This window comes from Ixodes scapularis, unplaced genomic scaffold (genome assembly GCF_016920785.2).
Source record: "Ixodes scapularis isolate PalLabHiFi unplaced genomic scaffold, ASM1692078v2 PGA_scaffold1__304_contigs__length_218370807, whole genome shotgun sequence".
In the NCBI taxonomy this organism is placed as follows: domain Eukaryota; kingdom Metazoa; phylum Arthropoda; class Arachnida; order Ixodida; family Ixodidae; genus Ixodes; species Ixodes scapularis.
Window position 1 is genome coordinate 78,891,822 of NW_024609846.1, and position 144,179 is coordinate 79,036,000.

A 144,179-nucleotide genomic window follows, 5' to 3' on the forward strand; every position below is an offset into this window, starting at 1 on the left:
GTGCAGCCGATAGAAACACTGTAGCAGCGGTTTTGTTTAATCGCTCATTTGTCATAAATCAATTTTTTTGATTTATCATCTGGAGCGGCTTCCGGCGCGAGTGCGGAGCGAGTGCCGAGTGCCAGCCTTTACGAGAAAAATTAGATGGAGCAGTCTTACACCGACCTTTATGTCGACTTTTTTTTTTCTTGTACTTTTTAAAACTACATTTGGATGATTTCTGCTGATTGATTGGATCCAGAGGCAACTGAGGAAGGGATCTGGAGGAGCATGGGTGGTCGCGACCTTTTCAATGAGACGCGATATTCGTCGTGAGCATTTTTGTTCACCTCACACAACAAAAACAAAAATCTTTACTGAATCTTTTCTTGTGTTACCGCTGCTGTGTGTTGCAAGTTAGAACTTATATAAGAGGCGGAAAAGAGAGAAAGAGAAAGAGGGGGGGTTACCATGACCGCGGGTTGCGCGCTTAAAATCAGGCTTAAAGGCTCCGGTAGTGCGCTACGCGGAACGCGGTAACAGTTTGCTAAAAGTCCCAATTGGCGCGCACCCCTTCCGATTGCATAAAGCGTGGAGGCTTGTCATATTACGTCTGTTGAGAAGTTACAGAGCGCGACACAGCTAGCACGAGCTTCATTAATGCGGTACGGCTTACCTGTATCTTTGTGCCGCAAGACCGGGAGGTATGAGAAAATAACTTTTGACGTCTGAATCTGCGGAGCGAGCGTTCTCTCCACGTGCTGCCGAGAACAAAACAAAACATAATTAGACCCTGTCATTCTTGGTCTCTCAACGAGCGCAGAAAGACGACAAAGATGAGCGGCAGTTCAATGGGTGTGACCTCGCAGGTGTTTCTGGAGCTGAGTCGGGGGGTGTGTTCTGGCCAAGACCTGCGCGTGGCCTGCCTGGACCCGCTGCAGGAAACGGAAGCCCTCAAGCAACTGCCGGACGCCGCCGGTGCTGCCAGCGCCGCTGGTGAGTGCACATCCCCTCTTGTTCGCTGTTGTCCTCCCGACGATCTTGAAAGGGGTCAGGGTTTGATATTCAGGAAAAGGGAGTATCTGGATCACTGAATACCCTGTCACTCTGTATCCAGAAAGCCCATTCGCCGAAATTGAGGCAAGTACGCTACCCAACAGATTTCCAGGCAAACATTTTCTCCTTCATACCGTTCATTGACCCACTGTGACAGGCGTACGTTTTAGGACACAGCAAGTCACGTGTCGCTCTCGAATCATTATTCTTGAAGATAGACAGCATTTACAACAGTTAAAAGTTCTCTGAGTTTAAAGAACTTAAAACCGACATCTGTCACCGTTACAGCCTAGACGTTTATACTGCACGGCTATGGTGCGACGTAAACGCAGCCAGGCACAAATATGGTCGATCGAATTACACCCGTGAACGGGCATCCAACAGTCACATAATATAGTATACTCATAGAAGTTGACAAGGGTGGAAATTCGGTATAGAAGCTCCGCCTCCAGCACGCGTTCGTTGCCTTCTGATTGGCTGCGCGTTCGAGCAAGCGTTTTCGAAGGCAGAAAGCTAGGCGGATCGTCTAATGCGTTCTTATCCTGTCACTGACTGTAACTTTCCTTTAGCCAGATTGATGAGGGAGATAGCTGAAAGGAGGCTGACAGATAGCGATGACGTGTGGCAGCATACGTTCGCGCGTAAAGTGCTTATTACGGTCGCGAAACAACGGCACAGCCTCGAAGTGATCACCGGACTAGGGATCAAACGACTCGCACTGCTATAGCAAACATGCCAAACGCACGTCGTTAGCAACCTTGCCTTAAGCCGCGGTCACGCTTACAATACATCGTACGAAGGAGAGTTAGCACTCACTGCCTGAGCAAGTTTCTTTCTTGTAGGGTCATATCCGTGAACACTGTCGGTGGTTCCGTTGGCCTCGTGTGACTGAGCACCGAAATAAGGCGTCCGATCGTTTCGCGTGTTTCCTCCTCGGCTCACACCGAAACCAGGACGACCTGTTCCGAACGTCTCGAGCCTGTGAGTTTGGACTAGACGAGTCGACGACGCCTTCTGGGCCACCGCTAGAAGACTCAAAGCTCGCGTCTATGTTCCGCGTTTCACCTTTCGATGAACTACAGCGGCCGCTACGAACTGTCCCAGTCAATCCACTGCCGCGTGAGTGTCGCGTGACATTCCGAAGGGGACCAGCGGGGCGCTAGGGCGCGTAGTCACGTGATTCGTTTGCGACACCAATATATATATATATATATATATATATATATATATATATATATATATATATATATATATATATTTAATTTAGGCGCGCGCCATGTAGTAGTTGCTCCGCCAATTGTTCGGATGGGTCATTGTTTGAGCACGAGCTCTGAGCGTGTATCGGACACTATAAGGCTGCGTGTGCGTTCAGCCCGAACTCGGTTCAGCTTGAGTCGAAAACGACTGTTGTGTCAGCGTTCGGCGAGGACTCGGATCCAATCACACACTTCATGCTCAACGCATGGATGGATGGATGGATGCTAACGGCTGTACACTTTGTAACGGGCGGTAGCTTGCGCCACCTAGCCTAAGTCTAAAAGGACAGACATACGGTTTCTCCCGCCCTTCTAGGACCAATTTGCTTTTCCTGACCATCACCAGGCAGTGTGGTATATCACCAAGATGACCTTGGCAATCAGGATGACCTTGGCAGTCGGCGAAAATGGCGACTGACAATGTTGCTCGATAAACTTTTTTTTAAAGGTTTATTTGCATTGGTTGTGCCACCCCGGCGGTACCGATAAAGGTGTATTATTTTGTAATGATTTTTCTTCCTCGCCCTAATTTATGGCTGGGATGGCTCGTATAGCGTTCGCGGCGGTCCGTAGAAAGGTGAAACGGAGTAGAACGGCCTTTCCCTCCGAGACCTCGGTCCATCCAACGAGGTGTATTCACGCGTGTGCGCGCTTTTCCTGGGTGCACCAGGCGACAGGTGCTAAGAAGGCGCCTCCAACGGGATCCGGTGGGAGCAGAGCGGTCGCAGCTGTGCCGGGCACGCCCCCGTGAGAATCTCCCTCGGGGACGCGTCGCCGTCGAGATTGGGCCGAGGAGTCGGTCGCCCGGAACGCGCGTTCTCCACTCGGACTCCGCGCGCACCGCTCGGGACGACCCGGGAGCGCAATGACCGACTGGCGACGAGAGGAGCGACGCGCCCAGCTTCCGTTGCGTGCTCTGCCGCCCCCTCGGTATCTTGCCTGTGCCCAGGGGCGGATTTATAGGCCAGGTTTGGGGGGGGGGGGGGGGGGGGCTTTTATAAAAAAGTGTTACGCCGCGGACATTTTTGACCTCACGGATCAATATAATTGTCATTGCACTATGAACGAGGCATTGCTTCATAAAATAAAACTGGTATTCGGCCCTTTTTTTTCTAGAAAATATTTCACCTTCCATAACGGCGACCGCCCCCCCCCCCCCCCCCCCCCCCTCCCTCGTGATTTCGTCCCTGCCGGTGCTACTACTTCTGAAAGTGTTGGGTCGCTCCCGCCGGCACGCACCAGTCTACGCGTTGTCCATCTTTGCGCGCACGTTTCGCAAACTCGGAGTTGTTCGCCAACCCGAACAAAGAGGCGCGTTCGGCTCAAGCGATAGCGGAGATCGGTTCAACGTATCTCCGCCACTCCGCGACTCTTTGCCCGTCGTGGATGGAGATGTACGGGGATGCCTACCTCGCACCTCCACCATGTGAAAATAAAGAGGGTACAAAAGAGAGACAGAAAAACGGAAGCGAAAGAAGCGAGCGAGATCGGGACTACGGCCGACGGACGATCGAGCGCGGTGACCCTTTTTCATTCAATAATAAAAGTACTGTAAATAAAATAGGTTGCTTAAATTAACGTTAACATCTTATATTTAAAAGCAACGATAGAGGCCGTGCCAGTGCATTGTACCTGGCGTGAGACGGTCGGGCTCGTCGTTTTCACATGCCTCAAAAAAAGAAAAAAAACAAAAAACTTAAACTTGAGGAAGAAAGCGAGAAAGGACGGACAAACACAAACTCCGTCCTTTCTCGTTTTCTTCCTCAAGTTTAACTATCCATACCAACCCGCTCGTTCTGTCCCTAAAAAAACTTCTTTGCAAAATTTGCCAAATTTGACTTCACGTTTCTCAAGTCCCGAAAGCTCAAATGGTGTCACGACGTCATCGTGATATCACGTGACCTGTCGGAACCTAAGAACCGTCAGATGACCATGTGACCCATAGTGGGGCCCAACGTTCGTGGCACCACGCATTATGCGTCACGTGACGTCACGGTGTAAACAATTAGAAACTTAAGACACACACAACACAAACTATTTTTTTTTTTTTAGAATAAATGTATTTCTTTTGCATCCTTTCAAGAGAGAGTGCGCGCGTCGGGCCAAGTCCAACGCCTCGCATTGCGACGTCCCCTCCACCTCCGCGAGGTTGTCCCTTCGGCCGTGTCGGACTCCTTGAGCCTGGGCCGCGGCGCGAAGGGCGCGCGGGGAAGGTGTTCCGCAAGGTCGCCCCGAGCTGCAGGGCGTCGTAAACTCACGGTGATCGGCATGCCGTCGGGCCCGCCGCCGAGAGCAGCCAGCGCGGGGAACAACAGGCTGCCGCGTGTTTGTTGCTGCTGCCTGGCGCGGCTAACTAGAGCAGCTCGAGACGAGGCGGGCCGCCCCTCTTCGTGACGACGGGGTAACACGGGGAGCTGCTTTGTTTCCGCGGAGACAGACCGGTTTCGCGACCTCGAGTCGGCCGCGTCAGGTTCCAAGCCCGATGCTCCGTGAAGCTGCGGTCGCCTTGGAACTTGTTGCGTAGACCGAGTCGCGCTCAGGACACTTTCGCCAGGAGTCCAATCAGATACCCGCGTCTTGAAAACGAAGGAGCTGGGACGCGGGTTAGTGCGGCGCTGAAACGCGACTTATCCGTGGCGACTGAGCGTAGTGTTTTACAATCCAAACAGCACAAAAAAAAAAAAAAACGCATGGTGCTTATTGAACTTTGCGCCCGAAATACCCACCCGAAGGGATCCAACGGGATCCTACTTGGACTCCCATAAGATTTCGTAGAAATCTCGCCAGGGAGTATACACCATTCCAATATTTACAAGCTCTCAACCGAGCGTGCGATCTTCTCAGCCCAGTACACGCATGTTCGTCGCCTCGGAAAGCGAGCAAATCACGAGCCATATATGCACGAACATTGAAAATGAAACCGGCCAGGAGCCCTTTTTTGGAAAGGTCTATGTAGTTTCGTAGTTTTTTCAGTGAAAGCTTACAAAAATGCTGCCATTGTACCAGCATTTGAATCTTCCATGAAGTAATAATTTTAGGCTACTGAAAATTATCCGAACACCTCGCACGAAATATAAATGGCTCGATTAAAGGAAGCTCGTTGAATTTGTCATTTTGTTGCTTTTGTAGCTCTTAATCTCTGCAATCACTAACAGGCTAAGAGCGACAGGGTCTTACCAGCCGCGGTAATCTCCTAGGAACTGACCGGTCAATGAGGTCACAATGTTTTAAATGACAAGTGGAAAACAATCGCACAAACGGCTAACCGCGGCGTAATCAGCATCGCCTCGCTTTTTATCAAGTATCAATACCCATCTTCTTCATTCGTCCCGCTAAGCCTCTTCTTCCTTCCTCGCCAGCGAAGTATTCTTTCTTTCTCCGCCAAACAATTTGAGCCAAAGCAGCGAAGGTTAATAAGCCCCCGACGCCTGCCACCGACAGCTCCTTGCGTTCCTCGACGAAAGAGGCAGTTCGGCGTGACGGTGGGCGCCTTGACCGCGAGACCGTTTCGGCATCCTCTGACTCAACGACTGGAGAGCTTCTCCGTCGCCTCCTCCGAGCGCTCTCGCAAGACCCGCGTTGGCCTCCTCGAAGCGTGACGCGCTCGGAGAGGAACTGCAGCGCACACTTTCGCCCAGAGTCTTCTCGGCTGAGACGAGGACGCTCCCGCGCCGTTGCGTGTCTGAGTATGCGTCGTCTTCAGCAGCCGCCATGTGCGCGACGAAGGGCATGCCCGGAGGCGGACGGGCCTTTGTTGCGCGCGACACGCCGCTGACAGAAGCTTGGTCGCGCAGCCACTCGCCCAGAACTCGCCGACGGAGCCGCGAGTATGGCGACGTTGTAGCCGTGGTTCCTTTACCCGTATTTCTTTAAAGGGAACTCTCGTGCGAAGTCTTAAGCTCGCAACCACACTCCGTTTCTATACGACGATGGCCGGCTGCGGACACCGCGAGCCATCCCATGTATAGTCCAGCTCTGCGAACTGATCACGGGGTCGACGCGCCACGCGCATCGCTCTGTTTGTACCGAGGGTCACGTGACACGCACATGGCATTGGATTGACCCCGATGGCTCTTGGGGTCCCTTGCGATCCACCGTAAAGTGAAACAAAGTGTAGTTCCTGGGTTTCCGCGAGTTTTCAGGCAAAGTTTATTTATTTTTATTTTTTTTTTTATTAGATTTTGCCACCCGTTCTGCTTTGACGGCACTTATTCGTCTGATACAGAAGGTGCAGGCGGCCCCGCCGCAATTTCAGTTGGTGACATGCGAATTTTTTTTTTTTTTTAACTATGGCTCTAGCGGGAACATAAATTCTTCTGAGGGGCCGCACAGTCTACACTGATGCAGGAAAGGGCAAGATCCCGACATCCTACTATACCCGTAGTTATGGGAAGTCTGGCGACAAGTAAATCGTATACCGACCATCCGAAAGTTTGTATTATTGTAGAAAATTGGTAGATGCTCTTGGTAAAAGAACGCAAAATTGAGGTGCGATTCTGGGTGATGGGGCAGGCGGCTAGGTCCGACAAGCCTCGGGGGAAACTAACTCGGGATAATTGACAGCGACTCTCGAGTCTATACCAATTGAGCATCGCCGAGCGAGCGTTCTGGGCTGTCGTTTTGGCCATCACCTCCAGGGTGCATCGTGTCTTAATTGGATGCTCTTTTGTTTAGCCTAGTCGCGCCAGGTTGACGACGCTCCTTTTTTATCGCGTCGGGTGCCGATAGTTTCTGATTCGGTGAAAATATCTATCAACGTGAAGAAAAAGGTGCTCCAGAATATGGTTCATGTTTGTATCGACAGCGCGTAATAAACAAGGGCAAAAGAAGAGGACACATAGAAAGACAAGAAGAGCGCTGACTAACAAGTAAAAAAGTTGTTAGTCAGCAATGCGATGGGTTGGGCCAGTTTGTAGTGAGACGACATGATGAAGAACAACGCACAGAAGACGGAAGATGAACATGAAAGAAACACATAGAACACACAAGCGCCTTAGTGTCCTATGTGTTTCTCTCATGTTGTCCTGTCCTTTGTGCACTGTTCTTCATCATGTTGTTAGTCAGCGCTATGTTTTTATTTCTGTATGTCGGGAAGTGCAGGGATCACTTCCCGACGTCCGGGCGAGAAAAGACCTTCATCCAGTTGTTGCACGCACTGCTGTGGCAGTAGCACTTGAGGAGAAGTACGTCAGCAGCCTTGAAATATATACAGATGGTTCCGTAAATAAAGGCGCAGGTACGGAAACCGCCGCTTACGTGATTCCATCCATTGGGAAAGAACACGCCGTCCGTATAAACATTGAAACAACGTCCACGACTGCGGAAATGGTCGCTTTATTCTTGGCCCTAGAATACCTTGAGATCACCAAATGGATGGCTGCTGCGGTAATATTAACGGACTCCCGCACGGCCCTGCTTAATTTAGCTAATCCCGGCGAGGGATCGCTGCTCGCTCAAGAAACAGCCCATCTTGCAACGACACTACAAGAGCGCGGGTGGACATTAGCATTTTAATGGGTCCCGGCGTATTCAGGAATTGTGGGTAATGAGCGCGCCGGCACCAAAGCCAAGAACGCGCACGCTCTGCCCTCACCTACTTACCACCTCCGACCCTTTCATGAAGCGAGACCTCTTATTGCCAGAAATATCAGGATTCGGCACCCAGACCCATCTACAGCGCGAGGCACACCCTCCATCCCAGTCCCTGGTTCCAGACTGACAAGGGCAAACGCATCGCTACTCCATCGACTCCGGAGAGGGAGTGCGTTTACGAGGCTAGCACTTCATCGCTACGGCCGAGCCGGCAGAGTTGACAGCCCGGAGTGCACAGTGTCTGGGGACCCCGAGGACATCACCCATATACTCCTCATCTGCCCAGAAGACGACGCAGCAAGGAAAGTGCCCTTCGCCACTGTCCTAAACGCAGGAGGACAACCACGTGTCTCCTTTTCCCCACTGGTAGCCGGCGGCAAGCATGGAGCATTTTTCGGGCCGTGCTAGAGTTTCTCCACCAGACAGAGCTTGCCGAGCGCCTGTGACCCCTGCAAGTCTTCTCCTCACACTCGTATCGCGCACGTCACCCACTCCCCACACCCCTTCCCCTCCCTTCTCTCCCCTCCCAACCTTTAAATCCGCCTGGAACTTTGAACTTGTGATTCCCCTTTAACACCCTATCCCACTTTTAATCCCCATCCCTTTGTTCGTGCGAGTCTTTTCCCCTATTAGAGTGAATAATAGTACGCATGGACATTTACCCCTTTTTCCCGTATCTCAACACTCCCCCCCCCCCCTCTTCTTTTCTACTACTTTATTACGCGCTGTTGCTACTAATATGAAGTGTCACCAACTCGGCCAAGCTTCCATCTTATTCAAAGTATGGGTTGGGTGTGGTCTGCACATGGAACTTGTCGCATGCAGTCTGGTCGGCCGCGCTGAAATGTTTTCATGTTAGTGCGCGATTAGTCGCAAATGGGATCTCAAACTGAGGAACCCTATTGGCATGGGTTAAGCGAGGTACTTTAACCGCACGGTTCCACTCTCCGTTTTATCGTCGGCGCTTAATTCTTCGGTTCGGCAGACGAGCCGTATAGTCTCGGGAGGTTAGATAGCGACAATAGACTTTCCTAAGGGCTTCACGGGAACGTATAGAGGCTCCATATTTCTTTGAGCGTACCGCCAACAGAGAACCGTACAGCGTAGTTTTGACTGACTCGTGACTACCACGAGCACGTGACCATGACATCCGTGACGTTACTAGGCATTCAGCCTATACTCAAGGCCGCCCCCCCCCCCCCCCCTCCCCGCCACCGCGGCCGAAACTACGTTCCAATGGGAGCAATCAGGCTACCCCAAAAGTGCTTCGTCACTGCACTCGTCGTCTGTGCGAATTTCCCATCAGCGGCTAAAGCCACCACAAGAAGCGGCCGCCGAAATGGAAAAGGTGGAGCGGCACACAACGGATCAGAGGAGAGCCACGTGACTGGCGCCCCGCTGCGGCGAGACTCCCGAACACACTTCTCCTAAGCGAACAAGCTTTTTGCGAGTCCTCGCCGCTGCAGAAGCTGTGCACTGACGTCCAGGTTCCCCGAGAAATGGCTCTTTGATGCTCTGTGCTACAAGATCCTCGTGCTCCAAATCTGCGACCGGGAACTCTTATGGCTCTGTCGTCGAACTGCCAGGCTTTGTGAGCATAGAGGAGGCTATGCTAACGCAATCGTACGCATAAGAAGCGCAGGATCGCCGCTCATTCACGGAGCATAATTTGGTTTAATCGGTGATGTCAAACGTGCAAAGACCACGAGGACCCGTGACGATGCACCTTCGACGCCGCTTGATTGGCGGATCATAACGTTGGCGGCGCTCGCCCTTGAAGTGAAGCGGAGTATAAAGAAATCGTTCGATGTTATTAACCGCTGTTGGCTGACGCATGCGTATTGAAGTAGACCGTTGGCCGGACAGCCTGCCAACGCCGCCAGCGTGGCGGATTCCTGTCCGATGCGGCAACGGAACGAGCGAGGTTGGCGGGGAGAAAGCGCGTATATTGCGGCGAAGAGTCCGGAGGCGCGAGTCGTGACGCGCAGCCCGAGGCCCAATTGGGTCGACGCGCTGCTTCCGTCGGAGAGCCGGCCATTATTCTGTCGAACCGGGATAATTGGGACGTGCGCGGGAGAGTCCCCGGTGAAGTCATCCATTGTTGGGGGGGCTTCTGTTTGACGCGTCGAACCTTCGGAACGGGAAATCCTTCGCGGCCGCCGGCTCCGACCAGTTACTCCCCGCCACACTTGGCAGCAACTTTCCCCGCTGACGAAGAACGGGCCGCCTGGACAGAGAGAGGCGTCTCACCGTTGTCTCACTCTCCTTTTGTGTGCACTGCTCGACATTGTGATGCACGGCCGCCGCCTGATGTGAGCGGGAGATTCCGCGTTACCAGGCGAGCGGCGAGAACCAGATTGCTCTCCTAGAGGAGCGAGTGATAGCTTCGTGCCGTAGAAACATTGCTAGAATAATTTGGCCAACGCATGCCCTTCCCATCATTTACCAAACACGTTGAAATATATTAGAGGAGTTGATCAAAAGTCGAAAGGTACTAGAGAAGTTGATCCGGGTTTGGAGTGGGGAGAAGATTCAGCGAAACATTTGCGTTGTGGGGATTTTTTGCAATGGGCAGTAATTTCAATGGTTTGTATCTACTCACCTAATTAAATTCATCACAAATGAAAACAATCAATGTTGTCTTATGTTGCCTTATGGTGTGTTGTCCCTCCCTCCCTCCCCCACCCATCCCCCCCACCACACACACACACAAGTACATACATGCCCACACACACAACACATAAAACACGCGCATTTTCTTTTTATTCTGGCCCTCGTGCGGAACAATGACCATATATTTTATTTATTGAGAGGCAATCTTGAAGGAATGCTTTACTGATGAAGAGTCGAGCGTGGTAAGATATCAGAAAGATATGTATAACGAAGTGCAATTTCTAGAACCGTATCAGATTGCGGATATCACTACAGTTCAAAGCAGTTGCTGCTCTTCGATTTGCTGCTTCTTTAACCCCGTGTGAATATATTACAACAGCTTAAAGCTCTATACGCATCAATAAACTGAACCACTTTCAAAGAAGGTACAAAAGATAAAAAATAAATTGCTGAAAGAGTAGATAAAGTCAACAAATTATAGAATGTTGCTTCCACCTTTTTTTCTTTTTTTTTTTTCCCGCTCTCTTCCCATACTTGGTTTGTATCGTAATCTGCGTGTAATATTTTTTTATTTTGATATTGCGATGTCACCGATGCGTGTTTCGGAAGTCTCTTGAAGTTGCTGATCGTAACATCAACTCAAGTTGCATGAAACGGTGTAAGTCACACGCAGGGATTGCGTATTTCGTGGCATTCTTTGATCCCAAGCACGCTGGAACAATCTCTAGTTAATCGACCTTAGAGCCAACGAAAAGAGGAAGAACGCCTAAAGTCTAACAAAAAAAACAAAAAAAAAAAAAACGCATATCTCACACCGAGAGAAAAACATCCAGATCCCTGCGCTTCGCTGGTTCGTTCACCCTTGGCTCCGGGTTGCGTCGCGTGTAAACACAGTCCGTCCGACAGCCCCACTTTACAAAATCCGGCGCCACAAGAACAGTACACACCTCGGGCACGGGGAGGAACGGCTGCCCGCGCGTATTGGTCACGCGTCAGGGAAGCCCCCGCCGTCGGTTGCCGCTGGCCGGAGTCCCCCAGCAGGTAGCCCCGAGGAAGCCCCAGGCGACCGGGAGGGGATCGCCTCCGCCGTGCTCGGAGAGGCCCAGCCATGCGCGCATCCGTCGACGCCGTCGCTCACGGAAGAAGCCTCCCCACATCCCGGCGCGGACAGCCACAAAGGAGTTGTGTGGACGGCGAGGGTCGTCCGAGCGTGGCCGCGTGGATCTCGGCGGCACCTCTGAACCCGGACCCGGCGCTTCCTGCGGTTGGCGTGAGCGACGGACGCACGGACCAGGACCTGGGGCGGTGCCGTCGGCGACGCCTGAGCGGGCGCCGTCTCCGCCGCTGCGACCAGTCGTCGACTCCCCCGGGGCTCGGATGGGTGCGCGGCGGCCGACGCGGACCCGTACGCCTCCCTCCTGGGAAGGAGTCTTCCCGCTGGGGGTCGTTCGCTTTCATGTGACCGTGGACGTCGAAAGGGAAGAAAGTGTCTTCGACTCAGGGGTCTTTCGCTTTATTTTGCCCGGGGACGTTGAAATATTTTGACATTCGGAACTGACAGCTGAGGGCACCGAAGGATGTGTGGCTCGAGACCTATTCGGTGCGGAAGATGCAATGCTCGGGTGGCGGCGCAAGCAAAAATGTGACGTCACGTGACGTGTTCTGACATCACGGCCCTACATAGAGCACACACGGAGGTCCGGTGATACCTCTTCACCACTAACAACCATCGCCTTAAAAAAAAGAAGAGAAAAGAAGAGTTTATGCGTCAACCCAAGAAAGGGCACCTGACACAGTCAGTTGAGGACTGAGGATAAATTTCGACTACCTGCGGACCTCTTGACGTGCTACGGAAAGCTCGGTTACATGACGCCTTCTTCGCAATACGCCTCCGTCAGCTTGCGGGTGGTTGGTGGCAGAAAGAAGCGACCAACCTAATAAGGGGAAGATACGATTATAACGATTCGCCGTTACAAAATCCTAAATAAAACATGTTTTTTCGTGTGTTTCTTTTTTTGTAATAATTACTAGCTAGTCGGGATTTGATCAGCAGCTACGGAATCTAGCAATGCATGGAAAGTGTGTCCGCTTCGAAGTCAAACGCTCTGTTAAGTGGTGCGTCTCTGCAGCCATATATGAATATTGAAAGCATTCGTTTAGGATTAAACCTTGTATTATACCCTTTTTAGAGAAGATCACCGTATTTACTCGAGTAATAGCCGCACTGTTTATGAAGAAAACCTGAGAGTTCGCTTTTCCGCGGAGCACGCAAATGGCCAATCACCACGATCGACAGCATGATTCCAGCTGTTTACCGGACAGCGATAAAGTCTTCGTGTGAAGATAACATCTATGAAGCTTGCATTTGTATGGAGAATCGTGTTCTCGATCTGGTTATTCGCTATTTTATTTGTGCGCAAATGATTGGCTGTACATGTGTTATATCTGTGACAGTAGACGCAAGAGACGCATTCATAAATAGTGCTGCTATTACTCGAGTAAATACGGTATGTTTTCTTCAGCAACGCACAAAAACAAATATTGCGATGCCTGTCTGATCGTAATTGCGTTCTGAGCTCTTTCTCTAAAAAAAGCAGCGACTCGGCAAATTGTCTTTGCACACTGCCGGAAAGTAAAAACGTTCTTCTCTTCAACCAATTTTGCCATTGAGATAGACTTAGAAATACTTCTTACCAGGAAACCAGACGGCACAACCATTTTTCGAGTTAACAATTTTCCGAGTCTCCCATTTGAAAGAGACCGTCGATAGCGCACTGTCGTCGTTTGGCGTAACCCATCCGCAATCCCCTACGCCCCCATAAAGCGCCGGCCCGTGTCCGATCTTTTCTTCTTTGCACACGCTTGCCAATCACTGCCGCACTTGCAACAACAGCAGCAACAAAAGACACCCAATTACAGCGCTGGCAGCAGGAGAAGAGATCGTTCTTCGAAACCTCCGCAAATCCTTCCCGAATCCGTGAGAACGGGCGGCAGCGTGAGCCGACGAGCACGTGGCTCTTACGCAGGCGTGCACCACGCCCCATCAATAAGGAGCGCCTAGTCACGTGACGGCGTCAATTTCCCTCCAGCGTTTCTCTTCTCCGTGGCCCAGAATGGTTTTGTCCGTCCGCGGCCCTCTCTCCCTCCCCATCTCCGCTTTCGTCAATTCGCTTCCTGGCCTTCTTCAGCCAAGCAAGCGAAAGGAAGACTGTCCGAAGTAAAGGAAGCTGCGACGACTTTCTTTTTTTCTTTAAAAAAAATATATCTTTGTCCGGTCGCCGCGTCGCACGGAGTTGGAGCGGATCCGAGCCAAATTGCTGCAGCGGCGACGGTGTCCCTTATTTCTGAGCCCGTCCAGGCGTTCGTAAGCGCCCAAAGTATACGCGTCACATCAGCGACGCGTCAGATGCGCGCTATTTACGCTGGGTACACGAAGACATTACAGAAGACAGCTGACGTCCTCCGAGAGACAAAAGCAGGGATACGCCAGACATGGAGCGTCGAAAGGGACGAAACTGACGCGTCTACGATCTACGAGAGCGGAAAACAAAAAGAGGCGGGAGGAGGGCTTCTTGCGTCTCGTATCGAAGGACGGAGCAGCGAACGCGCGAGATACGCGGAAATTCTCCGACGATGCTGCAGTTTTCGGGTGAGGAAATGTCTCACCGTTTAAAGCCCGGGACCGCTTAAAGAAGTGTAGGGCGACATTCAACCAACCAGGTTCAGCCAATCACCTTTCAAGGTGTAAGTCAGCCGGCCCCCGGGCTAGCAGCCCAAAGGGTATTACAGCAACACTCTTAGGATGCTTTTGAATATCATGAAATAGGTTATTCACCAATTTGAACGTTTTCAACTAAACATATTTTCTGAAAGAGCGCACGAAACTGAGCCTGAAGCAGCAAGTAAATTTCTCCCAACAAATGTAAACGATTTTTAATCGTAGCAATACGATATACCTGAAACCGAAACCAACCCGCAAGTTTACTGGTCCGCCATCTTGTCGTGACGTCAGATGTTGTCTACACATCATCACATGGGCAGCTTGAGTCTGTCTGCTTCGCCCCAGCGTCAGGTGCAGACAGAAGGCCGTCGCGATCGTCCGGGGGAAATCATGGACTACAGTCCATCAAGCTTGTTTTATAGTCGTGCAAATGACCACAAAATGTTTGAAAAATTTTCAGCACGAGATTTTACACAATTCGCCGTTCGCATTCGATCCGCGGTCATCGACTCCGAGGGGCCCTCCCGTGGGAGCTGCACTCGTGATCCGCTGACATGTGGACCCAGATGCCGCTTCGAAGCAGTATGTCATGCAACGTTTTATTTGCTAGTAGGGTGTGAACCGTTTTCTAGCACGACGCGGACGCTAGGAGCCAGCGTTCGCATCAGACTGCTCGGATTCACTTCCGTCGCAGAGACCTTTAGGTGGAAAACAAAAAAAAGGTGTCACTCTGCTGGGTTCCATATCACATGAGCGAATGACGTTTTAGCGAACAGCGCCATTTGAGCGAATCGACGTTTCAGCGAATAACCGGTGGCGCGTTATAATCCCTCCCCCCCTTCACCCCGCGCTACGCTTACGCCGCTTCGCCCCCCCCCCCCCCTCCCCTCTCCCCCCCAGCGTCATTCTGCGGCGGCTGATTACAAAAATGTCAACCCATGCACTTGGCCCACTCGCAAACGCCGCTTCGCGGCGGCCGACTATTCGCTAAAGTGTCTTTCAATGAAAAGTCGGCGTTCTCTAAAACGTCGTTCGACAAACTGAGTGCCACCCCACTCTGCTGCATTTCTTCGTGCTCTTATTGCACCGCACAGCCAATCAGCAATTCCTCGTACCCTCCATCGCACGCTGCAAACAGCCTAAACCAGACGCGATTCGAAGAAACCGCTGACGCTCACTTTCGCTACAACGCACAACGCCGTGGAAGAGGGAGCCTCGTCTGCTCTTGAATACAGCATTTGACGTCACAATCGCCCCTGCTCGTTGTTGCCAGTAGAGCGGTAGTAAGTGATTCGGTGGTGCACGTGTAAACATCAAAATTCATTTTCTCGAAATAAAAAACAAAATATTTTGGTTATATATTATGTAGACATCCTTTCGGGTACACGGTTTAGTACACGATGAATCAATGACCATCAAAATTTTGCCGGAGCAGCCGACGATCAGCCAGAAAAGGAGGAAACTCTCCCTCAATTCCTCCTTTCCATCCGAGAAAGAGGGCGACCGTCCTCCCCTCTTCCTTTTCGCGTGGCACAGCTCAGAGACCCGCTCCTGTGGGGAGAGGGGAGAGGCACAGTCGGAATCTGAAAACGAAGGAAAGCATAACTCGGTCGGAAGTTTGAAGACCCAGATAAAACACTTTTCTCGTTTAATCTCGTTGCTGAGGCGTCTCAGTACCCGCCCCCCAATTCACATTATTAATTAAAAATATTGTGGTTCATTGGTGGCTTTCATTTTTAGTGCAACACTGATCCTTGGCTCATCCGGTCCTCGAATATACGCCAAGAACTCAATGACAACAACAACGCACGGGCAGGAGCTTACAACTTTGAGAAGTGCTTTGGCCGCGGGTCCATGCTAAAAGTAAGTTAGATTTTGCGATATCGTTAAACCTGAACGCGACATTATCGGTTTTTTGCCTTTTGCTCCCACATGACGTTGACCCACAGTCAATTTTACCGCCTAAGTTGATGTCCGAGAGGATCACATTTCATTTCTTTTAATTAATTTTGACAGAATAATTGCATGTGCAAAGAAAGAGTGGAAAAATACTTTCAGTGTCGAACAAAGTTCTAGAAGAATCATCAGTGGACTGTGTCGTTAAAGTCGAGTCACCTTTTTCGTAAAGTCACTCGACGAGTAATGAACAAGAAAATAACGCAAACATTTTGTTTATATTGGTATTGTAAGTGGTATTAGAAGTATTTTTTTTTTATTTTTTTACAAAAACGCTTTACTAAAAACTTTTGGGAAAAAAAAAGCCCGTAGCTTTTCTATATTTTTTTTTTTCGCTAACGTAAATTAATTTATTACTAAATGCACCAAATCGCCTTCTTTGTCTGTTTGGCTCTTTTCCGTTGGGCGCTTGCCGTTCTTCGTTAGCTGGATGCCGTCAGCTCTTTAGTGACTCCGTAGGTTGAGCTGGAGTTACAAAACTGGCCGTCACCTCGGCCGCGTACCGTGCCCTAAACAAGGCCTCGATCCGACATGAGACGCGCCGATCGATCAACTTCGTCCGAACGTCCGTTGACCTTGACTCAGCGCTTGTGTCGCTTCGGGTACGCCACACTTCTCAGGTGGTGTCTCTTCGCTCGTTCCTTGATGGATGGAAGCTGGCGCGCGACGAACGGCCGCGGCGGGCTGCGCTCGGGAAGGACTCGGGCGAGCGCATTTCGGCCGGTATGCGGCAACGGACGGCGGGTGGGCTTCGCCTGCTGACGCGCCGCGTAGGAGGTGCAGCGTACCGTCGCCGAGTTGGATTCGTTGGGAGAAGACGGGCTAACTCAATGGTCTCAAACGAGCGCGTTTGTTCACTATAGCTGTGGAAATTGCACGTGCGGAGAACACCTTTTTTGAACAAATAATTCATCTGAGCATGACATCTTCAGCAACAGTGCCAAAAAAAAAACAAAAAAAAAAAACAGCTAGTGGTTATTTTGTCGCAAAAATTGAAATAAAGGTCACGAGTTACAAGACACTGCCTTATCTATAACCAGACATGTACACGTTGCCCCCGAAAAGTAACTGAATACCGTCACTCGTTACTCGCTCAAAACGTCTGTAGTTGCCTCTCGAAGTTTTCGTAAGTTGTTTTACAGGTTTCTTTAGAATGTATCTCCGGCGAAACTGAAGAGTCGATCTACTGACGCACTCGAAGGGACGGCAGTGTTGTGCTTCAGGACGAGCTGGTGAATCTGGGATTCCCCTTTCCCTTTTGTTCTTTCTGCTTCTAATGTTCATAGTTAACAATGAGTTCTGTGCCTTCCCGTGTTGGCAACCTGCGGGTTTACATTCGGTTTATGCACAATTCTAGAAGCTTCAACCAGCGAACCTTATTAAGTTCGCTGGGTGAAGGACGTTCCCAGCTGTAGAGTTCGACTGACGTGCTCAGCGATAAACGCTTCTATACTGTCATACTATTTAGCTGTTTTTCGGGTAGCCCATCTGCCTTTGTCACATTAGGCGCATACTCAGGTTCGAATTAAAACGAGGCTGTTGAAACGTTGTTTTACACGTCACACCTCAAATGTAACGAAGTGACCGTTACTCTTACTTGGCCTCAAAAGTAAATGAGTACGTCACTCGTTTCTTTTCTAAAGAAACAACTAAGTTACTCGTCATCGAGAAAGCTAACTCGGTAGAAGTAACTCATTACTAGTAACGCGTTACGTCCATGTCTACCTGCAACTTTTACGAAGATAAACTGAGGAAGAGGAGATGAAAGTGCGTGGGGACGTCAAAATGCCAAACTATAATTGGAAACAAAAACATGGATAGACGCAAAAATCAACTACCTTTGTCTTTACTCTCTGTTCGAATGCGTTCGAACGCTGAGCGCCGGCGCCCGGCTTTCGAACGCGAGATACGGCGCGAGGAGCATACGACGGTCTGATTCTCTCTGACTGGAAGGAGACGGAGGGCAGAGACAATGGCAGCTAGCTAGCCTTTGCACCTACCCACTAATCTGTCCAATCAGAGCTCGCCGCTCTGGCGTCCCCGCGCGCTCTCGTCTCCTTTTCTAGTTCTCTCGGTTTCTACCCGTATAAGAAAGTCATCCGATTGGAGCCGCCTTCCAGCACCTTTGGTAAACATACCGTACATTGAACTATTTAAATAGGCGTTAACTAATACATTGTATTAATAAAAAAGGCCACGTGTCTTGTAACTCGTGAACTCTATTTTTATTATCGCAAAAAAATAGTGCTCGTGCTTTTTTCATTTTTTTTTTCCATCTAGGCCATACTTAGGCCGACGCTACGAACCCACGATTAACTCTACCCTGAGCTACTAGCCGGACAGTCCAATCACCAGCCGCTTGATAAAACACGCGGTACACGGCTCTGACGTGTGTTCGGGCGAGTTGGTTACTCATGATGTACAGGGGGAACAGAGCACCGCAATGCAGTCACTCAAGTCCACACACACAAAAGAAAGAGACACCCAGCACTGCGTAAGTGTCTTTGTGTGTGTGTGTGTGTATGTGCGTGCGTGTGTACGTGTGTGTGTGCGTGCGTGTGTGTGTGTGTGTGTGTGTATGTGTGTGTGTGTGTGTGTGAACTTGAGTGACTGCTTTGCGGGTGCTATGTTCCCCCTGTACATCACTATCAATGCATACGCCGGTTTGATAAGCATATCGAAGCAATATATGTCACGTGGTTCCTATCCTAATCCTGATTGGACTTGGCTGTTCATTGATAGCTTTGGCCGTAGTCCATCGTTGACCATGGTCACGGCCAGCCTCAGAAGCGCAAGGTGTGGCGACCCTTAGCGAAAAGTCGTTCAAAATCAGTATACTGAAAGCAGGGATGGGCAGTATTTCAAATACAAGTATTTGAAATACGTATTTCAAATACTTTGTGTATTTTGCATTTGTATTTAATTACAAATCGGGTAATGTATTTGACATCTGTATTTAAATACTACAACGTGGGTATTTCAAATACAATTGTAATTAAATACAATTTTTGTGGGTGAAAATACATCCCTCAAATTTATTGTCACGACTCATTTTGCTCATCCTAAGACGTGTCCAGAGCAGGAAGAAAACTACGTTCTGCACCAAATGCAGTGTCTCTCAATCAAGCACAAGCGTTTAGTGACTTTGTGATTACGGTGCTAGTCCAGGGCAAGAATAGTGACGAAATCGACGTTCACAGGCAGACTGGCTAAATAACTGCCTGTGACAACTTGTGATGCTTTCCAGCCTGATTTCTATCCATATTGACCCAGGCATTCTAAATGCGCGGGTCGTCTATATTTTCGTGACTGGTGCGGGTTGCAACAATAAAAAATTATCTAGCTAGTGCTGCGCGTCTTGGTCGTCTCGGTTCTTTGTTGGTCTATACCAAAATGTAATCGACAAAAAAAAAAAAAAAAAAACTGCTTGAAGCTTTGCACTTTTTTCACCTATTACGTCCAAGCTGATTACATTTTTTTGTGATCATATTTCTATTACGTTACTAGAGCCTCGCACACTAACTCCCGAGTGTGCAATGCAAAATTAAAATGAGATACCCAGAAACCCGTTGCAAGTGCCCTGAAGTCGCTGACGCAAATTTTGAGGAATGTATTTGGAAAAGTATTTGGAGGAGACCGAATACATTTGGTTGTATTTGTATCTTGTACTTAAATGCTTTTTGGAAATGTAATTAGATTTGTAATTAAATACATTTTTGACGAAGTATTTTGTATTTGTATTTCGATATATATGTTCATGTATTTTGCCCATCCCTGACTGAAAGTATACTGAAAGTATACTAATAGTGAACTTAGGGTATGTACTGAAACCGTACTAGTTTCACACTTTTATGAAACAAAATAGTGTACCTTTAGTACACCCCAAGTACATATGTAGTATACCATAAGTGCACCTTGAGTGTACTTTTAGCATACTATAAGTGCACGATTAGTACACTACACGTATGCTTTTAGTGTACTAAATGTACACTACCAGTACATATATGCGGAGTGTCCCAGATAACTTCCACCAAACTTTAAAAAAAAACAAAAAAAAACAAAAAAACGGAGCGTTCTCCGGGAGTGAAACCAACTGTACGCTGTTAGAAAGTCTCTTGCGGAGGTGCACGAAATTGTTTTAGTGCGCCTATTTACTTAATTAAGAGTAACAAGCTAACTTTTTAAATCTTCGTTTAAAAGCCGAGGTGTAAAATGGAAAGTTGTAGAGCGCATTAACACCCAATTAAACCATTTTCAACAAGGTGCGCTTTGCATGCTCCTTTTTCCTAGCCTTCAAAAGAAACGCCCGCGAAATACAAAAAAATACCGCGTGACAACTCGCTTCCCCAATCACGGCGTGCGAGCGCGCCGCGAATGTGCGTGCTTTGAAGGCCGGAAAAAAGCACGAAAACGTATTATGTTTCAAACACTTTAAATGGGTGTTTCTCAATGCGCCCGGCCACTTTACAATTAACATCTTGGCCCTTAAAAGAATATTCGAAAGGTCAGCTCAATAATCTTAGTTATTTACATAACCAGGCGCATTAAAAAAATCTGTGCACTTTCTCAAGACACTTGCTAACGACAGTTAATTTCACTCCTGCAGAGCCCTCCGGTGTTTCTTAAGTACGGTGCAAGTTATCTGGGACGCCGTGTATGTCGGGCGTTTTGAATGGAAAGCACGGTCTCAAATTGACCAGAAAAATCGCCGCCTGCATTTAAAAAGCTGACTTTTCAAAGGTGTTTTTTTGAACGTTTGCATTTCAACCTGTGAAATTTCATCTTATACAGCTCCATTCTCGTGAAATGTTAAGAAACGCCGTTGACAACTCAATTGATGATGATAATGCAGAGGCGCCACCACCGGGAGATGCACTCTTAAAAATGAGTCAGGAAATTAACGAGGAAATCTTTGGCAGCTCTATTCCTCGTGAGAATGACGTACCGGCGTCTTCTGAAACTGTGTGAGAAAAGCCATAAAGAAGAGGTGCACTGCATTTTTCAACTGAAAGTATCTATGTGTAGCATACAAACATTATGGTCAGTGTTCTTCACGTAATTGATAAGACAGAAATTGAAATCCTACTTATCACTTTATTCAAGTTTCCGAGCCTGCCTCACTGTACACTCTCCTTTGTGATGATGGTATGCCATTACATCCTGCGTAAAAAGAGAAGAGAAAATTAGCCTATGGCCACTCTATGATATAACATCACATAATTCGCTCAAAGGACCACTATGTGAGGAAGGCAAGATAGTAACAACTTCATCCTGACAAAAGGGCGAGGAAAATCGGGCAATATCGTTTCTGAAAACCTGATACCTGAAAGAAGCTCTAACAGAGAGCAAACAAAATGATTGGCATTTTCTTAATGCCTCCTTTTCTTTTGCTGTGAACACACATACAAGTCATACGCTATTACACATTCAGTGGTGCGGCTTGATTTATGATAAGTACTTTTTTTATATAACTTCGTGCTTTTAGAGAAAATATTCAATATAATGGGTCGGACATAAATGGTTGCTATGAACTATCCTATATATTTACACATTATCTGATATCATAAAAGCACTAGAGCAGGGTAGGGCTGTACTGCATCAGTTATAAATTTCTAACCAATTAAAAGTTGGCATTTATTTAATATATTAGTATTGGCTATTATTCTTTGACAAAGAATAACTGGGCGAGTTGGTACGTTGGTAGTCTTTCAACTCCATCGAATATTCAGGTCCTTTTAACATTTTTTTCATGCTTTTGCTTTTTCTAACTGCTCTGCCTTTTGTATCGGCTTTCGCCGCCACTAAAAAACGTGACATAGAAACTCACTTTATTCACAACACAAAATCGCAAACTTGGAAAGCGTGCCGCTTCGGCATACGCAGAGATCGTCCGTCTCTACGGCACAGGCATCAGCACGGGCAAGAAATCATGCTGCTCGCTCTTGTAACGTTTTTCACGCTAACGCTTTATGAAACAAATCGTTGACGAGAGACTGTTGGAACCACACCTCAGAACTAGCATGACCTGTGATTGCTTGAACTGCCGTCAGACTGTACTTGAACGCTCCGCAAAAGCGTCGTCGGGCGACCGTCGTAGGGACGGCGCCCAGGACAGGCCCTCGGCTGGCCCTCGGTTCCGCCGCACGCGAATCTTTCTCACTCTGCGGAGAGAGCCATAAATTTTGAAGATACGCTCTTTTCAAATAACAAAATAAAACCGGATAGAGCATAGTGAGAGTCCAGCATAGCTTAGCAAGCACACGGTACAAGACAAAGTTTGAAACAGCGGCGCACTTCGCAGGAACAAAAGGAACTTCCTCACCTTCGCTAGCACCAGTCGGCCATGACTGTCCGCCACTTGCGACGCTGTGTCTCACAGCTCTCAGTAATCGCTTGCTATTATTGAACACGGTATTCGTAAGTAAGGTATCTAAAATATCCGAAAAAACGGCTAAAACGTAAAAAGGAAGCGATGCTCGAACTCTCCGGAACTCCAACGGCGGCCGAACGGAAGCTGATTGCAATAGCGATGGTCTTGAGCAGTTTTCAAAAGTCTCTTCTTTTTGTTCTTTTTTTCTTTTTTTAAGACAAAACTATGCAAATCAATATATTAATAATAATAATGTTACTTTATTATATTCGTAAAAAATTAACAAACCGTTTAGTCTATCTTAGGTTTTATCTAAACTTTCGGTTTTATTTTTCAGTGTAAAACCGAAACTATCTCAAGCAATTTCTCCCTTGTCGCCAAGGCTATTTTGATTCATCAGCGCATGCTCGCACCGCTGGTATTACGGCTTTTCTGGAAGGATCGGCTCTCGCGGCACATAAATAATGAGGGCAACCTCGTGTTTTGAAACAATGAGCGTGCCCGTCTTTTTTGACGAGGGAAAGACACGTTAAATTTACGTCGATTTTTTACAGTGTGGAAATCTCGATCGACGGTGTTGTTCGTTGTTGCAATTGTCAATCTCTTTTCACGTGAATTGAGATGTCCTTAGAGTTTTGCAAGATAAATCTACACCATGAAACACTTTCGGTGGAAGCTTGAGGTTGTTGCATAAGGGCGCCGATTTCTCCAGCCAATTTCAGAGCGAGCTTCCATTCATAACATCACTTCGCTTACGCGGTTCTGGAGTTTATTTGCGCTGCATGCGACCATGCAAGGTGGAGGATCTTATGTCCCCATTATTAGCCGTGGTTTCTTTTGCCTCCTGTCTTTTTGATTGCTGTGGATGCAGATATCCGAAACAGCGTATAGTACGCTGAGACCTGCATTACAAAAACACCGGATTATTTTGGGTTATTCATAGCTATGAATAACCCAAAACTCGTCACCTTTTCGCAAATTGTTTCAGTTGGGCTAGAGTTTATTCATAGCCGCTTTAAAATTGAAAATTCAACATGGTCAATCACACTGTCAATTCTAAAAAGCTAATTAGGCAACGTACTGTGACGTTGATTTACTCATCTAATGTACACCGATCCCCACAAATATTTTGTGAAAACGGCATCGGCCTATCTATCGCGTTTTTAGTGTGTTGATGTTAACAATCGCACTATATATATATATATATATATATACATACCCATTACTATAATTTGAGTACGCCGACTGCAAGCACTGAAAGTAAGCCTTTAGTACACTTGAGTGCACTCCTTGTATACTAATTTTGAACTACTTTTTACCGTGGGCACTACGATTCTACTACATGTACTAGTTTTGTACGGACGAGTATACTTACAGTCCACCGCCATTTTTACTGGAAGTATACTTTAAGTACACTTAAAGTATACAATCAGTACAAAGACCGCACTGAAAGTATACTTTTAGTATACTTCAGTACACTTCGAGTGTACTGATTTTGAACGACTTTTCGCTAAGGGGAGCCCCCCGCATCTCATTATTGCTCCGGAACCAATGGGACTGCGGCAATAACCGCTAAGACCGCCAAGGAACAAATCGCGAAGCAAGAAGCGTGAACATAATACGCTCTAAAAAAAGTCTGTGCGTCTACTTTCACGCACTACACTCGGAGAACCAATCAGCGCAACTTACGGAGGCAGCTCAGCGAATGACGATGCCGAAAAATCTGTTCAGACCAAAAAACGCAGACTGAGTTGTGACATTAAGAAATGCAAGCGTGACGTTTTGCATTGCTTAATGTCACAACTCAGACTGCGTTTTTTGGTCTAAACATATGTTTCGGCATGGCCATTCGCTGAGCTGACTCCGTAAGTTGCGGTGATTGGCTCTCCGAGCATTGTGCGTGAAAGTAGACGCACATACTTTTTTTAGAGTGTATGCCACATCTTGCGTTTTTCTTTTTTTTTTATGCTGTCAGTGACTATGGTTATTTTTATGGATGTATATGCCGCTCGCTGCGCGACACAGTGAATGCACCCACAACACCGGAGCTTTTATTTATTTTTGGATTTGCTCGCTCACTTAGCGTCTTTGTTGCCGAGTAATTTTAAGAATAGAAGCGCAAGGCTATTTCTTTTATTGTTACCTTCGCAAAGGTTACTAGATTAATCATAATGTAACAAGTGAGGCTGTGGTGCGGAAAGATCAAGAAACGTTCGGGTCGCGGTCCATACCACAAGAGAGAACTGCATTTCAGAGAACAGCACCATTTGAGCGAATCGACGTCACCGATCTTTTCCTGGATGCACTCTTTATGGACAGAACAACCGCGAACTTTCGCACCACAGTCTCGGGGGTTACGTTATGATTATCACCAACTCGCCTGCACTCTCACTGTTTTTTTTTTTTTTTCTGTTTTGTTTTTCGTTACTAAATTACTTGTGGAGATTACGATGTTGAGATCACCGAGATCACCCTACAGGGTGACAACTGTTGAACGCTGCTCCTGGATTCGACGTGAGCACTGGCTGTCTTACGTAGGTCCGGTTACATCCCAATGCCTTGGCGGACATTCGTTGATTGAGGCTCGTTTGCAATCGCTGCTGATCTGCGATGGGAGAACCAGATTAACTATATATCACAACGCGCGTTTCAGAAGCTCGGCTTTCTAAGACGGTCCCTGGGGCGCTCTAGTCCACCTACAAAGTTGCCTGCGTAAGGCCAATTCTTGAATATTTAGCAGTAGTTTGGGATCCTCACACTCCAGAAATAAAAATAAATGGGAGAAAATGCAAAGAAAGGCGGTTCGGTTTATTTATAACTCTTACAGTTGGTCTGTCTCCCAGCCAGGTCCTGCAGAATGCCAGCCTTGACTGCCTCGACACTAGTCGGTGACAGGTCAAGAAGGAACTGGAAGCTCCTCCCACCTCTTTTCAGTTTAGCAGAGCGAACGGTGGAGAGGAGGCGACATCCTCTCCAGGGTTCGCTCTGACCTGTCACCGACTTTATAGACGTCGGTAGGATCGACTTAAATTGTTACACCTAACTGTTAATGACAACCTAAAAATTTCCAAGAACAAATACATTTCTTTCTTCCAACCACGGGTAACAAGAAGCAAGAGTTTGCTGCTTCAGATAATGCATACAACAGCCTTTTTTTTTTCCCGCGAGCTATTCGAGAATGGAATTCTTTGTAGGTTGACGTGGTTGCCAGTGCGTCTCTCTTTTTATTCTTGTCTCACATTGTAAAGAAAATGTATCTTACATCGGAAAGTAAACATGTTCAAGTTTTGTTTATATTGTGTTTTTTTTTTTAATGTTGTGATTGATTTTTTCTTACATTATCTATTTGTTTCTGCAGTCGGGGTTTTGCTAGGCTTTTGTTTTTCTTCAGCCGGTGCTGATGACATATCACTTTGTCTTTACTTAAAATATTTTATGCACTCCAGTGCAAGAGAACGCTGCTGAGATATTTTTTCTTGGGATAGCAGTTTCTTATTTGTGCTTTTTTGTGTCTGTACCACTCCTGCAACTGCTTTCGACGAGGCGAGCAGCATTAGTAAATAAATAAATAAAAAAAATAAATCTCGAGCACAAAATTTGTACATTTCCAACCCCAGCAAGTGGCTATGTTGACCATCGAATTATTAACGTCAAGGATTAATTCCGAGGCAGTATTTAGCGGAAGTAAGAAATCGTTTATGATTCTTTTAGGTTTTGAGGGGCGGTGGTGTCATAACCCTGAAGCACACCGGATGTAGCCCCTCGGGCAGTACATATAGAAACTGAAATACCCGATCCGGCCTTTTCCTGCGTCTGCGGTCCCCAAAAGCTCTAAATTATCTCTCAATTCGCGGGCAGAAGAAAAATAAGATCGAAGTAACCGTGCTTTATCCATTTTGACATCATTGAATGTTGGAGTTTTTCACGATCGTTACCGACTGCGCACCTCAATATTTTAGACGCCGTAATGAATTATTATTAACCTTAGAAACATAGCTCGACGGAAGAGAGTAAACCCCCATTTGGCAGAAAGATCGTATAGATGCGTAAAAACAAATTTACGTACGTGCAGTTCAAGCGTGAAATTACGTTTTGGAGTCAATATATTTCACAAGATCCGGAACACTGCAACTAACAGAAGTCCGGGAAGCATACAAAAACTAAATTAAAGAACGAAAAAAAAAAAAAAAAGGACTGTTGCCGCTCCGCTACGGCGGTCATCAGCGAAAAGCGAAATCCTGGAAATCACTTTCGCTCCGACTTCAGGCACCTCGGCCCCCTCCCAGCGCAAACCACAACAACAACAACGACGACGACTAGACCGAGCCAGGCGATCGACAATGGCCGGAGAGCGCCATTAGTGCAGATGTCCTGACCCGGTGGGCTCCCTTTGACTCGTTGCGCGTTCTGACGTGGAACGGCCCGATCGCGAACCGGGCCCCCCCTCCATCTGCGTCTCGCGTGCGCCCTGGCCGTGCAAGCGAGGACCGGTAAGGCGCCGCACAGGTGCAGCGGGGTCCCGGCGGGGGCCACGAGACGCAGGTCCGGGTGCAGGGTCCCGCTTCGCTTCACGCCGCCGTCGTCGCCACTGCCCGCGCAGCTGCCCCCGTGCGCCGTTGCCGCGACCACTGAACCGTTCCGCTCAGCTGTGCCCCCAGTCGTACGGACCGGTCTCGCCGTTTCCTCCGCTAATGACGGATCGGCCACCGCGCAGCTGCAGGCCTGCGTCGCCGGACCCCGGTTGGCCTCGGGTCGGGTTCGGGGTGGAACCGGTGTCAACACGTCGGGTTCGGAACCCTGGGGTACGGAATCCTTCGATAGCATCCGAGCCACGGAGAGGGACGATCTAGAAATTGCCCGTACGTTTACTTTCCCGCAGAGCACCCAAGGTGCTTTGCGGGAAAACTCTTTGCGATGAGCAGTAAGTGCCCGAGTCGGCAAGTCGCACTAGTGGCCAACAGAAACAACCGACACCGAGAAGCCTCGTGCACGTGCGGCATGCGCGCGAAGGTATTCGCAACTCCAACGCGGTAGTTCCAAGATGGCGAAAGAGACGGTGATAGATTTGCCAGGATTTTTCGGGCACCTACTCGCTGACGCTGGTTTGTGCGTTTGAATTAATTTATTTACTTGCAAATGCGAAGCGGGGAGGGCAGGGGCATGTCAGAGGTGACGGAGACGTTGACGTGCGTTAGGAAAACGAGCATGTTCATTTTGAAAAGGTACGGAAACCTTATTGTTAAAAGTTGCGTAGCGCTTTTTTGGCGTCAGCCCCATAATGGCGCGTGGCAAAATATTCTTCAGGGCGCTTTGTGACACTGACCACCAGTGCTCGAAAAAATGAGCTGTGCAAGGCCAAGCTCCGGAGGAGTAGCACTCACACGGATGTATCTGTGTCAGAGATTAAAAGGTCGACGCACACCGTCGCGGTTTTAGTGCATTGCAGCACATTATCAATGGCACACCGTCGCGGTTTTAGTGCATTGCAGCACATTATCAATGTTCGCCATGGTTACTATCACTAATAGTTCATTTTAGCATAGCGTGAATGCAGGGCACTGTTCGGTGCGGCATTGTAACCGGTAACTCGTGCTGCATCTTTGAAGCATGATTTGCAGCACGCGCTAGAATCTTAATTTACCGTGCCCACCCGTGCCCACGGTGCCTGCGATAACAATTCGCTAAAGCTGCTTGTAAATGTAATTGGCGTAATTAAATGTTTTATTTATTTATATATAAAAATTAATTCGAATGTACAATATACTATATCCCTGTACTGCGTTATTTGCAGCGCCGCGACCTGCCTCGCCCAAACTGCCCTTTCTAAGCACTCGTCACAAAACGCTGGCTTACACAAACGCACTTAAAATTGCAAAGAGCATTTTTTCTTTATAATAGTAAATGCAAGTATTCTATCTTTTTGAAGCGTTTGGAGCAAACGGTCATGTTCTTTGTCAGGGCGTTCAGCGTTTAAAACCCGTTGCCGATGTCAATCGCTCGACATACCGCTGAGCTAGGAGCTGTCTTCTACTTTCGGGAAAGAATAGACTTGTCGCAGATCGTACACAAGACATTTGCACTATTAGTGCGAGCCTTTTTCCGTCACGTTGAGCACAGATTGAGCTGGCGACCGCAGGACCCGAAATCCACAGCACATGCGATGTGCGAAAAGTCTCACATTAAATGAGAGACCCCGATATCTTCGTGCAACGCTGTTAGGAAGCGGTACTCAACAACTCCTATTTTAACGCACTTGTTTTTTTTTCGTTGAAACTGCATGATGTATGAACACGCTGACCAGAACCATGCGGTAACAGCAGCGCCAAGACCGTCAGCCCCAGTCCCTGCCACCGTCTCCGCCGCCGTCCACGTTCTCCTGGTTCCTACTTCGACCACCAGAGGTTGAGCGGCGGGCTAGAGTTACGAATACTTTTGGCAGACTTACACTCTCTAGATACTCGTGAAGTAAGCACGAGGAATTGAAAGACTGCCAAAGATACCTTCGCGTGCATGTTACACGGGCTTGAAGCTTGTCGGTGTCGGCTGTTTCCGTTTGTCGCTCTAGTGGAACTCGGCCATAAGTAGCTATTGGCGACTCTAGCGAAACCTACGGCACCCAGCGGCTAAGACCGAAAGCCGTGGCGGCAGGTTCGCTCTCCAGCCTTCTCGAGTGAATCAGATATTCACAGTCCCTGGCGGTCGGAAGATAAAGCCGTGAAAGTAGGTTCAACGAAGTGGTTCCGACCAGTAGCATCCTGACCCGGATAGAGCCATGGAAGCACCCTCTTGAACACGAGTCGTCTCTTAGTCCAAGTGACTTCTGGACGTCCCCTTTCGGCTGGCCTTCCGAGTTTGTTGGCGTCACCGCCACCGGTAATATAACGTTAAATTGTTGATTCTACACTAACCTAACGATACTGAAAGTTTCGCACGGCTCTGCAGGCGCGCTGTCGGTTTACTGGAGTTTAAAAAAAATATAATCTTAAACACATATTACGCACATCGATTCGATTATCTAGTGGATCACCGACGTTTTAATTAACGGTATAGCGGTAAAAGCGTTTTCTCTTTTTTTTTTTCTTTTTGGACTGGAAGTTTTTGAAGATTATAAAATGCTAAAGCACAGTCTTGCGGAAGTTTTACTAAGAGAGTCTAAAACACTTTTGTGTCATATTGTAATTTCGCATTTTCTGAGGAACCTCCGTGGACAGCGCCACCGAACACGAGGATGCGTGCATCCGCAGCCTGAGGTTGCACAACATTTGCTCCAAGCTATATGTTTTACGCTACTCGACCCTCACTTTGGCAGGAACATGCTCCTTTCGCGTGCCGATATTTTTATGTCTACAGCGCCTTGAAGACTGCTCTTTCTTCTACACATAATTTATACTGTTATATGCACGTACTCCTTATATGAGGCATATAGGCTGCTCGAAAGTCCACCTCGAACGCTCGACAAAACGTTCGCCAGATGGCGACTCCCGCACTTCTCGGCGCCAACATAGATCTTCAGGAACCAGTCTTCAGCAGAAACTGCTTTGGCCTTGGAACATTTTCTTCGCGCAAGCGCCTGCTCAATGTATTGCTTCACTGCAAGTCGCCAATAATGATGGACAGTCGAGTGGCACAAGAACGGCAAATAGATCATTTGCCATGAAAGGCATACTGTACTTTCGTTATTGTTGTCGTTGCTGTAAGCCTGTAACCTTGCCCGACGCGCCTACGCCGTTTCGTCCGGGTTCAGCGATTCTCGACAAGGCATAGTCTGCGAACCGCGGCGTTCAGGCGGTCCCGAAGCGATTTCCCCCGCCCACACGTCTCGCCCGCACGCGGGGTTCCAAAGCGGCGTTTCCAGCAGCAATCTCGAACCAGAGCAAAGGCCACGTCGCGTGTCACGCTATCGACTTCCCCACTTTCCGGCGGTTGTTGAGGGCCTGCTGTCATGCTTTCAATCGATCCTTTCCAAATCTGCCGTTCCTTTTCCTTTTTTTTTTGTTCGCTTTTCGTTTGATGCTTTACTTTCTCTTGCCTTTCTCTCTCTCTCTCTCTCACCCTCTCTCTCTCTCTCTCGAGTTGTTTAGTCTACTCGGGTTTCCTAGTGAACAAATCATATTGAGTGTCGTATCTGAATGATATAGTCAATTAACGAGATCTCGAGGGCATTCCAAACGCAAGTCTCACAGTTGACACATCACGTTGTGGTCGTAAAATGGATACCCTTTTTCAAAACCTCAGCGAGCAACACTGGCGGTAGCCATTCCTCGGGCACGAAGCTTTCGATTGGATCCGATTTCTCACCGAACGCTTGACGCAGCACTCGTCCTCGATACGAGTTCAGCCGAGTTGACGCCGAAAGCCGACGCAGGCTTCGTGTCACACCAATGCATGCTAAGGGTGCATGCCCAACCAATGACGAGGGTAATTTGCGCAGCCGCTACTAGATGGCGCGCATCATTGAAAAGGTTGTCTAGGTGGCGCGCGCCGCGCTGGCCGATCCAAAATGTTCAGCCTCGTCCATCCATGCTCTGTATTGCGACGCGTAATCTTAGCCTGGGACTTGCTCAGTACAGCATTGTCGGATGGGGGACTAAAACACTCTGTAGTCACACCGACAGCTTAAGAAACGCATGGCGTGGCACGTTCCCTTAGCGTCTTTCCACAGCCAATGAGATTGCGGCAATAGACGATAAGAACGCCCGATAACCAATCAGGAAGCAAGAAGGGTGAACATGCTTGCGCCGTGGCCTGCTGCGTTTCTGACGCTGTCAGTCAGTGACTCCAACTTGCACATGAACGGTTCTTGACTTCGTCAATTGGAACACTAGCGTAAATACCGTTACCTAATATGTCCACGACTTGTCCGAGTTTCAAATTACGCCGACCGTGCTTGTCTGCCGGTCTGATGTTCGTCAGATTAGTCTGCCCCCTTTCCACACGTTCGCAAGTATGTCCTTACATTTACTGTAATGCTCCTAGTGGGCACTGTAGGTAATAAATAAATGAATGCACGAATAAACCTCGCGATGCGTAAGAGTTTCCCTATGTACGACAACCGCCCGCCCAAATCGAATCTGTACGCTTGCGGGAAACCGATACAACGGCGAACGCGAAGGAGCGTCGGCCATTGTTAAGATGTAGCCGAATCGGCAAGCCCGAACCCGACGGCCGTAGCGGTACTCGGCTGCCACATCACCAGCAGGTTAAAGAAAAGAGAAAGGAGCGAGGCCTGCGTGCTCGAAGAAGACAGAGTAATGCCGGAGCCTTTTCTCCGTCGGGGGAGCGCGGCCGACCCGCCCAAGCGCCGCCGCTTCGGGCATGAGCGGCGGCGTCGTCGGCCCGCTCGAGGGCACTTTCCCCTTTAGCCGGGGAATCAGAGCGGCACGCTTTTCTCCAGGCGACTCTTCCAAACCCGGGGGAAAAACGCGCCGGAATGATGGCTCCCAGGCCTCTCATGCGAATCTGGGTCCGCCGCGAGCGCCCACCGGCAGCAACGCACGGGCCGAGGCGGAAGCCGGGACAACGCCAGGCACATCCTCGGTGCTGTGGGCCGGCTTCCAGTAGCGGCACGCCCGCGCGGAAGCGCGCGCGCACGGGGATTTCTGACCGATGACCGAAACTTTCTCCGAGAAAGCGGGGAAAGTGATGCTCGGCACGAGGGCTCGCTGCAGTCCCGGCCAGTGCAGAGCCGTTTATACTGAGAGAGTTTGGCCTTCTTAAGGAGATTTTGGCAGTCTGACAACCACAGCAGCGTAGTCTGACAACCGGGGGATGACTACTTCCGTCCGCCATATTGTGGATCTGCCTCATAGGAACTCTACGCGATTTCACAGGAATGAACAAGACAAAGAAGTAACGCCATATTGTGTTATCGCGAAATCCGCTGGTTCTAGCGGCCAACAAGCTCCGCCCATCGGCCAAACTCTCTCAGTATAAACGGCTCTGGGCCAGTGGCCCCTCGGCGAGTCTCCGCGTCGATGTTTATTTCTGATAAAAAGAAAATGGGTTTTAACGGAAGTTTAATTCAGATTTCGCGATCGTGTGAGGCGCGCGTCGTGTGGCACAATGGAATGGTAGCAGATCTGGGCCAGCGGTCAAACACTTTCGGAGAGAATAACGACAACCATTAAGAGGAGATAGGAAGGAAGGAAGGATATGGCGAAGCTTCCAAAAGACGGCCTATCATGTCAGGTACATAAGGACATCTACGGAGTTGGCCACCTGCAAGAAACTCTGGGACAGAAAAACAGCAACCAAAGGATAGTGAGGTGGGTGAGGAAGACGAGGCGATGCTTGGAAAAAACTGCACAGTACGAGGTACCAAAGTTGACCAGCCGCCAAAAGCATTTGGCAGCAACAAAAAGACAGGTAGGAGAGGAAGACGAGGCGAAGCTACGAAAAGATAGCACAGTACAAAACACCAGAGTTGACCAGCTGCCAAAATCTTTCGTAAACAGCAAACCAGCATGGGTGTAAAAGAGAAGGTCGAAGCGATGCTCCGAAAAGACGACACTGTACAAGGTGCCAGAGTTGGCCACCTGTTAAAAGCTTTCGAAATCAACAATAAAAGAGGTAGGGGAGGAAAGGAGGCGACGCTACAAAAAGACTGCAGAGTACAACATAACAGGGTTGACCAGCTGCCGAAAGCTTTCCTAAACAACAACAAAAAAGAAGGTGTAAGAGAGGACGACGAGGCGATGCTAGGAAAAGAAGGCACAGTACAAGGTACGATGGTTGACCATATGTAAATAAAGCGTTTTAAAACAACAACAAAGAAGAGATGGAAGAGGAGGACGAAGCGATCGCTTTGGAGAGACGCGGTGAGGGTGTCAGGAAGGCCGAGACGACGTGAGCGTCGGCTGAGTTCCTCATGAAGCCTGATTCTGCATATGGCGCTTTGATAATAATATAGTAACAAAGTTTATTTCGCATTCAATACGGGAATGGAGCAGACCAGGGGAAAAAGCTGTTTAACGGCTTGACGGAGCCCCCTGCTCCCTTACAGTTTTATATGACATAGTAGAATACAAAGTAACAGCAAAATATCAACATTGTGTACAAAAAAGAATAGATAACAACTTATCGCAGAAAACCACTATATTCAAATCAATTAAATTGATAGATCGAAACAGTTGCAAATGTTTAACGGGATTTGGCGGCGTTCAAAGGATTTTTGCGGTCCCCTAAGTGGCCTATCAAGTAGAACGGGCTTAACTCAGGTTCTCTATGGTCAGGTTTATTTAAAGATTTCTAGAGATCGACTAACCGCCCAGTGGAGCTGAGACGATAATCGTTCAAATGTTCCACCTCATCTTTGGTGGCAATATGCAAGACTTAGTTGAAGCTAAGACAACCCCGGCTTGCTTAGTTTCAAACTTTCACCACTATTTATGACATTATAAAGTAACTTTATATCCGTTGCTAAGTTTTGAGGAAATCGTGAGATGTACCTATATGAAATTGCGGCTGACCCTTCGTGTTGAAGTTGTTAAAATATTGGACGTTTTCAAAATAATTATAACATTAATTAGTTGGGGCGTCTTCCGCGTGTCTAGCAATTAAAATATAAAAAAGACAAGACGAAAGAAAATTTTTATTGAAACATTTTTGGGGACTGAAAGGACTAGTTAGTTTGTTCCTGGGAATCGATATTTCACTACAGCAGCAAAGCGTTCCCAATGGCACTTGGTCATCGGATATATTTTTTAACTTGGCAAATGGGAACATTTTTATTCTGGAGTCCTAAAAGAGTTTCTAAAATCTTACACTATATGCCCCCAAAAAAATATACTAGAAAAAATATAGGCCAGATTCCGTTTAATAAGTTATGCCATCTGAACGGACAGTTTGTCCAGCGATTTTAGGACATATATTAGAACACCCACGCAAGAAAGTATCTCCATGTGATATATACTATTGCCTAAGAAGCATCAAAGGGAAAGTAAAACGATCCGAGGAGAACAAAGTATAAATAGGATTCCTAGAAACCGCCTCTGCCTGTGACAGACAAGTCATATTTGCAAGCGAACAGAAGCGTGGGTAAGTGCCGAGTGTGCACGCAGGCAAATAGCTGTCTTTCTTTTCGTTTTTTTTAATGAGTATTTTGAAGATAGCAATTTTGGTTCTTGCATTTTTTGTTTTCCTTATCAAGAATATTACCTCACGCCCCCCCCCCCCCCCCCCCCCCTTTTTTTTACGTTTTCATTCTGAGCAGTTCTTGACGTATGTATTGTACCAGGTAATGCTTAGGTGAATACTATGCCGCATTTTCGCTGTTGTTTTTTTAGTGCAAAAACTGATCCGAGTAGAAAGCCCGATCTGTTTAAAAAAGTATACCAGTCTCCAGTTCCCTCCTAACCAAACGTTGCACCCTCGTTTTCCCACTCTTTATTTCATAATTCTCCCTCGTGGCTCGCAAGAATTCGTGACTTCCAAAAGAAGCGCCATTCCACGACCAGCCCAAAAGGAAGCCAGCCGCTCTATCTGTATACACGTGGAACACAGCAAGCGAGACCGTTCGACGAGTTTGAGACCCCGAAAAGCAGGTTTCTAAACCAGTCGCAGAAATGCAAGAATCAATGAGCGCGGCTCGAGGCCCCCCTTGTTCAGAGCGCCCCGGGCGGCCGGGACGACCGCTTTCTGCGTCCACGACGTCCAGCGCCGGGCCGCGCCAGGGCGTGGGCTGATCAGCCAACGGAAGCCGACGGCGAGCCCCGATCAATTAATAACGGCACTTCCTCTTCCTAGAGAGGTGCGCTCCTCGCGTGCAGGAAGGACCGGCGTGTCCCCCTGCTTCGTGGGCGCCTCTCTTGCGCCCCAAGGACGAGCGGCCGGTCTTCGCTGCCGAGGACAGCGCCCAAGAGAAGAGACACCCGGCGCACCATCGGTCACGTCGCGCCGCGCGTCCCGCCCGGCCCGTCACCGTCGGACGTGGATTGGAGGGGCGGCGACCGCTGCCGATTCGACTTCCTCGTTTTGGGAAAAGATGCCGATGAGCCATGGCAACGGGCAGCGTATAAGCCGAGAACGGAGCGTTGCGCCTTGTTTCTGCCCTCGAGATATGCAGGGGGGAATGTTCGTAAGGAAAACATCGGGAGAAAGGGGGACGGACTAAGGGGTCTCCGAGATTATTGATAGCGGAAAGATCTGGCGATCAACAACAGCGTTATTCAATTCTAAGGATCATTTGTGAGTATGGGGTGCACACAGCACGACACTGTTAGCGCGAACAAGCGACCTGGACGGTGGCCAAAAAAGCTACAAGTTTGGCGAAAGGTCCTCATTCAGAGCAGTAACCTAGGCTGTATAGATTAGTACCTCGTCAATACGCAAACTGCGTCAAATTAAAAAAATAAACGAAAGCAAAACGTTGTTGTCGTGTTTGCGCTAACATTGTCGCGCGATGTGCAAATCGCAGTGAAATAATCTAATTAGTACGTTCAATGCTGGTGGAACCTTAAAGGGATACTGAAGCGAAACTTGAAATACACCTATTATGGTCAGAAATAGGTTCAATATGATCAATGATATTCATAAATCATAATCGCGCGTTTGTATTTTGAACGGATGGCTATATTTTTCACCCTGATGGGCCCGATTGGGCGCGCGCTCAGAAATCGGCCATCGGAGAGCGCGATGCGTCTTGGGATATTGGGCGCATTCGTGACGTCACTTGTGCCGGTTGAGAAAGGCTACGGCGTGAATGTTGTGGTTACGAGCGTTGCCACTTGGTGGCGCGTCGACGATTTACGACCTGTGACAACGTGGCCGTTTGAGATGTGCAAGGGCTGCACGCACGCTGCACCACGGGACCACGGCAAGTCGGCAACCACGGCAGCATTGACAAAACCAGCTTTGAGGCCGGATTCTCAAAGCGAATTCACGACGAAAAAAGTGCGTACGACAAATTTGAGAGAAAACCCGTGCTCTCGAAACGAAATTGTCGTAACCTTTGCGCAGGTTACGACAGAATCCTACGACAGCTCCGAAGCTGTCTTACGCACTTTTTACGATCAAATCAACAAGGCCGACAGCGTCGCTCAGTTACTTGGTATCGGCCACCAACGGACATTTACTTTTCTTCGTGCTCTTCTCGTGCGTCCCGACTTCAACCAGCAAGAAAAAAGGAAGGAGTACTTAAAACAGACCACGACGATCAAGAACGCAGGATCCACAAACACACGAGAAGAGCTACAACAGCCACGATTCTGCCGACCGAGCGAGCTCGGCAGAATATAGTAGGCCTAGCAGCAACATCGACTCGACGCACCGTTGCTCCGGCGGTCCTTGGCCAAGACCATCTGTCCATGACCGGCTGGCCTGCTGAATGGAATATGCCCGCGCGACCCTTGTGGACCCTTACCGGATGAGTAGTTTGATCCCTGAACTAAATTTCAGAGGTCAATATTTTCCCCTTGTCATCTCGATCTCCTTGTTTTCCGAGACAGCGGTGACGAACGCTGTCGTCGAAAAGGGACTCTCATTGATTCTATCTCCTTGTTTTGTGTGATATAGAGCTCAAATAAACGCCATTACGGATTACCTTGGCAACTCGGTATGTACACTCTGTTATTAGTATGCCATTTTTATTCTGACTCGACGTTACGTCAGTGTCGAGCTATAGCAGTTCGTGGGAGCTACGCGATGTCGGTCTAACCTTTCTTTGCCGAGTGTCATGTCAGTATCGAGTTGCAATCGTAAAAGATCGGTCCAGAAGCGCTTACCGAAACGCGGTCTAACAGCGAATCCAGCACTTCGATCAAACGCGTGTGTCCGCTCCGAGTGTGAACAGGTATTTGGCATTTGCGTGGCTCTTGCTGACACCCTCGTAGTTCAAACATATCCTTTTTAACGTCGGCTTGCAGCTCGCGACTCGCAGCAACTAATACCGGCCGTGCCAGAAGCATGCTCGGGCCGTGTCGTGCAAAGAGCCGCAACGAGAACGAGCTCACTGTGGCCAACTACGCTTTGGCTTTCTCCGCCAAGGCTTTGCAAACGCGTTCAGGCCTAGGCGAATTCTGCCGGCACGCCGTATTGCCGCAGAACGGCGCTGCTATTTTGGCACAAGTGATGTCACGAGAACTTCCCCCCATCCACCAGATGAGAATTTGAAATCGTTTAATTATGTTTAAAATTAGTTCTCCTGTGTTTTACAGCGCAATATTTATATTTCCGAGGTGGTGCCTGTCCCTAGCCCATATTTATGCAACAAGATCGGCGCTAAAATTTCGTTTCACCACCCCTTTAAAGTCAATATACATTACGCTGTCGCAATGAAGGAAACCTGCGAATATCCACTTTTCCGTGAATCACGCGGAGAAGCGGAGAACCCTGTGGAACCGAAGCGTTTTCTGGGGAACGTGATTTGAATACATGAAAGGATAAAACGTAGGGTACGGGTACGAAAACAGAACTTCTTTCATTTTTTCGCGTTATCGCAACAAAAACAATAAAAAATTTTTTAGTTGTTATTACGTGCTTATTTACTCACAGAACAGGGCGAGATTATCTCGTCATTGTTTACGAATGACGATCGAAAAACTTGACCCTTACCTGGCATCTGAGCGTTTTCAGCGTGGCTCTCGATGCATCATGCAGTGCGGATTAAATGCCGGACTCGCTGGACATCTCCGGCGCTTCGGCGTTTCCTCTTGTCCCCAGTCTGAAGCGACATAAATTCAGAAAGCTTTCCGGGGAAGCGCCGGTGCGCGACACGGTTTTTCCAAACACTGTAGCCTTCGGTCATTTGGTCGAGTTTTGTTTATACAGGACAGCGTCGAACAGGGAACTATGTACCGCTAACACTGCGCACGAGCATATTTGATCTCACTTCTTGTTTCAATGACATCCCAGTAAGTGGTGCGATTACGAACAACCAGATTAACTGGTAATCGCGTGTTCGTGCCAGCTGTGCTTCTCGCTGTTCACTCGCGAGACTTCTTTTCATTACAGAGCAGTTTGGATCTGTCACGGTGGTTTGCGCTGTACATTGCCATAGTTCTGTTTCCTTATATGCTAAAAAAAAAGCCGTGTCTGGTGAATAACATACCAAATAAAACTTCTTTTCTCTATTGCGACCCCTGTCACAAATTCAGCTGAAGCGTTTCTTCACACACACATTCACTTTTATTCTGTTCATAAAACCGGAGCGTGTATAGGCTGGTTCACGCACTCGCAGCCGTTTACGACTGGAGAGGCTTAAAAACAGTTGTTAAGCCTCTTGTGACTGCTTATAACCGCCTGCGCTGCTGCCTAGCTGGTCGTGAGCTGTCACAATAGGTCCAAAAGCGGTTTTAAGCCTTTCCGATCGTAAGCAGTCGAAAGTGTGTAAACTTCCAAAAGGTTGCAAACCCCAGGGCGGCATGTATATGCGAGATCAGTGTTTCTCGGGGTTTCGGGCATGCATGGTGCAACCAGGCTATAGAACTCGTCGACATTTGTGAGATTTCGTTCTCTTCTCTGCGCAGAGCGTTCGGAGGAGGACTTCCAGGAGACAACCAGCGTCGACTCCGGTCAGGGCTCGGCGGGAGAGGCCAGGGCGGACGCCGGCTTCCGCTGTCCCGTCTGCGGTGCCAGGTTCACCGACAGGACGCGGTGAGTCGACCTTGCTCGCCCAAAAACCTGAAGCCGGGGTCCCACTGCTCATTACAAAAGGCAGTCTGCAGGTATTGCAGTCACCGCAGTATACGTGGTTCGAATGCCGCGTGCCAAGTTTCCTCCTTCAACTCATGGCCATGCGGCATTTAAGAATAAATAATAATAATAATAAAGTTTATTTTTATTTCCTTTTACAGGTAATGATGGGGCCGAGAATAAAAGCCGCGATAGACGGCTTGACCAGCTCTCGGTCCCAGTGAAGCAATTTGAACGCGAGTGACTCGCGTTCAAATCTGTATGCAGACTGTTTTTTGGTTTGTATGATGTATAAGCAGTGTGACCCCGGCCTTAAAGGAACACTCAACCCACCCAAAAGAAATTTTTTTTTATTTAAGTGCATGTTTAGGACACGTATGTCACAAAACACGTTTTTCTCGAAAAAAAAAAATAAAAAAAAAAGGATTTTAAACGTAAAATTTGTGTTGCGAGACGCATTTCCAGTAAGGAACGATTTCGGAGCTTGGATTATTTTTTTTTTTTTTCGAGATGACGACTTTGATATAGAAGCATGTTTTGGTGTCGCTCCCGTCGCAAAATGAGTCTCACAACGCAAGCAACAAGTACTTTTTTTTTTTTTTTTGGGGGGGGGGGGGGGTGGTTTTTAAGATAAATGTCCTGTCCAAACATCTACAAAAAAAAAATTGATTGGTTTGGGGGCGGGGGGGGGAGGGGGAGGGAGAGAGACTGCATTCATATAAGGTCTATTTTGTAAAACCGTCCGCGTTCTTTTTTACCGTGATTTTTAGTTGACTTTTGCTCTCGTAACCCCCCCCCCCCCCCCCCCCAACCCCCCCCCAAAAAAAAAATATATATATATATCGTTTAAATTTGCAATTTTTTCTTAGAATGAATAAGCGTAAGCCAATCCCGAGTTTCCTAATACTTACTAAATAACTTCGCCGGTCATCTTTACTTTGCTGAATGCTACTTCGCCTCTAAGAAACTCAATATGCCATAAAATCCGCGTTCGGGGGTCTGACATGACGACCGAGGCGATTCGAGGGTGTCTGTCTCCAATCCGTTCTTGAGAGGAGGGTCTTCTATAAAAATTTCAAACACAAAACAAACAAATAATCAAAATTGTAAGAAAGGCCCCCTCCGATCATGTCACTAGGACACTCAATAGAAAACACAATTTTTATGTAAAAAAAAAAAAAAACTAACATCAATCAGGGCGGTTTGTCTTTTTTTTTTTTTTTTTCGCTTTAAAATTTGTCAAGCAAAATTTTGCCTAACATTGAAGGCACCTCGGAACATTGAACACTGTGCGGTGCTGTTTATTTTTTGTTGGGCAGATCCGCTCCCGCAGTTCCAATGTTGCTACATCTTATGCATAGCCCAACTTGGCGAATCAACCTGCCGTCGGTCGTGCTCAAGTCTAAAAGTCAATAAGCGACCATTGTAAAGCACACAGCCGCATTCTTATTTATTCTCGCATTGCATAGTCCCCGGAAACTTAAATGCAACGCTTAAGCGCTGATTACACCAGGGTTTCTCGCCTGGTGATTGATTACAGGCAATTCTCGTCGCGTTGTGTTTCAATCTCATTGTCCCAGATTATGAGATCATTGAAGCTAGCAACGCCCTCTCGTTTTTCGGTTGTCGGAAATGATAAGCTTACGCAAGTTCTAGCTAATAAATCGGAGTAATTTTTTTTACTATGTTATTTGTTTAAGTGTCAAGTCCGGTTTATAGCGGGAATTCTTGCTTGCTCCGCCGTAGCCACCGCAGCTGAGAACATTTCTTTTTTTTTTTTCTGTCGTGTGTAGGAACAGCCTCGTTGCACGCGAACACACGTATCACATTGCTTTATTTAAACCGAATTTCTCGAAATATACGGGTGGAAAGGAGGAAAAAGAAAACACGTGTTCGAGCGCATTGCGGCCGCGCTGGCACGTTAACTCACACAGAAGTTTGAAACAAGTGAGAGGAAACTTGAGGGCGTCAGCGAACGCACGCACTTGCGCACGCGAGAGGCTGCGGCGTCTGCTTCCGTCTCTTTCCACTTTCAAACTACGAAAAGAAAAGAGAAAAAAATAATATGAATAGAAAGACTCTTTTACACGACGATGTTGCTGTTGTGAATCCGACAGTTTTAGAGCCGAGGGCGTGGTACCTGTTGGAGTTTATGACGCCGGCTTACTAAACGCTGGGCGGAGTCACCTTTGAGCGGTGCCTTTTTTTATTATTATTTTGTTTTCGCACGATGAGTTCCTTCTATTTGAATGTGCCTGGTAGAGCTGAGGTTTTTGGAGTTTCGCCACTTACAATGAAAACGGGGAATGCACGCCGAACAGTATCTCGATGAATCGGTTAAATAAATAAACGTATGGGCACCGGAAATCCTTCGTTACGCATGTAGTGTACGTAATGTTCGTGAACGCAGACAATGGGCCTTGGAACGCCGCTTTTATGTTAATTTGCAATCAGAAAGGCTCGAAAAGTCCAACGAAACGGGGTAAGTTTTTGTATTTGGGTAAAAAATAAAATAGCGCGAAAGACACTAGGACAAGAGCGTATAGACAGGACAGGTGCTACCGTCCTGTACTCCCTCTTGTCCTTGTCTCTTTCGCGTCCTTTTCTTTTGTACCCAAATATGCACCGACAAGCCCAGTAAGTAACGCATTTCACTACATTTGGTATGCGTTTCGTGCCGCCGCACTTTTGATGCTTCTGTGTCTCGAGGGTCATGGACTTGGGCATCTGTTTCACTAAGGCAAGACCGATAAAAGTGGACGATATCCTTTTGAAACGAACCAAAACTCATTGCACGAAATTATTAAAAACAAAAAGAAGAAAAACATAAGATAGTTTCAATAGCTCGCTATCGTTATATTACGTATATATAATCTGTGGGAATAGACGAAGGTTTCCGAAGCAGCGACTTAGAAGATAACGCTCCCTGGTGTGAAAATAAAAAGAACCCCCCCCCCCCCCCTAAAAAAAAAAATAATAATAATAACGAAAAGTGTCAAGGCTTGTTTTTACCGCAGAAATAAACTACGCCTCGCCAAGCGCTCTGTGGTTGCCGGAGCGCGTGTCCATATAGCGAACGCGACTCGGATGAAACATTCCGTACGAGAGCGCGTTGAACGACACCGATCGGCTTCGATCGCTATCGCGAGCTTCCGAGCACGCTGCCAGGACTCAGTTCTGTCCGACAGCGGTGCCAACACGCCGACCAGAAACACTGCCAAGTCTGGACGCTGCGCGCAAGAATGCCGTCTTGAATTAACAAAAAAAAAAAAAAAAAAAAGCGGAAAAAAAAAGATACAAATGGAAATAACGGCGAAGCTCATAATACTATTTATTGCCAACTGACCGCAGTACCTTGTCCAGACAAGAAAAAATAAAGATAAAAAAGATTGCTAACAACCGATAAGTGGAATGCTCAAGATATGGGAAGAGACACTTGTCGCAATCTCGCGAGGGGGTCTAATTTGCGCGGTTGCTATATTTGTTGGGCGGTCGTCGAATTACCCACTGCCGTCCGGATCAAATTGCGCGATAGGAAACGTAAGGGCATACGAGGGCCCTTTCTGCTTTTCTTTTTCCCGGTGCAACGTTCTCATTAGGCGGTGATGGATTTCGTGGCTATTCTCTCTGCTGCTTTTTTTTTATTTTTTCTGTGTGTGTGTTTCTTTTTTTTTTTTTTTTTTGCAACGTTCATTGCTTATTGCCAAGAAGGGCAGTGTTGTCGTCGAGTTTCCAAATTGGTTAGTACCGCGATGTACACGAACTGATATAAGTTTGCTTATGTGCAGTGTGCAACCTCAATGTTTGTTTCGTATATTTTTTCATGTGGTTTTCGGGGAGCTGAGATTGATTAAACGTGGTTAAAGTAATGCACAAAAGGCAAAAGGATAAAATCAACTTTATCCATGTCTTTCTTTTATCGATCAGTGTAAGTCTGTTTGAACCTTTAATGTTTTATCATACTTGTTTGTCTATTATTGCTGTTTTCATTGTAGTGTACATAACTCCGTGTAAAACACTTCTGCGCTCTATAAACTTTCGCAACGCCTATAGTTCAAATTTTTGCGTTAGGGTCTGACCAACCGTTGTAACAATCGAGGTCCGCACAACGCGGCTAACTGGATTAAGGCGAGACAGAGTGAAGCGGAATGCCGTTGAATTAACTTGGGCAAACTGATGCGTCTGACTGTCGTGGGAAAGAAATTATCCGTACCCAGTGTTTGAGCTGAGAAGCGGGTAGGCGGACTGGACAAATGCGAAAAAGTTCAAGAATAGGCATGGTCAGTTCTGATTATAATGCAATTAAATGCAAAGGCGCAAGCGAGCTGGACAAGAATGTTTCGAGATCTGTGTTTGTCATTTGTCCCTCTTGTTCCCCCTTTCAGGGGTTATTTTCGTCATGGTCAGTTCCACGCCACAGCTAATAACGTTTGTTTGTGCATACCACTCGTTTTGACAGGGGTCCGGTCTTCATCGGAGCTTGTCGTTCTTCAGCTCGAATTATCATTTTTACAAGAAAAGTTAAGAAATGCGAGGAAAAATGAAAAAAAGTACACCGACTGCGTAATTGTGGAATTGATAAAAGAAAAGGGTAAAGATGCACGATAATATTAAACACAACAAAAATAAACTTAAGGGAAAAAATGTCTTAAAGATGATAAAACAAATCCCGCAAAGTGATTAAAAAAGACCCGCAAACCTATATCACAAAAAGTGCAAGAAAAATAAAAACGACGAAATTATGGTGGCGATTTATTTGTCCCCGTGTTTAATTGTTTTAGTAAGGGGAAAACCACTGGCGAACTACAGGGTAGGCAACTTGGAAGCTAGAAATATGAGACTATATATATATATATATATATATATATATATATATATATATATATATATATATATATATATATATATATATATATTGTGAACGAAGAGGGAAGAAGGTGATTATTGAATTTATATCATTAGAGTTATTGCTTTAAACTTTAATGCAATGAATTTTCAATGATCACCTTCTCCCCTCTTCGTTCACAATATTACTACGGCTGCACTTGTCAATCTTGACTCAATCTTGACTCAGCACGGTGACTTTCCACTTCATATTAGAGATTTATTTTATTTTTTTTATTTTTTATTCGAGCGCTTTGAGGTCTGCCCGGTCTGAGCCGGTGTTGATGCGAATCCAACCTGGATGAATGTCACGAGAGCAGGATCACGCTACACGCTCCCATGCGAACAAAGCAGGTAACGGACGTAGGAACATCGCTGAGGGTAGAATGCGCACCGAGACCCAAATGCGGTTCGTTTTCCTCCGTGGGGGAGAATTGATGATCCCTAATGTCGTCGGCAGTGTCCTATATAGTATACGCGGCGATTTCTTTGGCAAAGCCTCGGAGCGACATCCCGGCTATCTCATGCATTTTCATCGGGTTTGCTCACCTGGAGATTTTCTTTCCTTCTCGGCGTATACAACAGCGGTTACTCGGCGGCTTCCATTTTATTTTTCTTCTCGAGGATAGCTCGGCAATGTTGTTGGATTCGTCCCGAACGAATTTGGTTGGTTCGGAGGTCACATATACCACTCAGTCGTATTCTGTAAACGACTTAATTTCGCGAAGTTTGCGACCTGACAAATATCGTTAGAAATCGATCACGCCAATATGTCGCACCCTGGTAACGGATATGCAACATGTCACTGTAAATCGGAAAACATTGTGCCTGCGAACTATTTATCGAGTCCACACTTCGTGAAATATTGGGCCCAAGAAAATAAATTTCTTTACAGCATACGTTTTCTTATTGACGCAAGAAAGCAAACGTTAATGAGAAGACAATGACTATTTTCATGATTTTTTTTTTATACCGTGTTTTGTTTACTGTGAGCAGTTCGGCATCTCCCTGCGTTGGCATACACAAGTCTAGATATAGAAGAGTGGTGACCCGAATATTAAATTCTAGCACAGTATGTGTTGTTTAAAAAAAGCGTCATTGTTGTCTGAGACCCCTGAAATAGCTATAATTGTGTAGATCATAGGATGCGACAGGTCCGTACACGTGCCGTGATCGGCGTTCAAGAGACGTGAGCAATCACGCTATTTTGAAACATTTCAATGGTTCGCATGAAGGCTCGTAGCCTCGCCTATACTGGCATCGGAAGTGATTCCCCTTTCTTCATGTACATATAATTTCTGATATAAAAAAAAAGAAAAAAAACCTCCTCTCAACATTTTTGAATTTGGGATTATAAATGTTTTCAGCTAAAGCAGTGTCCCCGAATTACAGGGTATATATCTTTGTTTTTCTATATTGTGTGTAGTGTTATAAATAGCACGGCTGAAAGTTTGGTCTCGTGCGTCTACGGCAAAACCGAAACTATCTGCTAGAGGGTTGGCAACACTGATCATTAACCGCACAGCCGCGATGTGGCGCCATGTCACAAGGGTGCTGCGGTACGCGGTACAACCAATCAACCACAGCTCCACCGCGACGCGACGTCAGGAGGGTGCTGCGCCAGTGTTCCTTGACTAAACGCTAAACCGCTTGCCGCCCGTGAAAGAGTAGCTGGTCGCATCTTTAAAATAAGTTTTAGTGGAGTACGCGGCTTCCCTTTGGCGTAATATTTCGGCTGTGATCATATTTCGGGCCGCTAAAGCGATACCAGTCATTTATTCTGGTTTTGTTATTCCACCGGAGTTGCCCTTTAAGATCCTTAATAATTTTGTTTTTATACGGGGATAGCTAAGGCGAAAGCTATTTTTCAGAAGAAAGGACTTTACAATTCCACGTTCTTGGGAGAACGAAGCCGTCGAACGGGAATATCTCATCACGGTGGAATCAGGGAGTGTACTAAATATCCGAAGATAACAGGGCGTTATGTAAGATCTTCATTCTTGGAAGGATGTTAGATTGAAAGATCTAAATCGTGGGCGGCAGCGCGGTGTGCCCCAGGTTTCAGCAGATTATTTCGAGCCGGCGTGCACTAATCGTGCGGAAAGCGACGGCTCGATTCTTCCTCGGGATGTCCTTGGTGGCCTGCAGCTTTCAATTTCAGTCGACGAGGAATGTTTTGAGAAAATGACAGCTATATCTGGCGGGTCACGGCGGTACGCAAACATTGAGAGTTCGTTTAGAAGCGCGAAATGTTTATATTCCGCGCGAAGAATTTAATCACCTGTGGTTCAAATAAGGAGCATAGCTTCAAACTTAGAAGTCGAGGTAATAGTTTATGTCCCCAGGTCAGGTAACTTAGTTGATGTCTCCACGTACTGACCAGTATTTCTCCCGTGTTCATGTTCGAGGGTTTGAGTTTATCGAAACAAATATTTGTTGGGATCATTTTAACATCTATGTAATTCATAGTCGTAACCAGCGTGACTTTGTCTTTTGTATTTTGACGGCAACTAATTGGTTAGTTCCATGTCGAGTAACTAATAGGACTATTATTTGTTGGGCTGTACTATTTACGTAACGTGGTGTGGCGTCAGTTATATTGACTCAGAAATGCGTTTGGCGTAGTTATACTACGGAATCATTTAATTGAAGTGTCAAATGCAGAAGGAAAGCTCAAGGAAATAGATATTTTTCCTGAAATGCCAATCGCACTACGGGGGAGTGTCGCAGGGACCTGTGTCGTGAGCACCCTCAAAATCTTTATATTTATTGGTGTCATTTCCAGCTCTATTTTACATTCTTCGTTTGTACAGTGTACAGACGGCATCAAGGTTTTGAAGAAAATTTGAATTTTCTCAGGATGTAATAAACGCCAACGTGACATAAATTAAGGACTATCTTACGACCCTTTAACCCTCGTCCTCATGCAAAACACGCAGATATAAGCCTCCTTTAGCTGCCTTTCTGCGCAGAAAATACTGACTAGAGTTTATAGAGCACCCATAACAATAATACTTTTTTATGGTGTTACTTTTTGCGACAGCGACAATATTCGATCGATCATTCGAAACTTAATCCCAAAGTTACTGAACATAAACCAGGGATAATAAGTTGTTACGAGACGGGAAAGCAAATAGCATACGGACACAAAGAAATTCAAAGAAAAAAAAAAAACCATCTTTTGTTTGTAGTGTTAGAAACGAATCGTAAAAACAATAAGACCTCTCAAGACGCTATATGAGGGGTGGCCTATGATGTTCACGCTTCTTGCTTCCGTATTCACTTTTCGGCATCCTTCTCGGCCAGTGCCACAATCGCGTTGTCTAAAGCGCGATAATCCGGTGCTCAGGACTCGTCTATGGATTAGATGGTTTGAACGGACTGGCAAGTCGACGCCGACTCCGGGTCTCGACCTTTCGAAGAACCAGGGCAGGCGGGGCGCTCTTGCCCCGGGTCTCCCTGGCGCAGCGCTGCTCCGGGCGGTCGTCGAAGAGGAAGGAGGGGGCGGCAGCAGCAGCGCATAATGGTTCCGGCCGGCGCCAAGCTCGAAGGCCGGCGGCGGAACAGAGCGACGGCCGATCTGTGTCAACGCGGACGTCGACGAGCGCAATTTGCGAGCCGCTGCTCGCGGACGCGTGCCCGTCGCTGGGGACTCCGCTCTGCTCGCCTTTCCCCCCACCGCTGGCCTCACCTGTGCGGCCGGCGAGAGTCGGCGCATTGCCTCGGGGTCGCCTGTCCGGCTGGGAGCGGCCCAGGGGTACGAGCGCGCCGAGGCCGCGGTCCTCTCCACGGCCGACGTTGTGCCTCGCTGCTGGCGCCAGCGCCACCTAGATAGCGCAAGGCCGGTGCACCCCCGTCGTGCATACCGGGCCTACAATGTCAGTGCGCCTGCCCTCATCGGGACGCGTTGATTGGGCAACCGATATGAGCCCAGTGTTGAAAGTGTGCGTGCTCAAGCGGGAAACCGCGTTATTCATTAACGACGCATTTCGCGTCTTGGTGATAACCAATAAGTGATGCGTGATAAGTGATAAGCGTAGCCGGCGGTTTGCCAGGCGAAGCAGAGAGGTAAATACCCTTACGCGAATGCCCTGCTTGCCCACTGCCGAGGACGATGATGATGAAATGTTATAGTACAAATGAATCGTGAATGATGACGATGATAATGGGATGATGAAGAGGGTGAAGAAGAGCGTCAGTGCTAGCAGCGTTTTCACGATGGTAGTCTTCGCGCGGCCGCCATGGGCTGCTGACTTTTAGCAGGCTAGGCTCGAGGGCCTGGTGAGGGCTCCCCGCTTTACCAGCATGCTGACGATTCGGCCGAATTTCCGGTGACGCAGGGAACCCAGCACCCCTTGTGGTGGAGCTCAGGGATTTGGCGCCGGTTTTGGCTTGGCGGCGGTCTTCGCGAAAGCGGGCCTCGATGTCTTCCAGCTTGCGGTCGAGTTTGTAACCGAGCAGCTTGAGCACCCTGTCGATAGAAGACATGTTAGGTGCCACTGGACCGGTTGGCTCAGACGATGGAAAAAAAACACGTCTCACGCCAAGCTTTAGTCTTCCTCTTCTTTCTCTGGAGTTTAGACAGCTAGCGTTTTCTAAAAGATTTAAAAAAAAAATTGTCAGCGCACAGGCGAGCTGCTGCGTATTAATCATGATGTTTAAACCATGAGGCTCGGATGCATGTTGAAAACAAATTAGAAGGAGCAGAAGGGACGCTGTCACGGACACCATCGGAGAAAAAGACCCACAGGACCAGATGCGATACTTGAATTGGCCACGAATGTATCATCAGGTCCGTACAAAGAGCTTTGTCTAATCGATCAATGCTGTCCAGTAATGTTTTGATTCGAAAGGAGAGGGCAGGAGCTTGTCTTGACCATGCGGCTGCTTTTCCGCGGAGCCTGCGACCACGTACGCTTGCTGCTCGGCCGACTGGTGGCCGGGATACTTCTTGTTTAATGTGAGAAGGAAAACCGGGAAGCCATTTGCTCTTGTGTCTCGCTCCAGATTCTCCCTCACCGTGCCCGCTGATTTCCATCACCAGCTCATCGCAAGAGGCCTCCGGCTCTGGATGGGGATGCAGCCTCTCGCGTTTGCAGTCGTCGGAGCACCGAGCAGCCGTTTTCGCATACATTGTGGCATACATTGCCCGCTAGACTTGTGATACAGTTTATATTCGTGTTAGGATCTTGCACTATAGAGACAGCGACAGCTTAAGATACGTAATGTTGGTCCGCTGCCAATCAGGGTGGAGCATCGGCCGACAAGAACGCCAAAGATCTAATCACCAAGCGAGAAGCGCGAGCGTAATAATCAAGCCCTGCATATCTTAAGGTGTCTGTGACCAGAGTGGTGCAGCTGTGGGGTCCTCGATGAAAGCTGAACACCAAACGTGGCCGGTCTCCATAAGTTATACACTCAAAGAAATGCCTGCGCGATTACTTACCCGCAAAACACTCGAAGAGCCAATCTCTGGGATTTACTAAATCAGCTCAGCGAATGATGAGGCGGAACATCTGTTTAGACTTAGAAATCAGTCTGCGCTGTGGAAATACTCAATGCAAAACGTCATGCTTGCATTGCGTAATGCCACAGCGCAGACTAAATTTTGAGGTCTAAACAGATGTTCCGCTTCATCATTCGCTGAGCTGATTTCGTAGCCTCGCAGAGATTGGCTGCTCGAGTGTTTTGCAGGTAAGTAGACGCACAGGGAATTCTTTGAGTGTAGGAATAACCAAACCTCCGTGCCACTTTCTATTTTATTGCTTAGTTGCGTGCATTGCCTGGAAACGGGTTCTTCCACGTGACAGAATGGCGGGCTCTTGAAATGTCAATGGGGAACTGCAAAAACGGAGCTCTCCTTGCGAAACGCGGCTAGGGGCAAAGATCTCTATTGTCAACTTCAGATCATCACGCGTCAATTCCTCTTCAGCTAACTCCTTTTTTTTTTTCCGTTCTTTTTTTAACATACGGGGTTGCAGTTATTTCTGTGCCTGTAGAAAAAAAGAATTACGATCATGGATTTAGGATGTGGAATAGTAGCACGTCACTTATAGTTATTAGGAATTGGGCGAGGATATACGATACTTCGTTCATTGCTAAACTCACGAGCTTACAGGGCGGTGAAAGCTACGAGCTCGCCGGACCAATCAATCGCCTGCCTTTTTTATCGCCAAACCCAGCTGTCTGCGCGAACACTCAGAAATAGCAGTCACGTTTCGCAGGACCAACGTTTGATTGGTTTAACGATCCACTAGCCTCCAGCGACCTGTCGGCAGCTCAGCGGCGAAAGGACTATACCCCATCAACCCCTGGGCTGACAGTGCACTAGGAGACCTACAAGCGCGTTGGACAAGTCATAACGCGCCCCTTTCGCCACGTGATTACGCTCCTTCTCATATCCAGGCGCAGAAATCGGGATGATGCGATGAAAGGGAAGCGGTTAAGTGGTCCGGCGGGCGCGTATCTCCACAGCAGTCCCGGCGGCGGACGGAATGCTGGGCGCTCCGGGCGTGCGTGGCGGGGCAGTCCGCCGCCCAGGCGCCCTCGGCCCGAGCGTAGGCTTCTTCGGCGACTTTCCGCGAAGGACGCGGGCAGGGCGGAGCAGTCCTTCGCGCTCCGGAGGCCCCAGGAGGAGGCGAATCGGGCCGGCCGTTTCCTCTCCGTTCTACTTGGAAGGCGCGATATTTTGCTCCATTTCCCAGCTTTCTTTTTTCCCTTCTTTCCTCGCAGATAAATGGCGGCGGCGAACGTCCCGGCGATATCGCGGCGTAGGCGGCCAATATCTATCTGCGCTGCACTGACGGCCGACGAGCCCCGCGCAAAGCAAACGGGTTTGGCAGCGCGGCCGTTGCGCGTCTTTTGTGCTGGCCGACGCTGCCTTTTTTTCTCTCGCGCGGTCAGGAAGCAGCGGGGACGCTCCTTTCGGACGATCGATGCGCCGCTCCTCCGCCCAAGATCCACCGCCACGAGGTCTCGCCGACCATTACCGCGTTTACTCGGCTAGTGTTCGCACTGTTTTCATGCAAACCAGACGCGCGCCTCTGACGACCCCATCTTCTACTCGAATAGGGATCAATCCTTTCCTCAACGAATCCCTAGAAAACTTCCCGCATAGCACTCGGGCGTTGAATCATTGCGATATGTTGAAATAGCCCGGGGAAATGAGGAGGCAGCCGATCACGCTTAGTCCCTCCCCCCTTCCACACTCGAATACAGATATACAGCTTTCCAGCACTTATTTCCCGGGCGAAAAACGCTTAGTCACTGCGCTGTGGGCGTGCGGGCGGCGTCTGATATTCCCCAGAAAACAGTTACTTTACAACGCATGCTCAGAACCTGTTTCACAGCCCAGTAACAAAGACGTCGGCGCGCAGAAGGCGACTATTGAAATGGTCGAGTTCTGCTGAGACGATATAAGTACGACACCCCACCGCGTGCAGGAGACCTTACTTCCGACCTCATTTTCAGGACCCCACGTTTTCTCGGCTGCGTAATTCGCCATGGTGCTTTCGTAGATCGTACTAATTGATCATCGGAGTGCTCGGGGCAATAGTTGGCACCTGGGTTAAGTTTAAAAAAGTGTCGACGCTTTTTGTTGTTTTTTTTTTTTTGTTTTTTTCTTCGAGACATTGGCAACGATTTACGGGAATGGTGGTTGGTACCCGCCAAATGTTTGTTCCCTAGCAATGTGAATCGCGCCAAATTCGGAGCATGTGAAACACAATGTTTGTCGTCACTCCTTGTTTCTTTCGGTCAAGTTTCCCAAACACCGTCTTTTCTTTTTATGGTGTGCCAGTGTAGTTAGTTGGCCTCGTTCACCACTCAGTTCCACTTCACCCGCTGGCGCATTGGATAAAGGCGGAAAGAAAGAGCGAGAGAGAAAGTGTACGACATAAAAAGGAAGTTCATGCTTTGAACACTAGTTACCTGCCGGAAACGAGTTACATAAAACCACACTTATTCGGGTGTACTGAACTGGTACAGAGAAGCTCGCAGACTTCGAACGTTTGCCGCAACCACCAATTCACGAAACTCTAGCTTCATCCACTGTCCGAAACGAGTGGCACGTCCTCGCCCTCCTCCAAACCCTCAAGGGCGAGGTTTTTTTTTTTTATAAAAATAAAATCACACTGTAGCTTTCTTTTTTTATTTTTTTTAGAAAGAAATGTTTTGTTTTTGTTGAAATGGCAATTACCTTCGTCTATGATGTCATATCCGTCCGTGACATTAGATCTGTCCGTGGCGCTTCATCTTCTTCTAAACCTCCTCTCCCCCTCTCTAAATCTTGACCCATAAATCCGTCCCTGACTCGGTTGCATGTCGGCACACAATCATTGTTCTCTGCGAGTAATGTTTCGACTAATTCCAGCGCGTCTGTTCTCCCGTAGAGCACCTGAAACGTAGCGTTGTGAGAGCCGTGCACGCCGAGGCACAGATGAGGCTGGGGCTCAAGAGATGCGGTTCACGGTGGGATTTTTAAAAAGGAAACCTCAAGCTCAGCTTCCCGTCGCAGGCCGCCTTTCATGTCGTAACGTTAGCGGGGTCCCAACATTCATTGTTTTTTCAATAAACGCCAGGATTGGTTCGTATTGTGCTTTGCAGAAGCATTGATGCGCACGAAGTTTTAATAATTACTCGTAAAACCTTAAGAGAAAACCGATACTTCCTCCAAACGATCCGGGATTGAGTAAACTCAGAACCGCTAACAACAAAATACAACGGCGGACGTTATGAACAGAACATAATCTCCTGGTGACTATGCGTAGGATCATGTCCAAGCGGTTTATCAGAGCGGTACCTGACTGGGGATTGGTCTAGCACCTAAAGGAGGAAGTCATTCAATAGAACCGCGGTGGGAGAGGGGCAGAGAGACAAAATGATTGCAGTACCACATCAGTACTTGAATGACAAGATACTCATGCGAGATTGATTATTGAAATCGCAAAAGAAATCATGGGGTATCTTTTACATGGGCGTTCGTTTCCCGTTTCTATTTTTTTCTACCTTTTTTTTTTACGACGAGGATAATGGGGCTAAGGAATACATATTCAAATGTCTTTCCACGTCTCGGTCGTTTATTTTGTTGCTCCTAACCTAAGTATTATATTGCGACAACAAAAAATAAATAAAAGTTTGACTTGCCAGAATAAAAAGCCCCCCAAACGCCGGTACTTTACGTGTATCACACAGCCGAGGACTGATGCCAGATGAATTAACATCGCGAAAACGGAAAGAAAGGTTACAATTATACTCATCCAATGACAACCTATCACTGCTCTTTCGTTACGTTCTCTCTCCTCTTACTGAGCTCAACGCTTTACTTTCCTCACAATAACACCGGACAGCTTTAGAATACTCTTGTACTTTCACCAAAGATGCTTCGGTGTGGCAGTCCACGCGACACCAAAGGTACCGAACTCACGCTGGAGGCGCAGTGACCGAGAAGCACTCCGCTGGCGTCTTAAACATGGCAGAAATTACCAAAATTCCATCAAAGTGTTTGAACAAAAAAAAAAAAAAGACAAGAACGCGACACCGTTAAGCATGACCGTCTGAACAGACACTTGCCAATCAATTTTCTCCTCCGCCCAATGCGGCATCGCAACCCCGACCAACCCCGAACGCGACTGGCGAGATGCTACGCGTTCGGCGGGGTCGGGCGGCGAAGCAGTCGCGCTCCCAGGGCGACCTTGCCCCCGCGTCGAGGAGCGGGCGGCGGCGGCGCGCGCCCGGCGCCGGACGACGCCGGACAACGCTCCTGCGGCCGCGCGCGCGCGCCTGGAGCACGGTAGCCCCCGTACGGCACGCGTTGGCGCGTCACCGGAAGCAGCGGGTCCGACGACGACGCGGTTCCCGGTTCGGGAAGGGGCCCGTCCCTCCCCCCGGACCCCCGAGGGAGGGGGCAAGGGGGACCCCACCTGAGGACCGCTCATGTGTGTGCGCCCGCACGGCAGCGGCGAGGAGGCGAGGGGCGCGTCCGCGCTGAGGAAAGCAGGTCGCCGAGAAAGCAGCGTCACTTTCTTCTCTGCCGTCATTAGAGCGGCGGGAAAAGTTGGCCGCTGCCAGTGGGCGCTGTCACACGCGGATGCGCCGCACGCTCGGATACTCCGCCGCACGGACACAGAGAGCCTCGCACGGACACCCCGGTCGGCACCCTTGCCCTAGTGAGTAACGCCTTCCTCGGGGACCTAGGGTCCGGCTCCCGGCCCCGGGCTCGGGGCTCGGGCCTGACCATCGGGCTTGATCCTCTGGTGTTGGTGGATGCGTTTCCGCGCGGATTGCGTGCGCTAGGGTTCGCTGGTCTTCGGGGTTATAGCGCACGTGCGCCGGGAGACTTGACTCGTGCGTGCGTTGCTGTCTAGGGAGTTTTACGAACTGAGCGGAATGGATTTAAGACCGCTTGGAATTAGATTTTAGGCTCTCATTAACCATCGTGCAAATGAAATATTGTCGGAGTTACTCTCCTTATAAATTTTGTTTTACTTTTTTTTTTTTATTGTTTAGTTATGGTTAATGGAACGGAACTGGGTATATATAGGCTTGGAAACAATATCGTTCCTCGTAAGTAGATTTCACAACAAAGCTTCGTCTTCCGCTTTTTGATGGCTGTTTAGGTTGCATATTGATATTTGGATGTTTCCGACTAGTAGCGTATACTGCTAGCTTGGTCTTCGCCGTTCGGTGCCTGTACCGTGATCAGTTTGCCTCTGAACCTTCCACAAATTTTCAAACTTTCGTACGTCCCCCCCAAAACAATATGTATACCAATTTTACCATGTCTTCTATACGAACATTTGTCTGCGTTTTGGGGTCATATTTCACCGTTGGAGGGCTCGTTTGGTTAGCGCGACACGTCCGCTAACCTGATGTATTTTGAGATTCGCGCAGCATACTGGCTACTGAAAAGCCGTTACCCCTGCAAAATGACAAAATCTTAGTTTGAAACGTCTATTTGTTTACATTCATACCGTTATCTGTATCATTGACCGATATGTAGTCCTTTATTTTCTTTATTTCCACGTGTATTATTATTATTTTTGTTTTTGTTTTTTTGCGAGTATTGTTGCGAAGAGCCGCGCTGGGCGTGCCTTTTAAATCGAAGAGCTAACAGCTCCTTGATCCGTCGTGGGAAAATCGCCACTCCGCCCACCTATCAGTCTGCTTGGGCGTCTTTCAAATTGGCATCGATTTCGGATCGCTGGAGGGCTCGTTTCGTTTCATATCCGGGGCCCATGGAGGCCGAGGAGACGATTGATTAGCTTCGCATGAGCCTCGGAACTATGTCGGGTAGCGGCGGCGGTTGTGGTTTGTTTGTTGCGCACATCGCTCAAACTTTTGCGTGCCTCCTTCGAACGTACTGTCCTTGTCGGGTCTAACGTTTTGTCTCGGCGCATAGAATTAAAAGCTCGTCTAGCTCGGTCTTGCATTTTTTGCTTAGTGTTGCGCGAGTCAACGCCATCCTTAATGCCGAATGTACATTCGCGTGAACATGTGCTAGTATGGATGCACTGCTGCTTTCGTATATCCTTGCATCGCACGTGGAGCATTTAGTCAGTTTGGTTTTGTCGAATATAGACTGGTAATTTGGCTGTAGTACCAAAAGTATCTATCAACTATGACTATAGATGTAATTGTATAGACAAACTATTCGATGTAAAATCTGGACGGTGTTGACAAATTTCGTTTTCGTCTATTTTACGCCCTCTTTTTATCGATCGTGCTCTACCATGTGCAAACCTCGCAAGCCGAAGTTTGGGAAAGAGTTAACTTCGAGATTCAATGATATGTCGGGCGTTCAAATACGACGGCGATATTGATAGTCTCTTTGGGACGTATCGTTTTTGCGAAAATTATGGGATGACTGAACTTTCGCCTCGTAAATTGTTAAGAACCCTTCCCGTTACAATCGAGACGCTAAACGCCAAATGAGTTTTGCGTCTGGCATATACACGACCTTAGGATCCTTAGAAGCAGCGGCTTCGGCAGCAATATAGAGTAGATAGAATGTGACTGCCTCCATTATTCAGCATGCTGTCTGCGCGATGAGAATTCCCATAGAAGCACGCACAGTTTCTGTGGCCACAGACTCCTGGATAGAGGGCTTAACCGTTCGGACCGTAAACTCAACTCATGCGTTCGGGCCGGGGGCGAGTCTTCGAGAGCGTAGAAACTTCCGTTTGAGGTTGAAGTCTTCACGTCGCGTGGTCGCGCCGTAAATGTAACACTGCGGCCTAACTGTGGCTGGGGTACATGCATGCATAGGAATTATAGCAGCACGAAGTGTGAAGTAACTTAGATACCACTGTCAGCGCGCAATCACGGGAATGACGTACGTAGGCAGTTTTTTACGTCTTGCCATATTGCGTGTTGCCAAGAACAATACCAGCGACACTGCCGTGAAATGTATGCGGGACGGGCACTACTGCATTTGTAAGCGCAGTACCTTGTCGCAGGTGTCATTTACGGCCATTTTGGGAGACACTGGACGGAGCGCACAGCTTCAGAAAGCGCATTGCTGAAACGATCTTGTACAAATCAAGCGTTACGGAGAATCTTACTCTCGCTCCCGTGTTTTTTAAGACGATTTTAGAAAAGGATATATGCGCGTGAATGCGCGTGAATTGCTCGCTTTCCAGAGCTACGAACGCGCGCGTGCTGAGCTGTGCCGGTCGCACGCGGGGCTATGGACTTGTGAACATTAAAAAAGGTGCATAGCACGTGTTGACGTCTACAGCAAAACATTGTTAATGCAAAATAATAACAAAATGATACTTTACGTGCATTCGTTATCGCCTCTTTAGTCACTTTAGATTTCTTTCCTACGAATAAGGAGAGCACGTGGAACGTATGTATACCTGAAACCCAATATTCATCTTTGCTTTTTTAGTTATATAGAAAAAGATGATGATGGGGTTTATGACGGTGAGGAAAAAATTAACATTGGCCGAAATGAAATATTGACTTTCTTCTTCGTGAATCTTTCCGTCGCTTTAAATATAATTCATTTTAACCCCGAAGCAGGGGCTGGAAGGCAGCAAATGTTTTTCAGTAATTGTCGTGTGCAGTCTAATGTGACAAACGTGAGATAGCGTGCAATTTATCTGCGAACATGCATCGCACGTTTCAAGATATATTCCCAATATTTAACATTCTCAATCGATACATTTTACTCGGTTTTCTGCACGACCGTGACACTATTCGGAATAGAAACGTCTCTTTGAGCGGATACGGCTAGATTCTTTCAATCGGGCGGCGGCTTGCGCGCTCTAAGTTTTTGTGCATCTTATGCAGGAAAGATTCACAACACAAAGTGCAACATATGGTGATTGAAAACTGATATCAAGGGGCGCATAATTACGACCATGCAATGATTATATTACAAGAAAATTGCGCGCTATTGCGGTGCGCTGATGAGTACAAGTATCAATTGTCCGAAGCTGTTGCGTGCCAAGCGAACCGCTGCCATTTTATCATTTGACTGCAGATATCGCTTTATTTGAGTATTAGTTTTGTTTACAATTTTTTTTCTTCATTAACCGCCTTTTCAAACCAGGTTGCTACGATGACATTCGACACAGCCTCGCACACTCCAAGCCAGTGGCCTCCGTAAAAACTACATCAAAGGCGGAATTCCAGTATCTGTGAATTTTTTTTTCTCGTTGTGTTGTTATGAAGCTTGGAAGTATAAAAATAATGCTCGAATACTCGATTTTAAATATACTATCCGAAGTTCTAAACCATTAATTATTGAATACCTCGGAGATTTTAGCATTACCTACTGTTACACCTAAAATGAGCATTGGGAAATACACACTCAGAAAATCCTCTCTAATACTCGATTCTAGTACGGAAAAACAGGTATAATTAATTGTCTCGTCATTGATGCTGGCATCGTCATACTATTTTTTAATTATTTTTATGAAGTTGTCTGAATAATATCCAGTCAGATTGCAATAGCGCTACCCACGCGTCATGTCTACTGTCTGATTTGTTTTGTTAATCGAATTTTTGCTGAAAATCACAGGTAACCCAGGTAACACAGTTCATTGGACCAAAATATTTTTTTTCCTGAGAATCTAGGTTTTTATAAACGCCCAAAAAAGCCAACGTAAAGCCAAACTTGAACTTACTAGGCAAGTGTCTGGATATCTTGGCCCTGATTCACCAAAACGAGTGGCAAAGTTAAGCTGCAGTGCTGCTAGTTTGAAGCTGTCATCTGTCATCTTTGAGTCTAAGATCGCCAAACAAGTGCCAGAATTATAGTCTTCACTTCTAATTGTACGGTTCTTTTTCGACAGCGTTGAACCGCCGAAGAATAGCTACTCTGTCACTAACGAACTCTTTGGTGTGACGTCCATATTAGACCTAAGTTGTGCAATAAAGTGGCAATTCGGGCCAGTCAGTTCATGATCAAGATAGGTAAGCGCCAAAAAAATACAACCTAGCCTATACTTCGTTTCACCTTATGTAACTTAGAGCCCTGCGCGGATAACAGTTTGAGTATCCGTATCCGATCCGCATCCGCAGACTTTGTATCCGTATCTGAACCGCATCCGCAAAATATGGAACCATGTCGATGTTCTTACTAACCACCAGAGGTAACGGTTACATTTAGACTGGCAAAATCAGCGGAAATCACGCCGACCGTGTTCTTCCCCGCCGCACGTGCAATCGGAAACTTTCACCTGTGTCCCCTTAACTCTCTCCTGAAGTCTAAACGCCTGAGAAAAAAGGTCATAAAAAATAAAAATCAAAAAGTTCGGAAAGAGAGTAGGAGAAGCAGTGGTAGGAAAACAAAATCCTTTCTTTGATGTTACCGAGCGTACGCGGCCGCCTCGAGTCTCACGGGTGTTTCGTGTCATCCAGCGGGCAGATGCGCCGCTAAGTCAGAGTCCAAGGCCTGATCGGATCGACTGACGTGTTGTTCGAGAAAGATCGCGGTCTGCAGGCACCCAAATATATATATTAAAAAAAACTTTTTTTTTTTTTTTTGGGGGGGGGGGGGGGGGGGGCGGCTACGGAGGTTGCGCGCGGCAGCCGCTGGCATTGCTGGCGCCCTGGCTTCGTAACCGGACGACTATGAACTACCAGACTTTCTTGGCTAGAACTCTAAGCATACAAAAATGAAACAGGAAATTTGCGGGCTGCCTATGTGCGTGCGCCGCTGATTCCGAAACTTGCAAACCGTGGCGCCACAGGGTCCGCTCGCTGTCGAGCACTTTTGTTTTTGGTATCATGACCACACCACCCTCTGCGGAGAGGGGGAAGTTCCTTTTACTTCATTGTGACTTGCGCTCTAAAAAAATGGGGGTGTAGACGTTACACCCCTTGTCATATATACGACACCCCAACACTTCAGTTGGATGTACAGCGCGCTAACGCTGTACGTCGAACTGATGCACTGACACACATTTCATGGACACACGATTCATCGACGCTGTACGTTTTGTGGGCATATGCCCCTGCAACTTTTTTTCGACAACGGATTTCTTCACTAAGCCGCTAAAAGCTAGCGCGAGATTTACTATAAGGCGTGCTTAACCAAACCATGTCCCCCTCCCCCTTGTAATCCAGGCGAGTCGCAAAAAGTTTGTTACGAAAATAGTACGGTTGTGTAAGACGAAACGACTCAGGTTTTTCGATGAAACGAACTCGGGAAGCCTTTCGATCAAACGTCGTATATCGACGAAACGATCTGTAGATGAAAGGTCAGTCGATGGACTAAATGCCACCGGACAAAAATTTAGATCTGGATCCGCGGATATCCGCATCCGCAGCCCCTAACATCCGATCCGCAATCCGCCAAAATCTGTCGAATTTTTATCCGCATCAGCCAGTTTACCGCGGATATCCGCGGATAATACGCGGATATACAGGGCTCTACAAGTTAGGTTGTACCGCAGAGAAGGCTAGAAGCGCGAGCTCATAGCGTTGGGAGCTGCTCTTAATGCACGAGAGCTTGTGCCGCCGAGATGTGTCCTGGAGCTTAGAGCAAGGAGCTCGAACTTGTAGCATTTCCTGCGGTACATCATAATGTGAAACACAGTATAGATGCCGTCCAGTTTGTGTTTGTTTGATTGCTTGAGTATCGCGTACGGTTACTGTCAAATGACTAATATACTTCCATTTGTACACTAGATACGTTAAGCTTACTCTGTTCATTGTAAACTCGCTGTTCTCACAACCTTTAAAGGCAGCACACTCAAAAAAAAAAAAAAGATTCATTGGCGGATTTTTAGGGAATGCATTAGCGTGACCTTTGGGAAGCGCCACACCCGTCCAACTTTGAGAAATGCTGACGCCGACCCCTTTACTTTTCTGCGTTGACTTTCTCTTTCGGCTTTCTCTCTTGCTCCCTTTATTTTTGGCTGGGTCTTTTTGGCTTCGTTACGGGGTCTGTGTTCCCAAAAGGGGGCGTGTTTGTAACGTTTCCCGAGGGTCATGCTAACGCATTCCGTAAGGATCCACCAATAGATCTCTTTTTAATTTTTGTACCACGAACCAAGGCATACGCGCTCCGCACGCCTGCAAGTTCGAACTGGCCCCGGCATCTGCGCGCGCATTGGCTTCCGCCTCGTGACGTGGCCTCCCTCTCGCCTATGCCCTTCACTACTCTCCTCCCCTCTACGCGGCGCGCTTCTCTTTTCACTGTTTTGTCGGCAGATGGACGCCGTCAAACTTTTTTCTCTCATGTGGGCACTAATTCTCACGTATTAATAATCCAGAGCATCAATCACTGCAACCCACGAAAGGAGCTCGGTGAATGGCGGGGCTAAGGTGAATGGTAGGGCTAAAAGTATGTTTAGATTTAAAAGAGAAATAAAAAAAAAATATCGGGCATAATGTGGGCACGTGAAACTTCATGCCTGATGCGAAGACTGCGCAATCTGTTTCTTTTTCTTTTTTTCTTTTTTTTTAAAGATTTGCACATATTTTTAGGCTCATCATTCGCTGAGGTCCGTCCCTAGATTGCAGCGATTTGCTTTCTCAATTGCATTGCGGAAAAGCTATAGACACGGCAAATTTCTTAGACTGCATGCCTCGCTTTCAAACCGATGCTACCAATCGCTCGTTGATTGGACGCAAATGGTCATTTCTGGGGGCTAGGAGGCTGTAGGCAGAATAAAAAAAAAATGGATGATTTTTTAATAAAATAAATTGCATTTCTTTGATTTGAATCAAACTAATTTAATTGGAATATTTGAATCTAGAATTTAAACTTCGTTTCATCCTAAGTTCAGACGGAGCCGATGCTACGAGCTGATGGGACAAATCAGGCAGCGTCAAAAAGCGAGCCGCCATGGTGTTCGTCGTGTTTATGTAGTACGTGATTTATCATCGCTGGACCAATCATGTGTCGGGAAGGCCCAGTGACTTACGCTTTTGACGCTGTTTGGTTGGTCCCACTAGCTCCCGTATAGCTTTTTTTTTTTTTTTTGCCACTAGGGGTGTTTTTGAGCGCGGCAGATCGATTGATAAATTGTTCCGATCACTGATAACAATACGGAAACAAGAACTACTGCAAATGTAAAGTACAGCTTAATTAACAACATTTTTATTCCTGCAATTCCCGCCATATTAGAACAAAAACAGATTACATTTTCTAGAAAGATTAAAAACAAACCAAGCTCTGAATTGAATATTTTTGTAGTTTTCGTTTCTTTCAATCGCATTCTGGTTCTATTGCAATAGGACGTTACGTAGCTGACAAACGAACTGGGAGGTACAAATCAAGCTCAACGCTCAAACTTGCTCACTTTTTTTTTTTTTTTTGCTCGTGTTTAGTTGTTGTTTTTTAAGTCTTTCTCGCTTGATTCGTTGGTATAAATAGCAAATAAATCCACATAGAAATCTTGAAAAATAGACCAGTAAATGGAATAAATAAACACTTTCGGAATTTTTTAATTATTTTTTTTTGCGGGAAAGGCTTGATTTAAATTATTAAATCAAGCCTTTATTTAAAATATTAAATCATCGAAATCCCGATTTAAATCGTTTAAATAACGATTTAGATCATATCGATCTTTATTCTCCACCCGATTCGTAGCTACCGCGCCATCTGTGTGAGTTACTAATCACACTGGATTGTACCAAAGAGTTATCGAGCAGACTTTCTCACGAATGCTGTTGTTTTTAGCGAGGAGGGAAAGTCGGAAAGTGGAGAAGAGTCGATCGTGCACTCGCTAGGGTCGGATTGGTCACTAACTCTTGAAGTGAGGAAGTGGGTTAGATGGTGGTTAAGTAGAAGATTGTGGTGAGAAGTATAGGAGGGGTCGACATCGGTCGTTCGGGAAAGTATTTAAAACTTTTCATTGTCGGGTCTGCAGAAAGTTCTACGGGAGAAAGAAAAGGCAACTGGCGGGTTGGTGTGCCGAGCACGTTGTGTTGCGTATAAACGTGGTCCAACGCCATGTGGGTACCGACCAGTGCTTTCTTCGATACCGTGGTTGATCCATTTGTGGTGACGATCCTAGCACGTCCCGCTGATATACTTGCGAAAATATCAACTGTAACTCTGTTTAACCCTCTTCTCTCAAGCTGCAGCGCGGACAGTGCGGCACGTGTTACATATCACGGTGGTAGCTTAATTTTGTTTACAATAGTGACGTTTGTTTGCGGTTGATTTCTTGTTTAAATTATGAATGCAAATAGGCATCGAAAGAGCACGGAAGACAGGAATGAGGTTTTTATCTAGAGCTTATCAAAAGCGAGTGCTCCATACCGAAAATGGTCGTCCTACGAAGACGTTTATCATTATTTGGTTGACAATGCACAATATGCTGCTTCGGAGTGGAGCCAACCTTCGCCGCGCAAAGTGGTGCAAGCCCTTGACAAACATTTATGTAGAGAAGAAATTACGGTGGGAAATTGCAGGCCAGAAGCCACCAAAGCTAAACGTGCACGATGAAGGCCTCCAAAGTGGGTGCACTATTTATTTTCTCTGTCTTTAAATGGGGTTTTGCCAATGACGGCCCGAATAACGACTGGAAGACCATCTGTGCTGGGATATGAATTTTGCAAGATATTTTACGCGCTCTTCCATCACCATTGCCTGATCCTTTCTCTTCGATCCCAGTAACTGACTTTTCATGTGTTCTGCGGGGAAGTAGACGCACTGGCTCTCTCTCTCTCTCTCTTTCATTTCTTTTCAATATAGCTCTATCAATGTCGCATAAATATGAAGATTGACGCGGATAATAGCGCGTACTGCACAGGAAGTAGAGGAGTAAGATTTTCCAAAACTCCCTTGTTTAATGTTTACCCATCTCCGGGACGATTTATGCGAACCAAACCCAATAATAGCAATGTAGCTTAAAAAAAATCGTTTTTTGGTGTTTGGGCGTTTTGATCGTGCCACTTAACTGGGCATATTTTGACCACGACATCCAATGTAAAACGCGCATCGCGAACCGCAAAGCTTTTTTTTTTTTATTTATTTAAAGCCCTATTATATTTTTAATGGAAGTTTTTGCGAGCATATTGTTCCATTAGGAATACCAATATTTTTAGTAATTACCACTCCCTCCTCTTTTTTCCCTCTTAAACAAAATAACAAACAGGGGACATATATACGCCGATTCGTTGGTACTACTTGTCTGATGCGAGGCTATAAGTAAAAGAAATGAACAAAACGAAGACCTTACCCTACACGTTCTGAAGCAAAACGCAACACCTGCTGCACTTTTCTGGAGAAAAAAAACAGTAATTTGAAAATATTTGGTTTCTTTAAATTGTTTCACGGAATGATAAAAGCGACGGAAAAAAGTACACGGGCGTAAGTGTGGCGTACACACTTTGTTCGTACAACAGTGGCGTTTCGTAGCCTCCCGTTTTCTAAACGGGGAAATAAATAAAAACAAAGTTTAGGAAGTGGCAATAACGTGGCGTGCCCGGACATTTTCAATGCTGAGAGAAACTGAGAGAGACGAGATGACGAGAGCGCATGCGGGGTCGACAGAGCGCTGAGCTCTGATTGAAAGGAGAGTGGGTGAAGACGCGAAGGTTACTCGGCTCACTGTTGGAACGGGCGTTCGAACACCGGAGTCTGATGTTAGAACTCCAAACACTGCGCGAGTAGCAGACGATGCTCGTGTTTGCTCTGGTTGGAGAGATACAGTGGGTAGAGAGACAAAGGCCTTTGCATCTACCCACGAATTCTAGTTAGAGTTCGGCACTCTGACACCCCCGCGCGCTTCTCGTCTCTCTCCTCTCCATCAATGTTTCGGCAAAAAGGGGACAACAGTTATAATAGTACGCGCGTAGGTGAAACGTCGTTCAACGAAAGACTATACTCAAAGGCATGGGACAATAGAGAGTTCGAGTAGATCGTCCCGATACCTCCGATAACGATACACGCAACTCCGACGATGCCTTTGCGTATGCATCGCATACATCGTTATCGGAGGTTTCGAAGCGATATATTAGAACTTGACAGCAAGTTTTATTGAATCGTTCCGATAGCTCCCAATAACGATACCCTATAGTCCACCGGCGCCCTTTGCGCTATGCATCGTATCGCTATCAAGTAACGCTATCAAAACGCTCTAATTAAAAAAAAATATCTTCTGATAAAACGTTTAACGCGCTTCGACGAATGGCTCACGCGCGCGAGGCGAAAGCCTGTTCTCGATGCTGCATTGGTGATCATTACCATGGCAATCGTGGTTTGTTGCTCTCCATGTAATTGGAACGGCGCAGCCTGTATAGACCACTCCTCGCCTTCTGCTCGGCTGCCATCTTTGTCTCAGAAATGCCTTTTCTGTATGCGCAGTAGCCCCCTTGTGCGGAACATCATGCGCACTTGACAATGAAACTCTAAACGCACTCTGTGTGCGCTGGAAAACTTTTGTGCGGATACCGTGACTCAGCATTTTGCGCGTGGGCGTTAAGCGCTTGTGTTGAATAGAGTGAACTCCGAAAGTGAACAAAAAGACAGCCACCAGCGGCGCCTATAGCTGGGGACCCTCTGACTACATATGGTGTACCGTGGTGAAGCGTCATACTGCTGTCGTTGGCGAGTTGTCTTTCCACGGACAACTTGTCCACGAAACGTACACCGCCGAACCATACGTCGACGAACCGCGCGTCGACGAAGCGATATACAGTATACATTGCAGCGGGGCGCGTGTTCGCAAAAGTTTGGGGAGTAAAGGCCGATTCACACATACAGTGAAGAGCCGAATCGAGCTCTGACTTAAACTTAACTTATCGTCGATGTGGTTCCACAGTGGTGCGCGTGACGTCTTGCCGACGTTCTGTTCCACGGTAATGAGCAGCGATACAGCACCGATGCATCGCTGCTCAACCGACAACTCGGCACAGCATCAGCGCCGATGCGGCGCTGCGCTGTATGTGTGAACAGGCCTTGAGTCAGCAGATCAATTTCGGCACTCTGATTCACTTTTCCAGGTTTACGGGGCAGTGGGAGATGCCCTAGGCTTAGATAAACATGCCTCAGTGATTCATCTGTTAGCCGGCTCTGAGATTTTTGTACACGTATCTGGTAAGCAAGCCCGTAAACCAGGCAAAATAAAACACGGCAATCAGAGCGCCTAAGCTGGCCCGTTGAAGTTATATTCCACAAGCATTTTCCGAACGCGCCAGCGGGGGCTCCTCCTCGGCCACCGGGAAGGTCGTCGACGCGGCCTCTGCTGCGCAAGGTCGTCACGCCCGCGGGTCCGTTGCTCCAGCCGCTCCATCTTCCGGGGACTTCGCTTGTCCCCCCCGCGGGCAATGGATCCCCAGATAAGGCGCCCGGGGCAGACACGACTGCTTCGCTACATGCTCTCGAGGTTGTTCCGAGATGGCGGCTCCGAGGCGACGCTTGACAATGACTGGACAAGACAACGCCCTGCGATGGCGAGATTGGCTCTCTGAGGTCGCGCGCGCTGACTGCCGCTGACTCCCAGAAGACAGAAAGCGTTTTCACGGGATGTGCATTCGCACGCACAACTGGGTTGAGGAAAAGAGGACGGAAACGTCGTTTGCAATTCAACTTCCGCATCAAATGTCGTCTAAATCTTTGTTGCGTTGTCTTTCGGTGAAGGTGGAGACCGTCATACTTTAGTAGATAATGTTAACGGTACTTAATGCTCAAATTGATGTTATTTATTTGACCAGTACTAAAATTACGGGTGAAAAGTTCTGGTTTTGTACATTTATGCATAATAACGTGTACTAGCACCTTTTTGTTCATAAATCTATCTAATCGAGAAATGTTCATTTGTTTAAAACGTATGTGCGCCGAGAGATCCGTCCACCGATATGTCTCTGCACCCAAAGGGTCCAAAACGTTCATCCACCAAAAAATCCGTACACAGAAAAGTCCATACACTTAATGGTACGTACACCAAGAAATTTCTGCACCGAAATGTTCATGCACCGAATGGTTCATACACCAAAAAGTCCGTGCACCGAAATGTCCATGCCCCGAACAGTCCGTGCAACGAAATGCCCATGCTCCGAAAAGTACGTACACCGAAACTTTGTGCACCGAAATGTCCAGGCACCTTACAGTCCGCGCACCGAAATGTCTATGCACCCAAAAGTGCGTGCACCAAATGTCCACGCACTGAAAAGGCCGCGCAAAGAAAGGTCCGTGCACCCAAAAGTGCGCACCAAAGCGTCATACACCTAAATGTCCGAGTCCTCATCTGCTGGACTCCGAAAAAGAAAGGGAGGCGATCTAAAAGGAAATTAAAGGGGCCGAACAAACTGCTCCTGATACAAAAAGGAAAGGCGGAACTTGGAAGAAGACGCAATTGTAGATAACCGAGCAGCTACTGGCCAGTGCCGGCCACCGATGCGTCTGGCCCCTCGGGGAGTCTTCCAAACCATGCCAGGGCACGATAGCGGTTTAGAGAAAGAGGCCGATTAAAATACCTGTCGGTGTTAACTGCCGTTAGCCGCAGAAGCGGCGAGCGTTCGCCAGGTCCCACGGGCTTGCCGGAAAATAATCCGGAGCTATGATATATATGTATATCTCGAAGCGATCGGCGGTTAGGTTTCAATTGTATACCTATCAGCGGTCATTGTATAGTTCGCTAACTTGGAGTCGGCGCGCTCTATATAAGGAAGGAAGTGTGATTTTAGTAGTGTGTTTCCACCGTCAAGCTGGAAATCAAGGGGGCATAGGGAAATGTCCAGAGCAACTTGACTTTCGCTTCTAGATCACAGCAAGCTCCGTGCCCTGGTTATACTACTCTTACTAATATTATGATAATCATACCTACTTCTTTTTCATCACCCGATCCCGCCTCTGCGCGCGGGGAATAGGCGGAAGCGTGATCCGGTGGCGAAAGTTGGCGTGTGACTGCTCCGCAAAATGCACGTAGCTTCCACCGCAATATCAGCTTAGGGCTGAATGCAGTACAGTGAATTCAAATACTTTCCTACTTTCGCTTCCAGAGCTTTCAGGTGGAGTACGTGTTGCTATGGCTCGCTCATGTTCTGTATACGCGCGCCAGTTCATACTATAGAAAACGTTGTAGAAGCAAAGTTCTAAGAACTGATGTCTGCAGTGTTTACAAATCCGCGCCTCAGCGTGCGAGGGTCGCAGACCCACACAAAAACAAAGCGTTCGTGCCGCCCCCCCCCCCCCCCCCTCCCCCCTCAAAACGTCGCGTTGTGCAATCTACACTTCGGAAAGTGCCGCGAGTAATTCGCTTTCTGGCAGAACACGAAGACAGACCTGTCACGGTAAACAATAGAAGGATCCCGGAGTCTAACGAAACTCTGAATACATTTAGATCCGAAATATATACGATGCGCAGGAGGACAATTAGCGAGCAAAACGTTACACTTAGTGTCCCAGCGTACGTCGCTTTTTTTTTTTTTTTTTTTGTCTAGTCGTTTGAATTTCGTCATTTCCTGGGGTTTCTTCTATTGTTCGCTGTGATTGGCGGTCTCCTTTTTCTGCAGAAAAGTGACCTCAGACTTTGTCAAAAGTGTAAAGGCAAGACCACGACACGCAGAAACGCGTGAGCGTTAGTGCGCTGCGTGGAACGAGAGACTTATAATTGTTTTCAAAACTAAAACTAACAATTTAAATGCCACGATCGTAAATATAAACACACGGCACGAAACACCGACAAAAAAAAAAAAAAAAAAAAACTCGTTAGAAGAATCAAAAAAAAAAAAGTGTCTGCACGTTTACTTTTCCGCAGAAGACGGAGAAGGCACAGGGAAAGGCAAGATAATTCAGTAGTACTTTTTTTTTTTTTTTTTTTCAGATTTAGTTGTGTGATTAATTTCGTTGTTTGCCGCAATCCACGTTTTGCGAAAATACGGAGTGCGCATGCGCGGTATCTCGGCGCGCCGGACGCCCGGGTTCGAGGGTATGTTGGGAGAGACGACAAGCTAGCGAAGCGTGAGACCATAGCAAGACTACGCGACTACGCTACGATTTCGCTGTCGCGTTCCGCGGGATGCCGACGAGCTGCGTGGCCTTTGGCTGCCGGAGTTGGCACCGGCCAGGAGACAAGAAAAGCTATTTTCGATTCCCTTCGAAGAAACTGTTCCCTCATCGAAGAGCGGCCTGGATCCGAGCAGTGAAGCGAGTGCTCCCGTCAGACCCAAACAAGGCTTGGGAGCCAAGTAAGGAGTCGCGAATATGCGAGGATCACTTCGTAACAGGTAAGTCACCTTCATCGTACTTTCGAGAAGCACCGGAAATGTAACACTTCCACTTTATAAAACAGGGGAACCATCACTGGACAACAGCCACCCTGACTACGTGCCGACTGTATTCACTTACGTGAAGAACCGGCCGTCGGTCCTCGGCCGCTACGAACGGTGGAAACATCGTTTGTCGACGGGGGGTACGTACTACGTCGTGTTTAGTAATCTCGTGCTGCCTCTTCAGCATGCTCGAACGATTTGACTTGTTGACCGGGCTACGGGTACTGGTTTCGTAACATCCGCTGTTGATGGGGACGGCGTTGGTAGCTGCCAGCGTCCGCGCCGGCGGCAGTGCATACATCGTGAGCTCAGCTTATCACCACGCTGCGCGACGACCATGTCAGATCGCCGTCAAGTTTCGAGCGTAATACAGTTGATGCGTGTGTATATGAGCCTGCTGGTGCTTCCCCAGGTTTCTTGTTTCCTATGCATTTTTTTCACTGCACTAGAGAAGTAGCTCATGCAGACCAGTTTGCCACTGCCTTCCCTCTTTTCATTGCATGATGTCTAAGCGTTATGATTAGAGAGGAAAAATTATGACACTGTGTAGAGTCGTCAGATTTATAAATGGTCATAGCTAGGTGGAGATTTTTAGTGCACGTCATAAGATTTCCAAGTAGTGGAAATTATTCTCGTCCAACGCTGAGACGTGCCAGATGCCCTACGCTTGTTTGGCATCTACTACCCCGAGATTTACATTTTGCAGGTTTCAATAATAGTATGCATTGGTTATGCAGCACCAATATTGTGTGTTGCGATTGTGACCCTGCAGCTGCTGTCAAAAAAAGGATTGTGGCCCAAATAACCGCTCCAGTTCCTGCAAGCACTCAACATGGGGCACCTCAGCCAGCAGCCGGTTCTTCTCCAGCTGCAGCCCGACCTTCCGCAGCTGCAGCCAGACCTTCCACAGCTGCAGCCGGACTTTCCACAGCTGCAGCCAGACCTTCCCCAGCTGCAGCCGGACCTTCCGCAGCTGCAGCCAGACCTTCTGCGGCTGCAGCCAGACCTTCCGCGTCTGCAGCACGACCTTCTGCGGCTGCAGCCAGACCTTCTGCGGCTGCAGCCAGACCTTCCGCAGCTGCAGCTAGACCTTCTGCGGCTGCTGCCGGACATTCCGCGTCTGCAGCCAGACATTCCGCGCCTGCAGCCATACATTCCGCGCCTGCAGCCATACATTCCACGTCTGCAGCCAGACCTTCCGCAGCTGCAGCTAGACCGTCTGCAGCTGCAGTCAGACCTTCTGCGGCTGCAGCCAGACCTTCCGCAGCTGCAGCTAGACCTTCTGCGGCTGCTGCCGGACCTTCCGCGGCTGCAACCAGACCTTGCGTAGCTGCGGCTCGACCTTCAGCTACAGCCGGGCCTTCGACAGCAGCAGCAGCTGGGCCTTCCAGAGCAGCAATCCAACTTGTGGCACAAGCAAGAGCATCCCTGGTCGTTGGTCCCCTTACAGGAGAGACCAGCATCCCGGAACATTGTCCGCCCCTCCTGGACAATGGGCATGGAGCCCAGACAAGCACTCCATGTGTCCAGCAAACCATCGAAGGTGCTCATGCTTGCTGTTACTTGTGCAGCAGGCAGCTGTCACAGTTCATGTCGCTAAATCATTCGGCATAACTGCTAATATACATACCTGCATGGTTTGTAGTTTTGAACGAAGGAACCTGCTTTATGGTGTCTAAACAGCATACAAATGGGCTGTTACGCAAGGTAGACAACCTTTTCAGAACTTTCATCATAAGCAGTTAGAGTAAAGCTGAGCAAAATGGTGCGCAAGTTTTATTTAATCTACTACTTCACTATTTTATTTATCTACATGCATTTATCGTTCCGACATTTGGATGGGTATAATAAAATATTGCTGGCAAGCAGAAAATGGCCAGTAATTGGAGCCAAAATTCCTCTGTGCTTGAGTGCAAGGGGCTTATTTCAGAAATCTGCAGGAATAGCACATACATAATTATTCAGCATAAGAAATAGAGACAAAAACTGTATAATTATGAATTCATTTATGCATACTTCTATTTTGCAGAGATCGAGCACGAGGACAATCTTGGTCAGTCCGTGATGTCTGGGACGCATGACGGGTGCAGACTCAAGATTGCACAGATGCAGCAGCGGATCTTGAGTTTGGAAGCTGACAACATGCGCCTCCAAGTGGAGCTACAGCACCACGAGACACGGCGGCTATCGGTTGACTTCATCAGACATGACCCCAAGCAGTGCATTTATTACACTGGGCTGCCCGAGTTTGCTGTATTTGAAGCAGCATACGATTTTTTTGCACCTCGGGCATCCCAGATGCAATACTGGTCGAGCAGTCGAAAGAGTAGCGGGATGAAAGGCCGCCCCCGGGAGTTGGAGCTCATTGAGGAATTCTTCATGGTACTTACTAGGCTGAGAACGGGAATGGCTGGCAGGGAAATGGCCCGCAATTTTGGAGTACATGAAGCGACGGTGAGCAGGCTGTTTACAACCTGGATAAACTTCCTGCAGCGAGAGTTGAGTACACTGACACGGCTTCCATCTCTGCACGAAATTCAGATGTATCTGCCTCATGCCTTTCGCTACTTCGTAAACACAAGAATAGTTCTCGACGGAACGGAGGTGCGCATCCAGAGGCCCTCTTCCCTGGCTGCCCAGAGGCATACTTTTTCACCTTATAAGCACTTTAATACTTATAAGGCAGTCATTGGCTGCACCGCTGATGGCTACGTTTCATATGTTTCCAAGTTATGGGGAGGGTCAGTTTCAGACAGGCTGATTGTAGAGGAGAGTGGGTTGTTAGGGCTATTGGAGTCAGGTGACGCCATTATGGTGGATAAGGGTTTCAAGCTTAATAACATACCAGCAGGGGTTCAGGTGCACATCCCTGCTTTCAGAAAGCCGCAAGAGCCGCAAATGCCAGAGGAGGACGTTGCGCACTCCCGCCGGGTGGCTAGTGCCAGAGTAATTGTTGAGCGTGTGATTGGGAGGGTAAAACAGTTTCACATTTTGGATCGTCCGTTCCCCATCACAATGATCGGCATTGCTAACCAGGTCTTTCAAGTTTGTTGTTTCTTAAGCAATTTCCGGGAGCCACTGACTAGGGATGACTAGTGTCACAGTCAAAACATGTAAACTTCCCTGTGTAAATACTTTAAGGCAATGAAAAATTTTGCGAAAAAACAAATCACTTGCACGACTTATTTAGCATGCACGCTGAATGATGCATGTTAAATGGATGCGAAACAAGATTTTGGATCTCGTAAAACAAGCCAGGTGCAATAGGCGGGACATTACAAACCCCCATAACATCACTCGTACCGCAATATTTCGAACGGATGGCCGTATTTTTAGGAAAGAAGGGAGCGATTGAACGACGAAGGCAGGCAAGGCCTGTCATGTTCAGATCCTCATTCCCCCTCCCCTTTGCCCCCTCGAGGAGGTAAACCGAACCGAGGAGCAGAGAAGGACGTCCGTTTTCTCTTGTTCTCAACCGTTCCCAGAGAATGGCTACGTCGCATTCTTTGCTCAGTCCTGCCCTTTTTGTCCAAAAACACGGCCATCGGTTCGAGATATTGCTGTACGAGTGATGTTTTGGCGTTCGTAGCGTCCTGTGAACACTTCTGCGGCCTTATTTTGTGAAATCCGAATTTTGGTTCAGCATTCCTTGAAAGACCCTGTGTTAGTAGTCATTGTGCAATCACTGTAACATTATAACTTCATCACTCTGTCCAACCACGTTAGACCTATTGTTTGTGGCACTTTCCCGATTTTAGCAATCATATTTACTAGAACATACATAATTTCTGAATGTAGGCCGACCCTTGTATTAAAGAAAAAGAAATATCTGAGGCGAAATACAAACTAATTAAATATAAACGGACAGTCTGGCCACATCAAGCTTCCTACCACTGCTCTGCGCACACATACAGCTTCACCGCTTTGCATCTGTGTGCTTGGTAGAAGTAGCCGACTCGCGTGGCATACCTCAAACAGCTTTATCCTCTCCGAAATTTTGCTCACTATTACAGGTCTCTCATTGTTGCAAATATATTTCTCATTAACACATGATTGTTGATTATATGTAAGCCTGAAGTTATCTGGAGATGTGTGCTTTGTTGGAATAGGTTACTGATGGCCAGAGTTGGAAGTTCCCTAGACTTGGACACCTTGGCTTTGAGCAGGCACGTGCGATTTTTTGTTGTATAAACAGTTGAAAGAAATGTAAATATGTTTGATAGCCTGTTCCAACTAACCTTGTATACCTGTTTGCCAGCACATTAGGGGCTGTTGATTTCAATAAAATACGAGCGCTAGCTTCGAGACCTGGTTTTCTTTTATTGCGTATTCATCAAGACATGGCAGATTCCTGTCGGGACGAGGTTGGCGTAAACAAAGCGTTTAATTCGAGTTAACGATACGTTACATGGTTACATGAGCCCGCACGTCAAGTCTCCGTGCGCCCGTCGTGTTGGCGTTCTCCGACCCAGACTCTCGCACTCAGCCCTTTCGCTGGCTTCTTTGTCATCTGGCTTGTGGCACCCTCTTCGTGCTGTGGCTCTCACGACACCCCCCTTTCTTTGAAGACTCCCAGCACCTACAGGTTGAGGCGGCTTGGAGGTCTTGATTTTCGTCCACCTCTCGTGACGGTTATTCCAGGCTGCCAAGGTTGCAGATGTCTGCTCGTGCAATGAGTGATGCCATTGGCTGTGTTCACCGCATATGACCTAGGAGACTGCGTTGATTGCAGCACTGTCCCACTTGTGGCTGCTCCTGACAGAATTTGCACAGCTGTATGTGGAGGTATATGGTCTCGTTCTTTGACCCTATGACGGGCATCGTAATGTGCACTCAGCTTGGCTTTGTATGCACGATCCTTTTTCCGAAAGGGCTCGCTGTTCCACCGAGGCTGGAACGCTTTGGACACAGCTGGAACATTTGTCCGTATCTTTCTTCCCATCATGAGTTCCGCAGGGGAGTATCCTTCAGTTGCAGGGGTATCCCGATGAGCAAGCAGCGCCTTGTGGATGTTCGGCGACTTTTTAAGCAGCTGCTTCGCCGTCTGTATGGTCCTTTCCACCGCCCCATTGCTCTGAGGATAATATGGGCTACTTGTTACATGGCGTGATCCCCACTCCTTCGCAAACCTTTCGAATTCGGCAGAAGCGAATTGGGGCCCATTGTCTGATCGAATGATGACGGGTGCTCCAAAATGGGCAAACATCTCGCTCAGTTCCCGTGTGATGTCTTGGGTTGTTGTCTTTCTTAATTTCTCAAGTTCAAAGAACCTCGAGAAATAATCTACCACTACAAGGTAGTTCTCGCCACTTTCGTTAAAGAGGTCCGCGCCTACAACTTCCCATGGGTGATTCGGGAGTGGAGTGTGTAGCAGGGGCTCTGCGCCAGGCTTTCGGTGTGTCTGACACACTGGACATCTTGAAACATAGTCTTCAACACTCCTGCTGATGCCAGGCCACCAAACTGATTGATTGGCCCGAGCTCTGCAACGACCTATGCCCTGATGACCCGTGTGCAGGCTTTCCAGCACCTCGTCCTGCATGCTTGGCGGGATGACGATGCGACTTCCCTTGAGGAGAAGTTCTTCAACTAGCTCTTGGGACACACTGGCATATTTCTGTACTGGTAGTGGCAGTGACACGCCCTTGGGCCACGTCGTTGAACAATAGTTCCCAACAGTCACGATAGTTGGATCTCGCTTTTGTTCTTCTTTGGTCCTCTCCAGCATGTTGGTGGAGGCCGGTAGGAGTTCTACGCTGAGTAGCTCGTATTCTGTCAAAGCTACTTCGAGACTTCTTGGACTGCTGCTGTCCGTTGTTGCTTGCGGCTTCCGTGAGAGTATGTCAGCTGTATGGATCTCCTTGCGGGAATATGGGAGATTGTGTAGTCAAATTCCAGCAGTCTCATTCGCAGACGCTGCAATCATGGACTCTCCTCGTCTATGCGCTTTGATGACAACAGAGGCATGAGCGGCTTATGGTCGGTCTCTATGTGGAATTGCAGACCGAGCAAGTACTGGCGGAAATGCTCGCATGCCCATGCGATTCCCAGCGTCTCCTTTTCTATCTGGGCGTAGCGTTGTTCAGTTTCTGTGAGTGACTGTGATGCGTAGGCAACAGGGAGTCGTTTTCCGGACATCTCCTGAAGGAGGACAGCCCCAAGGCCGTACAAGGATGCATCCGCTGAGACTGTGAGATGACTTCGAGGATCGTAGTGTACCGGTGTGGTCGTCAGTGCTTCTTTGACGGAGTCGAAACTTTTTTGTTGAGGCTCTCCCCAGCACCAATCAGCGTCATGGTAAAGCAAATCGCAAAGCGGTTTCGTGAGTTGAGAGAGTCCAGGGAGAAATTTAGCCAGGTGGTTTGCCATACCCAGGAACGACCTGACCTCCGATACATCTCCTGGCGGTGTCAGTTGAGCGAGAGCCTTGATCTTTACTGAATCCGCACTGACCCCGTTGGCCGAGACGACATGTCCGAGGAATTCTGCAGACTGTTTGCGAAGAACGCATTTGTCCTTGTTGAGAGTTATGCCCACATCTTGCAGGCGCTTGAGTACCTGATGCAAGTGTGAGTCACGTTCTTCTCTCGTTCTTCCAAACACGATGATGTCGTCTTGAAGGCAAGCTTGACCTTCGAGACCTTCGAGTACTCTTAGCATCTCACGCTGGAAGAACTCGGGTGCAGTGGAGATACCGAATGGTAGTCGGAGGAACTGAAATCTACCACATGGCGTCAAGAAAGTTGTATACTCCCGTGATTCTGCTGCCAGTGGGGCTTGCCAGTAGCCCGCTCTGGCGTCGAGTCTGCTGAACCAGGTTGCTCCAGCCAGTTTTCCAAGGCATTCGTCGACAGTTGGCATTAAGACTCATTCCCTCAGGATGCAGCTGTTCAGGCCACTGTAATTGACACAGATGCGTAGTTCACCGTTTTTCTTTCTGGCCACAACCATCGGTGCACACCACTCAGTTGCGTGGTCTACCTTTGCGATGACTCCGAGGCTCGCCATCCGCTCCAGCTCCTGCTTGACACTTGGAAGAGGGACGCGCCTCGGGTACGTTACCGCATACGGTTTGACGTTGGGGAGCAGAGCTACCTTGTACTCGGTGTTTAGTAGTCCAAGACCCGCAGTCAGCTTGGGGTAGTCACTGAAGATGTCTGCTGTGTGTGTCGTCTTCGTCTACCTCTGATCCCTCGACTACAGACAGGCTGCACAGGACTTGCAGAGACTTGATTGCTGGACGGCCAAGAAGCGCGTCGTGAAGGTTGTCCACTACGAACACCTGCTCCTGGCACGATCGTCCATTCCACCTCAGGGTCGCCTTGAACTGTCCCACGGTGGGAATCTTGGCTCGGCCGGGCCCCAGGAGTGCCTTCGTAGGTCTGCTGAGTGGTCCCATGAGTGACTTGTTGTAGACCCTGGACGGGATGGCCGTGACGTCAGCTCCCGTGTCCACCTTGAACTCTACGGGCGAGCCGTTGACGCAAGCTGTGATCCGCCATGGTTCTGATCCGAGTTGACTTGTTACTTTACCCAGGTAAACCTCTTCGAGTGCGGCGTGGCGCTGACTCTGGCTGTCTTGAGTTTTCTTCTTTGTGGACAGGCACACTGACACGAAGTGTCCTTTTTTTCCACACCCATTGCATGTCTTGTCGGCAGCAGGACACTTGGCACGCAAGTGTGGGCGCGGGGAACCACACCATCTGCAAGCTTGGTTCTGTTCTTTGTTGCGGACTGGTAGCTGCTTCTTCTTTTTGGCCCGCTGCGCGGAGAAGTGAAGCTCGTCTACGATCGCGTTCGGCTGTGCTTGTGGTCGCAGTTCCTTGAGTTGCTGCTTCACAGTTTCCGAATTTCGAGCCTTGGAGATCGCCGTCTCCAACGTTAGTTCAGGGTTGAGCTGAAGCTGCTCAATCAGCTTGACGTCGACGAGTCCCACGACGAGTCGGTCTCTAATTAGCTCTTCTTTTAAGTCGCCGTATGCACATACCTCTGCCAGCTTGTAGAGATCTGTCACAAAGGCGTCGACCGTTTCGTGCGCTTCCTGCACACGCCTGTTGAACTTTGAACGTTCGTAAATGACATTCGTCCGAGGGACAAAGTGTCTGCCGAAGGCGGTTGTCACTGCATCGTAGTCGTGTTTCTGGGCATCAGTCACTTTCAGCGACGCCAGGACATCTTCTGCTTCGCGTCCCATAGCATAAACTAACGTGTTCACTTGGGTTTCCCCGTCTTGTTTTTTCAACCCAGAAATGACCCGGTATCTCTCCCATCGGGTGAACCAACGCTTCCAATCATCGGGACGTCGAAAATCCAACTTTTCTGGCAACTCAACGACGAAAGGATTTAGCGACGTTGGTTGTTGCGCAGCTTGTTGCCCAGTGGCCATCGCTTACCGGTCGGCGTGGTCGTTGCAGACGTACCTTGGCGTGGCGATGCAAAGTTTCGGATTCCGAGCGTTCCGTCGACGTACCTTGTCGTAGCGACGCAAAGTTTCGGATTCCGAGCGTTCCCGTGCCTTGCCTCCCCGGAGCGGTTGCTGTTGTAGCTAGTTGACTTGTCTTCCACAGCATCCCACCGCTGCCACCATGTCGGGACGAGGTTGGCGTAAACGAAGCGTTTAATTCGAGTTAACGATACGTTACATGAGCAGTGAGCCCGCACATCAGTCTCCGTGCGTCCGTCGTATTGGCGTTCTCCGACCCATACTCTCGCACTCAGCCCTCTCGCTGGCTTCTTTGTCGTCTGGCTTGTGGCGCCCTCTTCGTGCTGTGGCTCTCACGACAATTCCGACACACACAAGGGCCGTTTTGCATTTGTGGTCATTCAGTCTCCACTTCACTTCAGTTTTCTGAATGTTTTCTTTAAGCCAGGACCGTCCTCCACCCTGTAGGTTCCCTCACGAAACTTCTTGAAGGAGACATACTTTCCCCTAGCCAGGTCCTTGTGTCGCTGGATGCGTTTAGTGATCACCTCGGGGAACAGAGCATGCTCGGCAAAATACAGCAAGCCAGGTAGCAGCTCCTTACTGACAAACTCCTCGTCTAGGGTGATTGTCTCAATGTGCGTCGAATTGGCGTCAGTGGTGTTGTTCGTCCAGAAAACAAAATCGCACCACCTGTGCCCAGTCACCATCATTTGTCCTTGCACCTGGTAGTAGAACGCGTGCTTGTGCTTCAGTTGCACGGTTCCATCGATCAACTCGCAGCAGAACTTCTCGTCTCCGCAGGCCTCCTCGGGTGTTAACCCAATCTTCGAGATGGGACACTTCACCTCAAGAAGCCCTACTTCGCCGTTCTTGACGATGATCCTGTCGGGCGACGCTCCGAGGAAGCTGTAGCGCGGATGTATGTGTAGCCCGGTCTCATACACCTGTACTGGGTCGTCCCTGCAGTTCATGAGCGCGACGTAGGCGGCAACAGCAACGGGCTCCTTCATCCTTCCATAATGCAGTGCCTCACTCTTTGCTTCTGGGCTAGGATACATGATCCGTTTCACAAGGTAGTCAGGCTCTCTGCACTTAATCACAGCAGAAAACTGTGATGCCGTTATCCTCCCAAGTCGCTCACTGTGCCACCTCTGGTTGCAGGCTTGACCGATCGTTGAGGTCACAATGCCAGCCCTCTCTTCGGCAGTCAGTTGTGGCAGTGTCTGCATGTGGTGCTGTACAAGCTTCCGGGCCTCCTGGCTCCACAGATCCTGTTCATCATCGATTTGAGGGATCGCTCCTGTGTGCCTCGCTTCTTTCACTGGCATGACGTTGCCATACCTCAGGCAAAGAAGATTTGGTCTTATTTCAGCCAGCCTCCCATAGAACTTCGTGATGTCCTCGTGCGACGGGCCAGGCACTCCTTCACAAGGGTCATACGAACGGCTTTTCTTCTGATGAGTCGGCTTGTTGATCAGGAACTTGCTGAACGTAATATCTGCAAGCGGTGCAGGAGCTGCGGGCTTCTTGGCTGCAATGGAAGAGAAATAGGAGATTGGGAGGAGAGGGGGGGAGGCGTTACTGATTAATAATTGTACCAGTTTCCCTCATTTTTATTATTCATGTCCCATGTGGTTTCAAAGATGTGCTGACAAACACCTTGTCAACGCAGCTCTTTGTGGCTTCCATGTTATTAAATACAAAATAACACCTGAATGTGAGAAGTTGTAGGCCTCTGAAGCCACCAGAGACCCTCAATCTGAACCAGAATTGGCTCTCTATTAACTGAAAAATGGCCAGAGTTGACTTAAAAATTATGACGTAGAAAGGTATATCTTGAATGAGACAGTGAGAGCAACAATCTTCGTATAATACACCATTAATGATGTAGTACTCAAACATACATAATGTGCAAGTGCAACACATTTTACGGAAGCATTTGTTCCATACACACCTTGAGCTGGAACAATCCAAGAACAGGGAACGTCGGTGCAAGAGGTTGCCGTGGTCGTGTTGCAGCTCTCCTCTGCACAGAGAAGTAGCGCTACGATGTGCTGGCAGCACCCGCTTTTCCTAGAAAACGACAAAATACAAAATGAACCTCTTATGACTAGATAGGTTGCTATGCTAACGGGGCGCTAGCGTGCGAACTGCGTGCACGAGAAGTGAAAGCAAGGAGACTTCTACAAGCTGTGTGTAGATGTTTACGAAAACGAGTAACTAATCTGGGTGGAAATAGTTGTATCGATCACACAATAAAACGTTCGGTACGAACGTTATTTAGTGCTGTGGCGCACGTTTTATGCGGGCACTGGAGCACTTAACCGAAGCGTTCGTGCTCTCTCACGTGGTGCGGGGCTACATAGACATAAATTATTATTCAGAAACGTAACGGGGTATTACTCACCCAGCAACACAACTGCAGATGCCGCCTCTGACGGTGCCGGTGTCCCTCGTAAACCACGCGGAGACAGTATACGGTGCCTTCTTCATGGAAGGCAGGCACACGCATCGGACAAGGCACGTCCGAGAATCGTCCGACAGGTTCCACCGAACATTGCGTACGTAGCCTTCCTCCTTGAAAGCCCAACCGCGATGGGCCTGAAGCAGGGTGTCAGGCTTGGCTTGCATGTACCGCCACACTTCGTCTTGCGAGAAGTTCACACACGACGGAGGCCTCTCGACCCAAGCGTCCGGAGGAAACGAGAACGGGATGTTCTCGTCTTCGGTCATCGCTACCGTTTAGTTAGATAGCCGCGGAACGAAATAAACCAAACAGAGGGAAGAAAACCAGCGTGCCGTAACGTGAGAAACACGCCTGCCGGGTCTGTGTGTGATCATCCGGAAAAGCCTCGAACCCAGCTCCCCAGCTTTCTAGGAAGCTTCCAATTTTTTCCGACAGGTGGCAGCACATATGTCGCAAAACGTGGATTGTCTTCCTCCGTGTTTCGCGGGAAAGCGAACTCACAACCTTTTTCTTCGAGTGGAAGCGAGACCCCTCGCGCACACTGGTTCCACGACCGCCGTTACGAGGACTATCGCCAACAGGGCCGACAGAGAAGGCCGTCGCCAACAGACTGCCGTGGACGGTGTCCGCAGCCGTCCAGCGGCTGGCGGCGGCGGCCAGAGCGCGGCGTGGCTCGCCGGGGCGTCTCCCCGCCGAGGCCTTGGGCGTCCGGCGGCGATCTGGGCCAGCGGCGAAGAAGAGTTGCCGGCGTCCCTCCCTGCCCCCGAGTGTTCCCTTTCGAGGCCGCCGCGGAACGTGAAGCCCATGCTAATTGCTCCCGTTCGCGCGGCAGCAGCGGCTACCGACGGGCGGGGCCCGCCCCTGGACGCCGTCGGGGCCGCGGCGACGACGACGAGCGCGTCTCACACGCGACGGCCGCGCGTCCGTCCGCCGCGAGGACGTCGATCGGAAGTCTCGGACGCCCTCGTGGTGGCACCGGCGGGCCGCGTCTCCCCGGTGGCCCGTCCACTCGCGCGCGTCGCCCCAGCGAGCGGCCCGCTTCCCACGACCGGGTGTGGCTCGCCGACCGTTCCCACGAAGATTGCTCCGGGGCGCCGTCGTCGCGCGGTCGTCCTTCCCGCCGCTTCGCCCGGTAGCCGCCTTCCCGCGGTCGCCCCGACGGCCAGCCTTGAGCCTCGCCACCGCAGCTTTCTCCTTGCCTGACGGTCGGACTCCGAACTCGGACCTCGCGGCGGCGACGACGACGGCCGGCCGCGACACCGGAAAAGCACCGGGAGATGGTCCAGGCGGCTAGACGAGAGCGATGACCGCACCCCACGTCCGTCGCCGCATATAAAGCCGCCGCGTACGCGACCGGTGAAGCTCTCCAAGGCCGCGTGCGGTGTGACCCAATGATTTTTTTTATTTTTTTGCGGCGGGAGGGCCGGGGGACTACGTCATGCTGCGGCGTCGGCGTCGTTTGGAGAGCGTGCCACGACCTTGACGCTGCTCGTCAGCCGGCCCCAGCGGACCCCATCAGCGACTCATCACCGCCGTCCACGCGACGTGCTCGGCGTCCGTCACCGTTGCGCCGACGATTAGCGCCGACCGGCGCGTGCTGATGGCGTCCTTCGCCCCGATCTTCCGCCTCTTGTACGCCGCGGGCCGCCGTCTTCGAGCGGCCCGGGGCCCGGCGCCAACGACGGCGAGCGTCGTCGGAGCCGAGGCGAGCACGCAGCGCGGCGGCGGCGGCGGGCGTCTCCTGCCCCAGTTGCGATGGCCGAGCGGACGCGCCACGCCCGGTACGCTGCTCCAGTTCTCGCGGCCGCGCCTCGCCGCCTTGCCCATCCCTGCGCGGCCCGGCACGCCGGACGGACGGGATCTCCCGCGGCGGCGCCCAGGGGCTGCACGACGGTCGCTGGGAAGCGGCGGCCGCCGTGTACTGCGCCCGCGGGCTCACGTCGGGCTTCGGAGCCCTGGGAACGGCGACAGGAGTCCTTCGAAGACGCCTCGGGGCAGAAGAGGAACGACACTTCCCGATGCGTCCATCCGCGTGCTGTCCGCTCACTCGCACAAGAGGAAGGCTGGCGAAGAGAAAGTAGACGTCTGGCTTGCTTTCCCTTTTGCTGAGCCGAGAACCTTCGGCGTCCGTTTCCCCAAAATAAAGAAAGGGAGAGAGAGATAGAACGAGAGAGAGAAAGAGACGGAGACAGAGACTGAGAGAGAAAAAAAAAAGTTCATCAGCTGACTGACGTGAAAAAAAGTTCACGTAAAAAAAAAAGTGTGACTTTGCTTTTTCGAAGAAAGAAACAATCAGTCACAGCACGCAATACAAAAAAAAAAAAAAAGAATACTGCAAAAAAGAAATGGGATATGAGCAGAAACAATGTGCAACGCTTTAAGAAATCCGGTGCGTCTTCATTCCCGTCAAGCACTTGAGTCCCCGAAGGGAGCTTGCAGAATGACGATGCTACGCTTAGACCTAAAAGAAAAGTGTGCGTTGTTCCACTCACCTTGACGTAGGCACGTGAGACGTCGTTCGCGCAGACTGTTTTTTAGGTCTTAACGTGTAATTCCAGCTTCATCATCCGTCGAGTTTACTTTGTAGATTGCAGCCACTGCACCTATGCCAAGTGCTTGGCGGGTATACGTAGACGCACTGGATCCTCGCGTACATCAAATTTTTCGGATCTAATTGTGCCCCGAGATGGGTCATTCGCTGGGACACTCTAATGTTCGCCCGCATTGGATGTCTCCGTGTTCTGCAGCAATGTGAACGGCGTTACGTACTCTAGTGAAGCTCTTTCATCGAGCCATTTCGCCCTCTCAGACCATTCTAGCGTCCCGCGTGCATACTACCCCGCGTTGCACTCGACCAGCCAATCCTTGGTCTCCCTTTAAATAGTTTCTACCAATCAGTATTGGGCAATCGGCATCATGCTGCAGTGGTCATACAGTTTCTATGGCAAACGAAACGAACACCTTTTCGCCACTGATGCTCCATGACCTAGGGATACGTTCGGACATCCCGACGAAACTTGCCACAGTCATGAAAAGGTAGCTATTATGTCCAAAAGTAATTAAAAAAAAAAAGAGTTGACTGGAAGGAAAACTCGTCAGACATACCGTCTCAGGGTCCCTGTGGGGCCTGAGCAGCGAAGAAAGCAGACGCCTTCGGAGCGCGCTCTCGTTCGCCATCTTTGAAACGGATGACCCTGTGCGCTCGGAAAAGACGTGGGCCACGCCCCCGAGGCTGCCAACAGCCGCCACGCTGTGAGCGACTCGCCGAGCGCTCCTCGGAAGCAGCAGATGTTCGGCTTCTGTTTTGCATCGCGGGATTTGACGGCTTTCCGGGCCGCTGAAAGAAAAAAAAAAAAGAAACAAAGTCAATTTACCGGTTGAATTGGCGGAACGAGAGATACACGCGCAAAGAAAAACATAAGTAATAAAACGCGAGCTTGTTTTCTTCGCGCCGCGCACTGATACACCCACCGATGGATAATTCATCGAGCAGTCGCGGGTACGCAAACGCATTTTCGAGAAAACCCCGATCCACGAGCGCGCGCGTGCGGGAACGTCGATTTACTCTGCCCATGCTTTGCTTCGTCGCCCCGGGCCACGCCGAGGACCAGAAACTAATCAACGCAACGTAATGGAACAACTTTCGATGCAACCCCAGATAACAATCCCAGCGCCCCTGCACTTTTTTATATTTTTTTCCCCCCGACCTAACGCTACTTTAATTTGGGCACCATGTCGCCCAAGTCGACCGGAACAGATTTCAGGGAGAGAAAGTTAGAGAAGGAGGGGGCGAGTTTTGCATCCGTCCATATTTAATAACGCGGTCTCTTCGATTGGGCGGGTATTATGTACCCGGCTGACAATTACAAAATCGAATCAGCTCTCGACAACCCGTTCGATTTCCTCCGCGTGCACCACACGGTGTCGTATACCGCCCCCCGATCAGATCTTTGCGGATAAGCGCTGGACACGCATCTATGCAACCTACTGCAGCGTCAACGCTATATCGCGCCTTCGGGCACGCGAATTTCACGGGTCGACAGATCCGTTCGAAATCGGCATGCGCGTGTATACGTTCGCGGCTGCTTCGGCCGGCCGACATTAATAGACGTATACAACGTATACAGCAACCGACGGCTGTACTTCGTTAACCCCGATTACTGCGCAAGACTGCGCATTATCGACGAGGGCCTCGGGCAACAACAGCAACAACACTGCGCCTCTCTCATTCCGTGCGAGATGCTCTGATGGAGGCGGCTGAAACATTAGAGCAGACTCCCGCGCGCGCCTGCGCGCGCTTTGGGAAATTAAGCGAATCGTTTTGCGCTCGCTCTTTTGGGCGGGCTCCGAGATTCGTTTTGTCCGTGATGGCGACGGCAGCACTGTTACTCGGAAGTTTTCTTTTTGGTTTTTTTGTTTTTTTTGTTTTTGTTTGTGTGTGTGTGTGTGTGCGCGCGGTGGAGGAAAGGCGGAACGCGGAAGCCTTCTTTTGGGCTTTGCTCCGGCGGAAACCAGACAACGAGAAGCTGCGTGTTGGTGCTTCCCCGGCCCGCCGTTTGCCCTCCGTCCAATCGAAGCGGCTCGCGCTTCCGTCTTGTTGTAATTCAACCGTGAAACGGAGACTTCTTGCGGCGCGGGGTTCATTTATCGCGAGCTTTTGGTGTTGTAATTAAAAGATCTACGGCCGACCTACTTTTTTCTCTCTCTTTATATATGTTTTTTTCTTTTTTTTTGTAAAACATGTTGTTAGTGGCCTTTTCTTTTTTTCGTAGAACGGCAGGGGCTGTTAAGAAAAGATCGGCGGGAGTATGAGGAAGGCTTACTTAGAGGTTATACGCAAAAAGAAAACAAAAAAGCAAGTTGATGTGTTAAGTAAACTGGGAGCGTTTTTTTTATTTTTTTTAAGAGTTTATTAGCGTTGTAGAGAAAACCCCAGTACTGGCATCCTATACACGTATACAAATTTCAGCTGCATTTCAGAAGAAGTAAAGAGTACTCGTGTAGGGCTTTGATCGACGCTCAGGGTGTGCGAGCGCCGGTGCACCCGCAGCTTGGACTGCATAACCACAGAAAATTGTCTACAATTATAGTTCGATTTTGGTTATAACCAAACTAAAATAAATGTATCATTTATATCTTCATAATTGATCCTTTTTTATTAATTTCTTTTATCAGACAACGTTTTTTTTTTGTTTTTTTTTTTTGTGATTATGTAACTTTGAGTAGGGCAAACGTGGCATGGCATTAGAAGGCGCTTTAGTTTCGAATATATTTGCTATAATTGATCAAATATTACGGGTGTGTATCTTTGTGGTCCTGTTATCGCAGTAAAAGAGAAGAAAAAAAAGTGGGATGGGCTCAGTCAGACGAAAGTTCTCTCCTTCGACATTTGAGCCTCTAAGAAATAAGACGCGATATCGTCACTTCCAACACTTCCGGGTTTTTTTTTTTTTGTTCTTGTTTTTTTGTTTTTAGGGGAAACTAAACATTTGTCGAACATAGCCCCCCAGGTCTCTCTCGAAGTAATGACTGGCGTTTTATCCGAGAAACGTGGTAACTAATACGTACATTGTGTTACGTATACGGTATAGAGAGCAAAAAAGCTTAAATTATATCTTTCCGTTGGACGGGTTCCCAAACCCACGGACGCCCTTGGTTCCCGACCGGTAATAAAATTCTAGTTACCGTGCGTCTGTTTAAATTAGATTATCTAGAAAGATAATGTTGGCGTGAGATGATGAAAAAACATAAGTGTATTACAGACTCCAAGCTGCAGGCCCCAGAACGGGTAGTCGCATATTCGTGCAGAGACGAATAAGAGAAAAGATATATGTCTAAAACCATACAAAACTAGATGAACATGAAATTGGAATCTCGTAATTTTAAATCCGTATCGATCTACAAAGCACACACAGGTAACTAATGCAGAAGGTCAGCGGTCACATCTCTATACCGTACTTACTCGAGCAATAGCCGCACTGTTCATGAAGAAAACCTGAGGGTTCGCTTTCCCGCGGAACACGCAGATTGCCAATCACCGCGATGGACAGCATGATTCCTGAAGTTTACAGGACAGAGATAACGTCTTCGTGCGAAGATACCACCTGTGAATATTGCATTAGTATGAAGAATCGTGTTCTCGATCTGGTTATTCGCTATGTTATTTATGCGCAAGGCAATGATTGGCTGTATATGTGTTCTGTGGGTAAGTAGGCTCGAGGGCCTTGTTCATAAATAGTGCGGCTATTACTCGAGTAAATACGGTATACTGAAATGTTGAAAACTGTTGCCACACATTCGTTTGTCCAGTAATATTTCTCGTTAGGCTTTGAGGTTTCAGATTTGTTGATTTGGTCGCTGTTTATGCAGCGTGTTAGTGCACACCAAAACGGTCCGTACGATTCAGAAGAATTACTTGCAGCTTTCATGTTTATTTTTATCGTAATTGTATCGCAAGGTCGGAACTACTGTTTCAGGATTACCCCGTTGTTTGCTTTAGTGTTCCGCGTGTCCGATATCGCACCAATCGAATGTCCATCGAACTTATGGATAATGCCATACTCAATATCCACCGATTTTAGTTTTGAGCCGTCTCATTCGCAGCGGTTGTACATGTACTCGAGAGTTGTAGGGAACCGTTTTTGCGCATTCGATAGAATACGATGGGCCCTCCGGTACGAACTGAGCATGCGCGAGTCTTCTGCGGCAGCGCATGCGCAGTGCGTACCGGAGAACTCATCGTACCGCATCGGATGTGCAAAAAAAGTTCCCTAAAAACTCACGATCATTATGAGCGAGTAACTCCGCTTCGAGTGGCTCGTGGTACTACCAGCGCCCCCTGTCGAATTCACGATCGTTGTACTACTCTGCACTTCCGGATCGTCTGCTAGCGAAGAACGGTCGTCAGAACCACAAAAAAATGACTAATTTACCGAAAGCTTTTTTTTTTCTTCCCCTTACCAATGTGCGTTAGCAAAATTAAATTATAAACAATTTTGTGAGGGTATTTTTATCTGTTATTTGCTTCACATGCGTTTGTGAGGGGGCCAGGGGCAGCGAAATGCATTGTCAGATGCAAGAAGTTACTGCGGAGCAAGCGTAGGCAATATCTTTCGTTCCCTGAAGTCGTAAGAGCAATGCATTACACAACATTAATAAATCACGAACTTTCTCCCAGTAGTTCCGCGTCGCTCCGAATTATTATCACGCGATAATTGTTCCACTAAGATGGTAGAGGCAACACCCAGCGCATGCAGACGATCCGGAAGTGAAGAACGGCGCAAAGAACGCAGAAGAAAATACTTGTCCTGACTAGGGGTGTCGCGAACCGGCCGCGGTTCGAGTTCGACCAGGTTCGACTTTTTCGAATTTTTAGTGGAAAGTTCGACGAACCTTCTATTCAGGTTCGACTCGTGTGCGCATGCGCGACAGGCTGGCCAGTTGGCTTCGAATTGGATGATAATAGCTTAGAGATGAATTAAGTGCAGCGCTGATTGGCTATTTTAGTTAATACATTACTAAAAATAAAGTTATTAACTTCTTTATTGATTAGAATTAGTTCCTTTTAATTGCAGCTGTTCACAATATAAAATAACCCTTTGCATAAAAAAAAAGTCCGAACCTAGACATGCTTGTATTAAGGTCTGGCCACACTGTCCACAAAGTCGAACCGGTCGAATCTGGTGAAAAGTTCGAAGGTTCGTCGAACCGGTTCGACCCAGTCGAACCCCGGAAGTTCGACCAAAAACTCTGGTTCGACAAAAGTTCGCGACACTCCTAGTCTTGATCACAGCATGTATTGACGCTTCGCGGAGCATACTAGAGGGGGCGCAGGTAGTAGCGCGGCCCACGCAGACCAGTGTTCAAACTCATACTAGGGACTTTATAGGAAACCGTTATCCGTGCTCCACGCACCATGACTGCGGGGCGCGCTTTTAAAAGCTTGCTTCAAAGGCTCCTCTAATGCGGTACGGGGAACAGGGTAACGGTATGCTAAACGTTGAGCGTGATATCGTACGTACGTGCATTGCGGCTAAGTAAACACGCGGCATTTTACGCGAGTGCGCTTTCTTGAACAGCGCGCTACTGCGGTCTGAGGAGGGGGTGTAACGAATGAAAGCGACGTCATCAAATCGAGTCGGACTTGGTCCAGTCACACGCACCCATTTTTAACAGGATGTCAGTGACAGTTTAAAAACGAGAGGGCGTTGTTAACAACGTGTCTGTAAAAAAATAGCTACAGTCGAACAGTATTAAGGCCTTCCAAAAGCTTTGTTTGTTCTTTCCTCGAGCAAACACCACCTATGGAATAATCGAAGCCTCTGAGCTAATTTTTTGACATCATCACCGTGGGATCGAGAGCAGACAGATTGGACGCGAACGTTCCGTCAGCGCTCGGCTAGGCCTGGTGTCCAATCAATGCGTCGAAGGGCGCTCTTCGTCGGGCTCGGGCTCAATCGCTGGGCTCTTATCGCGCCTTCCTGATGTGATGACGTTCCATGGAGCTAGAAGGGGCTGTTCACGGGCTTCGATTATTCTAGGTAGTAGGGATAGAGTCGCGTTTCTTGATCGTCCGGCTGACGAGCTGGAGGCCGACCATCTCCCGTCCTTCTCAGGCTGTCGGCATACCATCGGCTCGCTCTCGCGAACTGATCCAAAGCCCTATACGAGCAGCGCGTCTCCGAGTGCGGTCCCATCACGGCCACAATGCGCATATCGCGGAGCGGCACTCAGCTGGGAGCGATCGTTTCTCCCTCCTCCGCGACGTGCTCGGCCGAGCCGGCACTGCCGCAGTGGCCGGTGATCGAAATCGGGCCATCGCCGTGTGGCGTCGATTGCTTTTTGCTCGCCGGCGGCGGCGTTGGGCGGCGTCGACGCTTCGCGGCCTTCGGGTGTCCCTCGGCCCGGCCGCTCCCATCGGTGACCGACGGCGATACGCGTTGGCTGCAAGGCCCCTGCGCCCGCTGCGGGCAGCCCTTCCTTGGTCGGTGATCGAACGAGCAAATCTGGACGACATCAGAAGGCAGCGGGCGACTGCAGGTGACGGCCTCCGTCGCTGGCCCGAGAGCAGTCCGTGGGTCGTGTCGGCGCTTATCTCGGAGCGTGTTAATCACCCCAGACTACGGAATTAATCGAGCCACGCCAATTTGGAAGGGCCCGTTTTTATGTATTCCGGAATGCTGCCGGGTAATTAGCGAGAGCGAAGCGTTCCCCGCCGCTGTGATTCCCGTCATCCCGAAGGTCTGCGCGGAGTCCGGTATTTTGCGTGTTCCGTGGAAGGACTCACGCGATAGTCCGAGGCGCGCGCACACGCCCCGAAACGTTTCAGATCGAAGGCCGCGTATGCTGCGTCTTTCTTTGTTTTGTTGTTAATACTACATTTTTTGCGCCTGACGATGCGGTTGATAACGCTATCGCGTTTTAGTTATTGACAGTTTGGGAACGTCAGGGAGTGTCACTGCGTCGATGGACCAGCACGAGTGGCGAACGAGCTCGCAGAAACTGTCTGGTTGAAGAGTAGTTGAGGTTAGGTACTGAAGGGCAATCGACAGGTTTTTTTTCGTTTTCCTTATGGCTTCAAAAAAGCACAAAAAACAAACATAAAGCAAAAAAAGAAAAGAGCAGCAGCATTATACAATTGATTACAGCTTAAAAAACGCACGACGTGGCGAGTGCCGAGCATTTTATTATCCCGCGTTGCTCAAAATGTCGGCGACTGCACCTTTTTGTCTCAGAAAATGTTCACGTGTCCTCGAACATCGCCCATATACTTTGCCTCACAAGCACTCGCTTATTCTTCTCCCCGCAAAACTGCTTGTAGTCGTATGAAAGGCCAAAACTCAAAAAAGCCTACACTTAAAAAATAAATGAAACGTGAATAAGCTTCGCTTCTTCATTTGTGTGGATAGATCATCAAACAACCTTGTGTTAACATTTTTTTTTTGCATCGCTTCTACCTCTTTGTTTAGCACATGTTCGCCGACAACTACCTGTTTGTTTCTGTCTTTCATACATAATCTCTATAACTTCGGAACCTACACGTCCCTCCCCCCCTTTTTTCCCCCACTAATATAATGCCCTCGAATGGGGCCTACAGGGTATAATAAATGAATGAATAGATAAATCAATTAGCCTGTGAATTCACTTCCCCGCAAAACACGAAGCGAGTCAATCATTGCGAACAATGAAATGATTTCAGCTAATGGCAAAACTCAAAATATGTTGAGACAAAATATGATGAGACAGATTGGCGCAGGGACACTGAACGTGGTTCGATGATCACCTCTGCGCAAACCGAATTTTTCGGGTCTAATACTTCTCTGAGATTCGTCGAATCCACCAAAAACCGTTTATTGTTCGCCATAATATAACCTTTTTCAAAGGTGTACGCTCCGTTTAGTAACTGCAGCATCAACTATCCGACGGCATCATTGCTGGGGCACGCAGTCTGAGCATGCATTGGACACGATGCTTGCGTCTGCGTTCTGCGTGAACTCGGTTCGTCTCGTTATCGAGAACGAGCGCTGCGAAAGCGTTCGGCGAGGATTCGGTTCCAATCACAGGCTTCGTACCAATGGATGGATAGATGGATCGATGTAAATGGCTATACCCTTTGTAACGGGCGGCAGATCGCGCCACCTAACCTAAATCTAAAAAAAAAAAAAAAGCTTCTTTTTTTATGGTGTTTACGTTTGTTCTACAAGTTGTGTGCAGTGGTACGAAAGGCAAGAGCGCGGAAACCCAGCTTGAGATATTATTTGACAATCTTCACGAGCACAAAAGAAAGCGCTTCCTTATTAAGCGTAGCGCTTATTGGAATGCATCCCTCGACACAACGCACAGACCTTAAGGATGATGTATTGTTTCCGATATTAGAAAATCGTGGTCAGAGAGCGTCATTTTATTTCCTGGGAGAAGTTTTTATCTCCCCGTCTTATCCGAGCAAGTGGGTCACCTTCTTCCGACGAAGGTATATTTTTATGCAAAAATGAAGAGTCCAATTTGCGATTTGCCGTACTCACGCGCTATTTGCGAGATGCGAACGAAACTAGATTGCTTCCGCAATCCCAAATGAAGATTTCTTTTTTTGTTGTTGTTTTGTTTTACTTCTTAGCTGTGTCTTTAGCTAAACAGACCAACTGGATTAAAGCGGGGAAAAAAAACCGCGCGATTAGTTATTGAGACCGTATACGATGTCTGAACTTTTTAGAAACATTTCGTTTTTTATCTTCGGCAGCAGAGTAAGTGTTTTTGTTTATAAAAGTGTTAAATTTACGCGAACAAAATTAGTTTTTATTTGTTTTAGCCGTGACGAAGATACTGCACTGTTTTACACATAAAATGTCTGGAGAACTGCTGATTCACTATCTATATACGAGACAAAACACAAGTAAATGAGTCGATTTTCGTTGGGAGGTTTGCAATGCCCGGCCCCCTTCCAACTCTCTGCTCGCCATGCTCTTCTGGTTTCCTTCTTGAAACTCGCCACCTGTCCAGCGCACGCTCTGGTAAAGTAGAAAGAGCGGAGGGCTCTGTAGGAGGGGCCTGTCCCATTTTTCTTAACCTGGTTGGGAAAACAAATCCCAGGCGTAAGATATCCCTACGTTCCGTTCGTCTAAGTGGGGGTTCCGTAATCCCGTTTGGCAACGCGTCCAACTTAAATTTAAATCAACCTACGGAGGTATACAAATCGACGTACCACGCGTTTATAAGGTATAAGGTAAGAATCCGATGCGTGTAGGAATGCTTTCGCATTCCTACACGCATCGCATTCTTACAAGTAGCGTGCCACATCTTCCTTTTTCACTCGGCGCTCCGACGGTGACATGACGCTCCCTCAGTGCGCAGGCCCGGCGAACCCCGCAGGCTTCACGACGGCTTCCGTGCACGAAGCATCCTCGTTGCTGTGCTTTTCTTTGCGTCTTATTTCTGGGGCGCTTGTTTGATGACGTATTTGTGTGACCATCTTTGGGGCACAACGCCGCCGCTTTTTCGCGTAATGGAACGAGTAAGGTACAACTGGCGCGGCCACGCGGCCGAAATGTGCGACAGGGAAGAAAGTCGGATTAAATGCACGCCGCTGAAGTTTCGGATCGCTTCCCGGCAGGTCTCACTCTCTACGAACCGGGCGAAGGTGGACGCTTCAATCTCGTAGATAAAGACCTTTTCCCGCGGTCGTCACTGCGAAGTGAGATATCTCTAACGGTTCGATTACGCGCGCTCGAGTCAACGGGAAAACATTGATCCCACAAGAAACGGTACCGATAAGATTAACCTGAGACCACCGAGCTCGTAAACAAAGTGTTCGCGTTGTGCAAGTATCACTGAAGCGTTTTTTGTTTGTTTGTTTGTTTGTTTTCTTTGCCGGGTAGGCGTATATCGTGTTTCGATCATTTGCATTTTGCCAAGTCCAGGCTAGAGATCCGCTGGGGGGATTAGCGCGCACCAAGAGCGATACGGAACAGGCTGGGAGACGTCAATGGGTGGTAATTCGCTTATATGTGTCGCTGGTTTTTCGGTGCCGCGTTTAAGCCGATTCCTCGTTTGGGCCGGGCCCGGAAGGAAGTCGCACGGCGAGCCGCCGCAACCGCTGCCGCCACCGCGACTTAGAGGGCAGACCTGGAAATGAAAACGGCCGGCCGCTACGTTTTCTCTCAACAGTGTCTCCTCTGTGTGATGGCGGACAGTGCGGCGGGCAACGCCTTTTAGCTGTTTTTGATCCCGCGGAAAGATAGGATTGTTCGATTAAAGAAAAGGAAAAACCGGACTGGTGTCCAGTGTGGTCAGTTTTTTCGCCCGATCGTCCGCTTACTTTTTGTCGGCGCCGCCGAGGTGATGCCATTTTACTAGTTCTAGAAATCACGCCACCACAGAGGAGGCAGAGAGCAAATTTCAGAGAGCGATAGAGGCAACACTGCGAATAAAGAATCTCGTAGAAACACCGTCCACCAGAAATGCAATATATATACGATAGAACACAAGTGCAAGCCATAGTCACCCTGCTCGCACATCGTGCAAAAGAAACGCGATGTTCGCTGCAGAGATGATGACAGAATTGTCTTGTATGACCAACGTGACAGCCACTCAAGGAATGGATGGATGGATGAATGTTTATGGCTATACCCTATGGAACGGGCGGTAGCTTGCGCCACCTATTCGAAGTCTAAAAAGCAACACGCCTCGGACAGTGTTTGCAGAATGTCTTTTATATAATGTATTTGCAGTGTGACTACACGGCTTTACAAGTGCAGCGTTGAAGGGTAGAACACTTTTGACCCATGGTTTTATTTGCTGTGTCATTCGCTGCGTTACTTCCGTAGAGTATGCAGTAACTGACCGTATACACACTTGTTCCATGATAAATAATACGTGCCAGCGATTTCTTATCTAGGAGGATCGAAACCATTCTGACTTTCTTGGTGAAGTGGAGAAAACTCGTCCTTTAAGGCCTACACAAGAGCCGTGGCAAGGACTTCTGGACATGTAATTGCGTAGACGCCGCCCCTCTTGAGCGTTATTGCGGATAATGAGCAAACAGGCTATACGGCTCTATTAGACATGTGCAAACTGAGACCAGGAATCAGCTACCCCTGCGGCATACAGGCTGTTACAAAGATGGATTCGACACAAGCTGAAACGACACGTTTCAACTTTCTGTTCTAAGTCAATAGAAGGGCCCTTTCCCGATATTTCAAGAACGGTATAGTTCAGAACAATCCACGCTCCTTGCTACCCGCAAATAGAATAACCTGGAACCGGCTGTATGTATGGGCATAATACAAATATAAATAAATGAAAAAAAAAAAGACTTGGGCGCATTAATAAACCTCCTATCGTTTCGGTTATTAAACCCCCAGCGTCTCGTAGGGGGCTGTATGCCTGACACGATAGGAAGTCGATTAACGCACCGCATTTCTTTTATTTATTTATATGTGTGTTGTGACATACGTACTTACGCTTGAGCATGGTATTATGAGCTTGACCTGCTCACCGCCGACGAATATAAGCAGGAAGTCGTTTGACTCTAAACGAGCGCCAATGAGAAGATGAAGCCCGAACGAGCAACGATGTTTATAAGTTGAAGATGTCGTCCAACTTTACACACACGCACACGCACGCAAGTACGCATGCAAATCTAGAACGATTATTCGTTTTAGGTCACGTTTTCGTATTTTGGGACAGGTCAATCGACCGACTCGGTTTTCGCAACGCGTTCAAATTACAAAAAAAAAAAAAAAAAAAAAAAAAAGGCGGAAGCGACAACAGCAAAATTGCGGAGTTTCACAGGCGAAACTATTGAAAAGTGCACCAATACACCCCCCTCCCCCCCCCCCCCCCCTTTTTCCCCTTTCTCAAAAAAAAAAAAAAGTCTTCACAGTATTTTGTATGCAACAAGGCTCAAACACAGTCGAAGCTTAGTGGTTGAAAAAGGCTCATGTTTCTGCGAGCCTTCGTCTAAACCGACCCCCCTCCCCCCCCCCCCCCCCCCCCCCCCCCCGGATTTTTTTTTTTTTTTTTTGTTTCGTGCAGGCATTTGCGTAGACGGAGGCGGCCAAAAGAAGAGGCGCGGTTCGCTCTCATTTTTGCCTCCTTTCTTTGTCGCTGCTCGCTCCTCGGAACAGATGGTAGCGAGATTAAAATTGAACGTAGCCGGAGGATTTGGAAGCCGCCGCGGCAGTAGCAGCAGCGAGGCGACGACGCAATGAGGAAGCCCAGGGAGACACGGGCAAGAAGAGCCGCGCTTTCGGTGCGCGACGATTTCTTCCTGCATTCTCGATGCCTGGCCCCACACAATGCGCTCTACTCGAGGAAGAAGAATAACAACAACCAACAACAAAAGAAAAAGAAAAGAACCGGTGGCCGTGTGCCACAGCAGCATCAACAACGACGACGGCGAGCGCACGCGTGCTCTTCTAACACCCCCTCCTTCAATTTGCGCTCGTGCTGCCCTGCCGCTACTGGCGCTGCTCGCTTTTAAGAGGAAAGAAGTCCTCACTTTCCCCGTGGAGGGGCCGGAAGTTGCTCCTCCCTGCTCCGAATAAGCTCCCTCCTCCCTCCCAAACGATGCTTTGTCCTCGGGCGGCATTCGCGGCTCTTTTTGGAGGTCGTTACGAGTGCGCCGATGCCTGATCGATTCGAAAGGGGCTCCATGTCGGCCGATAAGGCGGTTAATCTGCGCGGCTTGACCCGCTCCTTACCTCGCGTTCGCTCGCTCGCTGACACGCGTTTCCGAGAGCGATAAAAAAGTCGCTCCCACACTTCCGCGAAGGGCGCTTGTTTCACGCACCAGGACCCTCCCGGATTGTGGACCGGAATTCGGCACCACGATTCTTTGGGAAGCGCGGTGAGGAAGGAAGCCGTGGTACCGCATTGTGGACCTCAGCAAATCAAAAGTCGATTAACAACAAAAAAAAAAAAAATATTCTTTTTGTCTAGTTATTGGTACAATAGACCTATTTTAGCCAGTATTTTTTTCACTGAGCTACCGCTGCCTACCATTTCAAACTGCCTGTTAGCGTACATACTTCCTCTCAGGGTGTGTCGGTGGCAAATTCTGCTTTCTATTCGCGAGTGAAACAAAAGTGCGCAGAAATGTTTTTGTTTTGTTTTCGTCTTTTTTTTATGTCTGGTGTTTTAAATCTCTTCCAAATTACACTTTCTTGCTTCTTTTTTTTTTTTATATAATTTAGCACGATGAACACCCTCAAACCGCAGTCATCATGCCGCTCAAACGTCATCCAAAAGACACACGGCATTCGCTGCATACACGATGGAAGAATTATGCTCGGGCAGGCCCCAAGCAGATTCGAAGCACGTCGGCTTCGTAGATGCCTCGAGCACGTCTGAAGACAGCCTTTGAATGACCTACGCGTCAAGACCGCCGTCATACGAGGAAGAAGCCCGCCTGGGGCGATGTCTACAACGCTGTCTTTCGCACGATGTTTTAACGGCGTTTCCGCGGCTTGAAATAATTGTACATACCTGTTCACGCGTAGCGGATTATCCGTCTTTTAGATATAATATTCCCCACCCTAGTAGCACTTCGTCCCGTGAACATCTTTAGGATGTCCTGACGTCCCAGGCATGTCCTGGGGACGTTCACAAAACATTTGTGCTGCTGCGCACACGCGGGTGCTCCAGTGACTTTAAGAAACTTGGTGTCTTTGGCTTCCAACTTTGAGAATGACTGTGTGCTCTGTCCGTGACTTTCACGACGTTTCTACAGCCTGACGAGGACTCGTCTCTCATTTCTATTTCTAGAATCTAGACCAACGAGAGAATTTTTTTTTTAAATCTTAATATTTTTAGATCTCTTATTGCGAGAGGATTTAAATATTAATTTCGTCGTTGATTGCAGGAAAACGTTGTGAGGAAACGAAACATCGGATAACGTTTTCCCTCCGATGCGGTGGACGGAGCTTTATCCATTTTCCTCTCGCATTCTCTCAACAACCGCAACAACAACGAGAATACTGCCGCCTCGTCTTTTTGGCGAAGGTACACGAAATCGAAAGACTAAATACGATAGCTAGGATGGTGCGCTTAGCGAGGAAAGAAAAAAAAAAAGAAAAAGAAAAACTTGCGGACGCTTTTCGGGGGAAATGAAGTCCGCTCTAATTGTTGCTCCCCCAAAGTCCGGTGCATGTTCGCACGACGACGCCGCCGACGACGACGTTATGCAAATTATTTTCCAATCGTGCCGTTTCCATCGGCTTCCCGTGATTACTCCTCTGTTCCCTCCGCCGCTAAACTGCGTGTGAAAGAACGCACAATGCCGGTCAACACGCCTCGGGGCTCTCTCGCATCGATTCTCAACGCTCTGCTTGTGCTGCTCCCAATTTCACCTCTTTCTTTGTTATTTTTTACTAACCCTCTTTCTTCCTGCTTTTCTTTTTTTCAATTTAGGCTTTCGTGGCGTTCGAAAGATTTTCAGACCACAATCACATTTCGCTCAGCTGACACGATTTTGAGCGGCATAATAACGCGCGAGCGCGCTGTCCCTCGGACGCGAGGAGAGGCGAGAGCCGATGCCCAAGAGCCGGGCACGCCTCGCCGCTCGGCCGGGGTGAGAACGTCCTTGAAACGGTTCTTTTCCGCGCTCTGCGCGTTGACGCCCCGCCGGAGAAAGTGCATCGGAAAGTGACGCTTTCGGGAGCCACCTCGGCGGGGCGTCACGACGACCGGTCACTCTGACGTCCGTTTATCGCCGGAGCACGGGCCGCCGCTGCCTTCGCGAAGGACGACCCGGGCTAGGCAACGCTTTCCGAGAGAAAAAAGAAGAAAAAAATTGGGTGCGAGCACGGATTCCGTGTTTTCTTTGCCCGCCCTTCTGTTGTCCATGGTAAAATTCCCTTTTTATTTTATAGAGATACAAAAGAAGCACTTTATGCTCCTTGCGAGTGGCAGCAACATTCTTTGCAGCACAAACACGCGTGATGGTAATGGAGAGGAGACCCAACCGTGGCGCCCCTAGCGGCTAACTTGAGAAATAAATTAATGGGGACAACAACCGCGTGAATTGTTTGTCTGTGTTTCTGACGCAGCGCTGGGCTGACGTAGACGAACGCTGACGCGGCGCTGGTGTCCAAGCTGAGCACGCGTTCGATCAAGGAGATTGACGATGAATAATCTAGTCCACGGGCGTTGTGTTGAGCAAACACCGAGCTTCGTCTAAAACGAGCTCGAGAAAGCAATTAAGCACCTCCTGTATACACGTTTGCAAGTGCGGTCTCAGGGCGCCGCCATCTTGCCCTGTGGGGTGCGCTTGGTCGCGGCCATAATCCGATTATGACGCCTTAGCAAGGCTTCGTAATCGTATTAGGACGCGTCCAAGCGCACCCCAGCGAGCAAGATGGCGGCGCCCTGAAGCCGGACTTGCAAACGTAATGTTGCTGCCTCATTCGCAACTCCAGGGTACACGACGCCAGCCAGCGACGAAGACGTGACTTTCAGAAACGGGGAGCTGGCCCCTGTTCGAAGTGTGCAGCGAAAGAAACTTCCGCGGCCTGGTGGCGAAAACGTGAAACAGTGGAACGAGGATTTTAAATGGGTTCCGTTGGAGTCGCCAATTGCGTGAATGGTATCATGTGGTTCAGGATAGCCACTCTCAAAACGTATCCGCGCGTACACACCTTCGTCCTAATCGTTATAATTTATGGGAAAGGCGGGGGGAGAGGGAGGGAGAGGGAGAGAAGAGGAAGGAGGAGGAAAGGCGAGAGCTTTGAGAACTTTGACGAGTTCTTGCATACCTTCAGTTGCTATTTTGCCGAGTATGCAGCGCCATCGTCGAGTGGAAGGTTGCAAGGCAAACCAGGTCTGCAACAAATTATAAACCGTACTAAACGAACCCGTTTACAAAAAACAAAAACAAACAAAACCATGAGGTACGCGTTTGAATTTGTTGGAAATAAACGAGGTACTATACGATTTTTCGTATGTTCGTTTTGATTTGACTCAATCGTCTGCACACTACGTTGCACTAGAAGAGCGTGAACACGTTACCGAGTAACACCCGAGACGCGTTATACTTCGCCTTGGGCTCAATTGTCAGCCTTCCCGACTTTAATCTCTAATTTCTCTCAAACTGCGACCACCATCGCGGAGTATCATCGGCCTACGGGATGTTCCTCGTATCTTCTCCGCTTTCTGGGTCAGAGAAACAATCAAGTTGTCGGACGAAGCCGAGACAACATTAGCGTCGATGAGGCGTCGGTGGATGGCCAACACCGGCGTCGGAAGCGCCTAACCTTCGCCACTGCTCTGTCCATCTCCGGCGATGATCCGACCCATAATGTTTCGTGATGATGACAATCGCCACTATTCCTCGCTGGCCTCGGCGAGCTCTTTGTCCGTCGCCTCCGAGACGCACGCCTTCGCCGTCTGCATTCGCATTGAGGTTCCAGACGTGGTTATATTATACTTTGGAGGCGCGTCTGATGGGGAACGGACTTCTTTAGATCTACAGAAATAAAATGGAATTGCTCTCGCCATCATCTAGTAAGAAACATAATTGCACCGAATTTATATTCACTGGGAACGTTACTTTTCACTTTCGTAACATATTATATCATATTCGTATGGCAAACTTCACGACCTGGTTTTTGTATACCCTTATAATAGAATCTATTTGCAAAATGTCGATTTGGAGACTATTGAATGTGAATAGCAATGCACCCCTCAGTTTAAATAAATAAATAAATGTTTATTTCTCCATCACATCCATGATGGAAGGAGACCGAGGAAAAAGCTGCATAAATGCAGTTTGCCTCATCCTTACTGTTATACAAATATGATGGCAAGGGCAATCAAAGTAACAGAGAAACTTCTGCGTAGCATCCATAGATCTGTACTTCGCTTACTAAATCAGCTGCTCCTACATGTAATTTCTTACATACGGATGGCTAGAAAAGTTATGAATATTCATTGCACATGAAAAGTATTCTCATTAATGCCATGTTCCTTGTGTTATGCTAGCGGTCCACGCAGAAGGACTGTGGGAGGTGTCTTGAATGTGTTCTCTGCTCGCAGGTTGGGCGAGCACGTGACCCGGTGCCCCGCGCGTGAGTACCGGTGCGAGCAGTGCCCCAAGGTGTTCAGCTGGAAGAGCAACCTGATCCGGCACCAGGCGGCCCACGACGCGTCCCGGCGCTACGTGTGTGACAGCTGCCGCAAGGTCTTCACGGACCCGTCGAACCTGCAGCGTCACGTGCGCTCCCAGCACCTCGGGGCCCGCTCGCACGCCTGCCCGGAGTGCGGCAAGACGTTCGCCACCTCCAGCGGACTCAAGCAGCACACGCACATCCACAGCAGCGTCAAGCCGTTCCGCTGCGAGGTCTGCCTCAAGGCGTACACGCAGTTCTCCAACCTGTGCCGCCACAAGCGCATGCATGCCACCTGCCGCATGCAGATCAAGTGCCACCGCTGCGGCCAGGGCTTCGCCACGGTCACCTCACTGTCCAAGCACAAGCGCTTCTGCGGATCGCCCGGCGGCCGCTCGCCGCCGGAGCCCATGAGCGCGTCCGCCGCCACCACGCCGCTCCAGCTGCTCTTCCCGCATTCGGTGGGCTTCCCGCCGCAGCTCAGGCCCCAGGTCAGGACCGCCAGGCCCCAGGGCTCGCCCCGGCGCTCTTCGGGCTCCGAGGCCACCGACGAGCCGAGCAGCCTGGACAGCGACGCCGAGCCCTTCAGCTCGGACTCGGACTCGGCCGCGCCACCGCCGCCCCGACGCCCGATGGACCTGCCGCAGTCCGTGCGGAGCCTGCCGCAGGGCCGGGGCTCGCCCCGCCAGGGCGCAGTCTGCCCGGAGTCGCTCCAGGGCGCCGCGCCGTCCGGCTGCCGCTCGCCGGAGGCGCCCTGCGACCTATCCCACCACAAGATCGCCGAGGACTCGCCCGAGTTCCAGTCGCGCGTCCAGCGAGACCGACATCAGGTCGACGAGCCGCTGGACCTGCGGGTCTGCCGAAAGGCCGTCCAGCCCGCGCAGCCAGCGGTCCAGCCCTCGGCGCCCCCGCCGCTGCTGGCGGGGCGCCTCCAGGCGATGGCCTACCCCCCGGCCCATCCCGCCGGGCCTCTTCTTCGACTCCCTGTACCGGCAGGACAAGCTGCCGCTCGGTCTGCACTTCCCGGGGCCCGACCGGCTCATGGGCTTCCCGCCGCGGTTCTCGTTCCTCAGCCCGCTCCTGGGGGCCTCGCTGGAGCTGATGCGCGCCCAGGCCGGGCTCGACTCGCCACCGCAGCAGCAGCGGCTTCAGCAGCAGCTCCAACTTCAGCTGCAGCAACAGCAGCAGCAGGCCGCCAAGGGTGCGCTGCTGGCAGAGTCCCGCCCCAAGGAACGCTACTCGTGCAAGTTCTGCGGCAAGGTGTTCCCGCGCTCGGCCAACCTGACGCGGCATCTCCGCACGCACACGGGCGAGCAGCCGTACAAGTGCAAGTACTGCGAGCGGTCTTTCAGCATCTCGTCGAACCTGCAGCGCCACGTGCGCAACATCCACAACAAGGAGAAGCCGTTCAAGTGCCCGCTGTGTGATCGCTGCTTCGGCCAGCAGACCAACCTGGACAGGCACCTCAAGAAGCACGAGGCCGATGGTCCGGCCCTTGTGGACCGCTCGCCGCGCAAGGACGACGCCTACTTTGACGAGATCCGCAGCTTCATGGGCAAGGTGACCACGGCGAGGCCGCCGGACGCCGCCGGGCGGCCCAGGGCGCACAACGACGTGGACGACGACGACGAAGATGACGACGAGGACGGTCGACCCTCGACGCCGCCCTCGTTTGCCGAGGAGTCGTCACAGCAGAGCGGCTGCAACACGCCCGAGTCCTCGCTGGGCGCCAAGGAGAACGCTTCCTGGACGCCCGCCTCACCGCGAGACCTGCCGCTCGGCCACGGCGCCGAGGAGATGCCGCTGGCGGCCCGCGCCGCCGCCGCGGCCACGCTCTGAGCGCTCCGCCGAACACGCACACGCGCTCTCTGGAGGGCGTCCACGCTAGTCAGGACATTCTCCAAAATAATATATTTCCGCCACCACCGCGGGACGTTCGAGTCGTGCGCGAGCGCGTGTGCCCGCGTGATCTGTGCCGTTTCGTGTCGCGGACCCATGACAGACGCGTCACGCGGTGACCCCGCCCGCGACCCGCACCGCGGCGGCTCTTTTTTCTATCCCAAAGACGATTGGCGACTCGCAGTGCGGCCCGCAGCACGGTGGCCCGCAGCCAAGAGCCACAGTGCGCGGCGGTGGTCTGGCGTTCGTAGCGCCGCCGGCCCTCCCTGGGACGTCGAGGAATGTCTTCTGTGCAGAGCCCAAGACCGGCGTCGGCAACGACGCTCGCGGCCGATCGAGGAACTCGTAAAGAGGGGCAAGGAGAAGACCCTTGTTTGCCGGTAAAGTTGCGCGAGTGTGTGTGTGGTAGAATTTTGTTGGAGTGAGGAAGAGCACTAATATGTAATCAGTGGCGGCGGCGCTAAACTGCAGTGTACAAAACAAAAGCGGGCCCAGAGGACGCCAAGAAAAGCCCCTCCTCGATTGCAGCCGCAGTCGGAGGGCCCTCCCTCGAGAGATGATGCAGTCCAGCTGTTCTGCCGTGTTTCGCAATCATTTTTCTCACAGTTGTAATTAAACAAAAAAGATGGTCTGATAAATATTGTTTCGAAAAGCACAGCGATTGACGCCTTATTATGTTGTCCTTGCATGCTGCTCCCAGTTTGGGACTCATTTAGAAACGAGTACCACGCGTCAAACGAAGTGTGCTGTGGGCAGAGGCGGACTTGGCATTTTGCCGCTTTTGGCAGCCTCTAATAGCGCCCCCCCCCCCCCCCCCCAAACCTCGCTCCCCATGGTCAGTGACCATAAGGGGAAGGGGGGGGGGGGGGGGGGGGGTAAGTAGCTAAGTTTGGAGATAAACATTGCAAAAGTAGCTAAATTGGGAGCTAAAATTTCCAAAGATGGTAAAATCGGAGCTAGATACCAAATAAAAAAAAAAAAAACGCCAATTAATTTTGGGGCGGCCACAAATAAGCCGCCCCCAACCCCTCCTCCCCCCAAATCTGCCACCCTAGGCAGACTTTTTGGGGCGGCCAAATATCTGCCCATTGGTAAGTCCGCCCTTGGATGTGTAATACGGAAGCCTGGTACAATGAGAGCGTGCTTCGCTTCGTTATTAAAACGCGATCAAATATTGATCGCGTCACATGATGCGTGCGCAAAGGCATTGACGGAGTACAGGGTATTATTATTGGAGTTATCGAAAACAATTTACCAAAACATATTGTCCTGGCTGTGAAGTACACTGGTTTCCCCCTATAAGAAAAGCCACGGTCATGATTAATTGATTGATTGATTGATACGACGTCTTTATTTTGAATTTGCGACCCACGCTTGCCGTAAGGCACCAATGATAAGCTATCATTGCCCCCCCTCCCCCCCCCCAAGTTATTATGGTCTCCTAGTATTGCATTACTGAGGTTAATTTTGAGTTATCTAATTATTAGACCACTTGGACGCGTGAACCTTTTTAGGGTATCTGTTCGGGTGAGTATATGGTAGTACAACTTAGGCAGGCGATACGCTTAAACGCTACGGGTATGCGAGTACTGATTCGAATAGAGTCGCAGTGCAATCCTTCGTTGCAATCTTGAGGAGAGTCCGTGTGTCGTGACTTTCATTTGCACTGCGAAGGCTAAGAATTATGCATTTCTATTCCATTCAAATCGCTATTTGCGCACGCACCTTATAAACAAATTTATGCAGTGGCGTTATTAATGTAAAGTTATGCGAGAGAAAAAAACAACAACATTGACCACCACTCTAGGTGACAGCACGCGCTAAAATATGTAAAGAATTCATTCTCCCAGTAGACGTAACATTTATGCGTTGCAATTTTACGTTATGTTATTTTGTCTCCCAAAATTGAAAAAAAAAAAAAATCAACTACAATCAGTTGATTATGTTTACACAGTACTGCACTATACTTCTGAACGTACCTCATCATATGGTGTTTGATTTCTGTGGTAGATATTCGAGGTTATCGCCTGCATTACAGTGAGAGAAAGTTCGCGAACTCGTCAACTTTGAAATTTAGTTTCTATCTTACGGCTGCACGAGAGGTTTATTCAAAAAATTCTAAACTTCGTTTTTTTTTTCTTTTTGGTCATTAGTGGTTATTTTGGAGTAATAATGTCTGATTGTACCACACACATCCTTAGATAGCTTTATTTTCGGTAACGCTATCGCCTAGACCGGTGTGGTTACGGGAAGTTCATGTATATTTCTTCTGCATGAAAGTGGTCTTAATTTTAAGCACTCACGGGAAGCGCAGCCGTGCTCACGAAAGCTAGCTGGAACGTTGAGGTATATACGACATCTTGTCGACCCTGAAATGGGGAACAATAAAAAAAAAAAGAAAAAAAAAAAACACGTATACAACAAACATCCAAGAGATTTCGTTGTCTACGACCGTTTTCTTTTATTGTTCCCCATCTCAGAGTCTACAAGATGTCGATTTATTACCAGCTCGTATGCAATCTATCACTGCTTACGAGGTGTATACCTCCCTGTAAGGAAGGTACCGGAATGTCGTTACTTCCCACTGCACAGATGAGTTTATAAACAAACGTGAGAGGATGAAGAACAACAACGACGGCCAAACCTTATGGACACTATTCGTGCCTCCAGCTCGTTGCTCGCCCTCTCGCGGCGGAAACGGAAAGCGCTCTTGTGAGGGTTCCCCGCTTTTCCTGCTCAGCGGGCACGGCGGAACTGCCCGTCATCATTGCTCGCCAAAATTCATTTCTGAATGCAAACCACACTCCTTATTATTCCAATGTAGTGCGGCAGCCGCTATGGGATTGTACCCTGTTAGAGAGTTTTAGTTTTGCGAATAGAAGCAAACGGCAAACGCTGTGCGTTTGCGTTGCGTGCTCAACGCTGCGCATCGTTGCCATGCGCCAACTCAAGACCGCAATTTTGGACCCCGCGTATGCGCAGTGTGGAACATACAACGCTAACGTTAACACACTGCTTGCGTTTGCTCGTATACGCAATACCAGAACTCACTACTGTTTCACCGGTTTTCCAACGCAAATGAAACGTGCTGCAGTGAGCAGACGTGCAAGCGGGTAGGCGCTAGCTCCTTCAAACTGGAATGCATGAGGTGGGCAAAACGACGGCGCATAAAAAAAAAAAATAATAATAATAAAGGGCTCTAAAAAGTTTTGCAAACTATTTTTTTTTTATTGTATTCAGGGGCATTTGTTTTGGAAGAATCGGTGATTGGGGGGGGGGGGGGGGGGGGGGAGAATTCGGAAGTTTTGCCGATTATCAGAAGTCGCGATTTTGATAGTAGCATATTTGATAGCATCACCCACAGTTGATGTTGTCAGCGGCGCAATGCCTCCGTCGCGTGAACCACCGATCGGGCCCAGACAGACCGCCGAATGTTTCGTCCTGACACGGCTTTCTCACCCAGCACGCATCTCCGACCCTCACTATAACCGCCATTTTGAAAAACGAGTGGCGCCACCTACGTTTCGTTGGAGTTGATGTCACGAATAGTCATATACAAACAAAGAGAAACAGTGCGAGGGGTCAAAGGGCGCGCACGAGAAAAGTTGCGGAAACGAAGTCGCTCCTCTCCACTTCAGCTCTCCTATTTTCCACCCTCTTCCCCTCCGCACTGTCTTTCGTATGTTGTATCTGACTATACATTGCTTGCAGGTAAGCATACTCAAAAACATTATACATCGAGAGTTCCAGCGGAGACTTTCAAAGCGCACTAAAAATAGAGTGGTTGAGAAAAAAAAAAAAAGAAACTCTCTACATGAACATGCCATCGACAGCGGACGCCAATGATTGCAAGAAAACAACAAAAAACCAACGAAAAATCTAACTTTTTTAGGAAAGTAATTAATGAACATTTGCTCATTAAATGTTTCATTAGATAAAATAAACTTGCCAAGCATTATTGAAAACCACCCAATCAACTAATTTTAGAAAGGTATAAGACAGGTATAACATAGTACGACGTTCCAAAAAAAAAAAAACACTCGATTTTAGAGTGTTTTTACGTTTCGGTTATCCGATCGGAGCGCATCTTTGAGCCAGCGCTCCTGCCCCCGCGTGGTCGAGGCCCGAACCTACGCCTCGCCTCCCTCGCAGGATGGAAAGAAGTATGGCGGACGTGCATCGCGCCCCTCGGCCACCGGAAACAGGACCGCGAGCGCAAAACTGCGCTGGAATGAATTAGCCGCGGCTACTTCTCGCAGCAGCATGGTTTCATCCACCATAGACAAGCGCAATCTCGCAGCGGGCACATATGGCGTGATTCTCGCAAGGCAAAAGCTAGCACGCCGTGCTACGTGCCTCGCTATTTTTTGTTAAACTAGCGTTGCCTCCGCTAGCCTTTGCAGCTTCGCTATTTCTCCGCTAGCACCGCGCATGTGCAGTAGACGGGTCGCTCTACTAGCATATAGCTTAGCGGGAGAACCAGAACGAGCTGCTAAGACATTGTTGTAATGCACATGATAGACTGCAACATAGTGCGAGAGCAATGAACACAGTTTTTATTAATGCTAACTAAATTTGACGCACATTTCTAATAGTTCTAAGTGTGTAAAAAGAAACCAAGCACTCAAGTGGCCGTCACCGCCATTGAACATGTCCCTTCTTCAAGCGCCTAGAGTGCCTTCATACACACGCGCGCTTTTGCTTGAGTGGTGACATCTCAGCCATTTTTCCGCCCAATCTTTTTTTATGCATTCTGAAGCGCGCACAATCTGGTGTCACTCAGCTCGAGCGCGTAGCTTTGGGTAATGCATAGACGCCATTTTGCCGCCCAAGTCACGCACCGAGTGCGCGAGAGCGTCACGCGCTGGCACACTCAGGGCAACAATGGATGTCTTCACCCTGAGACAGACAGACATGTAGGCACCCTACAAGCGCCACCAGACAAGCGCCACCAGACGGTGCTGCATGTGAATTGGTGAAATGGTGGAACGGGAGAAATTTCCTCCTCTTCCATTGGCGACAAGGAGGAAAATCAAATGTTTTTTTCATTTATCTCCCTTTCGTCTTTAGAGTATGCTTGTTGACAAAAATTTTCCGAAAATACCTGTGAGAGAAATAAAAATACTGACCTCACTTATCTTAGCCTGATTTTACGTAGAAACCACCCTGTGGAATTTCTTGTTGCTGAATATTCTAGGTACCAAGATATTAAGAGTCATAAACGCAAGACACACAAATGATGTGCCCTGTTTTTCCCGTCCATAACTGTGAACAACTTTCTGTGGTTACGCAGTCAAATTCATGAGAGCGCGTGATAATATGGGGAGGAGATCGAACAGTCGCGCCTCTAGCGGCACGCTTCAGCTGTGGGGGCAAAAAACCGAATTTTCTTGTTTGTTTTTGATCAGCGATATCGAAGATGACGATTCGAAGGTCAGCCTTGGTCAGAGCGAAGCGCTCGTGTCCAGGCCGTGCATGACGAGGTTCAATTTCTTTGTTATGCTGCGTTAGTGAACACCGGGCTGTGGGGACAACAACTAGGGTGCCTACATGTCTGTCTGTCTCAGGGTGAAGACATACATTGTTGCCCTGAATGTGCCAGCGCGTGACGCTCTCGCGCACTCGGTGCGTGACTTGGGCGCTAAAATGGCGTGTATGCATTAGCCGAAGCTACGCGCTCGAGCTGAGGGACACCGGATTGCGCGCACTTCAAAATGCATAAAAAAAACGCTTGGGTGGAAAAATGGCTGAGATGTCACCACTCAAGCAAAAGCGCGCGTGTGTATGAAGGCACTCTAACAACAACCTCGATAAACCGCCCCCTATAGTTCGATCTCCTGCCCAATTCAAGCTCTGCACGCGCTCGTCCCTACTTGTCAGAAATGCCAAAGAAAGCTCCGCTTGGTGCAATTTTTTCAGAACCCAGAATGAGGGCACTTCAACTTCATCTGATGTTGCAAGCACGTGCAATGCCAAGCATCGATGCAATATATGGAAATTAAAACATAACCGCGCGGGTACCACGTGCGCTACCCATTGTAAGTAAAACCCCTTGATGTATTGGCGTTAGTTTTTCAAGTAACGTCAAATGCTCCAGTGCACGAGGCCCGTGCATGTCTCCAGCGGCCCTTGGAAGCATATGGCGACGCAGCACTGAAATGAGCGGCCCCTGGAAGCAAGCTTCGAAGTGCATGGCGGCAGAGCATCCGCTCGTGGCACGTGTCTTGCGCGTCTCCATAACAATGGCTGGCGCTACTTGCAAACCGTGAATTTTATCCAGGGAAACAGTGTCGACTTTAGCGAGCTTCCCACCGCGAATACTCCGTTCACCCATCAGCTGAGACTGCAGCCAAAGCTACGAGCTCGAGCTAGCCGGCGCTCGTGGCTTTCAGACGAGCATTTCTAGCGCCAGGGCTCGTTCTGCGGAAGAACGCTTCAAAGCAGCGACCTCGAGCTCTCGTGCTTCTATAGACCTTTCCAATGTTTACAAATCCACAGCTCAGCGTGCGATCTCCACAGCTCAGCACGCGCGTGTGCGTCGCTTCGGAAAGCGAGCCAATCACGCGCGATACACACGAACAGTGAAAATGAAACCGGCCAGCAGCCCTTTTCTGGAAAAGTCTATATTGGCTGCAGTCTCAGCTTATAGGTGCCCTGAGGAGGTTTCTGAGATCGCCTAAATATGGCCATAACTTATTCTGCTGACTAAGTATCCTAGAAATCCCTCAATCATGACGACACGCGGTGGATTTTGATATTAACAAAAAATGCGGAGGCTTAGCTCGGCTGTGCCAGGATATACGTAGCGTGACCTTATGCGCACAAAATGAGAGGCGCTATCAAGCGGCTCCGGTGCAGCGTCAGACTTGGCTACTGCGCAACGGAGGCGCACAGCTGGGCACGCGGCGGCGCCAGTGCGTCTGCCGCGGCTATGACGTCACTCCTCTGGAATGCGCAGACCGGCGAGGCGCGCGCGGCGGCGGCGGCTCCGGTGCGCCAGCTGTGCGCCGTGTGACGTCACTGCTCCTCGCGCATACGCAGTATGGCTCTTTGAGAGCCACGCGAAACTGCTCAACCTCGGCCAGTGTAGCTGACGCTACAAAAGAGAAATCAAAGATTGCAACACACCGAAGTCATCTCCGGCGACGGGGGGAGTATGTTCCGAAACCAGGGCCCCTCAGTCAGCCAACAGCAAGCGAAGGATCCTAGCGCCTCCAACCAGTGGAACCGCGCAGTGATATTGCCGCGTGCGAATAGCTGAATCAGCAGTTTGCTCAACTTTCACGCCACTGGCTGGGGTCTGATCCCCGCCAGCGCTTGTCCTTTTTATCTCTGTATGTTCCAGATGACTCGAGAATCTTGTTGTTATTTCGAGCTCGGAAACTTCTGAATGCCCACATGCTTACAAAGGGAGCTCCGAATGACTGTTTTAGTCTGTCATCCTTCCGTCACCGTCGCAGTATGTACAGCTGCAACGGAAAAAGAGTAGCACAAGTGACCGACGACGGGAGCGGCAAAATCGCGACACGCGGCGCTCTTGTTTCCGAGCGCGTTGATAGCCATGGAGTGACAGTCACGTTCCATGTCTCAACGCGGGGGCGGCCGGCAGCAGGCAACTTATTTTAAAGGCTGCGTTTTAAAAGCTATCTTATCCCTCAACTTCCTGCCGGCCACCCCCACATTGAAAAATGCAACATGACTTGCACTCTCGCTATCGGCGAGCTCGGGAACAATAGCGCCGCGTGTCGCGGTTTTGCCGCTCCGGTCATCGGTCTCTTGTGCTACTCTTTTTCCGTTGCAGCTGTACATGCGGTCTTTTTTACCTTTGTTTCTCGGCATAAGCTCGCCGCATTAAACGTTCATTTTAAGTTTTATTAACCAAGAATGTGTTTTGATTCGTAATTCTCTGATGGAGGTGAGGGTAACGCATTCTATGCCCACGGTTCGTAGCACATGTGAACACGATAACTGCGAAGACGACGACCGTGAAGGCGACGTTTCCGAAAACATTCGATGATGACTTCAACTTACATCAACGACCGCCTCAACTGTGACTTCGAAAACGACCCGGACTATGAACTCGACAAAGCCCCTGGCTACGACCTCGACAATAACATGATGACGACTTCGACGACGACGCCGACGATGAAAAGGGCAACGGCTCCAAAGAAAAACTTAGGCTACGATGTCTACAACCAACCCGATTACGGCCTCGATGACAAACAGTGGCTTCGACCTTTATGACGAGACTGACGGCGACACTGACGATGACACAGGCGACGACTCGAACGACGACATCGACAACGATCCCGGCTACGACTTCGACGGCGACCCAAGGACAACCCGGACGATGACTTTAACGACAACCCCGACTACAGCCTTGACGAGGAACTTGATGACGAACCCGATTAGGGTACCAACGACAAGTGTGATGCTGACCACGAGGACGAACAGGATGACGACGTTCGGTTCGTCGCTCAACAAGCGGAGAAAGTCCGCCAGATCGGCCGCATTTTGATTCAAGCCACACAACTCGCCGACGATGGACGGGGAAATCTTTGTCGCCACGACGCCCAGTTCCAGCCCGGCTACCAAGTGAGGATCTGAACACCAATTCATCGTCGCAGCGAGGAACACTTAAAGTGGTGTTTCGGCCGCAAGGTTATTCGCTACTAGAGGGACCTAAACTGCAAGCCGTTGCCCGACGGAGCACGAACACTGTCAGGTTGCCCTCTGCGACACGAAGGTGATTCACGTCGTCCGACTCGAACTGAATGAACTTCGATTGGGCTGAGAAAATCTGTGTTTTAGGTGACTCCGTAGTTTCCCCTTCTCTTGTTTTGAGCTTTCAATTTCATTCTGTGTTGCGTCAAAACGATGCTTTTTTTTTCTCTCTCTCTCTCTCAAAAGGATGGTAATGCCGCGGGCGAATAGCGGAGTCAGCAGCGTGTTCCGACTCCTACGCCGCTGGCTTGGGTTCGGTCCCCGCCAGCGCTTCTCCTTTTTATCTCTTTTGTTGGCATGACTGGAATGTTCTAGATACTCGAGAATCTTGTTGCTTGTTCGATCTCGGAAACTCCTAGATACCCACACGCTTACAAGTGGGGCTTCGAACGGCTGCCGCGTCTTTCGTCCTTCCGTCGCCGTCACAGTATACGTGTGGTCTTTGTTACTTTGTTTCTCGGCACAAGTTCGCCGCATTCATTTTAAGTTATATTAATCAAGTTTATGTTTTTATTCGTGACAATATCTCAATTGCGCGCGGGTTGTTGCACATACAGCCTGGACTACATTTCAACCCAGCGAGCGCACGCTCGAGAGCTGACAACCGAACACACCACTCCCGCAAAAAAAAAAAAAAAAAAAAGTGATGCGTTTTTTTTTTTAGAAGGTTATTGTAGTATTGCGTTTCCCCTACGCGAAACATTAACATTTTTTGATTACTCTTATTTGCTTTTATCATCTACAGAAGCACACTCATTTTGTAAATATAGTGTTTCCAATCTCAACGAAATGTCGCGCTTTGATTGGTCGCATGTCGTCTTTGCTGCCGGAACAATGCTTCTCCCATCGCCGGATATCACCTTGGTGTGTTAGATCTTTGATTGCTTATTAATAGGGAAATCTGCCGCACATCGCTATGACTCATGGATTTCTGTGATGCCTAGAGCCCACAGAGTTAGTTATCGCCACATTGAGGCGATACCAAACTTTCCTAGTTCAGCTAAAGTAACTGACATGCTCGTTGCATTGGTCATTGATTCAATCATTTATTTCTGTCACAGGTACTGTAGATTTAGACTGTAACCATTGCAGGCTGCGGCACAAATTCTCAGTAGGCATATAAAAATAATCGAACTCATGAAAAGTGGCATAAAAAGTGGCAAAAAGGGAAAGCCGTTTACAACTCCCTGTAACGCCGATTTAGAGCGCAGCTCTTGAGGAGGAGGAGGGAAGGGTACTGGGGGATGGGTCAAGTGACCTGGGGGGTCACGTGACGGTGCCGATGATGTCATCAGTGACGTCACTGATGACGTCATCAATGACGATGACGATGCGGATACCGATGACGTCATCAGTAACGTCACTGATGACGTCATCAGTGATGATGACGATGCGGATGCCGGTGACGTCATCAGTGAGTCACTGATGACGTCATCGGTAATGATGACGATGCTGATGCGGGTGACGTCATTGATGACGTCATTAGTAACGTCATTGATGACGTCATCAGTGACGATGACAACATCGGGGGGTCACGTGACCTTGAGGAGGAGGGGGTCACGTGACCTCGGGCCCCCCCCCCCCCCGCGAGGTCACGTGACTCCGGGGGGCTCGGGCGGTGCATAATGGGACATTTCCCATAATGCACCGCGCGGTTACGCCGACGGCGACGGCGACGCCGCCCAAGCCGGAAACGGGCGCCTGAGAGCTGCGCTCTAAAATTAAAGGCCTTTACCAACCGCTGTAACGGGAAATTAGAGCGCGGCTCTTGAGGAGTAGGAGGGGACGGTATACGGAGGAGGGGGTATGCCTCTCTCCGTACGATCTCCTCCTCCTTCCTTCCTAATTCAATTCCCCGCTAAATTTAGCAGGGAATTGAATTGTTGAGATCACATGTCGTCAATTTTCCCGCTAAATATAGCGGAGAAACTGAAATTGTTCATAGGTGACGTCACACCAAGTCATGTGACGTCATTTTCCCCGCTAAATTTAGCGGGTAAACCAAATTGGTGTTGAGGTCACGTGACGTCAATTTTCCCGCTAAACTTAGCGGGTACACTGAATTGGTGTTGAGGTCACGTGACGTCAATTTCCCCGCTAAATCTAGCGGAGAAATTGAATTTATCCAAAAGTCACGTGACATCAAGTCATGTGACATTTTCCCTACTGAATTTAGCGGAGGATTGAATTGGTGTTGAGGTCACGTGACGTCACTTTTCCCGCTAGCGTGGTTATGCCGACGCCGCGATACCCGGAAATGGGCGCCTAAGAGTCCCGCTCTAAAAGATACAGTGATGTGCTTCAGAAAAGTTATCGATCAAAGAAAGCCTGACTCAGTCAGCCTCAAGTGAATCCTAATCTTTAATATCCCCCAGGTCACGCGATCAAGACGTTCCAGAACCTCCTATCTCATCACATTCACCGTGGCATTCGTTTAAAAAAGACAAACGAGACAAACGCAGTATCAACAAATCGCGTTCTTTTATCTTTATTTTTTTTTGTGGAAATAATCCGGTTTTTCACCTTTCAAGCGACGCGAAGTAGTACCGCGTGTCTTCACGTAACTGCTATCGCAGGCGGAAGACAGATCTGAAACGATGCGGCGACGGTGCGCCTACGTGCGTTGCAAGCCCGAGCGCCGTGCGTAACGGACTCGCTCTCGGTGGCGTACTCGTCGACGTCGTCCTCCCCGAGCGTTTTCATTCATGGGCCTGCAGTCGGATGGGACGGCAGGCGGGCACGTTTCTCGGTGCCCCGCTGCCCCCGAGTCGAGCGAGCGTGCCCGGATAAAAATCGAGCGTAAGCGACGGCGCCGACCTTGCCGCCGACGGGAGCTTGTTCTGCGCTTGACCCCGACCCCTAGGCGGGGGATGCGCACACGACCAATGGAGAAGGCGAGCGCCGCTTTGCCTTGGTAGGCGGAAATCGTACGAAGCGGCGGCTCTACAATGATGTGAATGTGGCTAAGACCCTTGGAAGCAAATGGCGACGTGGTACCGAAATGAGCAGTCCTTAAACTTAAAGAGCTAGGCTTCCAAATATGTATGGAAGATAGGTTCCACACATATGTACGGAAGCCTAGCTTCCATACATAGCCTAGCGAGCGGTACACTATTAGAAGAAGAAGAAAAAATGTAGCAAAAAGTTAGTTATTGCAGCATTTAGTACCTGTTTATGACCGTTACTAGCTTTTTACTAGCTATTTACGACCTCAGACGCTCCATAGGTAGTCAACAGTTAGTAAGGGCAGCAGTTACCACCTTTTTCTGACCGTTACTATCAATTTTCACTAGCTATTTACTACCTAATGCCTAATGAATCGGGTCCTTGGCCATCTAAGGTTGACCATGGCTTTGATATACCTGGATGATATCATCGTGTATATGGCGCGACTTTTGAGGAGCACCAGCATCGCCTGCGTCTTGTACTTAACGCCCTCACTAAAACTCGGCTCCGCCTAGAGCCCACGAAATGTCTCTTCGCCTTGTAACGGGAAGTACAGAAAGAATGAAGCTTAGAACAAGTGTTAAAAGAGCAGAAGAGCTTGTAAGCGCACTTGAGAGGCATGCATGTATTCACCAGTTGCAAGATTTACGTTAACCGCATGAGGCTATATAGGGGTGCCTTGGTGCCAAGGTCCCGGGGCGCATCAAGACCATACCCCAGGAACGCACGTGATGCGAGAAGAATTGTAGGAGGCTGCGGCGTCGGAGGGCCTCAGTAAGACCCCCCCTTCCCGTCGGCCGAACGACGAATGCAGGACAGCATGCAGGAGATCCAGACGAGGAACGGCAGCAGGAAGGCGGCCACGGGCAAGATTAACGCCATCCGCTCCTCGAGCGTGTAAGGTCGTGTCCGATGTCGGTGGCCCGCCTTGTGGGACTCGTTGACGAACCTGGCCTCAATCCAGGCAACGTCACCCTGGAGCGTCTGCACGGCCACCAGCTCCGCCATTGAAGCATCCATGTGATGACTCAGTTCGGGCTGGCCTCTTTTGGCGTGACCGTCCTCGTTGGACTGCGAGAGGACCAGCTGGAGAAGCTTGCGCACGTCCAAGAACTGTGTCTGTGAGGGCCCGGATTCGCGATGCGCCCCGTCGCCGGGACCTGACGAGGCGCCGCTGGGAGGCTGAGCTCGCTTGTGCACCTCGCGACGGTCGCGCTGGCCTATGGTCGCCGGTGGCAGCAGCAGACACGCCAGCCCAGTCAGCCACACGCCCAGCCACATCGCCCTGCACCATCGAAGCAAAAGGCGCAATCCCAGTGTCACGAAAGATGGCCGTGTTCTACGCTGCTGCATCACGGCGCGCTTGCGTTCTTGTTCTCGGGTCTGCGCGACCAATGGTAGATGCGACCTTGCCATTCACGGACCAGTCCAATGCATCTTCAGCTGTGGTCGTCGGGTCAGTCCCTTAAGGAACCCGCGGGACGTGCCCGAGATGGGCGGATGCCCATCTCGGGCACGTCATGGAGACAAAGGCAGCTATAGCTTTAGATGCCGTCTTTAATCATACCAAGCAGAGCTTGACGTTCTGACGTCCCCACGCGCTCTCGCTTCCCCCTCTCCCTCAGTTTCTCGGCGCATAGTATACAAAAGTTGCTTTAATTTTACACTGATCCTTGGATAAAGACCTCCTTGGGTATGCACCAACGAGGCAAGGGTCACCACAACAATCACAGGCGGCTGCTGAGTCGACAGTTATCCGCCCACCTCGGGCACGTCCCGTGGGTTCCTCAGGGGACAGCCCCGACGACCACAGCATTCTAGAATCCTTAGATTCTGTGGTCGTCGGGGCCGTGAGTAAGAAAAAAACACCGGCGGTGACACAGCACTCGGAACAAAGTGAAGGGAGGTAATAACATCAACAACTGGACAATCCAGTGAAGCTCGTACCGGGTCGTCAGCGGTCTCATATTCAGAGATGCCAATTTGACTGGGTACCCAGACTAAACGTGATTCAGTAATGTTCGTCAGCACAGACATATGAACGTATTTTAGGTTAAAATGATCGTCACTTCTAGTCATTAAGTCACAAATAGATCGACGCCCAGTCAGAACAAATTGGCGAGACATTCCCCTTCGAAGACCGGAGGTCTTCGAAAGGGAAGGTCTCGATGTGGAAAGGGGAATGTCTGGACTCCGATATGTCGAACTCAAGGTCAGGAGGACCTTTTGTTCAACCACTGGAGATCGCGGATTCGAGAATGTGCAGATATGTCTGAACCACTGTTATTTCAAAGAGAAATTTTAAAATTCGCTGTATATTGTAGGGGGCGCCCGAGCACAGTCATAGTACATTTTTATCCAGGTAAGAAGACCTGAACTAATAACCAGTTTGGTCCAGGCGCGTAGAAAGGGGGCTGGCAAGGGGGTATACGTGCATAGCGTCAACCCCCCTCCCCCCCTTACCCCTACCCCCTTTTCTTCTCCGATCTTCACGTCGTGAAGATCCAAGCAGCCCCCCTCCCAGAAAAAAATTCCTGCATCTGTTTGTTGCAAACATTACACAACTAAGTTCCAGTATTGGGTGCGTGTATCCTTCGTGAAATAGCAGTTAACTTGTCCATTATTCCCTTAGCTCTGCGGATTGCGGTCTGGTCAATAGGGAAATTTCAGGTTAATTGTCCGCCCTACATCGCTCCCAGTTACATATCTCAAGTGGCAAACCTGCTGCATGAACCGAGTGTTGGTATTCATTTAAACTGCTAAATCAGAATCAACAGGAAATAAAAAGTTTAAACTGCGCTTTCTGTCGCATTAATAGAGTCAGACATACGCTCATCATCTGGGTGACGACAGCCTTTCCCACTGCTGGGTCAACCATTTAAATTATTTTTGTTTAGTCCTTTCTAAAGAGCGACTCACAGCCGTAGAAACGACCGCGCCAAGCTCTGCTTGACAATGGCCAATATGACAATAGCCAATATGCCAACAAGTAATGCGCGCATTGCATGTAATCGCACTGTAATATTTCTAACAGATAACGTGACATTCGCATCTTGTAGCAGTACCATCTGCGACGCGCCATTTCACCGGCTCACAGAATAAACGTTGTCGTCAGCTTGACACTTCCCGACTAAAGTAGCACATGGAATCTCGAAACGTATCATCTCCCCATTGTTTCAGTGAATGCAATTTCCCGCGCTTGCAGTGGCCATTCTGCCGTGTTGGCTGTGTTAATGCCGGCCTCACAAGCGACGGCGGTTAGTGCCATCTGGACACCGGGCCATGTTGTTGGCAACGCCACATTGATACAACATCATTTGACCGAATTGCAACTCTTTTCTGTAATGCCGTATCGACAGCATTTGCGGTATGGCGTGGGACGGCTGACATATACGTGTCGACTCTGTGAAGATCGGGCCAAGCCAGAATGTCGGTCGGACGCGAGCGGCCGGCGAAAGTGCCTATCACCGATTCAGTGGGTGTTCGGAGCTCCTCCACCGTTCTACAGAGTAGTGCTTCCACAGACTATTCTGACGTAAAAAAATAAAATAAATAAAAAAGCTTCTACAATTAATTGAATGAATTGAGTGCAACGAAACTTTTCACACCGGTTTTTGCAACATAAAGCACAAACATGAAAGCTTCTTTGAGATGAAGACCCGAAAGCAACAAAACGGGGTAAACAGGGTTTTAAAAAGATTTCCTTTTTAAAACCCCGTTCCTTTAAAAAAGAGCCTTTTTTTTGTGTTGCCCATATTTATGAAATTTGAGTATGATAAAGGCCGGTTCTCACATGCAGCGAAGCGCTGATGTAACGCTCCTCACGTGCCATCAGCTACTTTTCGTATGCCATGAGCAACAGTTTTGGCGGTGCGATACAAAGCTGGTGAACGCTGTCGTCAGCACGCGCTTAGCGCGAGGTTAGCGCTATGCTTGTAGCGCTCCGCTGCATGTGCGAACGGGCCGTAAATTTACCACCAAAAGACATTTTGGTGAAAAGTTTTAACATATTCCGTTAGCGCTCGGAAACGTTCTCCAAACTGCACCGGTGTAGGCTGGTCAATCCAGTCGGTGTCCCGGAAGTTTTCGAGAGCCCCAGTCGGGTTCATTCCCCCGTCCGCATCCCTCACAACTCTCTTCACCGTAGTTATGTGCGAAAAGTGAAAGCACCGACGGGCTGTAAGGCAGCAAAGGACGAGCATGCAAGGATATCTCGCTCGCAGGCAGGATCTTCGGATCTGCACAGGGTTCCCGTTTGTCCGAAGCTGCACGCCGTGTATACCGAGCGGTAGTGCGGTGTGACACTGCTCAGATCAGCCTGAATCCGCTTGAGATTTTTCCACCAGTAGGACGTAGTATTAGCTGACGCGAGACGCGAGCACTACGCATTACGCCTGATTTCCCTGCCACTGAGGATTCAACCCCACCGTTGTGGTCTTCCAAGCTCAAGACGCTCGGCTGAAGCTGCAGTACAGGGAAATCATGCCGTCAAATGAAATGCAATGATATCAATCTGATTCTCGCACCAACGTACCTCCTTCGTTCGAGAAGCTCCCCGGCCAGGTCAAATCAGGAAGTGCATGATTGGGCCAACTCTTGCCGGCACGCCGGTAGCACGCTATTCTTCTTTTTTCTTCAAGTGAGCTTCAGAATAAATTCTCTTTCGTCCCATAGACCGATCTCACTTAGCGTTCGGCGCATGCGTGGCGCCACCATAACATTAGTTCACGGGAGGCAGACGGCCGAGCATCCGAGGGCTCGTGCCGTCTCGTGCTCCACACGCGCAGAGCTCCAGCGAGATTGTCTCACGTGCAGAAAGACTAAAGTTCCCTCGATGCATTGCGGCAGCGGTGGCGTGGTCAAACTGGCTGGTGAGATCGGTCTATTCTTCTTCTTGGGGGGTATCTCAGAGCACGTGGAGTAAAAGCTAACGCTCCAAAACCCAGAGAGCGTAGGTTTGAACTCCGGTCCCAACCCCTGTCCGTTTCTATCTGGATGAGCATCGTACTGGTGTGATGCACGTTAAGGATCCCGGGTTAGCAGTCGTACTGCACTGCCGAAAGTTTTCATCTCCATTGTTTGCGTCACCAGATAGTCTGGCAGATTAACCTCACGCCGTCTAAATATCTAACGAAGGACTTATCTTTGACTTTGTTGTACCTATAACTAATGCAAGCTTACAGAGGTGTGCATGGAGGCTTTAACAGGCATGATATCGTGGCTTCAAATTTTAAAACGTGCTTTCGCGTAACGACCCCTATCGTTTCAGAGCATTAAATGTGTGCTAGCTCACACTTGTCTTTGCTCACTATCTTCCATATTTAAGTACTTGGCTCAAAGCACAAGCTACGAACGAGCCCATTGCTGTGGGAGAGCTAGAAACATGTTCCTCGAGCGAGTTTTGCCACGCCATTCGCTTCCAAGGGCCGATCATTTCAGTGCTGCGCCTCCATTTGCTTCCAAGGGCTACGCGAGGAACAATTCCGGTGCTTTGGTGCATTTGCAAGGCAGACAAATCATATCGAGGGACTTTAACGCAGGTTCGAAACGAGAGCCCCAGCCGATCACTCCGTCATAGAACAAACGTGCAATTTATGCTTGTTGCCCACACAGCTAAGTGACCCGTTAGGTGCGTGACTGTTCGATCTCCTACACAATACGTTACGCTCTGCAAGTTTGGTTAAGAAAAACAAATTTTCAGCCGAGCGGCTCGGACAGCTGACAATAACCGTAAACGCGGTCGGATTCTTCTACCGCGGCAGCGAGGCAACACGGGCGAGAACGACCGCGCGTCCTTCTTTCCTCGGCCTCGCACAGCCCGAGTTCGCGCTGGCGGAACGGAATCTCGGAGACTGAGTCGATTTCTGAGCGACAAATAATCGTCGAGCGGTCCCAATCTCGGAGCGAGGTTTCAGAAAATAAAATAAGCAATAAATAAAGACAAACCTGGGACAGCGAACTAGCGTATCGTTCGTAGCTTGAGGAACCAGGCCGCGACGCTGGTGCCGGTACGTCCCGGCACAGCGCTGGCTCGTTTCCGCTTTACACGCACTTTCACGCGATGATGTCCGTTCCCAGAGCTGAATTACCTCGTGTCTCGTTTTCCTCAAATGAAGAACTATTAGGCAGCGCGGAGACGGAGAAAACAACGGAAGTGACAGGAAAGCATATGGAACGGCACGGCTTGTAGTGTCTTGCTACTGTGTCTTACTGCTGAGCGAATCGATGTTATGCGGAGCAGTTGGCCCTCGATGCTGTCAACAACCTGGCTCTGAAACACTGCGAGATAAATTATCGCAAAAAAAAAAGTTTACAGGGGAACGCTTAGACTACGATGGAACAAGAGAGAGGGGAGGGGGGTCGGAACAAGACCATAAAGGGAGTGTAAATTCACTCGACCTTCGGGCATCTCCCGGTGGCACACTGTCTGGTTGGGGCTCGGAGTGCAAACGAGGAGGATCGGTAGCCGAGTGTGCTAACGTATCACTGCTCGGAGCGTGGACTGAAAGCTTGCGCTGCAGAACCTCCTGGGTTCAATTTCCAGCCCCCGCCCGTTTCGATCTGGATGAGTTTTGTACCGGCACGCGTTCGTGTAATAACTACTGCTTGATGCACGTTAAAAGCCCCAGGTTAGCGCAGTGATTTCCCTACACACACCCTTGGGGGGTGGGGGGGGGGGGGGGGGGTGTACACCTTCCCTTGTTTTTCTTAAGGCACCCCCTTAATTCGCAGCAACTCCTCTATTCTCAATGCCCGCCCCCCACCCCCCACCCCTCTAAAAATTTAGACCCCCCCTATTTTCAATTCCTGGGGAAACCCTTGGGTTGGCGGTTGTACTGCAGTGGCTAAATTTCTCATAGCTAAGAGACAGGTCACCCGTTGAGGCACACTAGCATCGAGGCTGTGTAAAAATACGAGCAACACTGTTTTTCTTTTTGGAGTGCAGGCGCGGTTGCGCGCTTCGCGGCTTTGAAAACGTGTGCGCGAATAAGGACGGTTCCTCGAGCTCCTGTCATGCTGCGCCATCTCACGGCGTTCGTCAAAAATGGGAGCGAACCTTTGACACACCTGCTCCGTGTCTGGCCCTACCAAAGCGTAACCGTCCGAGAAGATTAATAAACGCTCGTTCCACTCCAACTAACGCTTCACTTGCCCCGCAGTGAAGTGGCGCCATTCAGAAACCCTTCTTCTTCCACCCTGGCTTAGACACAAGGAAAAGCAAATGAGACGTTCTCGTCTAATTTGCTTTTTCCTGGATCTACAGTTCACATCTGTACATAATAAGTTGGATAGATGTATGGTAACGGCTGTACCCTCTAACGGGCTGTAGTTTGTGCCCCCTAAGGAAACGATTTGTTTTTGCGTGCATTAGGTGGGGGATTCACGATCGCACACCTCTACGATGCAAATCCATATCGACACGAACGGCAAGCTTGAATGCTTTTTGTCTGCACGAAAACTGGCGTGCACAAAAAGCGCTCTCCAAAGTGTCGCGCTTGTGCCCGCACCCTCGTCCGCGCTGCGGAGGCTCTATAAGACGGGCACTCGGCGAGAAAATCGGCCAGATCGCCAACTGCCCGAATTGGCCAGCACTGAGTTGCGACTTTACAGCTTCCGGTTCTGAACTTCCTGTCTCCGTGTCTCAGGTGAGGGAGGCCCCAAATGCCAGCACGTTTCGTGTCGCTACCTAGGTGATACACAACCAGACAGGCACACGTTACAGAAATAAAGTAAGCAAATATCGTTATAGTGGGATCGTTATGTGGGATCGAAACCACCGGTCTGACGACAGTCGAGCGTGGATGACAAGGATTGGACACGAGAACTGCGTGAGCCCTAGAATTCGGCTCGTAACAATCTATGTCCCGGCGGACACTCGGGTAGTGGCTCGTGTACAACGACTGCGGTGATGAGAATAGCCGAACTCAAACAATGCCTGGTGCTCCAGCACGCGTTTTCTACTTTGCCGACCACAGCGCTCGGGCATGATTAATGTTGGCGGCATAACATAGGCACCAGGCCACGTGGCCGCTTGTTCTGGCTCCGAGTTGAGGGAATGAACATTGCTCATATTTCTCAGTTTTCTTTTTTTGCGTCTGGCATTGTTTGTGAGGAAAGACTAAGGCAAGTTTATTCAGTTATTAACGTTAGGGAGTGATTCTAAGTAGTATTTAGCGAAAGTAGAAAAATCGCTTCATGGCTCCTTTGACTAAACAAAAAGTAACTAATGTACGTTAGTCCTTCCTTCTCTCAAAAAGTAACTATACTGTTTTTGTTGTTGTTTTTTTATCTCAAGAAAAAAGTAGCTATATCATTTTCATCTCAAGAAAAAAATGAAAGTTGGCGCATTTATCACACGCCACGAGAAGTAGCTCTTACAATATTTAGTCGTCGGAGGGATAAGCGATGATTTTGGCGTTTAAAACGTGTACGCCTTGATAATATAACACATATCAAATCTAAAATGAACCCGCATATATTTTATTTCTCTACATAAAAGAGGAGATTACTAATGCTCCGCGAGGAGCCGAACTTTTTTTACTGCGGTTCTTGAGGTGAAAACGAGTATAGGCCGTTACTTCGTTATCAAAGGAACAAGGTACAAGTAGCGCGTTACTTGTGACGCGTTAGGTAACAAGTCTGGTTTCGCGTCTCTTCCGACTACGTCATACAACAGCGCTTGCTTTGGGCAGAGCAGCCGGCGTGCTCATCCATAAGCCAAAAGCTCTTCCGCTCGCTGCCCGCAGCTTGCGGTTGGCGCAGGCGGTCAGCTTCGGCTGGACACACGGCAACCGATCGCGACCGCGATGCAAATGCGCGCCGCAGCCTGTGCAAACAGCGCCGTCCTGCACTGAGACCATTCATCTTGATCCGAGTCGACGCGCCGTACCCTGCCTCGGGCCTCCCTCACGATGGCTTCCGTCGGGGAGGCTGCCCTGGTCAGACCTTGGGTAAAAAGTAATACGCTATATACACCATTCTAATGTTTACCAATCGACAGCCTAGCGTGCAATTTCCACAGTTCAGCACGCGCGCGTTCGTCACTTCGGAAGGGAACAAAGCACCGAACGCTGAAAATGGCACCAGTCACGACCCCGTTTCTAGAATTGTCTATGCGAGCAGAAAGTGAGAAAGGAGAAGACGAGAGTGCGCAGACACGTCTGAAGGTCGAGTTTTTGTTGGAAGGATTAGTGGGTAGACGTAAAGCTATGCGGTGCACAAGTTTGTCTGCTTCTTGCACTATGGTTGCGATGATTTCAGAGCACCGAACTCCTATTGCCTATTGGCTGATCGAAAAAAAGAGTGGGTACACCTCAAAGAAACCCACTTTCATGTTAATCAAAGCCAACCAAAGCTCGGAGTCGTTCTGACGTCACCACAATTCCTGCGCAAGAAGCAGACGACTTGCACTCCGCATAGCTACACTCGATGAACGCGTTGGAACGCGAAACGCCAGCGTTCGACGAGCGCAGAGGAGACAAAGGCAGCTAGCTTCGCGCCTACCCTCTAATCCTTCCAACGAGATTCGTCGTTCTGATCTCCCTCTCGTTTCCTCCTCTCCCTCAGTTTCTGCCCGCATTGTCGCTGACAGGAGGACAACGAGAAGGCGTCTTATTTTTCGATGCCTGGCGTCTAGCACGCGCTCGTTGCCTTCCGTTGTACTTTGCCTGCGCTCACGAGACGCCGAAGCGCTATCGAAGGGAGAAAGCTCGCGTTGAAGGCGAGACAACTGAGACCTCCCTGTCGCTCTCATCCTGTCGACGACTGCTTAAAAAGCGCGGGGCGGGGCGTATACGATCTTAATTACAAGAGCGCAAAGGAAAAGGACAGGACAAAGAATGGGCAGGACAAGCGCTTACTAACAACTGATTGTTTAATGCATGATAAGAGAATAACGAAATAAATAGCAAGAAGCGTATACGATGTTCACGCTTCTTGCTACGTGATTCGTTCGTCCGTGCTCTTGTCGGCTAATGCCGCATCTACTGCCGATCTTACGTTGAAACAGACACCAACACAGTGTTTCCAAACAAGCCCGTTTTGCCCACATCAGGTATGGGCACTGCGCGTGCGCAGAAACCAATTTCGGGAGGAGCGAAGCTTTTGAGCAAGCACAGCGCCGACAGCAGCGCCGCCTCAGTGGCGTGACGTCAGCGAGTTGAGTTGGTCTATAGCAGAAACTAATCTTCGTTTCGGCTTAAAGCCAGACGTAGCCGACGCTACGAAGTAACGGGACAAATAAAGCAGTCAAAAACACGAGTCACAGCGCCTTTTCTGTTTGTGTTTGGTTTGGCGGTGATAGGACACATTCAGAAACATGACGAACACCTTGATGGTGCACTCTTTTGATGCTGTCTGCTCTTGGGGTGAAACGAAGTATACTATACTTTGTTTCACCTTAGGTCCGAGCGCGGCCGATGTTATGAGCGGAGGGGCCAATCAAACGGCGCAAAAAGCGCAACGTCATGGCGTGTTTGTTTTCGCTTGATAGGAGAAGCCGGCGGACGAGCACGCACAGAGAGACGGCGAACAACGTCTGGTCTTCTTAGGCGCAGAGAGCACACCATGTCGTTGTGTTTTTTTTTTTTTTTTTTTTTTTTTTTTTTTGCTGTTTGATTGGTTTTTTGGCTCATAACATCGGCCGCGCTCGGACCTAAGCTGAAGCGAAGTATAGTGCAGATTTCGTGCCGTGTACTGTTTCATTTTTGGTGGGACTTAATTCGTCGCTCATTGTTAGGCGTTCACAGCTGGTTGGCACCCCGCAAGGGAGGGCAGACTCTTGCATTGTTGGACACCGATGTGTGCGCCTTCGGTTGGTTAGAAACGATACAAATGTGTGCGTGTGCGTGTGCGTGTTTGTGTTTATGTTGCGCGTCTGCTTTTTTTTCTTAGGATTTAATTATGATTACCAGAAGCTGTTTAGAGAGAAACTGAGCGCACGTATATTTCCCGTTTATCGCAAGGTTGCATTGATATTGGTCTATTGCCAGATATGAGTTTGAGATGGCATGTACACTCGCCAGATTCGAATGTTTTTTCTTCCCAAACAAAATGACGTCGACGCAAGTCAACCAGGCGTTACGAACCGGAAGGAAGCAGTCAATTTGGTACGTCTAACTGATCCCGCTCCTAGAGGACATATGCTACTTGGTTACTGGTGCGAGGCTTTCTCGTGCGAATCACGCCCGAGCAGTCGCGAGGCCAACGTGTCCGACCCAAAGGAACGGATCCTGAGTGAAGGCCCCCGATTCACCCGAAGAAGGCGCGCGCGCGATAGCTGCGCCGCCGGATAACTTCCCCGGGCGTGCGCTAATTATTTCCGCGAGGAAAAATGAGCCCGTCTAATTGGCCGCCTCGTACCTGCGCCGAGCGAGGACGGCAGTTTCCGGCTGGTCGCATAGCCTCCGCCGTGGAGGCAGCCGTACAGACCATGGTATAGACGAGATTCGGAACGGCAGCGCGCTGCGAAGAGAATTCGGCGCCACGTCCTTCTCTATCATATCAGCCGTAGTGCTTTGTATTTGTTCTACAGGGTGTCTCCAATAGCGGCCAGGCTCTTTAAACCGACCGCAAAAAGTGGTTTCTTAACCTATCGCGCTACGATTTTTGTGAAGCGTTGCCCACAGGTGGTGGATTTTTTGTATAAAACTTGCAAAGAGCGAACTTACACGAGGAAAAAAGTAAGAAAAGAAAAAGACTTAACTCCTTCGTAAATGCAGCGAAGCCACCGGTCTTCAAACAGTAGGGCGACCTATTTAAAACCGGTGGCTTCGCTATACGTTTCCGTAGGAGTGAAGTCTTTTTTCTTTTCTTACTTTTTCCTCGGGTGAGTTCGCTCTTTGCAAAATGTTATGCAAAAAATGCACCACTTGTAGGCAACGCTGCACGAAAATTGTGGCGCGATAGATTAAGAAATCGATTTTTGCGGTCGATTTAAGAGCCTGGTCGCTACTTGAGATACACTGTCAATACACCGTTTTACTCCAACAGTAACCGAAGCTACAATTCGATGATGCAGCCAATCAACCATCTCCAAAAGTGCGCCGTCACGGCGCTCTTTTTTTTTTTTTTTGTGCTATCATTGGCTTTACCAATCAGGCACAAAACAAATTGCGCAAGATCAGCGGCGCGTATTTCCTGCGCGTGATCGGTTTGGTCGGTCATAAACGCACGAAGATAATGATCACCGTGACGAAGCACTTTTGGCGCTACTTGATTCGCTTCATCGGATCGTAGCGAATACATTTCAGTATACTAGGACTTAAAAAAAACACTAAAATGAAAAGAAAAGAAAATTAAAAGAATATTGAACCGAAATTTAGATTTCGCGAAATAAGGCCGCAGGAGCGTTGAGCAGGACACTTTTAACTCCAAAACATCACTCATACATCGATATCTCAAACGAATGGCCGTACTTTTGGAAAAGAAGGGCGCGATCAAGCGAGGGCTATGACGTCATTGTCGTCCTGTAAAGTTTGAGAACAAGGGAAAGCGGCCTCGCTTCTCTCCTCCTCGCTTTGGTTCAGCAGCTCGACGGGACGTAGCGAGGAGGAGAGAGAATGGGAATAGTAACGTGCCTTGTCTCGCCGGCCTCGTCGGCCGGTGGTGTTGGCCGTGTACAATCGCGCACTTATTTCCCAAAAATACGGCGATCCGTTAGAGATATCACTGCATTAGTGATGTTCTTAGGTTTTGCAGCGTCCCGCCTATCCGTCCAACCTTGTTTTGTGAGCTGAAAAGTTTGCGCCATATTTACGCTGTCAGACGTAATTTAGGTGGAAGTCCCGGCCCGTTCTAAGCCCCACCCAGAGATCAGTGGCCCCGCCCAATACTACTGGATTGGCTTGGCTGCTCGACCGAACATGCTTGGTAGCCTATGGTCTCAATTTCCCCGACATCCGGTACGTCTATTCTGGGAGTGTGACACCGCCTGCTAGTCCTGCGAGCAGACGCGCGGCAGCCTCCGGCATCGTCTGCTATTCCGCACCACAGTCTATCGTCGCCTGTCATGTACAGACGCGGACATGAGTGCATGTGCGTCGGCGTCCGTTTTCGCCTTAGTCGTTCTGCTATTCCGCCTCCCCGTCTAAAAAGTCTGCAGCGTTTGCAAGACGTGACCATGAAAGCGGCGTTCTAGCGTTCCATCATGCACGAGCCACAGTCCAATACAAACGTCTGTCAGCGTCTATCTGTCGTCGTAGCAACAATGTAGCCAAACGTTACTATCGTCGCAACAGCAATACTGCGCTGCCCAATAGTGAGCTTTAGTATTTCGTATACGAGCGAACTAAGCACTCTGCATTTGTCAGTTGTGTGCTCCGCACTGCTCGAGCACGGAGGCCAAACTGCGATCTTGAATTGGCCCATGGCGGCGACGCGCATGCACTGCCAGGAGCACGCAAACACAAACGCATAGCGCTTGCTCCTATCCACTAAAAGCCATAGTTGAGGGCGACGTTTAAAGTGCATGCTCAAAACAAGCTCACATTAATAGGCTGCTAAGACCGGCAACCTTGACGGTGCAGAATACACGCTGCAAAAGAACTGCGGAAGCTTGCCGTCAGCACACACTGAGCAGCCGCGCACACAGCTATGGCCGCCACTGAACACACCCTATACGCAATTCTAAAACTCTGTAATATCACGTAAACTCAACAAGCTCGTGTACACTCACCATCACACCAGGACCGGGCGAGGGAAGGAATTGCACACGAAGGCCGCGCCCGCGCCAGCGTTCGGGTATACCCGGGGTTCCAAATGCTGCGTCTCCGCTGTCGTATAAAGTGAGACCATGGCACTATAGTTTCTTTTACTTTATGAACGAGCGAAGCCGAAGCTACAAGCATGAGTATGTTGCCCTGTACGATTCTCGCACTGCTCGAGCACACGTGCTCGGCAGATACTCTGAAAGCCCGGAGCTCGCTCTGGTAGGGCCAGACACAAGATGAGGAAGTGAATAGTCCTTGTTCGGTCTAGCGGTAGCATTATCGATCGAGCAGCGCCCTCCTCGCAACAGGGAAAGAGATGAACTCTCCGAGGAAGGCGTCGTCTTTGCTATCTCTCCCTATACGCACTCGGCGGCAAGAACCGGACGGGAAGGGCGGCGCCTGACGGTGGATCTCCCCGGCCAGGGTTAGGGCCCGGAGAAACGGGGATGGGTCTCGGGGACGGACGCGGGGTCCGTCCGGGACGGTGCGAGCCCGAAGACGAGCCAATGGCGGGTCCTAGGCGCCGATCGATGCGGATGCGCCTCCCGGGAGACAGCAGTGCTCGTCGCGGTGGCGTCTTCGCCGCCTCATTGGTCCGACCGCTGCATGACACGTGGGAACCCGGGGCTCGACCCCCGAGCTCGGACGACCCGCCCGGACAGTGCGTCGCCCCAGCCTATCAGGAGGACGCCGTGACGCCCGTCGACTCCTTTCTGTCCAAGAGCTGCGTTCTGCAGAGGGCGAGCAGTTCATAGCCAATGCATATCGATTAAACGTGAATCCATAGTTGGCGACCGGTTAAGAAACCAGGCAATGTTCGTGCTCGAGACTTCGGCTTCGTACGCGCAGCCAAAGCCCCGGCGGAAGGCAACGAGGGCGTGACTGAGGCGTAGTTTAGGGCGTTTTCACAAGATGTCATGAATCCGCCGATTTGTCGTTACATGTCAACGCGATTACACTTATATGTTTCTGTGCACTACGTGTTTCGCTGTGTGAATACTTGGAATGCCCACCCTGTGCACGCGCCGAACAGCTCATCACAACAAAATGGTGGCCAATATGACGTCTGTGAGAACCACTCTATGCTTGGGTTCTCTCGGTGTATTCGCCTGGTAGGTTTTCAGCCTCTTCGAGCGTTCCCAAAAGCCGATGTTCATTCGGCTGGTCGAAGTCGGTCGCTCTAAGCACATTCGGTGGGCTCTTCCAGAACGCGCTCAGATTTTCGGATCCCGCCATTGCTCTGACTTCGAAGTGGGAGCGGTGGAGCGCGTGGCAGAGTACCGGTCACGTGACTCCAGTCACTTCCGCGCTATTAGAGAGTTTTAGTAGATCGTTCCGATACCTCCGATAGCCCCGATAACGATACTATGCATGCGCAAGGAAGGCGCTGGCGGAATCGGGTATCATTATCGGAGTCATGGGAACGATCTACTAAAACTCTCTATTGAGTTGAAAGAATAAGGAGCCGATACGGCGGGGAGACTTAGCGTCGGATGCCGCCTCGTTTGGATACCCCACCGATCCCGCTGCGCTATGCAGTGAGGGGAGCTCGGCGCTTGACGAGGGACCACAGCGAGAACATTCTTTCGCATTGAAGGCTCCCATTTTTCGTGGCGGGCATGCGTACATGCGGCGGGGCGCGGGATAGATGAATGGTATCGGGCGGTAGCTTGCGCCATGGCAGTGGAGGTGGAAGTTGCTCTCGGTATCCGGTTCCGTGTCGGCGCTGGGGCCGCTCGAAAAATTGCGTTCCTCTGGCTCGGATTTGGAGGAGCTCCCGGATCTCGCAGATCAGATTCAGAGCATTGGAGCGCTCAAAAACGACCAGCCGAATATCCCATTAGCCTCTCGCCGGCTATGCGGGTAGAAGCTAAGGGAGAGGAGGAGATGAGAGCACGAGAGGATGTCAGAGCGCCGAGCTCTGACTGAAATGATTAGCGGGCAGACGCAAGTCATGACTGCCTTTGCCTCTACTTTTCGTCTCTTCCAATCAAAGCGAACAAGAATGTCGTCGGCTTTCCGCACAGTGTATCGCCTTCGAACACTACAAAGTAGAAAATAAGGCAGCTAGTCTTTGTGTCTACCCAGCATCCTTCCGATCAAAGATCGGCACTCTGACGTCCCCGATCGTCCTCATCTCCTCTCCCTCAGCTTCTTACCGCATAGTTGTCCACAAAAATCGAGTAGGATAAACACCAAACACAGAAACGCATTGCTGCCAGTGGTTTATTCTTTTAAAGTGCACTGCCGGCATCGTATGAATCAGTGGGCGTACGTAAACGATATCTATATATGCCTAACCGAAGACAGCCAAGTCCACGGGCCCGAGCACCTCTCGCTTCAGAGTCGGCCAGCGAGATGCGCAGCGTATCGCGCTCGTGACGTCAATAGTTCTCGCACGATCAAGGGTAGTGTAGTTGCGATCCTCGCCGCTTGGTGTTGTCAACGCATGAGAATCACGCCTAGTAGTAATATTCGAGGACTGTACGCCCTATGGCCTATACGTAGCTTGCCCGTAACATCCTTTGCGGCCATGCCGGTTTTTTATGCGCCACGAGCATTCGATTCACCGTGTTAGTTTCGCACCGCACAAGTAGTGGCTCGAGGGAACCAGTAAGTAGAAATATCCGTCAGTACCCAGCACTTGCGTATAGTTGGCCTGACAGAAGTCCACCCGTCCTCAGATCAAGCTCCTATACCTAACGTCTCCGCCAACTCACATTCAAGACTAAGTAACTCCACGAGAGAGCCAAACTGCCGCGAACTGGCGCTGCTTCTTAGAGGCCGATGACGTGACGGCATACCAACAGAGCTTCACAGACCGTCTCCGGACGCAATTTTGAAAACGGTTCATTCGTTTTAAAATTAGTTTTCTTGACTTCTCTGCCTGCAACCCAGAAACACTATAGGCTAGTGTCTCTGGACACCCGGCACAACATGTGTACCACATCTAAACAAAGAAATAGAAGTGCCGACAATTCGTTTCTGTACCTCTTCAAAAAGGACAGTGGCGGGGTGTTTATTCTCGCCAAGGTTTTGCAGCGAAGTTGTATATGACTCGTAGGTCGCGTTTTTTTTGTTTTTTCTGTCCGTCGACAAAAAAACCATCGAGCGCGCCTTATCACTGTTTACGCGCGCCTTATCTCTCATCATGTGGTTTTGACACTTGTTTCAATAAGAAAACCACAAAACAAGTGTCAAAACCATGAGATGGATGATAAGCACGTAGCGTTCCCCGCATGTGTTTCTTGGTAATGATCGCGGTTGCATAAGCTTCCGCGGCAACGGCCAGCCTACGAAGTCTTTCCTATAAAAACGTTTTGGTATACATATATTTTTCTTTTGTTGCAGGTGATACTACAGCTTCGCTGTCGAACCACCTTCACAGCGTGGATTGGAGCCTTATTTTTTTTTATTTGTACATGGCATATGAGAGCCCAACTATACCCAAAACATAATTTCCGGCACGAAACGTTTTCTTTCCAAGCAAACCGCTGATTGAGTCGCGCTCACTCTCTTCTCTGTGATCACGTGCCGTTTTATATGGTTTAGACACAACCAGAAGGAAACTAGCGCGGTTGAAATTCTTGTTTCATCTTCAGCAAGAACAGACCTCGCATAGACCCATTGCAATATATTTCCCTTTTAGCGTCAAGAGCTACGCGGCACAGACATCAGTTTTCACTAACACCCATTTTTGCGCGTACTAATATGTTTAAGTTTAGCTTTTTCCCTCGCACTATTAGCCACTGGAACGGTTTACCTCTCGAACTATTTATCGACACCAACTTTGTAAAAGTTCTCGAGCGTCTTGATAACTAGCATGTTTTGCTTCGTACATTGCTGCACCTTCATCTTTTTCGCATGGAAATTAGGATTGTATAAACCTTCATACTACATCTGGATAGGTCATTTTGTATTAGTGCATGATGGAATTACATACTGCTTGATGCTTGCTTCCCCCCCCCCCCCTCCCCTTTTTAAATAATATATCCTGTATATTTGCTAGTTAGTTGTTGTAATCCTTTTAATGTCGTGTTATTTGTTTTCGTTGTATGTGTGAATGCATATGTTGTATCCCACACCTACTTGGGCCTTCAATGGCCTGTAGTATCCTCTAAATAAATAAAAATAAATAATCAAAGTGGTGGGTCATCGAAGGTGAACACTCAATATTTAAAAAGGCTGAAGACATCCCTCGTCTTACCAATCACGAAGTGTTTGACTTTCTTACGGCGTGCACGTTTCTAATCTGCTTCACACAGAAAAAAAAAAAAAAAAAAAGAAAAAAACGCGTTTGGGTTTAGTTGTTTGATTTCTGGCAACTCTCTCCTCCTCAACATGTCTTCTTCCTTTCCAGTCCAGTTTCGGTTTCAATTTCAAGCAATTGCGTTGTCGTTGTTGTTTTTTTTTTTTTTTTTTTTTTTTTACTTTAATAAAAATGTACGTGACGCTGCAGCAAAATATTGAATGGGCAATCTTCTGATAGCATATTACATCGTCTAGCAAAAAACTGAAAAAAAAATGCGGTGGGTGTCAACAGGCATATTTGGCTCACTTTACCTTCGTTTTTGATTACGACCAATATTTCATACCTTTGTGAAAACCTTTCTGTTTATTTACGAAACGGCTCTCGCGTTTGTTTATATCCGGTTTAAGTATAGGGAGCGGAGTGTCTCATTCCAGTCGACTTCATGGACACGCGCCTTGCAGATTTCATCTCTCAAGTTGTATGAAGCACTATCGAAGGCAGGGACCAAGGACGTATAACTCTGTCGATTATTTTCCTCGCGGGAGAATTAGAGCGCATAAGTCATTAATGCTCTGATGGACTTTCTTGTTGCTTTTGTTGTTGTTGTTGCTTTTTTCCCAAAGCTACGCCCTGGTGGTTCTCTGTAGGAGCTGTTTGGTCAGTCCCTCACTTCCACTTTTACGTCCCATATTTGTAGTGTTTTTAATTTGTCACAGCGGACCCGAACGTGACCGTGAACGCTTCCACCATAAAATAGATTATCGATGAAAGACGTTCCACACCACCGTCCATTAAAAGCGGCCATCTTGGTAAGGCCATCGCATATACCTAGTTTATAGCGGCGATGGCTCGACACGAAGGCAGCCAGTCAAGATGGCGCCCGGCGCGATGTTTCCGTCGTGCATCCCATCGATCTGCTTCCGTCTCCGCTGCTTTTTGTTTTAGCGTTCCGGACGGGTCGCGGCGACGCTCAGGCATACGGTTTAGTGGGCCTAGATTTCAGAGTGTTTCCAACCACTCGATCACGTGGTTCGCGGGCCGCGTTTGCAATATGAGCTGTGAGGAGGTGACGAAAGCGTTGGTCGTCTGCAAGCGTTTCTATTTGTAGAGTAAGTCGTCTGCTTCTGGCGCAGAAGTTGCGGTGACGTTAGAACGACGCCGAGCTCTTATTGGCGGATTGAACAAAATAGTGGGTAGACCTTAAGGCATCTAGCGTTGAAACCTACTCACTATTCTTTCAATCAAGGCTATATAATCAGTGCTCGGCGTCGCCCTGACGTCACAGCAACTCCTGCCCTCTAGAGCAAGAAGCAGACAACCTGCTCTCCGCATACCTTTCAACCCGCCTTGCTTCTTGTAACGCGACAAGGCAACGCATGCGCACTTGCGATCAATGTGTGCAGCAGACGTCCGCCATTAAATTGCAAACGATTTAAATTGCAAACGATCCCCGTGGTTTGAGTTGCCCTCTCTGTTGAATCTAGGTTCTCGAAGGTGCCGCTGAGTCGCGCTGCAAGGCTTCGCGGGGATTGCATACGGAGCGGCTTGGACACCGCCTGCGAAGCCCCGAGTCCGTGCTCAGACTGCCACGCTGACAAGTCGGACGCGTGCCAAATGGTTTCCCAGTCTGAAAGACGGGCTTTCGCCCGCTGCAAGAGAGGCAAATGAACGTCGATTGGCTACACTGGGTGATTATACTTTCACTTCAAAAGTCCAGTGCCAGAGCCGTTTATACTGAGAGAGTTTGGCCTTCTTAAGGAGATTTTGGCAGTCTGACAACCACAGCAGCGTAGTCTGACAACCGGGGGATGACTACTTCCGTCCGCCATATTGTGGATCTGCCTCATAGGAACTCTACGCGATTTCACAGGAATGAACAAGACAAAGAAGTAACGCCATATTGTGTTATCGCGAAATCCGCTGGTTCTAGCGGCCAACAAGCTCCGCCCATCGGCCAAACTCTCTCAGTATAAACGGCTCTGTCCAGTGCGTGAGACATTTCTGGACATGTGAAGAGCGCGCGTCTATAGCTTTGAATGTCGCAGAAAGCGGTACCCTAGTTTAGACGTGGGCGCGTGGCTTTTATAAAGTGGCACGGCATATAGACGCTTTACACACGCGCCAGATTACAGCCGCCATTGCTGACCTTCTCTTGTCTTACAGAGATACTGAGCCACTGAGACGGGTGTTCACGAGCCTCCAGAAAGGCCAATGCTGGGAAGAAGGACATAATAAAATTTAAGATGGCAATAACATGGCTCGCTCGATAATGACGAATTGAAGAAAATGGAATAAGAGGAAACAAAAATTGAAGGTCAGTTATGGCGGCGCCCATGCACAGCTGCTGCAAAGCGTCTACACTGACAAAGCCTGGCAGGTCGCCACGAGAAGCGGCCAACGAAATGAAAAAGTTGGAGCGGCAGACAACGGATGAGAGGAGAGCCACATGACTGGAGCTCCGCTGCGGCGAGACGCCGAAACACACTTCTCCCGATCGAACAACTGGGTTGCGGGTCCTCGCAGTTGCAAAAGCTGTGCGCTGACGTCCAGGTTCCCCAAGAAATGGCTCTTTGATGCTCTGTGCACGGCCACTCGATCCCCCCTGTTGGTGCGGCCTACCGATGTCTTTCCGAAAACAAAAGAGCGCGCGTGAGAGGAGAACTTCTCCCATTTTCCGTGGGGGCGCTGCACATCGGTGAGCGGTCTTGTGAGCTGAAAGCTATAGACGCTTTCAGGCAGTTGTGCAAGGGCGCCGCCATAACCGACCTTCAGTTTTTGTTCCCTCTTATTCCGTTCGCTCCACTTCATCATTACCACAGCAGGACAGGGTATTGCCATTTTAAGTGTTACTGTGTCCTTCTCCTCAGCATCCTTGTGGGGACTCGTCAGCGCCCGCTTCGGTGGCTCGGCATCTCGGGAAGACAAGAGAAGGTCGGCTATGGCGGCTCAATCTGGCGCGCGCTGAAAGTGTCTATACTGTTTCGCCTTATGTTGTACCGCAGGAAAGGCTGTAAGCGCGAGCTCCTTGCTCTGGGGCAGATCTCGGCGGCACAAGCTCTCGTGCAGTAAGGGCAGCTGTCAACGCTATGAGCTCGCGCTTCCAGCCATCGCTGCGGTACAACATAAGCTGAAACGGAGTATAGAGAAGGCGCCCAAGCTCTTGCTCCGTTACCCAGATAAAATAGGGGGTTTTCGTAGATCGTTCTGGCTGTTCCGCAAGGCCCTCCGCAACCCGCTACGATAGCGGAAACTCCACAGTGAAGGCTATCGGCGCGCAGGCGCAGTAGCAACTTCTTCGTTGTGGAACGCTTAGCGGAGGGGCAACGCGGTCTAATATATGCCTGTCATTGGCTTCGCCGACACTCAGGCGCTGCCGCGGTTGCAGAAGGCAGCAAAACTCGCTTTCCTCCCACCTATGCACCGCTGTGCTCGGCGAAAATATCGTAGCGTCACTCTGCGCTTGCGTGTGTGGTTTGTGTTGGCATTTTGGAAGCTGCCGGAAATGTAAATGCGCGTTTTAGTTCTGAGTGCCAGACGGCGATTAAATGTGCCAACTCCACTCGTGAAACAGGAAATCCTGCAGTTGATGAAGTACAATAAAGTCTCTTCCGAACTTGAGTTCGCACCGCTGACTTACATGGCTGGCTACTTGGCCTTCGTTTGCGAACAAAAGGTGACCATTTTTATTTGTAGTAATTGTCGTAATTTCAAAGTAATTAGCTGAAACATTCAACCTTGCAAAGCAATAAGAATTTCTCAGTGAAAGCAAGGAAGGCTAATGTGTAGAACCCGCTAAACTTTGCAGGTGACGTGTCCTGAATACAAGCGCAACTTAAGGGAAATGCATCGCATGACGGAGCATATCAGTCCATGTTTAGCCTTGAGCAAGGAGGACTCAGCTATCCACGACCTGAAGCTGTCTGGCTGTGCAAGCTTGTCTGCCCCTTTGTCGAGAGGGCTCTACAGTCGGCAGAGATTCGTGGTTGTGGAAGGATTTGCAAGGTCCTCTCGAGCGCTGTGCTTCCACACCTTATGGACTCCCCGCTGATGTGGTGTGTTAACTGCAGAGAACCCTACCACAGCGAAGAGCTGTGCGAGCTCTTTCTCAGAAAACTCCTCAGACATTTCTGGCAAACTGGGCTGGTGACCTAAACAGCCCACTAGAGAGTATATTGTGGCATTCGCGGAAGCCTTTTTCCCGAAAGGTACTCCGCCTGTGAACTAAATGACTCCCTTGGTCTGTTTTTTGTGAACAATGAAGTTTATAATGCTGAAGTTATGCACGGCGGAATTCGATTTTATATTGTCCTTCACAGATGAATAAATGGCACAGCTCGCGCGTGCTCAAGCGTCGGTTAAAACCGGAAATCACACGGCCTAGCTATATCCAACTATAACTCCTATATTAAAGTGGTAATAGAAACGGGGCAACAGTTACGGGAAGAAGAAAACGACAATTCGCTTATACTGCCAGCAGAATGCAACTCTAACGCGCAGCCTGCAGCTGAGTGAGCTTTTCGCAGAAAGAATCATGTGCTTTTATTCTACACAGATTTGTCACATTTTTTTGCTATCCCCCCTCATGTAATGCATCGCCAGATGCCTTTGAGGACAATAAATGAAATGAAATGAAATGAAATGAAATCATTCATGCAATCTGGCACTCGTTTCAAATGAGACTTGCGGCTTCACGAAAAAAAAATGTAAATAGCCACACTGGGCCGGGCCGGGCGTACTGCTCCTCTCTCACTATAGACCCGTTGCTCTGCGGCAGGGGGCGCGAGCGCATCCGCAAGATGCGACCATGTTATGATGGCTGAACCATCCAGGTGGCTCTGTAACGTTCGATTTTGCACGTGCCACGTTCGAATGCAAGCATCTGAAGATGCGCGATAACAAAACCTCTAAAAAAATAAAAATTAAAAAAAAAATTATGCAGCTCGCGGCCGCAGAGTCCTATTAAACATTCCTTTCATCTTTGCCTTCGTTCATAGCTTCCGCGAGCACGTATGTTTCACCTTACGTGATAGCGAAGCCGAAGCTACTCGCAAAAGCACGTCCTCCTGAAAGGTGCTCGCACTGCACAAGCGCGCGTGCTTGACATGGACGCTGAAAGCTCGCAGCTCGCTCTTGTAGCCTTTGCTACACTGGCACTTAAAATGGAACGGAGTAGAAAATAACTCTAGTGGGGAAGCGTACTGACGAATGTTTGACACCCGAGCCAAATATTCTATTTTTGGCTCGCCTGGGAGCGCTGCTCAAAAGTTGAGAGCTACGGGCCTATATTTCGTCTTACCTTAGCATGGACTAACCGCGAACGCTGTGCTAGCGCGAGCGGCTAGCCTTTACAGCCTTGACTGGAGCACTCGCTGCACGAGCACTCATGCAGCCGCCGAGGCTTCCTTCGAAGCAACTATCTCGCGCTTTTAGCACGCGCGGCTAACAAGTACATACTAACGTGAAACGAAGTATAGAGTTCCTCGATATGCTCCCCCGAAAGGAACTCTATCTCTCACCGATAATGAGCGCCACGGCTGGCGCTGCGGGGTAAAGTAGAACCATCGCTCTCACCGGCGGAGTGAAGCATACGGCAGGCCGCTCCCAAGGGGAGTCCTAATCGAGTGGCCGTGCTCTGTGTAACCAAATCCTCGCGCTCCAAATCTGCGACCGGGCACTCTATGGCTCCGTCGTTCGAACTGCCAGGTTTTGTGAGTACAGAGGAGGCTATGAAAGTGGTCTCTATGCACGAGTGCTCGCGCAAACTAAGCATCTTGCCTGTGCCACTCATCCGCGCCTATGATTGATATCAATGCGCAGAACACGTGAGACTGATGATATCGTTTAAATTCGCAGGTTGTATTAATCATTCGCAACTTTGAAGGAACTGTTCATAAGAAATAAAAACTTGAAACTTCATGGAGCGAAAAACGCAACAAATTTCGCCCGGCGGCGTTCGCTCTGCGTGTGTTTTTAGAAGAGTGGCTGCCGCGCCACGCGCAAAGTGAACGCGCCACCGGACGACGTTCGTCGGTTCTTCTGAAGCCTCTCTATCCTGCGAAAAGTGGCGCCACTCATTGTTGTGGAAATGCTCGAAACACGTGCCGCGCGCCACTTCTGGGAACAACATGGCGTCTGAAATTTAGCTCAGTGCTGCGCTGTGCCGCCATGGTTTTCCCAATGGCTGCACGTTCCACGTGTCTCGTTCACCGACCCACCTTGCGTTACTCTTGAAACATGAAGGGGCATTAGGTTCTTCGCCGCATACGCGCCCCATGGAGTTCAGCCTTTACACCCTGTTTTGCGGGCACGCGTTCAAGGCCTTGAGATCGAACTCTTTCATAGAATCGGCGAACCACCGCACTTCTATCGGCCCGCGCAGGGCCGAGATCGCGAGCTGATTCGCCGATTATTCAAGGACGCTCACTTATAGGAATAAGGGTATTATACCCCATTCACACGATCATAACGGTCCCTTATGGTCCCTTAGTTCGTGATCCTCCGCCCGTGACATGTGCTCACGACCCAAGAGCGCTGGCTAATTCGCCGATTGCATACGGATTAGGTGAGCGGCGTTTGGCAACTTCCCGTTCCTTAGGGAAATAACGTTCAGCTATTGACAAATGACGACGATTATCTGCAAGCCTGCCTAAGCATGGTTCTGAAAACTACAATCTGGACGCTTCCAAATTATGCTTGCACAGGCTTGCAGCTCATTGTCATGGTTTGTCAACAGTGAAGCAAAATTTCCTAAGGAACCGAAGTTGCCGAACGCCGCTCACCGCGATGGTGGTACCGCGGTGTGAGAATCGCGCCCCCTAGCAGCTGGCTGATTGGCTTCATAATAAAGCTGCTTTCTTACATCTTCCTAAAGTAATGCTCTAATACTGCTCGCATATAGCAAAACGAGAATTACGCGTCGCGGACCCAGCCTCGTTCTGCTGTTCAACGACGATCATCCAGATGACAGCCGTTTTGACAGGCGCCACTGCGCCCCCTGTAAGACGTGAAAGTGGCGAATCTTAAAGGTACCTTTAAGCTGTCCGTGTGAATGGGGAATTATACACTGCATGTGCGCTTTCCACTCTCGCTCGCTTCGTCTTCTTTCTCTCACCCTCTTCCCGCTTGACTCCTCCTCCCGTGTAATCCCCTCCAAGCTGTGTAGCACAGTTGTTGGGAAAACGTTCGAGAGGAAGCCGCGTCCTCCTCTTTCCTTCGCAACCGTCGCAGTTTCAGAGAGGACACTATTAGGATCCTCTGCCTTGCTGAGGAAGAGAGAAAGAGAAAGAGAGGTGTTCAATATGATAGTCTGAGATAACTCATTTATTGTCCGGAAGACCAAGAGGCCATCTCCGTCTTTAGTCATAGGTTCGCGGCTGCACATATAAATTTTCCCAGTAGGCACAGATGGCGGGGTGAAAGGACGTGAAAAAAAGCAACGAAGAAATCGTCATCTGCAAGGCAGAACACTCACTCCACTTCGAAAAGGACTTATTTGTGTTTTAGGAAATCTACCTTAATTCAGCGAAGACGCTGAACCTTGACCACTTTTTTACCCTAGAAGAGAAAACGAGGTGTTCAAGGAGTCATGAAACGATATCAGGTTGGGATTATCAGGACTTTACAAAAGCGTAATGGTCCTAGTCTGGCCCAAGTATACTCCTATGGACCTCCACTGATTCAGAAGCTTCTTGGTCGCGGTGAAATTATGAGGATAAAAGGGGACTATTTTTTTTTAGTCTTGCCTTCGCAAATTTTTATGACGTAATTGTGGGGTCGAAACCACGCGCCCCTGACAACAGTCGAGCGCGGCTCATCCGATTGAACACGAGAACTGCGTGAGCACTCGACTTCGGCTCGTAACAATCAATGCCTCGGCGGACACTCGGGTAGTGGCTCGTGTCCAACCGCTACAGTGGAGTTAAAAGTCGAGCTCTTACAATGCCTGGAGCTGAGCACGCGTTTTTTACTTTGCCGACCCCAGCGCGTTACTATATGGTTAACGTTGGCGGCATAGGATAGGCACCAGATCATGAGGCTGCTTGTTCTGGCTCCGAGTTGAGGGGATGAACGATGCTTATATTTCTCGAATTTGTGTGCCGACTGCCATTGCCTAGGAAGAAAAACTAAGGCTTAAATGTAAACATATCGGCGGAACTCCGCCTGGCTAGGTAAGTAATAAGAAAAAGTACAGCGTAGACTCTAACCAATTTCTTCAATGTGCCCGACGTTTCGAAGCCAGCCCGGCTCCTTGTTCACGGGTGACTGTATATGGGCCCAAAGGTAGCAACCTGTCGTCGTTTTCTTCTTTTCTCTCTTAGCTTTGTTTTCTTCTTCTGTTTCTGTGTGTGGCGCACTTTAGCCCGTGTATATAGCTGCTTGGAAGCGTTCCGGTGGATCGGTTCAATAGTATTTAGCTAAAGTAAAAAAAAAAAAAAATCGTTTCATGGCTTCTTTAAATTGGCCAAATGCCCACCAGTCCGTCGACAATATTACCCAGAAAGTTGTTCCATGAATGGAACGATACAGATTGAGAGAAATGCAGTCAAATGGACCTTTTTGGAAACGCCAGCGCCACCAGTGACCGCTCCGGGGCGTTATGGGAACTCTGAGGGTGACGCGCCCATTTAGCCTTTAAGTAAAGCCTTTGCATGCTAGGTGGCGCACGCTACCACCCAAACTGCAGCACTATTTTTAATCCAGTCATACATCCAGGCGAACTAACGGTCTTCAAACGTTGCTAAAACAAATGGCATTATTAATATTAATACTTTTTTTTTTTTGCGAAGGAGAATTAAATGTAGCAACCAGCTCACGGTACGAATTAGTTTGCTATATTTTCGAAGTTTCGCTCCAAAAAGTAGGCTTTTGAGTTTTTACCTCTTTCTTTTGGCCTACTAAACGACATCCGATTAATCAGATTGCCCCTTTTTTTACGTTAACTTACGTTACGAAAGATTACGTAGAAGTCACAGGACCTCTGTGGTTCATATTAAGCGAGGCTACCCATTCAAGGAGAAAGCATGACACGCGACATGCGAGACACGAATGTTTCGGTGACTTATACGTAACGTAACTTAACGTAAGAACTTGGGGCAGTGTGAACCAGCCTTTAGACGTAACGTAAGAAAACGGTGCTGTATAAAAAGTTGAACCGAACTCAACTCCTTACGTTACGTTACGACGAGCCTTGTGTCCTTGGTGGCCACGGTAACTCACCGTCCTAGCTCGTCGTCACCGAAACATTCGTGTTTAGGATGTCTTCTGCCAGGCTATCGCCTTGAATCGATAGCCACGCCTAATACGAAGCGCAGATTTCTCGGCGACGTTTCCCAACGTAACGTAGTGTAACGCCCCATTTTCTTATGTTAAGTTTCGTTACGAAATATTACGTTGAAGTCACCGGGACCTCTGTGGTTCATATTAAGCGAGGCTACCGATTCGAGGAGAAAGCATGACACGCGACATTTGAAACACGAATGTTTTGGGTGACTTAGACGTAACGTAACTTAAGGTAACAAAATGGAGCAGTGTGAATGAGCCTTGAGGCGTGGTGCACGTTAACGGCAAGCAGTTGTACCCTACTGACTAAATTTTTCATCTACCGCTGAGAGACAAGTCGCCCGTTGAGGCAGACTAACTTCAAGATGTATAAACAAACACACAACATAATTTTCTTCTTTTATCGTGTGCTTAAAAAGAACGGTGAAAGCTTGGAGTCATCGTACCGGTGCCCCAGCACATCACAACAGCATGATTTCTCATTTAGCTTTTTAGTTGATGAGGAAAGCTAAGGATGAAGAAGTTGAAAAATCACCAGCTCGCCTGCTTACTTGCTTTAAATGCTAGCCTTGCCCGTTCTTTTTGGTGCTGCTCCTTGCAGAACTTGTGTATCAGTCGCTTTTCTACCGTGAATCAATATTGACGCCACCGGTTCCTCCGTTGAGTGGGCGCAACCGTTTTATGCCGTATCGATTTTGCGGCGACAATTTGCGCGCATGTTCCTTTTCCCAATTTTTGGGGCTCTTGAGCTGCATTTCCTGCGGAAAATAGCAAGAATCAGTAAATACTTAGGAAATTCGATAGAAGCTGGCGGCAGACGTGTTAGAAGATGTTGCCGATGTAGTGACTGTCAGTGAAACAGGGACTGTCAGCAAAACCTGTCGATGAAAAGACATGCAGTGACACGACTACCATACTTACGCACAATTTATGGCCTCATTTGTCAGTCTCGCCATTATATTTATGCTCCAATTATGATCGAACATGTCGTTGTTCAGGTGACCCCGTAGGTGATGACGTCGCGACATGGCGCTGCGCTCCAAATCGTTGCTAATGCCGTTGTTATGAACAAATGCATGAGAGCACGACTCCGGGTTAAAATTTAACTGTTAAGAAAGGTAATAATTTTTTGTAAGCATTATTTTTTTCTCAATAGCTAGTCATCACGATAATAATTCCTGGAGCAGGGGTACAAAAGACAAAAACAAATCTCCAAACACAGCTAGGTGACTGTTGCGCGACTGAAAAAATCTGCTAGTCCTGGTATCGAACCAGGGACCTCTCCATTTCCAGTGGAGCAACCTAACCAGGAGTTATAAATCAGTAGAGCACACGGGTTTTAAAAGCTGCCACCTGAGTTTAGCACCTGGTTCGACACCAGGTCAAGGCGGATTTTTTCATTCGCGCACCAGTCACCTAGCTGTGTTTGGAGATTTGTGTTTGTCCTTTTTGCACCTTTTTCCCTTTCTTCAGGGATTATAATCGTTTATTTTGTCCAGCTCGCCTGCATTTTTGCATTAATTGCACTATCATCAAAACCTTAAAAATGCAGGTCATTCACTCTTGTTGGTGCTAGACTGGTGGAAGCTGTTAAAGGGACCATGAAGGAAGTTTCGAAGTTTTATTCGATGATTGAAATGGATGTCAGGCACGTCTCAGATACTGTTGACCAAGTTCTAGACCGAAGAGAAGTTTTGGTGCCGCACCTATCGAGCAAACAGGTGCGGTAATAATAGCGCCGGGACAGGGATGGGCAAAATACATGCAAATATGTATCGAAATACAAATACAAAATACTTCGTCAAAAATGTATTTAAATACAAATTTAATTACATTTCCAAAAAAGCATTTAAGTACAAGATACAAATACAACCAAATGTATTTGGTCTCCTCCAAATACTTTTCCAAATACATTCCGCAAAATTTGCGTCAGCGACTTCAGGGCACCTGCAACGGGTTTCTGGGTATCCCATTTTAATTATGCACCGTACACTCGTGAGCTAGTGTGCGAGGCTCTAGTAACGTAATAGAAATATAATCACAAAAAAAATGTAATCAGCTTGGACGTAATAGGTGAAAAAAGAAGAGCTTCAAGCAGCTTTTTTTGTCGATTACATTTTGGTATAGACCAACAAAGAACCGAGACGACCAAGACGCGCAGCACTAGCTAGAGAATGTTTTCTTGTTGCAACTCGCACCAGTTACGAAAATCTAGACGACCCACGCATTTAGAATGTTCCAGGCAAGAATATGGATGGAAATCAGGCTGGAAAGCATCACAAGTTGTCACGGGCACTTATTTAGCCAGTCTGCCTGTGAACGCCAATTTCGTCACTATTCTTGCCCTGAACTAGCACCGTAATCACACAGACACTGAACGCTTGTGCTTGATTGAGAGGCAGTGCATTCGGTGCAGAACGTAGTTTTCTTCCTGCTCTGGACAGTGACACTAAATTTGAGGGATGTATTTTCGCCCACAAAATTGCATTTAATTACAGTTGTATTTGAAATACCCACGTTTTAGTATTTAAATACACACGTCAAATACATTACCAAAGTTGTAATTAAATACAAATGCAAAATACACAAAGTATTTAAAATACGTATTTGAAATACTTGTATTTGAAATACTGCCCATCCCTGCGCCGGGAACGATGCCTGAGACCCCACCGAGGCGGCGGCAGAAAGGTGAACTAAAGTGCGCCGTCGAAGCGTGACGACAACGGGCTCCTCGTCTGGCGATCGGTTCAAACGATAGACGCGCTCTTAGTTTTTGATTTCGGTGGTGAGATGTGATGAAAAAAGTTTAATTGAACTTTAGATAATATTTTGAAGTTGTAGTTGGGAATTAATAGGTTTCATATCGTGTATAAAAGCATAATCTGAAGCGATCCCTCCGTTTGTCACTGGTTGAACGCATCCCGCACTGCTACCTCGGGCGCGTAACAAGCATCGAGCAACCATAAACAAACAAAAAAAAAAAAAAAGAAAGAAAAAGAGGTACGAGCGCCGGGGGCGGCGGACTTTTGGTTTTGGTTTCGTGCGTCGTCTCGTGTTCGCTTTGCGAACTGGTGTCTCACCAATCATGCCGCGTTTATGAGCAGTAGTGGGTTGCGCGAAAGGTCGGCTAAAGACGTGCGTTCGATCGGGCGACGTTAGTTTGCATAAACTGCCGACCGATGCAGCAATGCTGCGCATTGCTGCATCGGTCGCCAATCCAGAGTTCTGCGTCCTTAGCAGCATCTCCCGTTCAGTCGGCGTGAGGTCGCTGAACGGGAGATCAAACTCGTTTGCGAGCGCGGCGTTGTCGTCCGTTTCTTCCAGGTTTTCTTCACAGACCGCCGTGCACAAGGGCGAACCACGGGAACCACACTGAGTGTGCATTAAATCCTACCGATGCTGACAGTGCTCCCTGACGTTACTTCTCTTTCCAGAGGCGGAAAAGGGAAGAAATCTGAATGTTTGTTTCGGTTTCGCAAATTTATATGCAGGTACAGAAATAAGAGTCACAACGTTCTAGAAAAAATTGTGTGGCATGCCAGAACCCCAATGCTTCCGAAAACACCTTCTTTAAAAAAAAAAAAAAAAAAAATTAAATTGCCTTCATGGTCCGTTTAAAGCCCGTTTGCTCTACTGACGTTTAACTCCCGGTTAGCACAGTTTGTAGAGCGCTCCACTGGAAATGGCGAGGTCCCTGGTTCGATACCAGGACCAGGCAGAGTTTTTCAGTCGTGCACAACTCACCTAGCTCTGTTCGGAGATTCGTGTTTGTCCCTTGTTCAGCTTCTTCCCCCCATCCAGGAATTATTATCGTCATTCTTGTCCAGCTTGCTTGCACCTTTGCATGAATTGCATTATCATCAGCTAATTATCGAGACTTTTCTATCGTCTCAGTGCCGTATAGCGATGACAAAAGCCCGTAATAAAGTTTCTCAACCTGTTTCTTTTTTTTTTTTTTTTTGCTAGCAGACGACATGATAGTTTTGTAAGCTCAGTCGTTCTTTCTTAGGAAGTACGCGACTGTGTTAAAGTAATTGGTGACGAGCGACGAAACTCCTCTTCTCGGGTTCAACTTTCTGTGCGGTTTGGGAAGCGGGGAGTGCCCGTGCACAGCTTTGACCGACGCTCGCGGTGCGCAAGCGC

General features: G+C 49.0%; 4 protein-coding genes across 4 annotated transcripts; 2 read left to right on the top strand and 2 right to left on the bottom strand.

Annotated features, from left to right (window-relative positions):
• Nucleotides 1-885: 885 nt before the first annotated feature.
• LOC8036955 (MDS1 and EVI1 complex locus protein EVI1-A) lies at nt 886-101,772 on the top strand. Its single transcript, XM_042290798.1, is given in 4 exon segments — nt 886-975; nt 39,007-39,133; nt 99,157-100,174; nt 100,176-101,772. Coding segments are annotated over 2 exon segments (1,554 nt in total). The 5' UTR covers nt 886-975; nt 39,007-39,133; nt 99,157-99,511; the 3' UTR covers nt 101,067-101,772.
• LOC121836090 lies at nt 68,422-73,042 on the top strand. Its single transcript, XM_042290797.1, has 4 exons — nt 68,422-68,692; nt 68,758-68,877; nt 69,510-70,280; nt 70,767-73,042. Exons 1-4 carry the CDS (start codon nt 68,485-68,487, stop codon nt 71,831-71,833), a joined length of 2,166 nt encoding a protein of 721 aa, XP_042146731.1. The 5' UTR covers nt 68,422-68,484; the 3' UTR covers nt 71,834-73,042.
• On the bottom strand, nt 73,038-80,031 carry LOC115325629. Its single transcript, XM_040207709.3, has 3 exons — nt 79,570-80,031; nt 79,117-79,235; nt 73,038-78,693 (listed from the first exon to the last, which is right to left on the bottom strand). The coding sequence occupies exons 1-3, from the start codon at nt 79,893-79,895 to the stop codon at nt 77,573-77,575; spliced, it is 1,566 nt and encodes a 521-aa protein (XP_040063643.1). The 5' UTR covers nt 79,896-80,031; the 3' UTR covers nt 73,038-77,572.
• A 10,631-nt stretch (nt 101,773-112,403) lies between the features above and the next one.
• On the bottom strand, nt 112,404-114,078 carry LOC8036958. Its single transcript, XM_002403820.4, has one exon. It carries the CDS (start codon nt 114,075-114,077, stop codon nt 113,568-113,570), a length of 510 nt encoding a protein of 169 aa, XP_002403864.4. The 5' UTR covers nt 114,078; the 3' UTR covers nt 112,404-113,567.
• Between the last annotated feature and the right edge of the window lie 30,101 nt (nt 114,079-144,179).

Bases quoted from the DNA above. Each gene is read 5' to 3' on its own strand.
- LOC121836090 (XM_042290797.1), top strand. From the start codon at position 68,485: ATGCCGACGAGCTGCGTGGCCTTTGGCTGCCGGAGTTGGCACCGGCCA. The intron at 68,878-69,509 runs GTACGTACTACG...GTGACCCTGCAG, and splicing joins ACATCGTTTGTCGACGGGGG to CTGCTGTCAAAAAAAGGATT. The intron at 70,281-70,766 runs GTGCTCATGCTT...TCTATTTTGCAG, and splicing joins TGTCCAGCAAACCATCGAAG to AGATCGAGCACGAGGACAAT.
- LOC115325629 (XM_040207709.3), bottom strand. From the start codon at position 79,895: ATGACCGAAGACGAGAACATCCCGTTCTCGTTTCCTCCGGACGCTTGG. The intron at 79,236-79,569 runs GTGAGTAATACC...GTCGTTTTCTAG, and splicing joins ATCTGCAGTTGTGTTGCTGG to GAAAAGCGGGTGCTGCCAGC. The intron at 78,694-79,116 runs GTGTGTATGGAA...CTTCCATTGCAG, and splicing joins TTGGATTGTTCCAGCTCAAG to CCAAGAAGCCCGCAGCTCCT.
- LOC8036958 (XM_002403820.4), bottom strand. From the start codon at position 114,077: ATGTGGCTGGGCGTGTGGCTGACTGGGCTGGCGTGTCTGCTGCTGCCA.